Source organism: Aulonocara sp. 'chitande type north' Nkhata Bay, linkage group LG16 (assembly GCF_057382095.1).
Source record: "Aulonocara sp. 'chitande type north' Nkhata Bay isolate Kocher_YH1m ecotype deep benthic linkage group LG16, A_spYH_male_GT1.1, whole genome shotgun sequence".
Taxonomy (NCBI): Eukaryota; Metazoa; Chordata; class Actinopteri; order Cichliformes; family Cichlidae; genus Aulonocara; species Aulonocara sp. 'chitande type north' Nkhata Bay.
This window is the reverse complement of record NC_141359.1, coordinates 7,595,239-7,738,686: the sequence shown is the minus strand read 5'-3', so window position 1 is coordinate 7,738,686 and position 143,448 is coordinate 7,595,239. Positions and strand designations below refer to the sequence as shown.

The 143,448-nt window shown below is 41.4% G+C and overlaps 7 protein-coding genes across 12 annotated transcripts; 4 read left to right on the top strand and 3 right to left on the bottom strand.

The window, feature by feature from the left end:
* Positions 1–23,258: 23,258 nt before the first annotated feature.
* On the bottom strand, positions 23,259–27,490 carry hpxa (hemopexin a). Its single transcript, XM_086265968.1, has 10 exons — positions 27,342–27,490; positions 26,735–26,769; positions 26,549–26,626; positions 25,914–26,071; positions 25,191–25,344; positions 24,842–25,054; positions 24,562–24,657; positions 24,277–24,404; positions 24,042–24,189; positions 23,259–23,813 (listed from the first exon to the last, which is right to left on the bottom strand). Exons 1-10 carry the CDS (start codon positions 27,395–27,397, stop codon positions 23,584–23,586), a joined length of 1,296 nt encoding a protein of 431 aa, XP_086122094.1. The 5' UTR covers positions 27,398–27,490; the 3' UTR covers positions 23,259–23,583.
* Positions 27,491–38,949: 11,459 nt separating this feature from the next.
* On the top strand, positions 38,950–56,076 carry ankrd50l (ankyrin repeat domain 50-like). 4 transcript variants are annotated; one of them, XM_086266857.1, is made up of 7 exons: positions 38,950–40,768; positions 40,879–41,122; positions 43,657–43,732; positions 44,850–45,504; positions 50,066–50,283; positions 51,167–54,731; positions 55,253–56,076. In XM_086266857.1, exons 4-6 carry the CDS (start codon positions 45,056–45,058, stop codon positions 54,718–54,720), a joined length of 4,221 nt encoding a protein of 1,406 aa, XP_086122983.1. In that variant the 5' UTR covers positions 38,950–40,768; positions 40,879–41,122; positions 43,657–43,732; positions 44,850–45,055; the 3' UTR covers positions 54,721–54,731; positions 55,253–56,076. The 4 variants fall into 4 exon arrangements, with proteins under 4 accessions (XP_086122983.1, XP_086122982.1, XP_086122984.1 ...); XM_086266856.1 differs by having other exon boundaries at positions 44,680–45,504; XM_086266858.1 differs by lacking the exon at positions 40,879–41,122 and having other exon boundaries at positions 40,700–40,768.
* A 5,292-nt stretch (positions 56,077–61,368) lies between these two features.
* Positions 61,369–65,026, bottom strand: LOC147310910 (uncharacterized). Its single transcript, XM_086265699.1, has 2 exons — positions 63,113–65,026; positions 61,369–63,014 (listed from the first exon to the last, which is right to left on the bottom strand). The coding sequence occupies exons 1-2, from the start codon at positions 65,024–65,026 to the stop codon at positions 62,271–62,273; spliced, it is 2,658 nt and encodes an 885-aa protein (XP_086121825.1). The 3' UTR covers positions 61,369–62,270.
* On the bottom strand, positions 64,961–99,330 carry fhip1b (FHF complex subunit HOOK interacting protein 1B). 2 transcript variants are annotated; one of them, XM_086265698.1, is made up of 13 exons: positions 99,012–99,330; positions 87,803–88,268; positions 85,197–85,601; positions 84,103–84,333; positions 81,969–82,214; positions 81,629–81,796; positions 80,690–80,769; positions 80,043–80,212; positions 78,337–79,725; positions 77,789–77,967; positions 77,114–77,276; positions 76,296–76,603; positions 64,961–65,065 (listed from the first exon to the last, which is right to left on the bottom strand). In XM_086265698.1, the coding sequence occupies exons 2-12, from the start codon at positions 87,929–87,931 to the stop codon at positions 76,299–76,301; spliced, it is 3,465 nt and encodes a 1,154-aa protein (XP_086121824.1). In that variant the 5' UTR covers positions 87,932–88,268; positions 99,012–99,330; the 3' UTR covers positions 64,961–65,065; positions 76,296–76,298. The 2 variants fall into 2 exon arrangements, with proteins under 2 accessions (XP_086121824.1, XP_086121823.1); XM_086265697.1 differs by lacking the exon at positions 64,961–65,065 and having other exon boundaries at positions 69,504–76,603.
* On the top strand, positions 98,743–105,702 carry cnga4 (cyclic nucleotide gated channel subunit alpha 4). Its single transcript, XM_086265700.1, has 7 exons — positions 98,743–99,198; positions 100,750–100,851; positions 100,956–101,062; positions 101,333–101,916; positions 102,031–102,276; positions 102,510–102,675; positions 104,591–105,702. The coding sequence occupies exons 2-7, from the start codon at positions 100,808–100,810 to the stop codon at positions 105,412–105,414; spliced, it is 1,971 nt and encodes a 656-aa protein (XP_086121826.1). The 5' UTR covers positions 98,743–99,198; positions 100,750–100,807; the 3' UTR covers positions 105,415–105,702.
* Positions 105,703–106,085: 383 nt separating this feature from the next.
* Positions 106,086–127,922, top strand: trappc10 (trafficking protein particle complex subunit 10). 2 transcript variants are annotated; one of them, XM_086266833.1, is made up of 23 exons: positions 106,086–106,250; positions 110,918–110,999; positions 112,008–112,143; positions 115,631–115,830; positions 116,589–116,784; positions 116,906–117,017; positions 117,158–117,405; positions 117,516–117,662; positions 119,090–119,204; positions 119,511–119,587; positions 119,793–119,884; positions 120,392–120,532; positions 120,949–121,058; positions 121,167–121,699; positions 121,788–121,929; positions 122,265–122,423; positions 122,742–122,971; positions 123,416–123,516; positions 123,650–123,773; positions 124,121–124,285; positions 124,516–124,696; positions 125,166–125,360; positions 125,981–127,922. In XM_086266833.1, the coding sequence occupies exons 1-23, from the start codon at positions 106,190–106,192 to the stop codon at positions 126,226–126,228; spliced, it is 3,795 nt and encodes a 1,264-aa protein (XP_086122959.1). In that variant the 5' UTR covers positions 106,086–106,189; the 3' UTR covers positions 126,229–127,922. The 2 variants fall into 2 exon arrangements, with proteins under 2 accessions (XP_086122959.1, XP_086122957.1); XM_086266831.1 differs by lacking the exon at positions 106,086–106,250 and having other exon boundaries at positions 110,779–110,999.
* A 2,637-nt stretch (positions 127,923–130,559) lies between these two features.
* On the top strand, positions 130,560–132,899 carry LOC147310906 (protein DVR-1-like). The gene is made up of 2 exons (XM_086266533.1): positions 130,560–130,952; positions 131,722–132,899. Exons 1-2 carry the CDS (start codon positions 130,676–130,678, stop codon positions 132,573–132,575), a joined length of 1,131 nt encoding a protein of 376 aa, XP_086122659.1. The 5' UTR covers positions 130,560–130,675; the 3' UTR covers positions 132,576–132,899.
* The last annotated feature ends 10,549 nt before the right edge of the window (positions 132,900–143,448 follow it).

Sequence of the window (143,448 nt, the reverse complement as noted above, 5' to 3'; positions counted from 1 at the left end):
TTCTCCTTAATTGAGTTGTTTGGCAGGCGGGCTTGTCAGACAGCGCCGTCTATGTGGGGAGTCTGAGGGGCAGGGGGGGCACCCGCCATTGTGCGCCCAGAGACGGGTTAGTTTTTCAGTGTTACTACTGCATGAGTGAACAAGGCCCAGATTTGGGGGGAATCAAATATCTGAATTATCAAGAATGATCTCCTTGGTTATTTGTTTCCCTCCTGTGATCAGATTATATCAAAGTAACAAAGTAATTTTCTGATTTTTAACTTGTTGGAAATTTTTATTGTAATTTAAAAAAAAATAAAAACAGTACAAATATCAATTCATAAAATCAATTTACTGTCTATGTAAGTATGATTTAAAAATTGTATGAATTCATAAATATTATATACACCACACATTGCCCAAGTGATAGTGGTTGGTGACATTTTGAAATATTAAAAAATATATTTTTGTCAATTTATTTTAGATTATAAATGTAATTTATATCCTTCTTCTGGATTTAGGCTGTTAATAAATGCACTCAGTTTTAAGTGCTCAGCAAACTTATGAATATCTCCTTCATACGAGGGTGGTGTGAAGAAGGCAAACACCGACTGTGTGTGGAGTCATCAATCATGAGGATGGAGGATTCTCCTCTCACTTCTTTACTCTGACGAGTGCGTCGCGCGATCCTGTGACCAGCTTAAGGCGAGCCGAGGAGGATGGAAGAAGGAAAGATGATTTTATTTAAAGTGTTTACAACCAAAGCTTTATGCATAAACAAATCATTTTCATTTCCACTAATGTGTTCAAAGAAGACAATTATTTATGAACTCATTACCAGGACTTCAGCTTAGCTTTTTAAACACTTCATGCCTGATCATTTTCATGCTGTAGTGTTTAAGTTATTTTTCTTCCAAGCATGTGTTTGCTTCACACGGGGGATTTATTTTACTTTTGCATCTTATTTATTTCTATTCATTTAGGCTTTTTCCAACCCCAAAGTCAAATCCAACTCACTCATTTGCCTCTGTGTCCAAAGACCCAAAGTAGTGTCAGAAACTGGCACTTTTACAGATTTTTGTTGGTTTTTCATAATAAACAAGTTTATTATCAGAGCGCTGCATCACTCTCATTAATCTCGTTGTCTGTTAGAAACTTTAAACAAATGTATTGAAAAACCTCAAAGCTTTCATACGTAATGGATCGCTTCTCCTCGTGAGTCCACGAACGCACACTTTTGATTGCGTCGGTATCTTTTAATTGTTGTGTGTATTATTTGTATTTTGTGGCGGTAGGAGACACACACTCGTCTCTTCCCTCAGGGTCCATGAACCTGTCCATCTGCTCACACACGCACACACGAAAACAGACAAGGGCAAAGGGGAGAGTCTTTGTTTTCATGTGTGTGTGTGTGCGTAAGTGAATGTGAGTGTGCATGTTATAAATATGAGATTTTTTGAGATGCAGGGGGTGTAGTCAGTTTACATGGTACAAGATCTGGATCAGAGCCACTAGACTTCAGCTCCCTCCCAAAGGCCACCCCACCTCTCCTTACTTTTAAATTACAACCACACGTATCCCCCCACAGACACGCACACTTTTAGGGCTACTCTGACAGCTACAACCCCCACCAAAACACTCACACAGACACTTGTGCCATCACACAGCCGTTCTCTTTCTGCTGACCAGCAGAAACCCTGGACACCTCAACCCAAGGACAGCATGCGCACGTGTGTGGATGTGTGTGTGTTTGCAAGGGTTGCTAGGGGCCACAGCTCGCTCACTCCTCTCCTCCAGCCTGCTGGAATGCCAAAACCAGCCGGCAGGGTCAACTCAGGAGTCAAAACACTTCAGAGAAATGAGGAGAGGCCAAGCGAGGAGCTGCATTTTTATCACACAGGTACATGATTTTGACCCACTGAACAATAAACCCAAAGGACTTTAGTCTGGAGCCTGGAAAGAGCTCCGCCATAAGTTAAAAGGTGGACAGAGTGTGTTTGCTGTGTTGCTGTAGAGGTCAGTAAGGTGGGAAGAAACTCAAGTGAATGCAGCTTAACACTTAACAAACGTTACAGAACGCATTTTTTAAACTATAAATACAATTTTAGGTATTTTATTTAAATTGAGTGTAACCTAGAGTGGTAATGTGACCTCAGGCTGTTCCACATTGCTTAAGCGCTCATTTTAGATCAGTAGAAGACAAAGTTTTATGTTTCACCAAACAAGAAGAAAGCCTGTTTGATTTAACCCCTGCACACTTTGTCAGTCTGAATTAATCCTGTTAAAATAAGAGCAACATAGCATCAGTAACTTCGTTAGAAACCTCACAGTGGTTTGGAGAGGGCGGGGCTTGTTTCTAAGATTGTGAATCCATGAAAAATGATTTTAGTCAAATCAGCACATATAAGTTCCAAATTTTGAAGTACTTGCATGTTTTAACTGCTTAATTCGAGCTTTCTATGGAGCACTGAAGCAATGCAGTGTGATTGTGTGTCCTTTTGTGTATATCAGTGCGAGTGTGTGTGTGTGTGTTGGGCAGTGTACCCACCATCCTGAGTCCTCTGCTGGAAAGGGCACAGTCCATTCCTCCTGTGTGCAGGTGTCATGGCTGGACCTCTTCATTTGCATATATTTGCATGCTGTCAAACGGAGCTGCTGCTGACAGCTTCCAATGCCGACTGTCTTCCTGGACCCTGGCCCAATCCTGTCGGCATGGTTACACGGCACTGCAAAAGGCGGTACGGCAGGCTCGCGGCCAGACAGATCGGCCTCGACGAGAGTGAGCTGTCGCTCAGCGGACGACAACTCCAACGACCTCCAAACGTCAGCGAGTGAAGGCGGGATGGATAAGACGCGTGTAAATGTTGGCATGCAGAAACGCACCTACCACCACAAAAACAAATTCTGATTGTTTTGCACGCACAGTCGTCACATGCTGAGGTGGAATGATGCCGAATGAATAAATGTACAAACCGCAGGAGCCAAAATTGAAATCTGTCTTGTATGAAAAGCCCAATATCACAGACTTACCCCTTGGGATGCATCATGCTACAGCCTAAGAAAGAGCCTTTAAGAAGTAATATGAGTGAGAGGAAAAGGTGATATAGCTTAAGTATCTGCCCCTAGTTCTTCATCAAGAAGTATGTTTGAATGCTCTTCTTCCTCAAGAGCAGTTACTATGACATCCCAGTATCCCAGTAACTTGCGGACACTGACAGCATTTTTCTTTCTAATGTCACAAACACGTCAGTTTCTTCTTGTGTTCAATAAAACTTCAACAAAAACACTGAAGGTGAGTCCAATGTCTAACGTACCTCTCTGTCTAAATTAGTCTGCCCTTCACCACCCCTCCCTCCATTACCCATAAACACATTTGGCAGTTGTGCCGGGACCTTTCAGAAAAGACTTGTTTAGTCCCAGATTTCTGGACAGTAGGCACCAAGAGACGCAGGGGCCAAAGAGTCAAAACGGGCTCCATCTCTTCAGTCCCTCCCGCCCTCTCATCTCTGCCTCCTCGGCGGGTGTTTGTCATCCCCCGCTGAGCCAAACAGACGTGTGTTTACCAGTTTACTGTAGCTGGCCAGGGAGGCTTGTCGGTGCGCAGGCCAGCGCTTTGTCTCTCACACTGTGAAACACAACAGCAGTTAGACTTCTCCCTGACAGCATGCTAATCGTCTGATTTAACTCTCCCATGTTTAATCATGAGGGGAAAGGAAGGGAGTGAGAGATTATGATAATTGGTTCAAAGTTCTTTTGTGTTGGATCCCATCTGCACACTTTTGGAGTGAGGTGTCACTTTCTGCATGTCTGTTTCATTTCCAGCGAGCAAACATATGTGGCTTGATTTTTTAGAGGGTTTTTTTAAGAGAAAAAAAGCAACACTTTTTTTTCTCTGAACCTTAAATCACATGTTTGTCAGCGTGAGATACATTTATATGTTGTAACAAGATTTTTTTTCCCATGCTCCTTAGACTACCAAGGCCTGGATGACTGAGAACCTACACAGACACAACTGCAGGTTGGCACTTGTGGTGCAAGAGCAGGTATTTGTATTGGGAATGAAAAGGCTGAATAATCTTTCTCTGCTCCTCACAAAATCTTCTTAGGACAAATTTAGCCAAAGTGTTTTGTTTCATCATAATTTAGATAATCTTAACACAGGGATGCCAAACTTAGCTTATATTGTGGGTCACACACAGCCCACTTAAGTGTACTGGTACACATTTAATCTCTGAAATATTTCAATATAAGATGAAGAAGAGCAATCTCAACAGTATGTCTCAGTATTTATAGATGATAAAGAAAGGACGCTATAGCAAGTGGGAAAAATCTGTCAGCATGCCTCTTTGGGCTTAAATGTAAGACATAAATGTTTAAAATTACAGAAAAGGTTCTTGTAGCTCATCGCTCAGACTGTCAAAACATGAAGTTCATGTTGATTCACAGAAAATGTCCTTTTTTCATGAAATGAACCCATTGAAAAAACATTTATTATACAGATAGTGAAAAACATCAGTCATTTAATTGTTTATCTGTTACTTAAATTGATAGATATTAATTAAGTGATAGATTAATTAGTAGGAACTGTTGTAAGTCTTTTAATAAAAAGTTAAAAGTATAAAGTTTATGCCCTCCTTCACTTTTCCCAGGTTATTATGTTTATGGGTTGTGTATAATTGAAAGTGGATTCAGTGGTCATCAATAGGCAAACATTCCTCACATCCCTCACACACACACACACACACACACACACACACACACACACACACACACACACACACACACACACACACATGCAAAGATTAAAGAGAGAAACAAGCTGCGAGTGAATGGTTAAATTCTTCCAAGCGGGTTGAAACAAATAGGACACAGTTGAGGCCGACAGTGCATCAGGATGGGATTCAGAGTGAATTTTGGTCTCAGAACATGTAAGATTTACAGACACTACAGTTTGACGGGCCGCCACAACAATCCATGCACTCTGTGACACAGACAATGGTGGGACTGTTCAGCCACAGACAGAAGTGTCCCAGCCATCTGTCTGCATACCCCCACAGAACAAACATTGTGCTACATGCGTACACACACACTGATGCCATCCCCAAAACAAGCAGACACCTCACTGTCATACATGTGCTAACTTATGTGCAAAACATGCACATCCCCACTAAAGTTAATTTTAAGACCTGATTTTATTGAAGTGAAAAAAATGCCATACTTACACCGTCTTGCCACATCATCAGACAACTATCATACAGTATAATCAGTATATGTGTGTTACAGTGCAAGTGCATAATAGTGCTAATCACAACCTGTGGACTTGTTAGCATAACTGGCATTTTTAAGTTCCCCGAATTTTGCAACTGCGTTTGAAGTGCTATGGCAGATGGATAGAAAGCAATTTTCATACTTCCATACTTCATATGCTAATTTGGATTGCTTACACATTGTGTTATTTTGCGCTTTTTGCAAATATCCAAAGCTTAACAACAATAAATTTGATTAATAATTGGTGACTTGATCACATATCATACTCTGTTTTCTTTAACAGAACAAGCATGTTTGTGCACTGGTATATTGTAAAAATACATCAAAACTACTGTCAGAGAGCACCCCCGCGCTCTTCATCTGACGCATACACACACATACACATGGGTACACATTCACGCACAAAGAGCTTTACTTCTAAAGAGACTATGTAAGGAATACACACAAAAGGGTGTGTGTTTTTGTACGTGCACATGTGTGTACCAGCAGAATAAGGTCGGGTCACCATACAGTCTTAGTGACAGCTGAGTATTGAAAAGGCTGCTTGCAGAAGAGAGGTGCCTGTGTGTGTGTGTGTGTGTGTGTGTGTGTGTGTGTGTGTGTGTGTGTGTGTGTGTGTGTGTGTGTGTGTGTGTGTGTAGGAGAAGAAGAGAGAGACAAGACACAACAAGAAAGAATAGGAGATAGTCTGTTGCCCTCAGACACATCTTTGCACTCTAAGGCATCACATTGAGTGTGTGTGTTTGTGAGGTTCTGCATATTTTAAGCATTTTTTGAGCAAGCTTTAATTCAATTCAATTTTATTTATACAGCCCCAAATCACAACAACAGTCACCTCAAGGCGCGTTATATTGTAATGTAGACCCTACAATAATACATCCAAAGAAAAACCCAACAATCACTGTCCCACTTCCCACTGTCGCCAAAGCAAGCACTTTGGCGACAGTGGGAAGGAAAAACTCCTTTTCAACAGGAAGAAACCTCCGGCTCAGGGAGGGGCGGCCATCTGAGGAGAGAGAAGGAAGACAGGTTAAAGCCAAGCTTTAAAGTCAGTGGTTTTGAATTACTCTCAGTGTCACATCACAATCTTGCTGGGTTTTCAGGGAAATATTTTGAGCTGATGATTTATCGGTCGACAGTATGACATTTGGAACATTAACAACATAAAGAGAAGTGTTTGAAGTCAACACTCAATTTTACAAATGCTTACAGTTAATCAATTATTAACTAAGGTGAAGTTGAAGCATGCTGTACTGCATGGTGGCTAATATTTTGGCCTTTTTAAGGCAAAAACTAGTAATGAAGTTCAAGACAGACTCAAAAAAGTAACTTTTAGTGTGCTCCAGTAATCTCAGTAAAAGTTTGTCCAAGCAGAGTCTCCCCTGATTTAAATTTGGCCTCTGTACCATGGAAGTTCTGACCACTGCTCTAGTGGGTCAGTGAAGCTTACTGAATCTCCTCTACTCTATCTCTTTGACAACACTTTAACTTGAATATAATTTTTGGAAGAAAGACAACAATCAAACAGAACCAAACTGAGCTCTATTGAGTACTGAGTAGGGCTGGAGACAATAGTGCTGAAGGTCTGCACTCAAGGTCTGAGCAGTCACCTTAGAGTAGAAGGTGCACAAAATCCCCAAATGCTAAAAAAAAACAAAAAAACAAAACTGTATAAACGTGGATGTTCTTGGTCAATTTCCTTACCTGATGGTCTTTTTTCAGGCTGAAATTTTGGCTCTTCTAATAAAAGCTGCTTGTTCTTTGTTGGAGATCCAGTTCCGGTTTTTGTAACAAAGGTTTGGTCAAGTTTCACACAAAGTTTGTCACTTTTTGTTCCATGTGGTTTCTAATACTGCATAATATTACATTATTTTTTTATAAAAAAAAAATTTCTTATAGTTTAACAGATCTGTATAGTTTAGCAAGACTGATATGAAGAAATGCAGAGTCATAATTGACAGAGTCGTTTGCACTGATTTGCTGTAATGTGATGGTGTGGGGCCAAACAACTCAGTTTTGGTCTTATCTGTCCAAAGTACATTGCTTCAGAAATCCTTTGGTTTATTCAGATGCAACTTTGCAACCATGTTACCAATTTCTACTGGCAACCCTTTCCAAACAAGTTCATTTGTTTTCTTCTAATTGTACTGCCATGAACTTTAAGATTTAACTGATGCCTGTAGAGTGTAAAAGGTAGTTCTTGGGTTATGTGGAGTTTCTCTGAGCATTGCATGATCTGATGCTGGGATGAACTTGTTTGGTTGTCCACTCCTGGGAAGACTGGCAGTGTGTTAACACACCGACATGTTTCAGACAAGCAAAAATGCTGAAACTTGTGACATTTGCTCATGATTAGTTAATCAAATGCAATTGATTAGCAGGACCTGGCTGCTACATTCCCTCTTAAATCTTGTGGAAGCAGTAAGGATGCACTTGAATTTTCACAGGACTTCAAAGAATCCCATAAAAAACGAATTTCACATCACTGTATGCAACCTTTCCTAGAGGCTAGAAAAGTGCATTTTACATTACAATATCAATCCAGTGTAAAGTTTATAGGCACTCATGCAGGTCAGTGAGTGTACACCATCCTTTTGTTGAACAAAAAACTTTATTTTAAACTCATGACCCAGGCTGTCATACATACATGAGAAACAAGCAAGAGTTCACAAATTCTTTTGTGTCCCACAGACATCTAATGAACTCATATTTACATCTAAGTTCCTTTCCTTTAGAATACACAGGAACTGTCTTTATGCAAGTTTTTAGACAAATAAACACAGCCTACTTTTGTATGTGTGCCTGTGCATTTTTATCCTCACTCATTATATAAATACAAACACAACTCTGGGAGACCAAACACACATCTGCATCCAAACGTACAGAGACGACACTCACGTGAGAGTCTGAATGACACTGCTTCTTTATTTCTATTTGTTTCAGCTTTTCTTTATTTCTTTATTCCTCTCCTCCTTTCTTAGAGCACCAGCAACAGGCTGGCCACTATAACCCATGTACCATTAGCATAACATATACAGAGTCGTCCCTGTTTGCAGTATGTGAGACAGTTGGCGGTAACAGTGTAATTCACAGTGAGTGCTGTCACAGCAAGAGAAGCAGAGACACATTCACTGTCTAACAGATGGCTCATACATGCTGCTGAGTCTGAAGACCTTCTATTCTCACACTCAGATGTTTTAAGGAGCAGCAACTGTTTCAATGCATGTTTGTTTTACATGGGAATGACAGAAAACACATTTTCAACTGGAAAGTAGTACCAGGTTATATATAAGTCATCCAATTTTGTGAAAACATAAACAACTGAACTTCAACAATATTCTAAGACACTAAAATATTTATTTTTGAACATGGAATTTCTTATTTCTGGCCAAAATGATAAAAAATAAAAAATTTAGCTTGCTATGTAATCTTGTGTCACAGTGGCATTGAATCAGGGCAAGCAAGACAAGCAGTGCTTGCCCAGTAAAATCTGTCAAAATATATTAATTAAAGCTAAAGGCAAAGTATTTGCATAGTTCTGCATCACAAGTTTTCCTCTGTGCCTGTTTGCACCACCCTTTAAATTAGTGTCAACTTGCAGGTGGAGCTGCAAGTCTTTGCAGAGACTAAAGTCTTCGGATGGAGGCCTGTCTATGCTTGCCACCAATTACACTGGGTGTGTCATGAGCATTTACATGTCCCCTTAGCAATGGCTTGAGCTGGGCAAGGTGAAAGGCTAGTGTTTTCTTGTGATTAGCTGTGCACACACATTACAGTATAAATAGATCAATGGTCTTTAACAGGAGAGTGCTGGGAGACTAGGATGCTAGACAGGTTCTCTTACTCACCACCTTGGCTAACATGTGTTAACATGTGTTGTGTATCATCTCTGTTTGCCTTTTTGTAAAAGTAGTTGCATATCACTTTTATCTATGCATTTTCACTGTCTATCACAAAGGACCCGGCAGTCTGTTCTTCTGGTACACGTCAGTGTTGTTACCTGTAATTAAAATATTAACTCTATTTCTATTTCTATAAATATTGTTTATTTACTGTGTTTTGTCTTTAAAGAAAACTTAATGTTGAGTTCACAAGATTTAACCTGGCACTATAATGTAACCAGAAATTAATGACATTTTCATTAATAATGAATTTATAAGCTGCTCTGTGGCATTGTACTATTTTCTTATTCAGATTTTCATCATCCACCACTCACCACCCCCCACCTACCATTCAGGAAAGGTACTCAGCTGCTCATCACTGCTTCTGCTCCTTCTACGCCTTAAAGAGCAATACAGCTGACTAGAGTTCAAGGAGTGCTGTGAAGAATGGCACTGAGCTCTGTGTGAGCTCTCACAAAGTGATGCTGGTCAAGGAGAAAAGCTACAGATCTAATCAGTATACTGCATTAGGAGGCTGGATGGGTTGTGGTGGAATAACTTGCAAATTTGCCAGTCAGGAGACTGCAGCTCATGTTTGTTTAGTAGCTTTGTGTTTTGCACTTTGTTTGCTAATCTTTTTTATTTTAAATTTACTTTTGGTATTGCTTGCTGTGCACGTTTTGAGACTAAACTTCAAGAAATCAACATGGTTGTAGTTTTGGAACTTTACAACACTGGCAAATTACACTTACCCAGTGCATTTAAATGTAACGCCAAGTTCTCATTCAAATAGGGTCCACATGTGATGAGTTAGGACTCAAAAACACATCTGATTATGGCTGTAACCCAGTGCATCATGGCACCACCTACAGAGGACATCTTCTGCATATCTTTGAGATGCCAGCTGACGAAACTGCAGAAAAGATAGAAACAGTCATTTTGGAGGCAACTGGTAATTCACTCAATAACTTTGGTTTGTCACCTGCAATAAACATTTTGGTTGAGTCTCAGCTCCTGGGTTAACCATAGTGTTTTGAGCTCTTTGAAAATATATCTTCAACTTGACAACAACTTCAAAATTGTTCACAGAAATGCATCAGGCAATTTAAAAAAAACTGCAAAGCATTTTCGCAAGCATTCCTCAATGTAGTTGGATGATTTGATATAAACTTAGTATAACTTTTTTTTTATAAATTGTGTCTCAAATTGGATTGCATTTTTAAGTCCTCAGATATGGACGCTTGGTTCGAAGTCTTTGGCATCATATATGAAAGTAGTGGATTCCCATTATCCAACATGTTGTGCTGCAAACATACACTAACTCCAAATCTGAAAACAACAAATGAAGATCTAAGCACAAAAACAAAGCTTCAACTGCTTCTAGGTTGACAGTGATTTGCATCACTGCCACGCCTCCCTTTTATATTTGTGGACTCTTGTTTCAAACAGGACAGTTTGAAAGCCTGTAGTGCCAACGGTGCAGATACCAAAGGATGCCTTGGGTGTATCCCACAGATGCCAGCAGCTTTAAAAACATGACAGTATTTCATGCCAAGTAAAAATCCCAGTTAAATCTTTTGATTTATTTGTTTTTATTCAGCAAACAGTAACAAACACAAAAAGTAATGCTGGTGGGATTTTAATTGTAATCTCATTGAAGATGTCTTGCATGTTGTTAACATTACAATGGGGTCTAAAGGATATTTGCAAGTTATAACTGTCAGATCAGCACTTCTTCTGTAAGAGCCAGTATATATCTATAGTGACCCATGTCTGGATATTGTTTCCCAATTAGCCAGAATGGCAGTCATTTTCTACAGAGACTGATACCAACATCTGAAACAACAGCCAGTGTATTTAGCAATTAGCCACAGCGTGGCCCGATGGGAGTGGGAGTGTCCTGGCAGAGAGAGAAAACATCAGGGACGAACCTGGAGACAGTGCAGGGTAGAGACGACTAATTTCCCTCAGGAGGACTCAGATGGGCACACAAGCACAAAAGGAGGAATACAAAATGTATACACACATACGGAAATATGCACATGCATTCAGCCACACACACTTGCACACACTGTCTTTGATAAAATCCCAGAGGAGTTCATAGCTGTAGCCAGTAGCTGCAAACTGAGTGCTGACCAGTGTGTTGTGTTCTCTCTGTGTCGTATATCTCTTGTCTAATGAGGAGGTGCCAGTTTCACCAGTTAATTTACCAGAAGACAGTCGCACACCGACTCACACTGACATTTATAGGCAATTAGGACCTGCCTGAGAAAAGTGTTTGTCTGTGTGCATCTGTGTATGTTTGTGTGTATGTGATAAGTGCAGCAGTCAGGTCAACATTTTCATCAGCTCAAAACTGACAGTACAGCCCCGCAGCTAATTTTGTTTGGATACAGATAATGGGGAGACATTATTTTAATTGTATTATGACTTGTAGACATTTTGTTCTGTGTATTTTACAAGGCTTCAACTTTTTGTGCACGTATGCAAGCATGGTAGGATATTTATACATACAGTTACAGTGGTGTGAAAAATTGTCTACCCCCTTCCTGATTTCCTATTTTTTTAATATGTTTGTCACACTTAAATGTTTGAGATCATCAAAAAATAATAATAATTAAATATTAGATAAAGATAACACAACTGAACACAAAATGCAGTTTCTAAATGAAGGTGTTTATCACTAAGGAAAAAAAAACATATGGCTCAAACCTAATGGCCCTGACTGAAAAAGTGATTGCCCATGGCACCCTTAGCAGCAACACCTGCAATCAAGTGTTTGCAATTACTAGCAATGAGTGTTTTACAGCACTTTGGAGGAATTTTGGCTCACTCATCTTTGCAGAGTTGCTGTAATTCAGCCACACTGGAGGGTTTTCGAGCATGAACAGTTTTTTTAAGGTTGTGCCACAGCATCTCAATCGGACTCAGATCAGGACTTTAACTAGTCCACTTCAAAGTCTTCATTTTGTTTTTCTTAAGTTAGACGTGGGCTTTCTGGTTTGTTTTGGATCATTGTTCTACTGCAGAACCCAAGGGCTCTTCAGCCTGAGGTCACAAACAGATGGCTGAACATTCTCCGTCATTGATGTTTTGGTAGACAGCAGAACTCATGGTTCCATTTACCACAGCAAGTCTTCCAGGTCCTGAGGCACAAAGCAGCCCCTGACCATCACACTACCACCTCCATATTTTAGTGTTTGTACAATGTTACTTGATGCCAGATGTAATGGTACACACACTTTCTCAAAAGTTCGTCTTTTGTCTCATCAGGCCACACAAATTTTTCCCAAAAGTTTTGGGGATCATCAAGATCAGGGGGCAAACGCTTTTTCACACCGCTGTAAACCACAGGGAAATGTGCAAAACTCTAGAGTCAACTTTCATTTCTTTATATTTTGCCAGGAAAATGTTAAATAACTCCAGCAATTTATTGAAACATCTGTAAACATTGGTAGGAATGCAGCATATAAGGCACAAACAGAGTTTGTGCATTTCTAACAAGGATTTCACTAGCTGGGCCCGCATCCTCATTTTAGGTTTGGCAATGTTTTTTAGTAGATAAAGGCGAATGACTTAATCAAGAATTGAGCTGTGGTTTGGGGGATGCCTCAATGGGGACTGCCAGCAGCTCCCGGGCCTGGCGGATCCCCATGTACTAATGAGAAGTGAAGAAGTTGAATTCTATTCTATTCTAATTCTAATTCTAATTCTAGAAGTGAAGAAGTCAAAGAATTGGAAAAAGGGCAGGGAGGATGGGGCATGATTAGAGAACAAACAGCTTTTAGAACTGGCAGAGCCATATATAGATAAGACCCTGATGGGGCGTGTTTGGAGTTGTGGTCCTGCTCCTGAAATTCAGATAATTTATCTCCAATAAATTCAAAATTTGGTATGACCACCTTAAAACTGGTCTTGAGGTCTTGAGTGATCCATCGGCCAGAGCTGATTGGTTGAACAAACTAATGTGTTCTGTTGTGGAGATGTTTACAAAATTATTAGCATATATTTGTTAAAGTACTTCATGTTTCTTCCCTAGTTTGATTACTTTGGCATCTTATAATATTTAAAAATATGCATCAAGTATGAGCAATAGTAGAAAATGTACTTTGGATTGTTGGAGCATTGAAAAGTATGTAGACAAATAATAAACCCAAATCACAAAGACCACCTGGAGTCGAATTCACTTAAATACCTCTTGAAATTGCAATAAAACTAAAATAACAAAGAAAGACCAACAGAGAATTGGATGTTCTTCACAGTTTGGCTTTTAGGATCCAAATTTAGTTCAGTAGAGCATCTAATCTGAGCATGCAGGTGTTACTTTCACAAATGAACTACAATAACCAAAAAACAAAGTGTGATCAGATTTATCAGTTTCAGTCCTCAGATGAGCCCATAGACTCTCTTGCAGCTGGTCAAAGGTCACAAAACAGAGATGAGCGATGCAGCAACGATCACCCGGAGGATCATATGTGATGTAATGCTGCTTGCATCACACTGTATCTCCCCCAGCTGATGACAGTCAGTTCTGTTTCCCCTGCCAGCACATCCCAGCTGCTATGAGGCAATGTAGTCTGCCAGGCACAATACGGCGTGTCAGCCTGCAACAATGGAAGACTTGTGCTCCCTGGATGGCATCATTGTCACAGCTCTGTTTTTTTTTTTTTCTTTTAGAAGGGGAAGGCTTTGTGGATTGTCGTTGTTTTTGTTATTGTTGTTTTGGCTATATGTCTAGGTTATCTAGTTATTAACCCTTGCATTGTTGGCAGATAAACAATAGATGCGGTGCGTGGTGAATGACGATGCACAGCTCTTACACAGACTGGATGTGGGTCATGAGTAGGGGTGCAACGATACTCGTATCAATATTGAACCGTTCGATACAGTGCTTTCGGTTCGGTACGCATATGTATCGAACAATACCCATTTTTTAATTTATTTTATCAACTTTTCTTCTGACGATGCTGTGTTGAGAGCTCAGTGGATCTGCGTTCAACTACTCCGCCTAGGCTGCACTGTCGAGCGCAGATCCACTGAGTGCAGCACAAGCTAGCAAGACAGAAGCTAAGCTCGTTGCAACATGGCAAATTGAACCTCCCCCACCCTCATTCAGATCTGGCCTTTGGAACTATTTTGGTTTTCATGTGACGTATGACCCTGAAGGTAAGCGCGTCATGGACAAAAGTAAAACAGTATGTCGGATGTGCCACGCAATGCTCAGTTACATGGGTGGAAACTACTGCGTTAGCGCAGTTAGCTCGTTAACGTGTTGACGCCGTCCAGCCCCACGCACGGGGCAATCCGCGGTAGCTCGTTAACGGAGATTTGCCGTGTTGTGGCTTTAACGTCATTTCAGATTAACGCTGACAGCACTAGTGGGAACACAATGAATATGACTGCACATTTACGCCGACATCATCCGAGTGCAAAGACAAGTGGAAGCAGACAAAAACAACAAGCACGCATGCTACAAACTTTACCCGAGTCATTTAGACAGCCGTTAGCACATTATTCTCCTTATGGGGACCTGATATGTTTAATATGCTGCTGAGAATATAGCCCAGAAGAAGCGTATAGTATAGCTTTTATTTTGGAAAGAGCCATTTCTCTGTAATAAACTCTCTTTTCCAAAGATGAGGGATTCCTTGATCAGATAGATTTATTTATTTTTATTACTTCTTTGTTTCAGCAACATTAAATTTAAAAACTGTACTTTTGAGTTAAAATATATATTTATAATTTTAATAAATGACAAATTAAAAAAGCATGAACATTTTTTGTATCGGAAAAATATCGAACCGTGACACCAAAGTATCGAACCGAACCGTGAACTTTGTGTATCGTTGCACCCCTAGTCATGAGAAGTAGAAAGGGTATTTTAGGATTACAGGGGATCTGAAATTTTTTGGGATGCCAAACCAGGCCGTTGATGGGAGAAAGTGGACCAACCTCAAGCCCACATAAAATATTAATCAGAGTTTTTTTGGTATCGATACAATCGATATTTGGATCGATCCACCCACCACTACGATGTACTATTGCTGTGTGATTTATTACTATTACTGAAGGCTAGCTAGCTAGACAACCTGCTAGCTGAATATAATCATGTGCAGTTCTGAAAGCAGACAAGAAAGAAAACATATTACTGATACAGAAATAGTTTTCTATACAAGATGACTGCAAAACGTGCAGCCTTACCTAATGTCCACCCTACTGTTATCATTTTATATTAAAATTTAAAAATCTAGTTGGTATTGCTTTCAGAACTGCACATGATTATTTGCAGCTAGCAGACTGCTAATGCTATCCATCAAGTCTAACAGTCTGCGGTCTAACCTCAGCTAACACCAGCTAACAATGTTAGCTTGGTGGTGAGTAGCCTTCAGTAATAAGAATAAATCAGACAGCAATAGTACATTCATGTAGTTGTAAAAAGCATGAAAACATATCAAGTAATCCAAAGTATTCAGAATACGTTACTCACTTTGAGTAACTTAAAGGAATACGTTACAAACTACATTTTGGGGCATGTATTCTGTAATCTGTAGTGGAATACGTTTTAAAAGTAATCTTCCTAACACTGCCGATGGGTGATATTACTGTGGCAAGTAAAGTATTTTAGCTACTCTCATAAACCCCATCGTACAGGCCAATATGTTGAAAAGATCAGGACAGAAAGATCTCTTACAGTACATCAGCTGTTATACTATTAGCTGGATGTAGGTTTGGATATTGATTTGTTGAGATTAGATATAGATAGGTTTACTGAGTGTTTGTTAAACTTGTCTGATATGGATTTCATTATCTGTGTGGTGATGGTGATAATTGGGATTCCAGTGTATACTGTATAAGTCTGTATGCGTACGAGTTATGAAACAAGTGAGGTTAGTGAGTGAGGCTGTTTAGCGTGTGAAGTTGTATGTTCTGGCTTGATAAATACGACGTTTCAACATTGAGAACTTCTACGAGGGCTCAGATCTCAGTTTCGCAGACTCTGTGAGCAAGTGTGGAGCACTGTGTCCTTTCTTAGTCTTTCTGCCTCACGTTTGTTGTCACAAAGTAACTCCTGCTCTGTCAAGACCCCCCCTGAAATCACACACACACAAACACACACCTCCCTCTCCCGCTCCCCTGATGTAGAGTTAAAGTCATAATCCCACCTTCCCTCCCTCTCTCACCAGGTCCCTTGAGCTTTGCCCGTCCTCATTAGTGGGTATTTTTCCCATGTTTGTTAATTGTGTCCTGCTTTTTGCACCACCTGCCCCTCCCCCCCACCTCTCCCTCTCTTTTCCTCACCTCACCGCCCCTCACCACCACCCTCCTTCCTCCCCTGCTCATCTGTGCTCTCTAACAGCCACTAATTGTCATCATAAGGATGTGTTCGCTGTCACAACTGGAGAACAGACTGTAGACCGACAGTGTGCAGCCTGGCTCCTCTGGCCCCTGGAGGCCTCTGCACTGGTGTCTGGGGTCCAGAGGACCTTAGCGGGCAGGAAACCTCCCTCTGCAAGTGTAGCTAATAAAGACAGGGTGAGAATTTTACCTGGCTGACAGAGAGGTAGAGTGAGGCAGTCAAATCAACAAGGGCAAACTGGGAATTAACTTTAGGATACAGTGATGTCTAATGAGGTATGACTATGTTCCTAACAATACAATGTTCCAATAGCAGAATGTGATTGCCGTGTCAGAGATCTCATCACTCAAACGCTAATCAAGACTCCCTAGGATCTTTATTTATCCTCTAATTTTCTTATCTTGATTCATTTCTTTTTATAGTTTTTTTTCTCTTCTCTTCTCTTACATGAAATGAAATATAATGTGTACATACTTATCACAAAAGCTGCCTGTGATGTCTTTACTACCTGACACATGACTGAATCTCCTTGAATTTAGAAGTTTAGTTTGGTCTTTAAGCCACTGTGTTCCTGGGTAACAAAAACTGTGAAGGCAAGAATTACGATCAGTTCAAACAGTTTCCTATTTTCCAAAACAGGGTCAAACTGGGGGATTCCTCCCATTTGTAACTGCAATATATGATAAAAATTAAAACTAAATGCAATAAAATCACCTTTACAAGCCAATAAAGAGTCTACATATGCACACTGCAATCGAGCATCCAAGCCTATTATTGTTTCTAAATCCATTGAGGAAAAATGTAATTTTTTACAGCCTACTGTATGTAAAAAAAATGACAAATTAAGTGTTGTTTTTTTCTGACTGCATAATCACAAAATTTAAAAAGCCTCACTGAAAGCAAAAACAAACAGAAATGAGGTGACTCAAAAATGCACTGTGATTCATCTGAACTATTACTTGGTTGTAAAGGGCAAAAAAAATTGCAGCTTTGAACTTTACATCTGGAATCTGACCTTGTCAGCTTTAAGATATGAAATGCTGGAATAAAGTTATCTGGACAGTTTAATGTGAAATGATATACTTGATTTCTTAAAAATCGAAACACTGTGTCTGAAGTCAGTGTGGAGTTTTTCCGTCTTTTTTCGGACTAAAGCAGAAGCTGTGGCGCCTTAAACAGTCAGTAGGGGGTAGCTGTAAGTTGATATTGTTTTGGGAGGGGCTTGTTATGTGGAGCAAACTGCTACATTATAACCGATGTGCTCAGTTATTATAATGTTTAAAGACTGATGATAAACTATAAACTAATGATCATTTTTTATTACTGTGATGGAAAATGTAACCGGGTGCCAGTTTTGTTTCTTTCACAGCACGTCTGCTGTTACAATTTAGTTGTATAGAAGCGTAATTTCTGAGCGACAGGGTTGTTGTGTCATTGTCCAAGCAAGCATGTGTCTTATACATGCACATGTTAGTGTATATGTGCATATTTGTGTGCAAGTGGGAATTTGTGCTTTGTGGCATGTGTGCCCTCAGCATGGGGCCATGGCGGGCCCCGTGCCGGCCAGCTGGACGCTCAATCTGTTGAGGGGGTCTTCTGCTCAGTGGAGGGAGGTCGGCTGGACCCACAACGACGCCCCGACATTTGCTCCGGCCTCCCCTCTGACCGGGACGTGCTGCTTGGCAGGCCCAGCCAGGGACTGACAGCTCTGCACAGCCCAATCCACAAGACACTGGGAAGGAAGTGGAAGGGGGGGGAGGAAGGTTAGAGATACAGAGAGGAGAGAAGGGATGGGATAGGATGTGGAGGTGGTGGCAATTTTAGGGTAGGAGGGGAAAGAGGGGCAGACGGCAAAAAACAAAGCAAGAAAAACAGCAGCAGACCAGGCACACTGCCAACTGCAGGGAGACAAACAGAGGAAGTCAGTGAATGACGAGTGGAAAGGTAGTCAGAAAGGTGTATTTAGGATGGTGAATTTCAACAAAGAAAAAGATTGAGTGAAGAAGGACGTGCTTTTTTAAATTTAGGTGTTTTCTGGCATTCATCAGGTTTGAATTCTGGATAACCCTGGCTGATAAAAAGACTTGAAGAGTTTATTAATAAACTGCAGTCAGTCTTTCATACAGTATTAATGACACATAGCAAAGTTCAACTCTTCATACTGCTGGAAGGAATCGTAATTGCACTCTCATTCAGGGAAGAGGGCAGAACTCCAAACAGGAAATGAGGAGTGAGCCTTTACTTTCCAATATTTTCAGTCAAAAATATTTCTAGTCAAAGTATAAGCATTTAGTTATTACACAACACAAAAATATATAGATTTATTTTTTAGGTCTCAAGGAACAAGAATATACTAGAATTTAAAGGATCAACCTGTCAATCTGAAAAAAAAAATAAACAAACACGCTTCTAAAAATATGAAAAGGAGGTACTTGATACTTGATATTTATTTGACAGCTTAAGTGATGAGTTACTGCATTCACTAAGACTCACTACGTATCTTTTACATTTGTAAGGTTTCAAGAGGCAGTCTACAACTGCAACCCACTGTTAGACAGATGCAAACATCCTTGAGCTAATGTATCCAAGATTTCTAAAAATGAAGAGGAAGAAAGAAACATGAAAAAAGGCCACATTTATTTAGGATAATGTTTTATTCTTTCCTCTCCTATTAGCCCTTCCATTAGTGTTTCCCATAGAAAGGACCGACTAACATCAGCTAAGATATATCAAGTGAAAGTTGAGCATTAGGCTCACTATCTACTGAAAGGACAAAACAAAAATGGATCTAATCAATATTCCTGGGATCATTGATAAACTGCAACCAGTAAATTTTACATCTGGAGTCATACCTGTCACACAAGACATGGAGTAAAATGGCCAATGAAGTGCCTGCAGCATGACCCACATCATTTTATTTGAACCTGTGTGTGTATGTGTGTGTTTTGGTCTTCTCTGTGTGCCTTTACCAGACTGGTTTTGCTGCTTTCTCTGACAGTTTGATGCAGGGCACCGGGGTTACATCTGAGGGAGTGTTTTTAGCGGTCACCAGTCTACAGAGGGGACGCTAGCTGGCACCATCTGGTCATGAGCTCCAACGTTTATCTGGCACAGTCTTGGCCAATGTCCATACCTGCTTGTCCTACACACACACACACACACACACACACACACACACACACACACACACACACACACACACACACACACTAAGTGGGGGTCAAGCTACCCTAAACGGCAGGCTGAGAGCAGATGTCCATCAACCTCCCAGTCCAGTTAATTAAGCAGCGTCACAAACAGCAAGAAGACGATTCACATGCACACAGATGCACACACATGCATAAGCAAAAGGAACATTCCCACAGCCGGACAGTCCAACAGAGGAGAAAAGAGGAAGTATGGAGGGTCATTGGTATGTGCAACCAAATGATGCGTCAAAGTGAAAGTTTGTGATGATTATTACGGCTGGTCTGAGGCATCGCTTGTGACTCTGTCAGGGGTGGCTGTAGCACAGGAGGTAGTGCAGGTCACCTACTGGTTGGTTCGATCCTTGGCTCCTCCAGTCTGCATGTCAAGTATTCTTGGGCAAGATACTAACCCCAAGTTGCTCTCCGATGCATCGATCGGAGTATGAATGTGTGTGAATGTACTTAGATAGCACTGAGTATAGATAAAGTGCTCGTGAGAACGGGTGTGATTGGGTGAATGTGGCATGTTGTATAGAGCGCTTTGAGTACTCCGGGAGAGAAGAAAAGCGCTATATAAAAATCAGTCCATTTACCCTGCAGCACACTGATGAAAAATCTTTACAAAACTGTTGTATCACATCATTTTTATTATTCTATGACATAGGTAACCTTCCACTACAGCAGGGGCTGCTGGGACTACTCTTTGTTTTACTGGTTGGTGCAGATACCTGTGAGCAGAGGAAGCCTACATCAAAAATACTTTTAGGTTTAGTAGAAGATCATTATTTGGGTTAAAATAGGTTATTATGACTAGGTTATGACTTTAATCTCTAAGGTCATTTTTGTCAAGGACACATTTTACACAAATGAGAGAGAGCAGAGTGTGTAATTACAAGTATATTTCCCAGTATGCCCCTCTACCATGAAAACTTTGAAGGAATAGTGCATTTGAAAAATTAGTTGGAAGACAAATGCTTGAAATGCAATTTGTGAGTAGTAAACACAAAGATTCTGCAAAGCTGTAGCTAAAGATTTGTGTTGAGCAGGGAAATAAAAAGAGCAACTGAGAGGATATGATAACCTATTGCAAACCTGCTGACAATGAACCTGCTGACATACAGAAATTAAAAAATACATCCTCAAGATGCACATTATTTACGGGAACAGACAGTTTCCTCATATATATGATCAGGTGTTATCCACTTGAGTCCACATGCCGTCACTGCACTATTTCCTGCCCTGTATCTGCATTGCCTGCTTATGATTAGATGCAATACTATGATCTAATTGCAGACTAGTGAATGAAAGCACTGACCTTACAGTTTCCCTGTCAAACAGAGTTCCTCTCATTAGACACATTACACCAGATTTGATGTATGTGTGTTCTTGGGCTGGCTGCCTCTGTAGCCCACTGTGGCATCATATCACAGCCACTGAAGGGCTCCAGTGTTTCTCTCTCCATTGTTATCGCAGCAGCCGGTGGGGTGAAGTAAGGGATTGTGTGATCCGATGAAGCATGCTGTTATCAGAGACTCCAACCCCAGTCATGAACCTGACATCATCCCATTGCCTCAGTTTAGAGGTGTGTGATGCACAGGTCATTAAGGACGGGAGAAGCAACACCAAACTTCTAAGTGTATGTATAAATAATTCATGGGTCACACTCTAACTTTAGCTCTATGTCCTGTTTAATCAGTAAAGTGTTGTTGATGCTATTTTATGTGATTTGCAGAGTAAGAGCAATATTTGCTAGGATGATAGCTTACATGAGTCTTATACATGGGATGTTGCTTGTTGCAGCCTGTCTTTGCTGCCATCTTCAGCACTGATGTCATGATATGTCTGCACACATTGCAGCGGTGGATTGCTAGGGTAAAGTGGATATGACACTGGTGACAGGCCACCCACTGGCAGACACTCTGCTATACCGAGTAAGAAACTCAGCGTTCAAAATGTGGCCATCACATGTAAAGATATGCCTCACTTTTTAATGTGGGGCTGATACATATGATAGCTTTTAAAGAAAAAGCAAACTGAAGACTGATATTAGTAAATTCCCAAAATAATCACAAGTCACTGTGATGCCTTGATGTCATTCCTGATTCTCATCAGTGACAGCTCCACACTAACCTTGAACTCAAATGTTTTGGAGGCAAGCAAAAAGTAATTTTTTTGGAAAAAATGTAAATAAAGTTTTTTTTTATAGTGTGTTTTTTGTCACTTGACTATTATGACTTGGAAGAACCTTTTTTTCAAATGTGACATGTGACATATTGTGATGCCTACAATGAGGGTCACTATCAACGGAGACGTACCGTAGACCTTTTCTGGGGGGGTTTCGCTGCTGAATGTGCACAGTTACTTAAAATGAATAATTAGGTTTTGCTCTAACATATTATAACATTTTAGTCTTGTGCGGGGCCCTGAGGTGTACATGTGAACTGCTGCTACTTCCATAATAATAATATGTGATAATAGTATGCAGCCACACAGCTTTGATAGTATATCACAAGACAAATGTACTAAAAGTATATGTGTTTACAAAAGTTTTAGTTGTTTTTTTTAAATAGGTCAGCATTCACATATTTGAAAAACTCGAGTCTTTGTTTATATTTTAAATTGAACAGATCTGAAGAAATCCTGGCAGATTTGGTGTCGGGGCATTGAACACTGTAAAATGGAACCAGTTGCAGATACTTGAAAGTTAAAGGAATTTAGTTCTTACCATTTCGCAAAGACATGCACTGAATATTTTTACTGCTCACTGTTTATTCACCAGGTAGAAAACATCAGGTTTCTGTCAACCAAATGTTGTGTTTTTTTCCAGCTGCAGCTGGTTCGTGGGAGTTCACAAGCACAGGAACACCAAAGCTTCCTGTGGATAATTCACATCTCATCTATGTGTGCCTCACAGGAATAAGATGATTTAACACCTGCTCTGACTTATCTGTACTGCTCTGTTTGCAAGAAACAAAAGCAGAGTTACAGAAAAGGCAAAGACAGAAGTATTGTCCTCATTCTATCGTCATAAAGTAGCAGATCAACCAAGTGGAACTCTTCTGCCCTCTGCTGGTAAAAGGTCGGAAAGTCTCCTTGTTTTGCCTCTGGAAAAACTGTTCGCAAAACAGCTTCTCAGATGTATAAAAGCACTAATAAATATTATCTTTAGACTTCTTTCTCAGCCCCTTATCACTGAGTCTATGCCACCTGTCTATAGGGCAGGAGCAGGATGCACTCCAGACAGGTTGCCACTCCATTGCAATCAATCAGCATAGGCCCACTTGAAAAAAGTCTAGTTAAAATGTACTGTAGTAAGTTATAAAAGAAAATGCAGTTACATGTTATAAATAACATGTAATTTCTTTTTAAATGCTACAGGTATAGTCTACTCATATTCATGGTATATGTGTTGTTTGTTTGTACTGTACAGAAAGTATTTTCTTTCTTGGATATTCAGAAAGTGAACTATGTAGGAAAAACTCTCTATCCTTACAAGTGTAGTATCAGAGTACGTGGACCTGCCCGAGAAGCATCCTGGAAACTTATTAACACATCACAGAAATAAATCATCACTGTTTCACCTGCTTGGTTGTTGCCACTTTGCTTTATTCACAACAGCACTGTACAAAACGAATCACAGAAAAACATCTGCCTTCTTGGTAGCACACTTTGCGTGGAGGACCACAGAGCTTTAGCATGAAAAGTAACAACCCTCTAAATGAATTAAAGAAGGCTACTACTAAGACATGGAAGGGAAACAATGGGTATGAAATACTGCATCAGCTGTAAGTGCTCTTAGTCAAAAGCTTAGCAACTTGTCATGTGGCGCCTCTTGTCTGAAGTCGTTGGTGCTTTTGTTTCTCCATATTTCACTGTGTTGTATGCGATGTCCTGCACAACCCATTCAGTCCTAGTGATCACAGCCAAACAGCTCCAGAGCCACTTTGTGCTGCTCAGGCAGGGACCTGGCAGTAGAAAGCAGTTTGGTGCTATCAAAGTGGTAGAAGTGATTTCCTATGATCACCTTAACTCCTCCGGGACCGCACATGGCAGTATCGACTCTCTTGAAGGGTCCGATTGGACGCTCGTTTCCTGCCTTACGTGGGGTGACTTTCAGTTCCACATCATGCATCTGATTACCTGATGGAAAAAAGGCAGAACGATATGGTAAGATATCTATCTAAAAGTCTTAGTTCTTTGTAAATATAATTGTGACCATTTTCAAGTAAGTGCTAAATGACTTATTGTGTCATCTAAGTGATCAAATAACACTACATGATGTAACTACATCATGTAGTTCAAAGCAGTCCTAGAAGTGATACAGGGATAATCAATACTTGCTTTCTGTATTTCTGCCTGTGTTTATACCTTTGATAATGTGAGCAATGTGATGGTCCTCACAGACGAATGCAGCATCAATGGGACCCTCAATGCCCAGCTCCTCCGTCACAGGTTTGGGGTAACCATCGAGGTGGATGTGGGGCTCACCGACTCGGTAAACATACAAATTGTTATTCTTGGGAGAAAAGAGAAACAGAAAACATGGTAAATATGGTGTGCAGAGTTAATGACAGGATCAGAAATGTGCTTCCAGGTGCTTTACCTTGATCAAGTAAAGGTGATTTTCATAAGAGAAAGCGGCGTCCACCTCACTGTGCAGCTCCTTGAAATCATTCTCGATGGTGTCAGAGGTCAGTGTGTCATTGTCATCTTTACGGAGGTAATGGTGGCCTGTGACATAAGAGAATAAATCAAGCTCTGATGAACGCTGGGTGTACAGCCAAACCTCAGACCCAGCCCTGATCATAATGCCGTCACTTCAGTACAGTGATTTAGATGTTGGAACAACATATAAATGTATATGATGTGTTCTGATGTCAGATCTCACCTCTGAAGGCATAAATGTTTCCAGCGTCGTCTGATGTGATGGCATCCAGGTGAACACGGCTGCATCGCTCTCTCTCCACATGGTCGCTGTCAGGACCTGAACAAAAAAAAAATAACAACAACAAAAAAAGTGTATTTTTGTTAAAAATACAAAACATAACTTTGGTCTAGAAAATTACAGTCCCGGAACATCGACAGCACAGAAACGGTATTTAAATCTACAGCTGTGTCAAATTTGAAGTCATATCTGATCACATTGCTCACTTTGCTTTTTAACTTACTGAACTTGGAGCATCTCATGAAGTAGTCGCGGGCCTCTTTGGGGTATTTGCCGTGCACTTCGCCAGTCTTTGGATCAAATTTGGAGAACATGTGCCCGTGGAAGCAATAGTAGTGCTCCATGAAGCGGAAAGCCGATGTGCAGTTTGGCATGGACTTGAACTCTTTCTCTTCTACAGCCTTGCTTTTAAGATCGTAGTGGTAGATTTCGTCCCCTTCAGGGGAAAAAAAGACGCGTGTTTTAAAGTTTTTCCTCGGGTAGCTTTTTTTTTGGAAATAGTGAAAAATGTTCTTGGTCTCATAGGAATAATAACCACAGTTTTCTCACAGTCAGTGAAAACTTTTATTTACCTTTGAAGAAGATAACGGAGTCGTTGGCGCACTCTGGGTGAGGACATTCCACAGCAGCATCCAGATCGTTGGGGATTCCAGGGAAGACTTCAGAGATATCCTTGGGGTAGCCAGCCTCCAGCTTGTGCTTGTAAAAGCTGAACACCTTGTTGTCCTATGTTTAAAAAAAAACACAAGTAAGATTCAACTGACAAGTTGTTAGGCTTTTGCAGTCAAATCAGGAGAATCTCACTTTGTATCGCTTTCAGAAAGCAGTAATGCAGACAACATTTATTTTGCAAAGGCTTCACATTTACAGCAGTTTTCAACCCCAAAGTTTGGGCAGTTGTGGAATGTTGATAAATTTTAATCATCATCACACTTGAACAGCTATAATTACTCATGAGAATGCAAAAAGAAACTGAGAAAGGTATTTGTGGTGCACACCAGTCCAGACATGTCAGATGGCATGATGGAGACTATTTTGCACAGATATGAGTGCAGGTGTGCTTTGCACACAAAATGTTTGAAAGCCACTGGCCTACATCATACCTGTTTTCTAGTCACACTATTCTGCCAGCTCAACTGCAAGGACAGCTGTTGTCTCCCTCTCTCCACTCTAGTCTTGCTATCCATCTTGCTTTGTGTTGTAATTCCTATTGGGTTATTTAAACTGTTTCCTTCTCTGGATGTTTGCCTGTTGCCAAACTCTGTTATGATCAATAACACAATAAAAAGCCATACCAAGAAGAAGAACATGCGGTCGTGGTCGTCGGGGTTGTCTTCAAAGTGCATGTGGAAAGCAGCGTCCACATGGCCCAGGTGATGATGGTCGTCCAACTCAGCGAAACTCTCATTGGAGAGCTCGGCAAGGCCGTGGAAGCCCTTGTATAAATGGTCACCTGACAGAACATATACGGGACACAGTCATTAAATAGAGCCAATCACACTTTTTATGCATGCTGCAGTTCATACTCCATTAGAGCTCTATGATGATCAAACACATTTTAAAAGTATGACATATTCCCAGGTCATAACTTTCCCTCATGCAGTAAATGGCCTGTATTTGTATAGCGCTTTACTTAGTCCCTAAGGACCCCAAAGCACTTTACGCATCCAGTCATCCACCCATCCACACACTGGTGATGGCAAGCTACATTGTAGCCACAGCCACCCTGGGGCGCACTGACAGAGGCGAGGCTGCCGGACACTGGTGCCACCAGTAAGTAACGGGTGAAGAGTCTTGCCCAAGGACACAACGACCGAGACTGTCGGAACTCGAACCGGCAACCTTGCGATTACAAGGCAAACTGCCAACTCTTGAGCCACGATCGCTCAGTGTCAAAATGCCTGCTCATGACTCCTCTATAGATTCTTACCCTTGAAAAAGTATGGGATTCCCTCTTCATTCACTGCAACAGCATCCATCTCAAGACCTTTACAGCGGTCAAGGTCATCTGCAGAATATCAGGTGAAAGTGAGAAGAAGGCTCATAATATAGAACATGACAGCAGTTGTGTTGAGAAATGTCTGTGAATTTAAAAGAATAAAATCTTTCAACTCACAATCATGTTCATGTGGTGGATGACCTCCTCCTTGCCTGGTTTTACCAGCAGAGAAAAGGCATGTTATCACTTTAAGCAATTTCACTCAAAACTTAGGCTCGGACTTTTAGTTTTACAAAATTGTTAAAGGGAAAACGCACGTGAGAGGAGTTTTCAGTCTTCATCTAGTTTTTTACTCAAGCTATACTGTATGAAGCCACAATGTCATGTTGTGTGATATCCAGAGAAAATAATGAGATCATGTGGGGTTAAAACAATTCAAATTGGTGTAGCATACTTACGAAAATATCACTACAATGCTTTTATTATCATAATTTCTTGTCTTATTTTTTCCTGTATCAACGCTGCTTAACTCAGGAAGTATAAAAAGTGACTTTAGCTAAATTAAAGTGTTGCTTTAGATCTGTAATCATGTCTGCATTTAGCACAAACAACAAAAAAAGTTATCTGGAAACATTTTAGATATGCAGCAAAGACACAACATGATGTCCCCTGTAACTCATTACATTAGTATTGAGTTTTAATGAAAAAAATTAAACAAGTGGCATTAAAAAACATTCAGACTGTCTGGGTTTTATCTCTTCATTAGAAGTGCAAGTCCACTTACGAGTGAGCCCATCCCAGGGCTAGGGTAAGCAACAGGATGCAGGAAAGCAGCTTCATGATGAGGATTCCTCTGAGACCAGATAGGCCTGGAGAGCTGAGCCAAAGGTACCCCTGCAACTGCTGCTGTGTTCTTTTATACTGTAGCCCAGTTTAAAAGGTCACATCACAATGGGTACCAGAGGAGGAGGGGACAATGTGCACAACCAGTAGCTTTATCAAAAGACGCCCACAATATTTGATGAGTCCCCAGAGCTGTGCCCCCACAGACCTCCACCTCTGACTTGTCTTTGTTCAAACCACCTACCAGGAAAAGTCCTGGTGCAACAGAGATTCATAGAATTTGATGGGTTACCCCTTTTATTTTTTGGGCACAGAAGTCTAATCACGTATATATCTTATGTCATCATGCTACAGCACTGAATAAAAAGCAGACTTGTGCAATCATCACTTTTGAGAATATGAATGTGGGTGAATATTCCACAGCATTAAAACCTACATGCACACCAGTGCATACCTAATGTCATATTTATGCAAGATTACTGTTTTCCAGAGAAAGGCTCGTCGATACCTGTAGATCATTTGATGTGACAAAAAGTGTACAAAAGCATCTCAATTTATTGATGTGCATAACTGAACCACTTTACTCATCACATGCAACAAATATCTTTTCAGAATATTCCAGAAGTCTGCCTGAGCTGGATCTGCAGGCCAGACCAGGTCCAGCTACCTGAGAGGTTACTAACCCACTACCCCCACTAAATTAAACAAAAACTGCTGACTGCAGTGTTTCACAATCCTTGGACTAAGTGTTGTATAATATTTGTAAAGTGAACATTAACAGAAGAAGTAGGATGGCCTCAGTGTAGGTAATACTTATCAGTAAAAATTGTTCCCTTTGTGTGGGCTCTATGTACGTGCTGCCTTCTATTCCATTTTTAATAACTTGTCCTGTGCTTCCTATTTGTTGCAAATATGCTATTAAATGCACAAACAAAAGATTCACTAAAGCTCATGGGAGATGAAGTCAATAAATGCTGCCAAAGAAGTCACCGTAAGATTTTTAAAAAGGAAGATAATATCAGTCTCATTGTATATGATGTTATACTTTTTCAAATGTGCATTATGGTGTTTAAATGATGTATAAACAAAACCTAATTTAAGGTTATGAAATGTTAGTAATGCTGATTTTTTTCTACTGCAGGAGTGCTGTTTGTTTGTTTTTCATGTGATGGAAAATTTTCAGGTTTGAAGTGAGAAGAGAGAAGAGGATGCAAAGTTTCCATAAACCATGACCGTGAACGCTTTGGTGTTCTTTAACTTTTTTTTAGCTAAAGAGTTTTACACAGTTTTATCAGACTTCTGTTCTGAGTCTGTGTTATTCAGTGCTGAAAAGGTGACAGGAGACAGGTGTGTGAAACTCACTCTGCGCAGTTAAATTCCAACGATGACTGACAAACTTGTCTGTGAACATTGTTTCATTGCATCTACAAGTCAAGCCGTGGCAGATCAGCTTATCTCAGGGGCAGCCCTCATCAACTGACTGCTCTGCTGATGTCCTTCTGTACATCCAATTGGCACATTTCTGAGAACTGCCAGCCACTTTGCAACCCACTTATGCTTTCGCTCCTCCTTTCCTGCTGTTCTTCAGTGGCACATCTGTCGTCATGCATCCATGCTCTGTTTGCGTTGGTTTCTTGTTGCTGCTTTCTCTTATCATGTATGCAAATGGGAGGAAAGTAGTGCACAAGAAAAGAGCTAAACTGCCAAACACAAACCCCAAAACTGCAAGGATGTGTCAAATGTAAACAGAAAAACAGAATGCAATGGTTTACAAATCTCATAAAGCCATATTTTATTTATAGAAAATACCTTCAATCTTTAAAATGAATATGACAGAATCTGAAGAACTTGAATGTACCACAAAGTCGCATAACCTCTTCTGTTGTCAGCACTCCAGGGAACATCTGGGAACTAAGGATACCAGCTGCTGGACTTTTGGGAGATGATTGTCCCTTTTTCTGTCCTTACAGGACTCTAGCTGCTTAACATTTTCAGATCCTTCTTTGTCATGTTTTTCATTTCATGATGCTCCAAAATTTGGCCTTGTCCCTCATGCAGAGAGATCTCTAGACTCTCTCAATCTTTGATATTATGTATTGCAGATGAAGACACATTCAAAGTCTTTGCAATTTTAAGGTGAAAGATATTTTTTCTGAAATTGTGCAACAGGTTTGAAATGCAGTGCTTTGCAAGTCTGTGAACCTCTGCCCACCTTTGCTTCTGAGAAACTCTGCCTGTCTAAGATGCTTCTCAAATAGACACACAGACAATGCAGACCTCTTGCCTGTTATTAAAAAAATTTGAATGATAGAAAAAAAAATCACTTGTGTGATATGTTGCTTGGGTTTGCATGGATTCCAATCAGTATGATGAGAATTAAAAAGTACCGTAACCTAGATGCACACATCACCTCAGAAACCTGAACTTGTGGGCCTATGTGTGGCCCTCACACGCAAAGATAAGCTTTGTCATCCCACATCTTCTATTTGTTTAGGAATGTCAATAAGAATAAAGGCCGATGATCCGAGCGCAGTCGAGTTTAGTCATCAACAGAAATATCACAAATACACCAGATACACAATCCCTACACTTAAGGAGTAAAAAACAAACAAAAAACATCCTCTTTGTCACGGTTCTGGGTCCGTCGGACCCAGTAGTTTGAGTTTTATTATGTTTTGGTTTTAGTTTGCATCAGGGATTGTTTTCTTGTTCTCTTGTAGTGTTGATTATGATGATGTTTATTATTTGAGTTTCATGTTTCTGTGGTGTTTAGGATTTGTTCTTCAGTTGTGTCTGCTTAGTATTTGTCTAGCTCCATGTGCCATTTTCTGTCTGTCTCTCTATGTCGAGTTTGTGTCTTAGTGTGATGGTTGCTTGTTCCTGTTTTATTGTGAAGGTCTGCGTCTCATGTGAGTGTGTTCAGTTTTACCTTTGTCTCGTCTTGTTGATTATTCCCAGCTGTGTCCACCACCTGTGTGTAATTCCCCTGTGATTCTCTGTGTATTTAAGTCATGTCTGCCGTCATTGTAGTTGCTGGTCCGTCTGTGTATTCCACCCTGCGTCATCTGTGTGTTTCCCTGCTGTCAACCGCCAAGTGTTTCTGCTCATGCTCATGTTCAGGTTCGTGTTCTGTAGTTAGTTTGTTCCCAGTCTAGTTAGTCATAGCTCCCTTTGCCGTTTGTATTTACTTTCATGCTCAATAAACCACCTTCACACCTTCACGACTGCCTGCGTTTGGATCCTCCTTCATTGCCTCCACACGGCTCACCTCACTCGCCGTGACACTCTTAGAGTCTGATTGGAGAATCTCCTTTAATCTGATCCTCTTTCATTAGAATTCTGGCTCAGCCAGAACAACATTTATATCAGTCTAGGGAGACATCCGGTACATATGTAAAACCCAAACAATATCATAAATGTTAATGTTATTGTCGTTTTAAAAAATTATTTATGAGATACCAGGGGTTTGAATATGCTGAAATATTCTGTTGATCACTGAAAAGGAAAGCTGTTTGCCTTCATCTTGGCGTTTATTCCTAACTTGCTTCTTTTTTCTTGTTATTTTCCATGTAAATAACTTTCTGCACATTTGCAGGATTTGTAAACTCTAATTCTAACAAAGGTTTTGCCCGTTTAACTTTTCAAAATTTGAATTTAAGACCAACTACCTTTAATCACTTGCTGACAGAGTTCATTTTGTTTCCTTGTTATGATCTTTAGTCGATCACTTCTCCCGCAAATAGAAACTCTCAATTACTTCAATCAATCATTTGAATATTTTGAAGCCTTATAATTTGAAGTGTTTTTACAATGTAAAATACTCAGATGATTCATTAAAAAACTCAAATGAATCCATCCACTGTTTTGCAAACTGAAAGTGCTGACGCACGGGGGCACACTGCTACTGATTTTGCAGCACAGATTGGTTTGAAGCTGTGTGCCTAAACATCAAATGAATGATCATTTTCAGTTCTTGTTTTCAATGACCCTGTTTATCTCTTTAATCTGAGGGCGAAAGAGCACAAACCTCAAACATGCTGTGCAACACGTATTCTACAGTGAACTTCCATCATGTCAGCAATACAGAGGAAGACAGCGCTGATTTTTATTGAAAATCAGCTTGCAAACATTTGCTTTGTACTACGTGCACAACGTGACAGACTTGGAGCATTGTATGCCTCAGTCAAGGTTAAGGCCTTGTCAATCATTTGTTTAAAGTACTTCGCAATTAGGCACTCATTCTGTTTGTGAGGTTCTTTGTCACTATCACAGCCATATCCATTAATAACAGCTAGAGGTAAAAAAAAAAAAAAAAAAAAAAAAACAATTGTGTATTTCTGTATTATAAACACCTTCTCACACTAATGGATACCATGCCAACATGGGAAACAATAACAGCTCTCAATTTAAATGTTTTAAGTCTTTGAGGGAAAATAACAGGAAAACACTGACATATAAATCTGTAAAGAGAGTGGAAAGATTCAATTTGCTAACGGCAAAGAGATGAGTGGCTGTCATAGAGGCGGAGGAGGGAAATGATTAGTATTAGGGAGGGAATTAAGGAAATCAGTGGGAGCAGACGTGGAATAGTGTGGAGAGATAGAGAGAAAGTTAAGCGAGCTGTTTAAATTTCCGCACAACTGCTGCCACAGACTGGCCAATATACAAATACAAAATACAGTTTTAATATCAAAAGAACTTCCCAGTCTAAGGCATTTCACAGAAACAATACAAAATAAAAGTTAATCTAAATCAAGTGGGTTCCATTCAGAGTGTTTGTTTGTCTGTTTATATTTGCAGAATAGCCACAAATCCAACTCTAAAAAAGCTGACTTGCTGTGTAAAATGCAAACAAGCCGATATTTTATTCAGACCATAAAAAGCATATTAGATGTAAAGGTTGTAAAGATTGAGACATAGCATTATTTTACTATTACTGCCTTCATCATGCTGATGGGGATCTTCTCAGACTTGATGTTGGGGACATTGCTGGAGTGGATTGCGCCTTGCTCATGCAACACATGAAAAGGAGACCTAAAACTGCTACTAACAAGTCTTATTCTGAGCTGCACCTCCCAGGAGTGAGTAAAACTCCACCTGCTGACGGTCCAGTGCTCAGCAGGGAGATCTACTTGAAAAAGGTGTTACCTTTGCTCCTGGATCACAGAGAGGGGGTGGAAACTGTATGCTCCTCCTGTCACATGCCAGCGTGCCCTGAACATTGCACGAGGCAAACTAGGTGCAATATGTGCACCCAGTAGTGTGTTTAGTGTTAGTTGGTTTTAGTTGTTTCTGGTCCCTGCACAACCATAGTGAGAGATTGGTTCATACTGCCAGCAGCTAAGTGAGATAGGGAAACAAGTATCAGCACTAGTATCAGCAATACTGGCACTTTTTTTAACTGGTATTAGATCGATACCAAAATTTGCTATCGCACAACACTAGTGGAGGACTTTAAATATCTCAGGGTCTTGTTCATGAGTGACGGGAGAGTGGAGCAGGAAACTGAGAGATCGATGTGGCATCTGCAGTAATGGGGTGACGAGAGAGCTGACCCTGAAGCTGTCAATTTGTAGGTTGATCTACGTTCTGCCCCTCATGCTCTCTGGGTGGTGTAAGGAGAGATGAGATTGTGATACAAGGAGAAATGTGCTTCCTCTGAAGCATGTTTGGCCTCTCCTTTAGAGACAGAGTAAGGAGGCATTTGGGAGTGCTATATATATATTATGATTACTATGATTACTTGTACAGTAAAATTATTCTTGGCTCAAGTTAGTACCCCATGTACTATATGTTAAATATGTTGTTAGGTGAGGAATAAGATGGACTCATACCCTCCTTGTTTCTGTGTGGGGGTAAATTGCTACATTATTATGTTACATTTGGTTTTAAAAAATGTATTTCTGACTCAAAAGGCCGCACTGGTTCAGTCTAAAGTGCACGACACAATTCAACAGCAAAAACCAAGCATAGAACAGGCAGGTTGGTCTTTATGTAGTAAGTGAATCATTATACATGTTCATTACTATTATACTGACTTATGATTTCCATTGGAAATACTCTTAAACAATAAACCAAGGTTTCATGTTTAAATGTAATCCTTTAAGTTATTGCACTTTTACAGTGTGTTAAATGGGTAAAACCTTTATGTTGCCACTGACACTGACACTAGCTAAATATTGCATTCGCTTCTAAATGAAGACCTCTGACTCATCTGTTACAAAGCAGTGGCACAGTGCTGCGTATTTGCTCATGAGGACATATTGTTGTTGTTCTGTTTGGAGAAAATTCTTTCCACATACAGAAGCCCCGTTGCATCACTAGTCTATCTTTGGCACAAAGATTGTTGTTGTAGTGAAGCTGACAAATACTGGCCCTGAATGTGTTTTCCGTCTGCAGTGTCATTGTTGAGCAATCCATTACGTAGTGTGTAACCTGTTTTGTACATTTGAATTTAAACAAGATGTCATTGTCGTGGGTCTGTGACCCATTGTTTATGCATTTAGACTTTTTGTGTTCTGCTTTATGTAACCCTTGTGGTGTCCTCGGATCAAAAATGGTCCCTAGGTGAATGCCAAACAAGCATATGGGAATCCCGAGGAATGGTTTGTTTTGTTTTTCAGGTTTAGTGTTTTTCGTTGTTGTCAGTTTTGGCCGGCGGTCATAGGTTCTGTCTAATAACATGACGCGAGACTGGAGTAAAATACATCCATGGATTGGCATTTTATTAAAGAAGGCACATGTTAACAGCACAAAAAAAAACCCACTAACTAAACAAAATGACTTCCTTTTATACTCTACCTTTTCAGGTGAGCAAGTAACCAACATGAAAACATAACCCTCCACACAAACAAACATACAATAACATTAAAGCACATCACAAACATATACATATTTCCAACATGTACTATAAACAAACCAATAACATAAGCTTCACCCATTTTTATCTAAATTAAAACCCTCTTTAACCATACTCCCTAACCTGGCACACTAAACTGCTCCAGGAGCTCTTAAGCAGGTGATTGAGCCACTTTCACTCTTTTGCTCCACATCCTGCAAGAAGCAACCAGGACAGGTGAGTACCTTTACAAGTTCTCATTTCACATATATTTAGTGTAACAGGTGAGACCTGAGTCTGGGAACCGCCCCTGGTGGGCAGAGCTGGTCTTTGCTCCTTTCATAAGCTCAGGTGTGGGCAATTAGGCATTCCTCAGCAAACCTGAAGCTGCGAGTGCTTGGTCCAAGTTGGTGTTTTTAAATTTCTTTCAATGAAAGCTTGATGCGGGTCCCCCTAAACTTCTGTTAGAACGGTATGTTACACTAAATGTACCACTTGAGCTCTGGCCGTTGGCAGAGATTTACAGTTATTTGCACCCTTGTAGGTAGGAAACATTGCGTTCCTTCACTTCACCGCCACTGACCCACATTTATTAAGGTGTGACGCGAACTTGTGGACAGGTAATGAAAACGATACAGTTGAGGAATATTTCTGTGTTTTACTGTCCAGCGTAAGTCATCTCCTGCCTTTTATTTACAGAGTACCGAGCTGCTGCTTTGCCAAGTGGATTTCTGCTTTATAAGTTCAATAAAGTTTGGAGAAAAAAAAAAACCTCTTCGGCTGCTCCCTTCTGCCGTATTTTGCGGCAAAATTATCCACGGCCACGCTATGAATTATGGGATATATGGGACCACGATGCGTGCACGGGACCACGATGCGTGCACCGGACCACGCTTGATATTTGGGGAAATTGACGGCGCATTTGGAGTATGCATTTGAAGTACACTTCGAATTGGGACAGCCATCGTCACGTGGCGGTGACGTAACCGCACTTGAAATGCGTACTTCAAGTGTGCAGACCCTGAATTGGGACACAGCCACAGACCGGTAAGGGTCTGTTGCCTGGGGTTTGGGGATCTAGTCTGTGTTAGTTCCTGTTTTATTTTGATAGTCTACGGCTGCATCCCAATTCAGGGTCTGCAGCCTTAAAGTACGCATTTCAAGGCCGATTACGTCACATCGGCGCGCCAAAGGCTGTCCCAATTCAAAGGCTGCTCGAAATGCGGCCCTGAAATGAGTCCTTCATTTCCCTGAATTTTAAGGCTGTGGCAGTGTAGACTTCGTGGCCCAACATATCCCAGAATGCATAGCGCGGCGGTGGGTGTGGATAACTTTGCCGAAAAAAAACGGCGGATGAGGGGCGCCTGAAGAGTAAACTTTAAGTACTGAATATTATGTCACTTATTTATGTGCAAATGTTTAATAACGAAGAACATTAAAACGTTACTGTTGGCCACATGTCGGCAAAGTTATGTGACATTAGTGACGTTTGTACTAACTTGGTTTTAAAGCCTTTACTTTAAAATATACGCCGTTCAATAGCTGAGCTTAATCCTACAGAGAATGATCAAAGCTCATGTAGAAACAAACAAATGAACAAAAGATTTTCTCCTTTATTTCTGTCAAACAAAGCTGTATGACACGTTTCCAGCTGTTAGTATCATGGTTGCTAGGCAACCTGGGCAGCGCAACGGAGGCTAGACCATCCCATTTCACAAGCCTCGCACTTCCGGCCTTAGCGGTCTTTGAGTACGCGGCCCTTGAGGATCGTTGAGGCTGCGTACTTTAAGGCTGCAGACCCTGAATTGGGATACAGCCTACATCTCGTGTGTATTATGTTCAGTTTTGCTTCTCCTGTCTCGTCAGTGTGATTAGCGTCAGCTGTGTTCCCACCTGTGTCCTGTTCCTCGTTATCGTGTGTGTGTGTGTGTGTGTGTGTGTATTATCTGCGGTTCCCTCTGTTCTCTGTCATGTTCTTACTAATTGTAGAAAGTGGCTCTGTCTGCTTTCCTGCCTGTCACTGAGTCAGTTTTTGAAGTTGTCACTGTTTAGTTTAGTCTTTTGCCTTTTGTTGTGTGTTTTTAGTTCATCCTGCGTTTTCGGGTCCACAAATCTGTCTGCCGCACACCTACACCTGCATATACGATGCAAAGTATAAATCTTTATTGATTTTAAAGTGTGTGGGTTATTAACAAGTTATTTGTGGATATTTGTGATCCTCTGAAATTTTGATGCAGATATGAAAAATTTGTTTTCCAATTAGGCCTAAAGGACGTCCAGGTCAGGTAAGTCATCCTGCAGTTCTACAGATTCATACAGTTTGCATTTGTACAGATATGGGAATATTGTGTTTGCAAGATATTTAAGACAGTTTTAAGATGGATATTGTGATTATTAGCATGTGCACTGTAAAATATCACACAGGATTTATATTATAAGACAAATATCATAACATGATTCCAAACCAAAATGCTAAAAAAAAAAATGAAGACAAAGTCATTACAGTTGACAAAGATAAGTTTTTTGCTGCTTTCTAGCAAAGAAAAGTGACACTGAAGTTAATAGGGAGCCAGTTTGTTTATACACTTGTATTTAATTATTTGTTATTATTAATCTCTGGCTCTCTTTCACAGTATGTCTTTGTCCTGTCTCATTCACTTACACCCAAACAGTCATGGAAGATGGCCGCGCCCTCCCTGAGCCTGGTTCTGCTGGAGGTTTCCACCTGTTAAAGGGAAGATTTTCCTTCCTGCTGTCGCCAAAGTGCTTGCTCATAAGGGGTCATATGATTGTGGCTTAAAAGTGATATCTCACTGAATGTCATCTGGGTAGCAGTGATAAGAAACGTAGTTAAAAATTTGCTGAAGAAGAACCTACAGTGGGGCAAAAAAGTATTTAGTCAGCCACCGATTGTGCAAGTTCCCCCACTTAAAATGATGAGAGAGGTCAGTAATTTGCACCAGAGGTACACTTCAACTGTGAGAGACAGAATGTGAAAAAAAAAAATCCATGAATCCACATGGTAGGATTTGTAAAGAATTTATTCGTAAATCAGGGTGGAAAATAAGTATTTGGTCAATAACAAAAATACAACTCAATACTTTGTAACATAACCTTTGTTGGCAATAACAGAGGTCAAACGTTTACTATAGGTCTTTACCAGGTTTGCACACACAGTAGCTGGTATTTTGGCCCATTCCTCCATGCAGATCTTCTCGAGAGCAGTGATGTTTTGGGGCTGTCGCCAAGCAACACGGACTTTCAACTCCCGCCACAGATTTTCTATGGGGTTGAGGTCTGGAGACTGGCTAGGCCACTCCAGGACTTTCAAATGCTTCTTACGGAGCCACTCCTTTGTTGCCCGGGCGGTGTGTTTTGGATCATTGTCATGTTGGAAGACCCAGCCTCGTTTCATCTTCAAAGTTCTCACTGATGGAAGGAGGTTTTGGCTCAAAATCTCACGATACATGGCCCCATTCATTCTGTCCTTAACACGGATCAGTCGTCCTGTCCCCTTGGCAGAAAAACAGCCCCATAGCATGATGTTTCCACCCCCATGCTTCACAGTAGGTATGGTGTTCTTGGGATGCAACTCAGTATTCTTCTTCCTCCAAACACGACGAGTTGAGTTTATACCAAAAAGTTCTACTTTGGTTTCATCTGACCACATGACATTCTCCCAATCCTCTGCTGTATCATCCATGTGCTCTCTGGCAAACTTCAGACGGGCCTGGACATGCACTGGCTTCAGCAGCGGAACACGTCTGGCACTGCGGGATTTGATTCCCTGCCGTTGTAGTGTGTTACTGATGGTGACCTTTGTTACTTTGGTCCCAGCTCTCTGCAGGTCATTCACCAGGTCCCCCCGTGTGGTTCTGGGATCTTTGCTCACCGTTCTCATGATCATTTTGACCCCACGGGATGAGATCTTGCGTGGAGCCCCAGATCGAGGGAGATTATCAGTGGTCTTGTATGTCTTCCATTTTCTGATGATTGCTCCCACAGTTGATTTTTTTTCACACCAAGCTGCTTGCCTATTGTAGATTCACTCTTCCCAGTCTAGTGCAGGTCTACAATACTTTTCCTGGTGTCCTTCGAAAGCTCTTTGGTCTTGGCCATGGCGGAGTTTGGAGTCTGACTGTTTGAGGCTGTGGACAGGTGTCTTTTATACAGATGATGAGTTCAAACAGGTGCCATTCATACAGGTAACGAGTGGGGGACAGAAAAGCTTCTTACAGAAGACGTTACAGGTCTGTGAGAGCCAGAGATTTTCCTTGTTTGAGGTGACCAAATACTTATTTTCCACCCTGATTTACGAATAAATTCTTTACAAATCCTACCATGTGGATTTATGGATTTATTTTTTTTTACAGTCCGTGTTGCTTGGCGACAGCCCCAAAACATCACTGCTCTCGAGAAGATCTGCATGGAGGAATGGGCCAAAATACCAGCTACTGTGTGTGCAAACCTGGTAAAGACCTATAGTAAACGTTTGACCTCTGTTATTGCCAACAAAGGTTATGTTACAAAGTATTGAGTTGTATTTTTGTTATTGACCAAATACTTATTTTCCACCCTGATTTACGAATAAATTCTTTACAAATCCTACCATGTGGATTCATGGATTTTTTTTTTTCACATTCTGTCTCTCACAGTTGAAGTGTACCTCTGGTGCAAATTACTGACCTCTGTCATCATTTTAAGTGGGGGAACTTGCACAATCGGTGGCTGACTAAATACTTTTTTGCCCCACTGTATATAACAGAAATTGCAAAGGCCCCAAAACAGCACCTTGTGGCACACCATATTCAGAACAGCCACAGAAAAGAAATAATCCAAAGTAGACTCCAGTATGACCAGTGAGTATGTCAGTCAGCTGCCTCATACAGATTGCGGATGCCAGCACACTCTGTAATATGAATGTAGGGAAAGCAGGTGGTCCAGGTGCTGTTCCAGGATGAGGAATTCATAATGAATGAATGCACTGTCCACACCTCCTGTAAGACATCCACTAGTGTTGTTCTCAAACAGTCTGTGATAACATGTTTGGCGACAACATGCCAGTTGCTCAAACAGCAAAAATCATGAAATGTCTGGAGGGACTGGTCCTCAGAGACTTTATGGATTCTCTCCAACCTACTGTGGACTCACATCAGTAGTTATACAAAACTGATGATATCATTTGCATCACCCTCCATGCTCTTTAGCACCACCCAGACAGCAAGGAACAAACGCGTGTCTATTTTTTGTGTGGATTACAGCTCAGCATTCAACACAGTCATCCAAAACACGACTGTTTGGTCTGCACACAATCTGCAACACACATTTTTCATTTATTATTCTATTGTAAGACTTTCTCAGACAAATGTAATATTTTGTAAGAGTACTAACACTCACACAAAGCGTTGCTCCATCCCATTTTAACGTCATTTAAGCTTACCTGATTGAAACTGTGTGCGAACCTGTTTCTGTGAGTGAGTAAGTGTGTTCCTTTCGAGGTAGTGGACACAATTTTATTTTATTTTATTAGTCGATGACGATAAAGGAATTCTGAATTCTAAATTTCGAAGACGAGATAACAAACGGTGTCATGGTGACGCTGTGTTGTCATCATGTAATTACAACAAATAGCCACCAGGGGTCTGTAGAACTCAGTCACTGACTTCTGCGCAACAGGAATGAAAGGGATAAAAATATTTCTTCTTTACAGTCCTGAAGTGAATTCAAATTAGGAGGTCACATACAACTACAACAACACCACCAACAACAACAACAACAATGATGATGATGATGCATTTTTACTGAATAAGTCTTTGGTGTCTTTTTCATAGCTCTTTCACATATTTTATCTATATGTGTGTGGACTCTATGTTTAAACATAATTATGTGCATTATATTTCATTTTGCAAACTTGCTAAATCTTTTTTTGAAAATGATTTTTGGTATTTAATTTTATTATTATACGTATATATTAGAATGTGAACAATCGGCTAACAAGGTCACTTCTCATCTCACTGTGAGTTCAACTGTGATTATGGGACCGTTTACCGGATCTCGTGGCTTAAAGCAGAGTCTGTTTGCTTTGGTGCAAACACGTCACTCACAGGTCACTTTAAAAACCAGCTCCTCTTATTGCAAGAAAGATGTTTTTTAAAATGAAAGGCCCAGTATCTATTATTGTCAGTGAATGTGCAGTTTCAGCAAAATAAAATAAAATAAGCAATCAAATTCGACGGTTTACGCTTTCTTTGCTTTATCTTTAGATTTTTTTTATTTCTCTTAACTATATTTAGCATAAGTAGTAAAATCTGTTGTCCAGTCTAAATGTGTGCCCTCAAAACACACTGTTTAAGGAGTAAGGAAGGAATGACTGTCCTTTAAATGTAATTCCCAGTAGGATTAAGTTCACCTTTAAGGTGATGGTATGAAGAATTGTTGGAGACACGTGATTAAAATCCGGTGAAGTGCTGTGGGGCTGTGGGAGTGTGAGCCTCTGAGCGGCAGACGGAGAAGAGCAGCGTTCGTGGCAGGTAAGATCACGCTGTGTGCATTTACAAGTCAGATGCGGTGTCCTGCTGCACAGGAGGGAGATTTTTTTTTCTCTGTGAGCTTTGACTAAAAACAGCCTTTCCGCGAACAGATTTGTGCTCATATTTTGAATGGCGACGCCTAATGAAGCAGTTTGACACATTATCACGGGATATCTTTGGTCACACCTGTGGGAGAATCGTCCAGCATTTGGTGTGGGAGCAGGCACGCTGACAACCTGTGGATTCCAGCAGCGAGACAAACGCGTCCAGAGTGCTTGCAGCTGATCTGCTGTGTGCCGTGCACGCTGGGTAATTGTGGGAATTTGTGATCCGGTGATAAAGAATCGTCTGAAGGTATTTGCAGATAATGACCTTGTGACGTTGATTAACATGAGCTAATAATCATTTTCAAGAAAAAATTACATTTTTTGTTCGATTAATTGGTGACTGTAAATTGGCTATGCACACGCGAAGTGCTTGAAGTGTATAGAATAAAACACTGCATGAATTTATAGTTTTTGTGAAAATGTGGCTTGTACGACCAGAAAAAAGGCGCTGTGTAAATGCATGTGCATCACAGTTGCAGCAAACTCTGCTTTTTGCGTCTTTTGTTAAGAAATGTGGAAGGAGCGAAAGAACCGCTTCAGGAAACAGCCTTCAGCTGCCGGGAAATGGATGTCATTTATCCATCTCTCTTTTTGTGAACCCTATAGTAGCACCGATATGCACCAGTATAGTCTAATGTTCCACTGGAACTCTACTGGAGGGGCGAAAAATCATTCTGGAGAAAAATGATTCCCTCAGCTGATGTTTTGATGATGCTAAGTCTGAAGCTTTGTCCACATATCAAGGGAATTGCTTGCTGTGTGTGGATTTTTTTGAAGGGGATGCTGGTTGCTGTGGTGGACGTTGTAGGCACTTCTGCACAGATGATCATCTTGCATATTTCCCACTCAGTCTTCTGCTCTTAACTTGGTCCCCACCGCAGTTATTTCACCTGTGATCTCTTTAAGTCACTTTCATGCTCTGTCTTTTCTGCATAACCTCTAGTCTCATCCTGTATGTGCACCGCTTAACAGTAAACAGCAACATTAGAATCACATCTTACTCAATCAGCCATTTGTGTAGGCCTAGTGTGCATGTAGATCCTGTCATCATGGAAGAGAACACTTAAAAGTGCTCATAATGGCACAACAGAGCTACTGGTTTGCCTCACTGTTGGTTTAAGGGTTTTCCTTTAATGTACAGTTAAAATGTTATAAAATGAGTGTTTGTCTCAACCCCAAAAATCCAGTATCGATCGGTCTGACTCCGCTTTTTAATTTCTGGTACAGCAGGTAGAGTTGGGCTGTCTTTTCTTTGCCCTGTTTTAGTCATAACACAAAGCACAGCAGCTTGCTTCAATTCTGTGCTGAACCTTCAGCTCCAGAGCAAATAATCACATTGCTCAGACTTTCAAACAAATGCTGTAAGTTGTACGCACACATTTTTTTTCAGTTTTCTTGTGGGAGTCAGAGGGTGTAAGAAAAGGGAAAAAAATCTTAATGGAATGGTGTGCAACCTCTTTGCTGGTTGCCTAGCAACTTCATTCAGTGCATTCACATGCACTTTAGGTTCACACTGCATGAGAAACCGGGTTACTGTAATTGGAGCATGGAGTTAGAGGTACCTTATTTTCTGGGTGTCTGCTTCTGGTGCCTGAAAAGTCATCTTCAGTAGTGACAGATGATTGTATTCCTAAATAATTCCAACCTTACAGTCTGAATAACTTTTGATTCCGTCAATGTTTAACTTTTTCTAACTGAATACATAAATGAATAAATTAGGCATGGTAGGGAGTCTGGCTTTATTTGACTTCTACTTAGACAGCTTGCTATTGAAGGCTTCAGCTTTGGGTTCTGCACCAGTATCTGCTCAGGCTGCATAGCAGGTCCAAAGGGCTTTGTTAGTAACCACAAGTAATGACAAGAATGTAGACAACTTCTCTGCTTGGTGCCAAGTTTGCTCATTACTGTCATCAGTGTGCTGCTAAAACAGCACATCTCTCATTCTCTAGTTGATTTTCAGTATTTGGCACTTGTCAGCCGACGGTGCAGCATATGTGTCATCCACCTATAGGAGGGTATTCCTTGCCTGAGAAAGCATACAGACTAAAAGTTGCACAGGTTGGGAACGTCGGCTGGTGGCTCTTGGCTTCCTTTGCTCTTTGAATTACGCTGTCAGCAGGCTGGCGTGCTGTCGATGATATGCACAGCAGCAGGGTCTTTCAAGTGTTAAATCACAGTCTCATCCGTCAGATTCAGCTTCCTGTAGCTGATGCTTGATTAGTCACTGACTTGAAATGAAGAACAGCGTGCACGCTCATCAACATCGTCACCACGCCGAGTTTATCTCAGAGGCCCGTTGCATTCTTTGTCCGAATTCTTCAAAGATCTTCATGAGAACCAGACTCGTCTTTTTACTGCCTTTTCGTGATACTATACACTTTTTTGTCCAATCAGAAGAACTTAAAGTATGTATTGGCAGTTTGCATGTAGAAGCTTTTTTTTTTTTCTTCTCTTCATTGTCTCATATGTGAAAAATGGATATGTGTGACATGTGCTTGGTATCATATAGGCTCAAAAACCCAACCATTCAGCTTTTCAGTGTTTGCCTCACAGCAGGAAAAAATGTGGAATGTTGTGGGACGGCTTTTAAAAACAGCAGATAACATAATCATACATACAGGAGCTCTCAAAAGGTGCTTTTAATTGCACAGAAAATAAAGAGGTTAGTGTTCCTCCAGCATATTTTTTTTTCTCCCGGTTTGTCCATCATGATTGGCTACCACAAAATAGAAACTAAAAACTTGATTTGCTGATCCTCTTTTTTGTTTGTTTTAAATGTAGGGTGTAACGCTGGTCCAGGAAATGCCAGAGTGTGTTTGACCGAAGAAGATGCCGCCCCTCTTTAAGGAAAGTACAGGTAGGAGAAGTGAGCTCCTAAACGTGTAATAATTCAGAAAGGTTCAGAGGACTCTGTTTGATTTGTTTATGTTTTCCAGTTTGCATGCGCCCTCATCACACTTTAATTAAAAACTAGGTTTTAATCAGCAAAGTGGAAGTCAGAAAGAGAATAGTCAAATTAGCGGTGTTATGATTGGTGTTACTGCTGAAACGCTTCCCATAAATAACAGAAAACAAAGGATATGTCATTATATTTTCTCAGTGAGTGAGCTGTTTTGCTCTAGATCAGCAGTCAAAATATCAAACACATTCGCTTTATAATGATATAAGGAGGATAAAATGTTTGGCACTTTCGCCTAGTAAATGATTTATGACTAATTAATTAACTCAAAGTGAATCAGAACAAAAGAAAGTGAAATTCGAGGCTCGTGTTTTGATGCCAGCAACACAACTTACCTTCTTGACACAAAACTTTAGTGCTGTAGTCTGGCAGATACCTTTCCTACAGCTGACGGAGTGTCCTGCGATTGAACCTTGACCCCAGGTAACTCCTCCCACCTGTCAGCTGTAGAGTGGCTTATGATCACATGAGTCCTCCCCCTCACCACTCCTCTACCTTGATCACCCGTGCATGCCCGGACATGCTGTGAAACACTGAGAGAGGGTGGAGACAAAAAAAAACAAAACAAGAAAAACCGGAAGGCATGAGAGAGAGCGAGAGAGAGATGGGGGGGTTGAGGGAAGGCAAAGATCGTGGGTGTGGGAAAGGGGAAAAAAATGTCATGCTACAGCTGCAGTTTTGGGTCGATTCTCAAAAAAGAAGCAGGACAGAAAGTGAGAGAAGAGGGGAAACTGTGGCTGTAATTGGAGCACACGGAGGGCGACTCAGACAGGGGAGGGGGTGAGATACATGCTGTCATTGACTCATTCCTCATTTCCTTCTCCCTCTTTCTTGATATCTGACAGAGCAGCTCCATGATCCCCCACGAGAAGCATGGTGAACTGTAGCATTTCAGACTCGGCGACACAAAGATCAAGACGTTGAGAGAGAATGAAGAGGTGCACCTTTCCTGACTTAACCGTTTTCTGACTCTTTTTTTTTTTTTTTTTTTTTTTTTTTTTTTTTTTTTTGTCAGCCTTACACCTTGGGACCTACGGGAGAAAGACAACTAGCGATAATAATCGCCTGATGCAACACTTTCAGAAACTGACAAGCTAAAGAAATATCCAGTTATTGCCTAGAGCTGTCACACACACACCGGCTGCAGCTGTACCACAAAGAGGAGTGGAGTTAGTCACCGAGTATGGGATGTGACATTCACAGTGCTAAGTTGTCCCCTGGATGTCAGGACCCCAGGAACAAATGAGCAGCAGTGGATTTGGCAGCAGCTCCAGCTTGCTTCGGGGCCGGCGTTTTTATTGCCGGGAATGGGCCCTGGACAAGCTGCGTCGCTGCCTGGACGCCCGCTCGGGGCCCGGGCAAGCTCCCGGGATCCTGGTAACGGGGGGACCTGGTGCCGGGAAGACAGCTCTGTGCACCGAGGTGGTGTCCCCCACCTCAAAGGCAGGGCTGGCAGTTGGGTTGGCACAGCGTTGCCTTGCGGCCCACTTCTGCCAGAGGGAGGAACAGACGAGTATAGTGCTGTGGAGGTTTGTCCTGGGCTTGGTGGAACAGCTGAGGGCCTCTCCTCTCCTCTCTCCAGGGTACGAAGAGCTCCTTAACAGCCCATCGGTATCCTCTGCCCTGGAGCCTCTCATGTGTCAAAGAGACCCTAATGAGACCTTCAAGAGGTTTGTACCATGTTTATTTTGTTTGGGTTTTTTTTTCTTTGTTTTGGTGTCCTACAAAAAGTCAGCGCTTCCATCTTTTGAGATCAGTTTTGTTGAAACACATCAGTGGGAAATTTCCCACTTCTTCTAAATGAAAGGGAAAAGAAAGTTGCCTGAAACAAATCCAGGTGCTCAGCGTGTATGTGCACGTTCAAGGGTATGGCTCATGCCCAGCTCATCACAGCAGAATTTATGTGGGGGTCTGTAAATCATGACGCTGATGATGAAAGCCGGAGCAAAGTTCCGACTTCGTGCGTGGGAAAAGCAGTTTATCAGATTCCAAAATCAATGAAAACAGGCCGACGGAGTCCTGGCACTGCAGCTCGGTGCTGTTGTATAAGTGGCCTGTTTGAGTATTTAGTTTTAAATGTAGCTGTTAACAGATCGTGTATTTACAATGATGTTATCTGTTTACTGTCAACCTGCTGATGACCCATTTTGTGTTTTGTTAACATGATGATCTTAACTTTATGCAACACAGAAGCTATGAAATTCAATCCGTGACCATCCGGTTATTTGACAGCATCTAGGATTAGGGCTGTTATTGTTTGAATCCAGTTCCATGCATTGAAATCTATATAACTTTTTTGGTTTTGTGGCAGAAAGTCTGAAATTTTATTCATTTTATTGCATGAAAGATTAAAGTAGTAAGCTAAACGTCATTTCCAACACTTGCTGAGTTGCCAGAGTTGGTATGAGCTCCTGTAATTGGGGGAAGGACTAGCAGAGTTAGTTGTGGACATCTCACAAAGCCACCTTACCTTCGACCTTTTTACTTGGATGGACTCGGCTTGGGTTTGAATTCACGGGTTTCCAGTGTTAACACATTTTGCGAAGCTCCCTTTTCATTGTTTGCAGTTCGGTGAAGCTGAAGTTTTTCCCACATCTCCACTTAAGATCACTGAGCTCAAAAACAGTAGTGCTGTCTGGTCTGCCTTCTGAGAGAGGACCACCCTAAATACCATGATCCAGTAGATAAAAAGTGAGCTGAATAAAGGCTGCTGTCATGAAGTAATGTGCATGTAAAGAGTGAAGCTGCCTCACTCTCAAAACAAAAACAGAGTAAAGCACGAGCAGCTGTTCATGTTGTGGGAAAATGCTCCAGCAGAGCTTAAAGGTTATCTTTGTTTTTGTCTAAATAAAGGTGGCTTTCTGCAGGTGTTTAGACTCTCAGCAGGCAGTTAACTGCCTCACAGTCTGTACATGTAAAAGCTGCAGTGAGCGCCAAACAGAAACCGGGACAGTCGCAGGAAAAGTGTGCAGCAGCCATTCTTCCTCGTCTTATATTTATGTCTCCCCCTCATAATGCCGCCCATTCACAACACACAATGGGGCCTCCAGTGAATGAACGCTGCAGTGTTATTTACAACATAACATCCTTTCAGAGACTGAGGGGGACAAAGAGGTGAAAAAATGCCTCCGGCTCCCCGGTGACCGTCTCGGCACCGGTCAGCGAGGTCACTCTCCTCTCTGAGACTTTGACACGTTGCCGGTGTGTTTGCTTTGCGGTGAGTCGGAGCGCTTCTGCACTCCTCCTCTGTTTGCTCTCCTCTGGTGTGAAGTGCTGAGCTGAATTGCACATTCCCCTCAGACTGGCTCGCAGCCAGCAGCTGTTTGTGTTGGGGGGGCTCTTTTGAGAGAAGGTGGCTGCGGGTGAAGCTCCACTGTGTCAGGACACCCATGGACAAATTGAAGAAACGTGGATTTGAATTGGCAGTGAAAGAGAAGGAAAATAAGCCTGTGTGTAGTGCAGTGCTCCCTCTGTCTGGGTCTGTTCGCTAAACTGGTGTCTTATATTGATTTTAATCCGAGCCATAGAAACAACTGTTCAATACTGGGTCGTGCCCTTTTTGGTGTTCGCGCTAACCTAAGTGCCAAGCTGGGAAAATGTATCATTTCAGACACACGAGCTGACTGTTCACCCAGTCACTGCCTCACTGGACACTTGTGGCTATGCTAGCTTCTTGGGAGACACATAATCTGATGACAAAGTGCTACAAACTGCCGCTGGACTTCCCATGACAGCAGTAATGACAGTCAACAGCAGGACAAATGGGCGGCTTGTAGTGAAGCTCTTTCTAAGTAAGCTCAGTAATAGGTAGTGAATTGTGTTGAACATCTTTCATATCAGTTCGAGTAAAGCCACCATACTTTAAAGTGCACATAGCATTGGCTGCAATGTTCTGTGTGTGTAAGAAAATATATTAAAAGTATACAATACAAATACAGTTGTCTCTACAGGATTTATCCAACTAGATCACCCATGTTAAATGACTGTGTCACCTGAATGAAAGAATTACCCTTCCTCCTCCTCACATCAGAGTGTTAGCCCGCTGAGGGAGTGTTGTTTTAATCAGATAACTAAAAGCGCGCAGTGCTATGATAAGCTTGTCATAACCTCGCTGAAATCATCACTCAGAGCAGGATGTCGCTCTTCTTTTTACTGCGTAATATACTTGATAATAAAGGTCGAGTCTATTATCTGGTTAGCTAAGTCTTGAAATATTAGTGACCTCAAGACATTGCAAAAGACCTTTTGTAAGCAGCTTTGATGATTCATCAAATAAAGCCACAATCTCACAAAACTACCAGTGGCCGCTCCCAGCCTATCAAATCTGAGGATTTGCTTCCTTTTATTAATTCAAACCCTACTCACGAAAAGCTATTTAATTTCAAAATAACAGATACATTAACTGATCATATAAACTTGGGAACTGTTTGGGGTGGTGCCATTTGTTTCAGAACATGCATATAATCCTGTTTGTTTTAGTGTCTCATCCATGCATGAGATAACTATTAGGCCTAAAGTATAATCGTTATAGAGATGACTAATTTTTTTTTATATATATTTAAAGTGGTGAAACTTCTCCTCCCACTCCTTATTATGTACATATGAATCCAGAGCTGATTAATTCTTGACCCCTGAGTGTAAGCAGTTAGTGACCCAGCTTACTTTAGATTGTTTAAGTCTGAGTGAAACTCTTTTGAGGTAGTTTTTTTTTTTTTTTTTTTTTTTTTTTTAAATATAATGTTGAATATGTGACATTATTTTGAGATTAAAGTTTCTCTCCTCTTGACTTTTTACTTCTAAAACAAACAAAAAGACAACAACTGTTAAATCCATTAGATGAAAACCTGTTTGGCCTCTAATGGTACCTGGACCTTGTGGTCATTTTTAAACACAGACATTAACACTAATGACAGCTCACATGCAAACCCACACCCTGTGTTTGTTGCAGGATAAGGCATTTTTGCCAGCTGTAAAGCTCTTCTGAAAACTAGCGCTGTGCAATACTACACATCGTGGCATCGATTGGATACCAAGTAATTCCAAGTAGTGTTGTCGATAATAGTGCTGATGCTTTAAATTTATAAAGCCAGCTTATGTATGTATAAGGCCATCTGCTGCGACCCCAACCGGTCGCAGCAGATGGCCGCCCCTCCCTGAGCCTGGTTCTGCCGGAGGTTTCTTCCTGTTAAAAGGGAGTTTTTCCTTCCCACTGTCGCCAAAGTGCTTGCTCATAGGGGGTCATATGATTGTTGGGTTTTTCTCTGTATCTATGAAGCGCCTTGAGGCGACTTTTGTTGTGATTTGGCGCTATATAAATAAAATTGAATTGAAGAGCAGTGTGTCATGACCTATGAGGTGAATTTTAAGCACCTTTAGGCAACTGTTGTTGTGATTTGGTGCTATAAAAAGAAAACTGAATTGAATAATCATATATTTGCAAATTCTGAACAAATTTTATAACGACTAAATCACCGGACTACATGCTGAACCAGGGTGGAGCTGTAAATTCACATGTTCCATTAACCTGAGTCACCATCAGATCACAGCAGGGTGTGGGTGCTGACCGCAGTGATTAAAAGGCAGTGACGCCGCTATTTTAGCTTTAGCCAAGTTTGTAATTGTTTTATGGTTTTGCAGCTTGTTCCGGTGTTTAATGAAAGTGTGGGGTGTGGGGCTAAATTGCTGTTTAGTTCTCTTGGTTACAGTTTGATATCTGTGTTAACAGGTTAACATGAGAGTCGGCTTTAATTTTACTGCAGAAGCATCTGATAGCAGTTGTCCTGGTTGACTCTTGTTTACCCACTTGTAGTTTGGATTTGACCTAAATTACTGTGAAAGTGTAAATGGAATTGCTTAGTTTGCCTGACATTTGCTTACTTTTTTTATTGAGTTCTTTTTCAATGGCTGAATGAAACTGATTATGACTCCAGTATTACTGAAGATTCAACATATGGAAAACAATGAAAAAACTTCCATAAAATACAGTAAAAAATTAAACTCCACACTTTAAATAAAGATGCCTGAAGTCGCAGCAAAGTCTGACTGTCACTCCCAGTGACTCACACTGACAATGTGCGAAAGATCTAATCTGCTTTGTTGGCACAAACGAGTGTTCGCAATGTTACTTTTCTTTTTCAACTCTATTATCAACCCACGAATCCTGCTGTTATTACATTGTCTTAAGTGTAATGTCTTGCACTGTGTGTCTGCCTCTTCCTCGCATGTCCTTAGAGCAGTGTTGGAACCCCTGTCGGACCTTCCTCCTCCTGCCCAGACTCTGATGATGGTTATAGACTCTCTGGACGTAGAATATGGACCAAGGGAAGGAGTTAGGAAGAGTGGCTCCATTGCAGAGCTTTTAGCCTGCAGTCAACACCTGCTGCCCAGCTGGTTGCTGCTCGTCTGTTCGGTCCGCCGCCAAAATAAGGCCCTGTGCAAGATGTTCTCAAGTATGTACATACTTCTCTTATAAGATTATGCAATATATTACAAAATAAATAAATGCGATCAGTTACATGTGAACACAAGATGACATATGGGTTGGTTAGGGTGTGGCCATGATTGTGCAGTGAAATCACTATTTTTGTCATCTAAAAATGCACTGACAAACACTGACCAAGTAGTTTAATTGGCTGTTCACTGCAATACAGTAAACAAACAAGAATTTTCAAAATTTCTATTGAGATGCTACTTCGGTCTGTGAAGGTTCTCAGTCATCCAGCTCATCGTAGAAGCTTGGAAAGAAAAGCCTCTGGACTCTTTTAAGTTGCTTGAAGATGTTTCACCTCTCATCCGAGAAGCTTCTTCAGTTCTAGGGTCAAACGGTGGAGAGTCCCAGATTTAAGTCCTGTGGGAGTGTCCCCCCCCCCCCCAATGCTCCTCTACCTAATCACACGAGCCAAGGTGTGAAGACAGGTGTCGGTCACAATCAGGTGAAACGTGAAACGTCTTCAGCAACTTAAAGAAGTCCAGACGCTTTTCTTTCCAAGCTCCTTAGACCAGGTGCTACTTAGGGTGTTGCCTGAGGTGCTAAGCTAACGTGGTTTTATTTCTACACCTGCTAAGCACATTCTCCATTTTGCCACATTAAAAGTGGAACTTTATACCAAATCATCCAGGACTTAGATAAATTGTTAGCTGGAGGTCTACCATTACACTAGAACAAGCTGGCATAGAGTTTTCAAAATAAGAAGCAAAAAAAACAAAGCATCACATAAGACTGAAAAAATTTAAAACCTAAAAAAAAACTGTAGATAGAATCCATGAGGAATATAAAAAACTTTATTGAAGATTTAAAACAAACAAACAAACAACTGTCCTATCTGTTTGTAGGTTTTCGTAAACTCTGTCTGGATGATCTGCGGAAGCCTCCAGCAGTCCGTGACGTACAGCAGTACATCCTCTGTCGTCTGGATGAAGAAGCAGCGCTTCGTCGACAGCTCACCCCTGATACCGCTGATATGCTGAATCTTCTGCACATCAAAAGTGGCGGCTGCTTTCTTTTTCTTCAGCGTGTTCTGGACGGTGTGGCAGCTTCGCTGGTGGGTCTGCGAGAGATCCGGGACATCCCCGGGACTCTCAACGGACTCTACCTTTGGCTGTGCCAGAGATTGTTCCCCCGAGGGCGCTTCATCTACGTAAGGCCTCTCCTCAATGCCCTCTTGGCTGCCCCGAGGCCCCTAACACCCCAGCAGCTATTCATGGCAGTCTGGACTCAGGACACCTTATTAAGTCTTCAGGACTTTGAGAACAATCTCGAAACCCTCTCTGCGCTCCTAATCGATGGAACCGGAGGCACCAAATTAATTTTTCATGCAAGCTTTACAGAGTGGCTGACAGATGTTAAGTACTGCACACAGAAATATCTGTGTAGCAGAACAGAAGGTCATAGCATGCTTGCATCATCTCTGACTCTACAGGGACCTAACCTTGACGTTGAGGAAACTTGCCAGCTAGCCACACACTTAATTTGCTCAGGGCACCATAAAGATAAACCTGCATTTTTGGCACTGTGGATGCTGTGGGCAGGTGTACGTGCTCTTAACCCCACCTGCAGTAAAGCACTTGCCACATCCTTAGCTCAGCTTCCTGTTTCAGTGAGTCAGGATGTTGCTCAATTGCTGATGAGAAGTGGACTAGTCTCTCGAACCTTTTTTTCTGGAGCAGACTCAAGTGATGCAATGCATAGTGTAGGTAAAGAAGGAATTGATGTGCAACAGACACTTGAAAGGGAGACGTATATAAAGGACCTGCTTGCCAGTGGCATGTCTGTAAACCAGCCTGGTTCTACAGATGGACAGACTCTGCTTGCTAGTGCAGCCCACGAGGGTTCTGCAAATTTAGCTAAACTTCTCCTTTCACATGGCTCTGATCCACTGATCAGTGATCATCAGGGTCAGACGCCACTGACTTTAGCCTCCAGGCAGGGTCACGTCAAAGTGTTGTCTGAACTCCTGGAATGGGCCAAGAGCCAGGACCAAAAAACTGCAGTACAGATGATGGAGCATGTTGACAATGAAGGATGGACAGCGTTGCGCTCTGCAGCTTGGGGTGGACACGCTGAGGCTGTCCATCTACTGCTGGATGCAGGAGCAGATGTAGATGGATGTGACAGCGAGGGCCGAACTGCTCTCAGAGCTGCTGCATGGGGCGGTCATGATGAAATTGTTCTCACACTACTGGACTATGGGGCTCAAGTTGACAAAGCTGATAGCAAGGACCGCACGCCACTTATCGCAGCTGCCTATATGGGACATCATGAAGCAGTGGCAATATTGTTGGACCACAATGCACGTGTTGATTTGGCTGATGGAGATGGACGCACTGCTCTGTCAGTTGCAGCTGTCTGTGTCCCTACAGCAGCAGGGGTCAAAGGTTTTGGAGAGGTAGCAAGTCTGTTACTGGAGCGTGGAGCAGATCCAGGGCACAGAGACCATGATGGAATGACACCGCTTCTTCTTGCATCCTATGAGGGCCATGAAGATGTAGTCGAGCTTTTGTTAGAAGCTGGTGCTGACGTAGATGAAACTGCTGGACCTGACGGCAGTGTGCCTGCTGCTGCTGCTGTTACTCCCCTCCTGGCAGCAGCAGCAATGGGACACATGAAGACCGTGTCACGGCTGCTTTTCTGGGGAGCGGCTGTGGATGCCATTGATTGTGAAGGCAGGACGGCACTATGTCTAGCAGCAGCCAGAGGGAGCGTAGAGGTTGTTCGTACATTGCTGGACCGAGGCCTGGATGAGAACCATAAAGATGATCTTGGCTGGACTCCATTGCACGCTGCTGCGTGTGAAGGACATCGTGCAGTTTGTGCCATTTTGACAGAAGAAGGCAGCATGGCACGAGTTGGAGAGATGGACATCGAGGGACGCACTCCCCTTATACTAGCTGCCCAAGAAGGCCATTGGAGCACTGCCAAACTTCTATTAGACAGACGGTCTCCCATTGACCACAGGGCCTATGATGGGCATTCTGCCTTGAGTGCTGCACTCCTGGAGGGCAATGCTGATGTTGCAGAGCTGCTTATGAAACGAGGGGCTGATACTGATGTCCGGGATGCCGAAGGGCGTCCTTTGCTCTACCTCCTAGTATTGGAGGGTCGCCTTGATATGGCTACTCTCCTAATTGAGAAAGGGGGTGTTCCTCTGGAGTCCAGAGACTCTGAGGGCCGTACAGCGCTTCATGTGGCTTCCTGGCAAGGATTTGTAGAGATTGTAGACCTACTTTTAAGACACGGGGCGAATCCCAATGCACAAGATGCAGAGGGGAGACCACCAATACATTCAGTGGCTTGGACAGGACACGCTAAAGTAGGACATCGCCTCCTAGAAGCCAGTGGCATCAATATAAACCTTGCTTGCCATCAGGGGGCAACAGCTCTGAGCATCGCTGCCCAGGAGGGACATGCTAACATCGTTGCAATGCTTCTAGAAAGAGGCTCAAATCCCAATCACATGGATAAATATGGCCGCAGTCCGGTCAAAGTGGCTGGGAAACATGGACACTATAACATTGTCAGGATGTTGGAGAGCTATGGAGCCAAGCCATATCTAGGTGTGTTGCCTAACTCTAGTACTGTATCCCCTTCAAAATCCAACATGATCTCATCTTTAGGAATCTCAGAAAGTAGTGGAGGTGAAGTAACTGCTGCAACCTCATCGTCCTCGGTTTCTTCTCCAGGATCCACTGCAGAACGATTCCACTCCATGCAGAGCTCCCAAACCTCATCGACCTGCCACTCACTGGCCACGGTGCAGACGGTGCCAGCTGACAGCCTCAGCTTTATACAGCAGATCCAACAGCACTCACTGCCCCGCAGTCGTAGCCGTAATTCCACCCTCCCTCCACCAGGGGGCTCGGGCATAGGTAGTCTCCACGGAAGCAGTAAGAGGCAACCCAAAGGCAGCCCTCCCCCTACTGTGTGCACAGTCACTGCCATGGTGCATAATTACGAATTGCCTCAGAAAGGCCTATCATCTGGACTTGAATATCATGACAAAATAAACAAACAAAGCTCAAATTTAATAAAAACAGAGAGGACTAATTACACAGGTGGCAAATGGAACTCTGTAATGGCTTCACTTGGGATAATGCCAGGACAGGACCAACCGCTAGGTGCTAAAAACCGAGAGAACGCTCCTCTCGGATACCCGTACAGGCTTCAGAACCCACTTCAAGAGGAAGCTTGGGATTCTAAACCCCAGAAGAACATTTTGTCACCGGTTTGCTACAGCTTTTCCCCCGTCCCACCCTGTAGTGCCTTGCCAGATGATGTAATGGTCACTATGACAACCACAGACCCACAGCTTAATCTCAAACGGGCCATCAAACTGCAGTTTGAGGGTCCCACCAGTGTAGCCTTACACAAGAGAGAGACGCCTCTGTGACTGGTACTCAAGTAAGTTGCCTAAGTTAGCACTGACTAGACTTTCTTCACAACCTTTTTACTGTACTGTGGCTCAGTGATGTAAATAATTCAATAATTCAACTGTCAGCAGCAAAAATGCAAACATAGTAACTGTCAAACCAAATTCATTTTAGTTCAAGGGTGTCCAGTGAGAATAAAATTGACAGGATCAAGTCTTTGATAGGTGACTTGGTTAATTAGATGGTGAGACTGTTATTTTGAAGTCCATTTATCAATCTGTGTTCTTATTTAATTCAGGATTGTAGGGGTCCTGGAGCCTATCCCAGCTGTTACTGGGCGGGAGGTCGAGCACACCCGGGACAGTTTAACAGTTGATCACTGAGCTAACAGACAGCCAGAGACAGACAGCCATTCATACCCAGATTCAAAAGAGTAAAAATTACTAATTGATCTAAAGTAATTAAGTGGAGAGAACCACACACTTACACTGCACAGCACTTATTTCCCCTTTCTTTTTTATTCAAATGCTAATGATTTTATCTTTCTTTTAGGTGGAGTGGGACATTTTATGTTCAAGGAGATGGCAGTTTTTTTTGGCAGTGATTCACTGGGTTCAAATGAGAGGAAATCATTCCTTGTTTCAGCATCCTTTCAGAAAACCAGAGGAAGAAGAGACTGAATGACATTAAAGCATTTGTTTCTTTTTTGTTTTACCTGTTGTGTGGGAGGAGCAGAGCACATCCTTATAGACTAAATCATGCTGATATATTTAGTGTAAAGCATGACTTGGATGTTATTTTTCTATGATAGCATACGTTTGATCGGCACTGGTCTGACAAAAATACCTTTTTACTATTTTATTTTTATTTATTTTACCCCGTAGAGCCATTATAGAGTAATGGTTGAGGTTTTTTTTGTTTGTTTTTAAACAGTCATGTTCAAGAGCTTTAAGCTTGTGGCCTTGACCTTTTAGGGAAGCCTTTGGTATTTGCTATAAACTGGCCTACATCCCCCATAGTTGTTCCATAGCTGTCAACCAAAAATAATTTTCAGAAAAACAAGCCTACCAGAGCCTGACCTACTGCTGGTTTATGATATAGTGCTAACCCTAAAACGCCGCCAAGTTTGCAGAATGCGACTTGGCTCACTGACAGTGTGTCTGTGAGCAGGCAGGAAGGAAAATGAAAACTGGACAATAAAAACTGAGGGTGGATGTGGGAGGGCTGTTAATTCCAAACGTGTATGTGGCCTAAAATGTTTTGTTTTTATTCATTTTTTTTCATCAATATTTAATTACATAAATTAAAATGGCAAGTGATGCTATAAAACGTTCTGTGTGGTTCTTCGTGTGTTTTATACTTTTACTGTAGCTGCATTTCAAGCACTTTTGCAGCTAAATGTCACGGATGGCTTCTGATGTGGTTGCATCGTGCAGAGATGAAAGTCTGGCTGCGGGCTGATGCTGGCCACCTGGGGTTATGAAACCAAATGATTTTGGACACACTTGAAACTGTAGAAGGGACCAGACACAGCTCATGGCGATTCTTGACTGTTTTTTTGAGGCGTAGCATCTGAAATCTGTAGCAACTGCAATATCAAATGTTTTGGAGTTTGGAGGCCAAGTCGATGCCTTGGGCTCTTTGGTTGGTTCACTGAGCACTTACTGATGTGTGGTAGGGTGCGTCAAGCTGCTGCTGTGTATGGTTAGCTACAGTGTTTAGGTAGGTGGTACATGAAAATGTAAGATCCACTTAAATGCCGGGAGCCAAGTTTTCCCAGCAGGCTCTAATTAACATTCATCATCACAGTTGATTTGTATTTCTGTGTATTAACCCCTTTGTAACATGACATGCACCTCTTTAGAAGTATAAATGCTGCTAGCTGTGTACTACATCGGAGGCTCTACGTAGATTCAATACAGAAGCACAATTCAGGCGTGAGTCCTAACAATCGCCTCATGTTAGCTCCTTTATGATAAGAAGCTTGTGTTCACCACTTTTATTAGATGCCTATTTAATGTTCCCATCTGATTGTTTTATGAAGATTGGAGGGAAGAGCTACATGTTGTTTGGAACAAAACTTATTCCTGTCTTTCTAAAGCCAAGAACAAAATGTCACACTGTCTGAATTCTTAACTATGTCGAAAACAACCGATGCACTGTGAGAGCAGTCTTTGCAGGGCTAATTATTTTTCCCTCATCTGCATTTGTTTCCACTCTTAAGAGGATTTTGAAAAGTTATTTCTTGGTGTGAAGTGTCAGCCTTAAAAAGCGCTACGAGCAAAATGTTTATTTTAATGCAAGAGTCGACACTATCTACAAGCTGGCTGACGAAGAAAATGGAACAGCTTGAAAACATTGCGCGTTTCCATAGAGAAGCTGTACTGCTCCTGCTGCTTTACAGAGAAGCTGGAACAGTTAGCACGCTGCTTTTCCAACAAAGGCATATAAAGTCAGCACAAAAGCAAACAATGTGATTTTTTTTTTTCCCAGGGTGTAACATTTAGGAAAAGGATCAAATGCATATACAGGATTAAAAGCATTGTGGGTCACTAAAAACTTGTGCGCTGCATGTGAAGTATTTTAATGAAACTGTGAGGCACACGGAATAATGATTTCCAGAACCTTAAAGCTACTTGAGGGCAAAATGTAAATTATGAACGGAAGCTTGAATAACACACTAATACTGAGAATTTCTCCAAGACCATAAGAAAGAGACACTGTGAGCTTTTTATATTTTACAAATGCTCTCACTAATCTGTTAATCTTCTATTGTTTTATGCTATTTTGTGTGTAGGAACTGGCTCATTTCCATAATTCCTCCACAGCTGCATAACAACATCCTTGCAGACTATACAGCGAGCACAAGGTTACCATACCCTCATATAAATGAATTGATGTGCATTTAAAACACTGTTCGAACTTACAGGTTTAAAATTTATTTACTTCCTTGATTTTATAATTTAACATGCTCACTAAGAGTGTTGCAGGTTTGGCAGGTCATGGAGTTTCATTAACGCATTGTAAAAAATGTAACTGACAAAATTCTGGGGCAAGTGAACTGGGAAATGGGGTGCATCAAATGAGGAACAGGAAAGCTGGATGACAGGATAGCCAGCTGGCTGGAAACAAGGAAGCTCGCTGAGTGAAGAACAATGGATGAACAGGATAGTTGATTGGCTAGGAAACAGCTCGTGGGAAACAGGTGGAGCTACAGAGACGGAAACAGGAAGATTCGTTCTGAAGAGCTCGCGTTGCAGTTAACAGAGAGGAGAGGAAATGGTATGTCTGCAGATAAAATCCATGGCATGTCTTTAAAGTTACCCCATTAATCAACCAAGTCCCTTTAGTAACATCTAGTGGCAGGTAAAGGCCACTGACTTCCATGCAAATGTGTATTTAATTTGAATGTTGGATTTGGCTGCTATCTTTGAGAGATGTAGAGTAATTTTGCGTCTCTACGCTATCACAGTGGAGTTCAAGTGTCAGCTTTAATTTGTGGAGCTTTACAAAAGTGTTGTATTTACCATTTAGAAACCGAAATGCTCTTTTCTTTGATGAGGTCAGTAAAGGACCAAAATTCAGGAAACACTACCAAAGAAAATAAGAGGTTACTTAGTGGCTGTAAGAAAGAAGCAGTCTAACAGGACATGAAAACCGGTGCTGGAGGATGGTGTCACACAAATACAAACTTCATTTGACACTGAGCTTCTGAAAGGACTACACACCCTACATTTACTGTGTATGAGCAATTACTGTGGAATCAACCTTTCAACAAATGCTTGACATCATTGTGCCATTTTTTCCCCTTGTATGACACGATGACCACACTGCACCGCTGGCTGTCTAACAGACCCTGAAAGTGATTTTCACTCTGTACGAAATGTCCAGAATGTGTGCAGAGAGCATGTGTCATTCTCTGCGAAGCAATCACGACATTTTCGAGAGAGACGAGTACTGATAAACAGCTGGGGAGGAGTGAGGGGGAGTTTGATCTGTGGAGAGGTTGGCATGAGTATCTCAGATGTGCAGGAAATTGACTTAAAATGCAAACAGAGCCCTCATGTTATTCTTCACTTGGCAACGGATACAAATAGGTGGGCGTTAGACACGAGAGGATCCTCCTTCACTTCTTTCTGTGTGCAAGTTCATTCTATTAATTTTCACCACAAATAAAATCATAATTGTAGTGGTGGTACAGCTGAATTTTACTGAGCTCTTGTGTAAAAATCCACAGTCTATATTGGTTTTTAAATTCACAAAAAGACACAAACCCCATATTTATTCATGGTGTGGAAGATCTAGTTTACGCTATTGTGAACCAAACACTGTGTTTATGTCAACTTTTAATATTGTAGACAACCTTAAGGTAATACAAGATATTAGCAGGACTCAATAGACGACTGAAGCCCAATGAAGATCACACAACTTTTCCTTCTTACATTTTATTATCATTAACATGGAAAATCATCAAAACTAGAGAGATCCAAAGACATGAAGTTAAAAAAAGATGACAGATGAAACCTTTTTGTACCTTTTAATGTATTAAATCTGTCTTGACATTTCATGGCTTAATCTAAATGCTCAGACACACTAGAGAGAAAAACAGGATTTAAAACCTTGTGATTAGGAAAGGAAAAAAAAAAATCAGTGATTGCAGTGAAATTATTTTCTGTCCATTGCTTCCTCCAAGTTCTGGTTGTTCAGAGGTTTAGTGTTCAAAACTCTCAACCTCTGGGCAACTGCTTTCAATCACATGGTGACTGCACCAGTCTGACTTTCAAAGAGCATACAAGTTGACCAAGTTTCCCAAATATAGCAGTCCAGTTGATTAAAGCAGACAGCATATTACCATCAATCTCAGGCCGTCTGTGCTGATCCATGCAACTCGTCTGCACGTGTCTCAAGATGCTCAAGGTTCCTGAGCATCTATGTTATTTTGCCATAAGGCAGCAAGTACACCAGTATTTGTGGAGCCTCTAGCTGGAGTCTGAATCGAACTAGTTATGCACGTAGACAGCAACAAACAGCACTTTTACTTATTTAGTTCATAGGCCCATTCAATCACAAACTCTGAGGCAATAGGACTGAGCAGGCTGACTCAGGCTTAATTGCCATTTTATCAGCACAACAAAGTCATTGTGAAGACGGCAGCTCTGGTCCCCGTCTTCAAAGAAACCACTTCAAAGGCAGATTGCAGGTCTAACAATCTGCACAGAGTTGCAGTAATTTGGTCATGCCATGTTCTCCAACCTCTCTGTTCCCTAGTGACTGTATCATGACAGAAAGGCTTGGAACATTTTAGACATGTTCAAGAGGTAGAAAAAAAATTCCAGGTAAATTCAGTAAAAGCAGCAACTCAACAACAAAACGAGTGTTGATTTATTAACAATTATTAAGAACAAATGTAAAAATGATGTAAACATGCACTGAAATAAGAACAGTGATGGTGAAAATGGTATTAGCCTTAGTGTTGAATTAAGGACGTATATACATCCCAGTAGTGTTAAAACCAGCAGAATGTCATATTGCTGCCATCAGGGGGTAGAAAAAAGAAACTTAAATCTTAAAGCTAAGCGGCTTTTGTTTGACATTTTTAAATAAATGCTGTTTGAGACACAATTTTTACAGAACTTAGTTTAGAATTTTTAAGTTTTGGTGCAATGATTCACACTAATTCTCCACCCATTTTTCTTTCCTTTAACTTGTAAGGTTCTAAATGGCAGAAGATTGCATCCTTTGCAGATACATCTATCCAGCAAGCTCAGCCTTTGGACAATATTTAGGTTAAAGCTATCAGTTCCAATCGATATGGGTCTTCGATTGATCAGGGCCAAACTGTGATGGCTAGACAACTGAGCTCTTCGGGGTGTTCCTGGTCTGCAGTGGTAAGTATATGTCAAAAATGGTCCAGGAAAGGAAATGGTGAATCAGTGAAAGGGTCACGTGTGAGGAGGGAAGGCTGGCCCATGTGGTCTGAACCCAAAGACAAGTTACTGTAGCTCAAATTGCCGAAAACGTGAATTCTGGTTCTGATAGAAAGGTGTCAGAATTCACAGAGCATTACAGTTTGTTGTGTGTGGCAGTGCATAGCCGCAAACCAGTCAGGATGGCCACGCTGATCCATGTCCACTACTGAAAATAACACAATGGGCATGTGAGCAGAACTTGAACACAGAGCAATGGAAGATGGTGGCCTGATCTGATGAATCATGTTTTCTTTTACATCACGTGGATGACCGGATGCCTGTGTGTCACTTATCAGGGGAACACCTGGCACCAGCAGATGCTATGGGAAGAAGGTGAGCTGACAGAAGCAGTGTGATGCTTTGGGCAATGTTCTGCTGGGAAACCTTGGGTGCTCCCATCCATGTGGATGTTACTTTGCTTAGGTGGGTGGTATGTGTCAATGTTGCAGACTATGTAACCCCCCAAAATGTTTCAGGAACTGTTTAAGAAGCACAACAGTTGGTTTAAGGTGTTGACTTGGCCTCTAAATTCCCCAGATCTCAATCCAAACTTCCCATCTGTGTGATGTGCTGGACAAACAAGTCCGAAGTCATAATGTTATGCCTAACCTTTATATCGTTAGCTTCATAGCATAATTGCCTAAGTCATTTGACTAAGTCAATGACTTAGGCACTTATGCTATGAAGCTAACGATATGTCATACATATGTCCACAGGGTGCTGCAAAAGAAAATCTCTCAGCTCTAAAAAGCAAATGCAAATGTTCTTAATAATTTCACGCTTTCACCCTATCCCAAACGGACAGTCGTCTGCCGAATGAAACATCTGCTACAAACAGCCACATCTCACAAAAGAAAACTTGGCTGACAGTCGGGTTCCACTGCTGACAGATGCTGCTGTACAAGAAGGGAGTGGGTGGACTGAAAAAGAGCCACAGAGCTTAACTCGTTGTCAGTAAAAATCAGTGACAGCATGAAAAATTGTAGAATTTGCAGGAATCACCGAATCCAATTGTGACGAGATGTATTTGAAACACAGACACCCTGCTCTTTGTATCACTTGAAAATAAAAATGCCACATTGGAGAAAGTACAAACTCTCTACTTTTTAAAAATTGCAATAATATTATGTTAATGAATGCGAGTCCATTCATATTCGTGCAGGATTGGATAGCTTTATTAAATTTATGCATGAGTAAATACTAGCCTGTGCTCATGCCTGCGGGTTATCAGCTTTGGTAGAAAACTGAGCAGCACACAGATCAACACAGACATTGTGCAGACTGTGACTAAACTCTAATCTACAAACAACAGACACCAAACAAACAGCAATTCTACTTGACCCTGAACACTTCAAAGCAGCTAAACAACAACAAGCTATAAATGACATGAGGAACACTCACTGCCTAGTGCAACACCAGCTTTTCTTTCCTTTCTCTTTGTAGCTTAGCTTCATAGTCCTTGCTTTTATCATGGATGTAGCCTTTGGCCTACAAATCCAGGCAGACATGTGACTCATAGGTGCAGCTGGGCCGAATACTAATGCATCATTTATCAGTGCTGTACTTTAGGGTTTTTTTTTCTTAATATCAGCACACTTTTCCTAGTCCTGGGATGATTTGTACTGGTATATCTTGATGCAATGATGCATGCTATCTGACACTGCAAGTTGGCCATCAGGTAGCAAGGATAGGCCACGTGGACTACTCAAACCCTGGTTTATTATGGGCCAACCTACTCCCTGTGCTGGGTATAAAAGGATTCTGTGCTGCTCCCCCCAATCTGCTACCAAAACATTACCATCTGTATCTATACAGATACCCCAGGGACAGGTCAGGACAGGTCCCATTCCTGCACATACACCCAAAACTCTAACTGTGTTCCAGCCTGGCTCCAGAACTTTGACGCAAGGTACACGACCAGTTTCATTGCCCCTCTCGGATACAGCCACCATGCCTGAGCTTAAGCAAGCTGCCACTAAGTAGGGTCGGTGGAATCCAGTTACCACTGTGCGTTCAAGACGGGAGCCTGTCTTAGGGTCAAGCTTTAGGGCAATGAGGGTACCTTTTCGAATATCAGCTACCAGGAATTCATCGAGCCTGGTTACAGTCACACCCCTGGGAGCTTCCAGTTCATCTTTTGCAGAGCCGAACCCAGACCCTCCAAAGGTCTGAAGCAGTCGGCCGTGCCTGCTGAACACAAGAAGAGCTCTTTCTGCTGCACAGCTTACTGCAATCAGACCCTTAGCATTGACCGCAATGTCAAAGTAGTTCCTACACTGTCTGTCAGAGCCACCAGCAGTTGGAGAGGTCACTTGTTGGAGGACATTTCCACGAGCGTCAGTCACCTGTTTCAAAGTTGAAATTCAATTATAACCTCATTGACAGTTTCATTTCCCACACTGAAAAAAAATTTCTGTACATGTTTGAGTTGTATAACACCTACCTGAATTCGTGCATTTCCACAGTCCACTATAAAGAGCTGACCCTGTGGTGTGGCATGGATACCACTTGGCAGGGTAAGATCAGCTCGACCTGAACCTTGCTTTCCAAATTGTCCAATGAGATGGACACCTTTGGGTTTAAATTCTGTGGAAGTCAAGTCACACTCCTCCTCTAACTCCACCAGTGCTTGCTGCCTTCTTTGTCCTCTGCCCCACTTTTTTGCCTCAAGTTCTGTTGTACAGGAACCATCTATAACAGACAGGGATAAAGACCTAGCCACAGGAGGTTGTGTTGATCCAGCAGCTGTAGCCTGTTTCTGTGGCTGGTATAAAATATTTTGACCTCTATAGGAAGGCGACGAGAAAGTATGCCCCATGTCAGAGGCTTTCAATTTCCTTCTGAGAGTCGGCGAGGTTGAGGTGAAGCTCGTCTTGAAGTTGCTGCCCCTAATCCCCCACACTCCTTGCTCAATTGGCCCACTAGTAATCAATGGGCGCGTCTTGTGAGTCAAGTCCACTGCAGACTTTGATAAGCGGCAACTGTAATTCAAAGAGCCTCTGTTCATACTGTAGTCATGAGATGGGCTAACAATGAAAGTATAGCTAGAATCAAGGCTGTCTGTTGGGGATGGTGCTCGGCCAGAGTCACCGAGCGTCCCTAGAGAGTGTTCATCAGAAGACTGGCTGAGGCAAGAGGGGGGTCGACCCCTGGATGTGAGGTCTAGGCAGCTTTGGCTGGCTGAAGGTTCTCTTTGAGATGTTAGGGAACTGTTGCAGTATCTTAAAAGTCTATAATTGGAATCTTGACCTACTCTTCCCTTATCTCCATTTTGACCGTCTAAACTTAAGCACTGACTAAGCTTTATATGCTGCTGTTTTTGTTCAGGTAAAAGGTTTGGCTTCCTGCTGGAGGCCACAGTTAGCCATTTCCTCTTGTTCCTTGGTGAGTAAGGTTTCCCATTCTTGTTTATCTTGTCCTCGTCTTCCATGTCCAATTTTTTAAGAACTGTAGGTACAGCCAAAAATACATCCTCACCTTGTGGCTGGAAGGAAACTGATTCTACCTCATCTTCCTGAGATGATTCCCAGTCAGCCTGTTCGCAGTGACATATCTTTGCAGAAGAGTGCTTTTTTTCCTCTGATTCTAGGTCACCCCGGTTAGAAAGGCTGATCTTTCTAACAACCCTGCCGGTTGGTGAAATAAATCCCTGTCCTTGGGTGCTCTTCTCTTTTCCAGAACCTTGATAGTTTGTGTCTTCACAGAGCATCTCTTGTGAATGAAGAGCACATGGCTGTCCTTGTGGCCCACAACCTCCAGCATGCAGGCAAAGGCTTTGTTCTTGAACACGAATATCTCCAAAGTTGACAGCATTCGGTTGTGAGCTTGGTTTGAAGTTCACTTTCTTTAGAGAAACTGAGATTTCCCAAGGTTGTAGGAACTCTGAAATCTCCTTCAGCAGTGGGTTCTGGCTTGGCCCACTGTCCTTTACAACTGATTGACCCAATTCCTGAATCTGCTTTTTCAGTTCTGCCAGTTTACAAAGCCGCTGGTCCAACAGGGACTGGCTGACCCGGGCTGCTGCCACGTTCTCCCGCTGGATCTGGTCTAGACGCTGCTGAGTGTCCCGATGGTCCTGCTCCACCCTCTCCAGCAGGCGCTGCTCTTCTCTGCGTGCTCCCAGGATAGCTCGCTCTACACCACGCTTTACAGATTCAGTCTCAGTTTCATGATGCTCCTGCAGCCTGCGCAGCTCTGCCTCTGCCTGGGCAAGGTCACACTGTGCCTGGGTTACCCAGCATGGAGGGTACTGATGCAGGAGAACAACAGAGAAAGGACCATCTGACTGGCAATCAGGGCTTGGACAGTGGCCTGGGATAGGAGAGGTGGGAGTGCTGCCCAAAGATGTTCCCAACATTATGGATGGATGGATTTGTACTTCTCCAGTATTTAGTTCCTTCAGAATGACGGAGAGATAAATACAGAAAAAAAAAAGAAGATCAGCTTCACTCGGGGCACAACACCACTGTAAAGTTCTGGTGCATACATTTCCGAAGCATTTATCAAAACCAACCGATTTACTTCAGCATGACTTTAGGAGTGAGTCATAAGTTTTTGTACATACTTCAAAGTTTTCTTTTCAATGTTGGGATTTTATTTTGAACCTATGTAGTCTAAAATTAAGCGCTGGTCATCTACACTGAAAAAATGGGAATTGGGAGGCTTTTGAATTTGCACAAATGAATTTAGTTAATGCTACACAAGCCTTTCATGTTTCTCTTATTTACATGATTAAATAAAGTACTATTTACTTGATTATAAACAATACTGAGACTACTCATTTTTCTTGCATTGATTTAAAGTGACTAAATTAGAATACTAAAACCATTGTAATCATGTTTGACCACAACCGGAAATGATGCAATATATTCAAAGACAACAACTAAATATGATTGGATAATAAGACCTAGAGTCTTATCCAATAAGACAACAACATAATTTAAGGAGAGCGCAATTGACCGCCAGATTCTGGAAGACTGTTCAGCCACATGCAACCTTTGGCACTGAGTCAGGCATACTGAGAAGGTAAGTAATTTAAATACATTTGTTTTAGTTGGGTACGTTTTCACAGAATTGTTGTAGTGCATGCATGCTATATAAAAAGTAGTCTGTAATGCATCTACATGTTGTTTTTACAGTGCTAGCTAACAGTGCTGTTTATTCATAAAAGCATGTTGCTTTTTTTCAGGTAGTCTTAATTTAGTTTACATTTTCAATTGTGTAATTAATACAAATGTTATATGTAAGAGATGACAGGATCATCTATAAGCACTTTCTTTTATTTGCTGCTAAGGTCAGTTTTTTGTGAAACATTTGCAAATATATTCTCAAACTAACTTTTTCTTTTAGTTATTTCTGCAGGCCATCTTTAAAAATGTGTTAACAAGTTTATATGGATGCGATTTTGGACTTGTTCATGGCAGAATTGCTGCTTTCACTGCTGTTACAGTTGAATAAAGGTGTATTGTTCAGTAGCACTCAGTCTTTGCCTTTTTTGTCAATAATGATCAGTTAATATTTCAATTGAAAAAATTAAGTAGGATTTAAAGCCATAATTTGTCTTGCAAGAACATAATTGCAATGTGTTTACATTACGTAATATCATTGCGTACCACTGGCAAATAAAAATAAGTTGGTGTTAAATATTAAAATATATTGACATTATGCAATACATTGATATTATGATAATAGATTAATATTAGTACATCAAACATGATTTTTTTAAAGTAATCTGATGGAAATAAAATACTTTGATGTGACAAGCATTAATTACTTGAGGGAAAGTGGAAAATTAAGTCAGTCATACTTATTCATATTATGTGGGACCGATGTACACAATAAAATCAAGTAAATTGAAAGAACTTTTTTTTCAGTGTACTGCATTGAGTTTATGCACAATTTTATACTCTTTTAAAAGTAGCTTAAAATATTAGTCCTGTGACTTAAATAATACCTGTAACAAGTATGATTGCAATCTAATAAACTGCCATGCTAAGAATAGCTAAGTATAATTTCAAATGAGATTTGAAACTCTTGTGTTTTAACGAGTTTTGTTGTATTGGAGCAGCAACATGCAGCATATTCAGTCATCCATCTGCACTAAAATTGGGATAATGGCATCCAGTTACAAAACACCTCACTCCCATGAAATTATCTGTCATTAGGCATGATTTCCGTAATGCGTAAGTGTATGACAGACCAAAATCATGAATCAGTCACACACCAATTTAGTCTGGCAGAGGTGCATGCTTGCTTGTGAAGTGCTTCTGAGTAAACAGCTGCTTATGGAAAGGTGATACAGATATGAAGAGAGGCCATAAGAGAGCTGAGGCTGTGGGTAGAAAGAACTAGCTAAGGCAAGGAAGAAAAGTTTTGAGTTCAGTGTCGAGAAATCTATTAGCATTTCAAATAGCAGCAGACAGCCAGAAGCATCCAGAGTGAGGGCGAGAGTGGGAGGTAAGGAGACAGCCAGTGTGTCAACACAACAGTACTTCTCAACTCCCCAGTCCCTGCGAATTGATCTTGCTTTGATATTTTATTCATGAGCTGTACAAAGCGATGTAGAGAAGCAGCAGTGAAAGATGTCGATCCTCTGTGTGCTGTATTGTGATAACCACGGTGAGCCATCACAAAATCAACAGAAGCACTTATGCAGGGTAAACATTAAGAAATTTATATCCCACCTTTCTGTCAGATGTGGAAACAACTTGAGATACTTAACAACAGTCACAATTCAACAAGTAGCTTCAACAAGATATTTTACTTCAAACTTTCTCCTCAAAAGTTTTTGAAGTGTACTTTTGACTTTAAGCTTATGAAGCATGAAATAGACAGTGACTGTTGTTTTTAGGCCTATTTGATGTTACAGTAAAAGTAAATTACTGTGCTATACTGCATGTTCTGTTCAGTGAGATCATGTATATTATTGAAAATAAGGAAAAGAATTGAAAGTAGTTTATTGCATTACCCACAATATGTCAAATGTTCAATTATGATAATACTTCAGAAGTCACCTAAATTCGATTCAGTACAAAATAAATACAAAGTGTTTTTAGCTACAGCTAGGAAACTAGCTTTAGCTTGATACGAGCACCGTGATACCCTACTTAATGTGAGTTACGTGCAGTTTTATTTCAAACCTCACTCCATATCTCACTATGGGAAGTGCCTCTTGGTGAGAGCAATTGAGTACCGGGTAATATTTCCAGAGAACTACAGTTACTCTAACCAAATGCTTCATTTGTGGGCAGGTAGTAGTTTAACATTGGTGGGAAAAATTAATTACCATAGCAAAGGTCATAGAAGTGAATGAAGCTCGTCTTTACTAGTTATGGGCAATCTAACGTCCTATAACTTCCTTTTACCTAAACTGAAGCCGAGCTCCCAAAAGTTGTACACAAATCATAAGTAAAGCAAGCTCTATGGTTATGCTTTTGCTTGGGTATGTAGAGAAAAGGATTTGGGGTATTCAACCAACACAGATCCATAAAAAACAGTCGAGAGAAATATATTTATTGCTGACTGCATTTATTTTACTTTTTGTATTAGCCTGTGGCATTTGTATCAGCTGTACGAATTAAGTATTTCAGTAACAAGTCTGCTGTCTGCAGTTTACATTTTTTTAATATTAACAATTAAAAATAATGAAATCCACAGCACTTACAATTGGTTACTTTAATACTTCAAAACATTGTAAGGAGCAAAACGAATCACTGAACCCAAACTTTAACCTGGACATAGTCCTTCAAAAACAAGCAATGAATGTTTCCACCATCATTGCCAGTAACTTTATCTATGTTGGGGATAAGTGACAGGAGGAACTGTGGTAGTCCCATCTCTGGTAGGACTGGCACAAGTCGCCAAAGGTTGTGCTCACATTACCAAAGTAAATTATAGATGAGGGAGTCCAGTTGCTCATGTTTTGAATGTCAGGCCATGTAAGGAAAAGTCAATAGGAAACCTTGTAGTATTATTAAAATAACAAAAACATAAAAACAAAATTAAAAACTGAACTTTACATGTAATCAAAGGATTCATGATATGTCAAAAAAGTGAATAATGTAAATTAACACCCACACTTTCAAATAAAATAAACTAACAAAACATTGAAATTGTACTAGAAAATAGGTATATGAAATACATCTGTAGGGGAAGAAAACAAAAAACATCAAACCCTGCAATGTCTTACCTGTAGTCAGGTACCGGCTCTGCTCCACCGCTCCACTCTTCTCTACTACATCCCTGTACTCCTCATACAATCAGCCTCCAGCCCTCCCTCTGTGCCATTTTCCCTCTTGTTTGCTGTTGCTAGGACACAGCCAAGCCAACTCCAGTTCCCTCTTTGTGCAGACTTCAAATTGTGTGGATCCACATTTGACATTTGTCTTGGTGTTCAGACTGTGTACTTTATACTTTACTTGAACCGAAGATGTGTGTTTTAGAAAATGCAGCGAGTCAGAGTAAATCTATTAACTCAAACCACACAGTACGTTGCTTCAGGGACCACCACATATTTATGTCATGTAGCTTTATGATGAAAACCCATGGAAGTTTTCAAGCTATCGTTAATGCTAGAGATTTACTTATCTACATGAAACATTGATTTCTAGGGTCAGTGAGTCCCCACCCCCCGAAACATGAGCCATTTATATTCTCTGTGGTGATTGGGGACAAATATTATTATTAGTTGATCAATCAAGTTCAAACACTGTGCTGTAATGTCTCCAAATGTCTTTTCTGACCAGTGGAAGAAGGCTAACCTAGCACAGGGACAACACAGTGAAACACATCTCTACATACACACCAGTTAACCCGACAGTCATGTCTTTGGACTGTGGGAGGAAGCCCGATTACCCGGAGTTGTCCACATGGGCACAGGAAGAACATGACCAGGAGGTTCAAACCAGAAACCACCTTACTGTGAGGTAACAGTGTTACATACAGTTATTAAAGTTAATTCAAATTCAACTCACATTCCTGAAATTCACATTTTTACTTTAGTTATTCAAGAAATTCAGATATAAATTCTTCAAAGTTAGGGCTGCGTGGTACATTTATATAGTGACGACTGCAGAATGCTCATTTTGTCTGACCAGAAGGGCAAATCCAATATATCTAAATTTTACAAAGAGAGAAAAGCAAAACATCCTTAGATTAAAGCAGGAACACAGAATGCTTTTCTTCATTTCTATCCCATATTTTATACTTGTGTAATAAAAACATTATTGTTAGAACTTGTTAAAAGTCTATCTCAAATCATTTATAATAACTCAACAGAGCTCTAAACTCTACCAACAGAGCAGGTAAGACTTTGACACAGAGATATCCAATCTTAAAACATATAGTTAAAAAATAAACAGTATTTGTGCAGTGTGGAAATGCCTGCTAGTCATTAGGTGGCTCGGTCTCAATGTATCCCGACAGAATTTTAAGGAAATGCCAAATAGTTACTTACTTTAGCTAATTTTTAACTTATGTAGTTTTTCCTCATGAAAAAATGAGTGTTGGTGTTACTGGTTACTGGAACATTGGATGAGCAAAAAAAGGACAATTAGAACCAATGTTCTAAGAACATTCACACAGATGAACAGGAAATGCAGTGAGCAAAATGGCCATTTTAGACAAATAATTACTGTGAGTCAGCCTGAAAAACAAAAGTTTCCATCACATTTTTTGTTAAGCTGCGGGGGGCTTCTAGTAGCTGCCTCCTCCTTTCACCAAATTACAATACTGTGCAAAAGTCTTGAGTCACCCTTCAGTTCTTTATATTGTGCTTCCAAAGAAGTCAGCGTTTGTTGCAGTTTTTATGTTCACACCAAACTCGTACCTGACAATTTTCAGAGGAGCGCTTTTTTTTTTCTTTGTGTTTGTTTTTTTATTATAAAGTCACTGACCTATGATTCATTCACGCTTAACTCAAGGGATGAACCACTGCTGTGTCTTCTCATAACAGACAATGAACCAATTTTAAAATTGTATCTTTAGGCAATTTTTTCCTGGCAGCTTGTCACAAAACATCATTTGTTCCCATTTTTACAAATAATAAAAAAATAAAAATGCCAGAAACACAGTTTGACAGCCATTAATTAGTATTTTGAATCAACATGGTCCTTTCCAAAGAGCTACTAGATAAAAAAAATTGGGAAATCTTGCCATAGTGTGCAGTGTGTCCTTAAAAAAAATGTAAGAAAACAGAGCATGTGGGGGTCAAAAGAAGACGTGTCAAGCCTGGAAACTATCTGCAGATGAACAGTAAATTGGGGGGCACATAAAAAAAATTAATGGTAAAAACCTAACATAGGACCTAAGAGCTACATCTGGCCCTTCAGTTGATCCACTTACTAAGCATTCATCGGGTTTGGAGGAGCGATGAATCTCAGTGTCAAATCTTTCGTTTAAATTGTCATCAATATGTACAGAGGAGGTCAGGAGGTCGGCAGACAGTGAGTTTCTGCAGCTGTCTAAAACACACTGGAGGCTCGGTCATTGGTTTGGGGCTCCATCTGAGCCAGTGGTGTTGGAGATCTTGTCAGAATAGATGAATTATAAACACAGAACAGTACTGATTTTGATCCAATGTTAAGAGCTTTCCAAATAGCATCATTTTCAGCATGATCCCAAACACACTGCCAGTGCAGTAAAAACATACCTGAGAAAAAAGAAAGAAAAAGAATTGTACAAATGGGTTTTTCCTCATCTACTATATGTACGTTTCAATAAATCGTTGCCCCCATTTCCCTTACAAAAGATAAAGAAAAGAGGGGTGGCTTGAGACTTTTGCAGAGTAGAGTGCCATACCAAGGCATCAGATTTAACACTCTGATATTTCATTCTACTTTTATGACATGAATGTCTCATCTCACACAATTTTTATTTGAAGGGGTTGTCTCAGGCACAGTATGCCCATGAATTCATCTGCATGTTTCCACAAGTACGGATGGATTTTAAAAGGACAGGAAGTGATGTTACTTTGTATGTTTATAGTTTTTGAACTCATTACTCAAGCAGAAAGATGAGCTGGTGCCCACAAGTACTGGGTGCTGCCTCTTCTGGAGCACGAGCCAACATCTTATGTGATTCAACAGGAGTATGAGAAAACGAGGATATTTTTAAACTGAAAATCTCCTCTACTGGAGTCCCTTTTCCAAGACGTTCAAAGAAACCCAAAGAAAAGACACCAGGACAAGTGTTGTATTGCTAGGCAAAAAAATTTATAAATTAATAAAAACATTCCCTTTGTAGTGTTCTTCTGACAGCTTTTCCCACTTTGCAAGTTGTGTCCTCTTTTTCTCTAATGATTTCAAAATATAGAAAAATATTTCTGACAACATTCATCATGACATGATTTTCAGATGATTTTCATTCTGTAGCGTTAATCATTTCACATTCGTCTCCCACTTGCTTATCGTTGTTTTTTTTGTTTATATATATATTTAAATATATATATATATATAAACAGTATTTACACATCAAAATCAATCCATACCATCTCTCAGCTTCAACCCAGAGACACCAGAGCATGTTTTGCATAGATCACAGAGGGGAAAATGTCAGAGGTGAAAGGTCAAAGCCTTTGAAAGAAACAAGATCATAACAAAAGATATCAATATCAAACATGGCACAGATTGGACATTTTGAAGCGGCAAATGAGTCCTTGAGATGTTTACTGTCCCACCCCTCCACTTTCTCCAGGTGGCGCTGCAGCTCGCAATGTAAAAACAGGAGTGGCAGTTCAACATTTTGGATTGCTGTTTGCGTTCACAAAAAAAAACAAACAAAAAACCCCCCAAAAGACATTACACGCTCAAAATTAAGCAAAAACACAGGAAAATTTTCAAAGAACAATTTTAGTGAAATTTATTTTAAAAGTTATTTTTTACTTAATTGTCAGATCAATTTTAGTGTTCAAGAAAATGTTTAAAACACAGCAGAAAAAAAAAAGTAAAAACAAACAAAAACTGCCAAACATAATCTTCCGGAGCTTAGCTTTGGGTTTACAACAACTCCTTTTTTTATTTGTCAGTTAACAGAGTCTGAAAACAACAATAGCAGGCCAAGGAAGCAGGTTTGGAGTCTGAGCAGAGCTGAGACGCTGCAGCTCACACTGGCTGAGATGCTCGTTCATAAAGAGCTCACACGTTTTGGAAGGCCATCGTTCATTGTGCTAAACAAATTAAGCAGGAACTTTTTTTTTCAGATTTGTTACAGCATGATTACTCCGTGGCCACTAGAGGAACAAAAACATCTTGTGCATCCAGCCGTGGTAGCTGCTGAAAGCAGAAAGCGTCAAAATCAATTTCCCAAAATGAAAAAGAATAAGAGGGAAAAAAGGCCTGTGCCCCCGTCCATGACCCCTGTTATGTGAACGATTGGAGTGCTCATGTATATATATATTTTTCTTTAAAAACCAGCAGAGTATGAAAAGCAACTTCCATAAAGCTAAGTAAATCCATCACAGTCACCATGAAGCCTTGATTCTATTTGCCAGACTCCCTTTCATTTACCTGTGTGCAACGTGTGTTTTTACATATAATCACTGCTCTAAATAAACTTCTGCTTACAGTCTTTCAAGGAAGACGTCAAAGGCCCTGGTAGGAAACAATCGCCTTATAAAAACGCCACATTACAAACTTCATCACATTGGTTTTTGTATACTTGCAAATGAACTAAAAAAAGATCAAATAAAATTAAAAGATTAACCGCGAGTACAGACTGCAATCCCTAATTAGACAGATTTATTAATGCCACGTTCTTACTGAGAAGCTCCCTTTTCGTTAATTAGGCTGAGCCTTAAAAATTTAAAATTATTAAAAAACAAAAACTAACTGGCACCGTTTTGTGGGCGTGAAACGTTGACTAAAGAAGCGCGATTCGTGGATAAGGTTCATTACAGTGTTCAGACCGTGTACCATCAAACTGTCTACGATTGCTTAAACAGACATTGTGAGTTTCAGGTATCAGCGATTGTCTTTGGTGTACCATGAACACTAATGACTGTAACTGTGACTGGAAGTGACATTAAGAAACAGAACAAGTACCATCAATCTTTATCAGAGCTGTTTGTAAAAAATAGTTTTGTTAGAAAACACAATCTTGAGTGTAAAAGACATGGAACCTGATGAGGAATGAGGCCCTCTGTTCTCGTTTTTTTGTTTCCTCTCCCTCGCTCTTCAGATCACACATGTACAGCAGACTGGGTGATACGCGGATGGACGGATGGCAGTGTGTAAAGTACAAGAGAGATTTCTCTACCCAGAGCAAACGTTCAGCGTGAAACCTCACTGTCATCGCCGAGCTCTGCAGGTGCACGACTCACTAACCACTAAACCCTACTGCATGGAAGCTAATTTAAGCTCAGTACTATTGCACAAACCAAACACTACTTAACTGTTAGTTTATCATAAAACCTCGCCTTATCTGACATGCAGAAACTATTTACCTATTAATAAAAAACCAGAAACAAACTATGGGTCATTACGAAATGCATCTAAGAAATTCTGTAGAAAAGTGACTCACAGCCGGGACGAAATCCCACACGTACGAGCACGACGAACGCGGCTATGGCTTCGACGAGCTGAGGACGTCTCAGCTTGTTGCAGAAAGTGAAAGTGGTGTAATGGGAAAGAAATGTTAGACGTTTTGCAGGGTGGCAGGCAGTTTCTCTACTGCTAAGAGTTGAGAGAGAATGGCTAGTATGTGCAAATATGTTACTTGGAAAGCTGGGTCACAGGTAGATGATTTAACAAAGCACTCCTAAGAATAATGCACATTTTTACAGTTTTTACAGTTTCTGGTAGCATTACAGAAAACTGCTACAGATATTACAGAGCTGTAAAATGACTACTTACCATTTTATAAAAAAACAAAACAAAAAAAACCCCAAAAACAAATTAGCAACACATTACAAAGGAAAACAGTGAATATCAAGTCTTGGCAAAAGCTTTTAACACTGTGTGGCTGCAACTTCATTCAACCTCAAAACACAATAAATTAAAGAAAAGCTGATCACAACTTGCATCAGCACCTCCACGTGCACATTTATACTTGGTACCCAATGAAATAAAAAGATAGAGTAGCTATTTCACCATTAAAATGGGTGTTAGTGTTTCAAAAAAAAAAAAAAGTAGCAGCATATTATTTTCCCAGATGTGCTGTGTGTTCGGTTTGGCCTGTCTCACCAAGAAAACAAAATCTTTTTCAAGAAAAGTCATGAACGCCTCATGAGATTCTGGGTCATCAAATTCAAAATAAGGGAAATAATGTCAACGCACAGGTGGAATTAAAAAAAAATAAAAAATCGTGCAGAATTTCGGGTCTTTCAAAAACACTGAATGACACACAAAGGATGCGACACGTACAAGTACGGAAGAGGATCAGGGTCACTGGGGTACAAAAAGTGGGCACATCTTTTTTTTTTTCTTCTTTTATTCTGAGAAAAAAAATTTCTTTGACTTTAATGTCAGGATTCGGACTTTTTTCTCAGAATTCTGAGATTAAAGTCAGAATTATGGGAAAAAAGTAATTCTGATGAAAAAGTCTGAATTCTGGAAAATAAGAAGAAGAAAAAAAAAAAAGATGTGCCCACTTTTTCCCCCAGTGGCCATGATCCTCTTGCCGGCTTCGTGATTCCTCCGCTTAATTTTGTTTTTTTAAATGGCCTGAACAGTTGGCGTCACCTTTTTGGAAAGGAGTGATTCATTCAAATAAACTCTCATACACAATGGCAGACACATCTGCTCCCACATGTTGCTGATATGTCTATAAAACGGTGCAAATTCAGAAGACAAATGTTTAAAACGTTAAAAGAAAAAGGCAATAATTACCCAAGTTTCTCAGTACAATTATGGTAGTCGTGCTGATTCACAGGAGACAAAGTGGCGCTCTCCCACACGGAGGTTTTTCCAGTTTTCATCTCATTCAGTGATGACTAGCATTTAGTGCAGCCTTTTTAAAATAAACCTAAAAGAGCTCCCATGTTTTTTGGGAATGCTTCTGTTTTTTAAAGTGAACTTTTTCTCTTAGTCCGTCCTTGACAAAAGCTCTGATGAAAGCAAACATGAGCCAGCTGCACGGAGATGACCAAACTGATGGGATTACTTTGTAAGTGGCTGACTCGCACACGCTTTCAATCTTTTCCTGCCAAACAATTTTTGGTGTTTTTTTCTGTTGTTGTTGAAGAGGAAACCTTCTTTGTGCCAGCCTGAAAGCACCCTTTCAAAACAAAAGATAACAAGTATTGACTAGCACCAATATGTGCACCTACTTCTTTAATCTGTGGCTTTACTGTGTCGTATTATACCATGAAATGGCATGTGTATATACAAGCTCCCGAATCTCAAGTATTTACCGAGATTTTCTGTGTACAGGATGTGAATATAATACACGATATGCACAATATCATAAGTGTACAGATGAGGAAAATGATTCCAGTCCTATAGGTATCCTATAATAATTTTAGTAATAAAAAATCCCAGTTTTCCTCTTTTGTCTGCTTCGTTGCAGACGATCCATTTCAGTGACAGAAAAGTCTCACATGTGTCCTGATGGGAGAATCCTATATCAATCTCTTCTTTGTGTACAGCCTAAATCAACAGATGTGAAGCTAAGTTTGAGGAGTCTGAGTTTACCTTCTACTCCTCTGCTTCCTGGCTGTGCGGGAAGGGCAAAGAGACGGCGTGCTCCTGCGTGAGGGCAGCCAGCTCCTTGAGGAACTCGCAGAAGATAACGGCGCAGTAGACGGCGTTCTTTACTCGCAGCGCTTCAGCTTGCTTCTCAAGGCCAGACGCACCTCCGCTGCCCCGGAACAGAGCGCTGTGCAGTGATTGGCCGCCATCCCGTACGTGTGCGAGGGCGAGCTGAGCGGCGTGCCGAGCCCGTGTTGGACTGTTTGTGTGACGAAGAATCAGGTCTCCGAGAGATGGCTTTCGACTCTTCACTGGAAGAGAAGGGCACGGTTTCACAACAGGGAAATAAAACTGTGACGCGAGACTGCTCTGACATCTCTGCGATTCCCCGGCGTTTTCAAAGATAGAAAAGAAGTCACCAAGTGGGCCTATAGTTCTGATTATCTCCTTTAATGTGGAGTTTGGTAACAAATCACTGCACAGCAAAAAACAAAAAACCCTCAAAAACCTCTAAACCTGAAGCAAATCTGTTAGGTATGTTTGTTTTTTTACAAAGTACTAATGGTAAGATGTTACGGCACCAATAAATTGCTTCTGCTTTCTAACAGTTTTGTCTTTTTTTTTTAATTTATCCTAAAGTTTTCCAATTCAAATGTACTTTTATTGGAATTTCGTAGTGTGTTTAAAATATTTTTAAACGTCTTTGTTAATTGGATTTTGGTAAATTATCTTTGATTAACACTTTTCACTAAATTTATGACCAAAGTCATCAAAGCCACGCCTGTATGTGTAAATGTAGCTCTTCCTATTTCTATACTCACCAAGGGAATCAGAGCGGCGCAAAGTAGGAACTGCTGCCGGCGAGTCGCTCCAGTCCACTTTGCTTCGGGCCACCAAGTACTGCTGGGCTTTCCTCAGCATGGCAGGAAAGTCCTCGTGAGATGCGGCAAATGCCTCGATGCGGTTCTTCACAGAACCTAAAACCTGAGGAGAGTTGTGGAAACAAACTTTTAAACTTTTTGATCACCTTTGCTTGGTGTTGTTAACCCCTCTCGCAGGCTTGTCATCCCTCAAGACTAAAATTCACATGAACTTAACAATTTAACTGTTAAGTTAAATTGTTAAGTTCATCCATCCACACCCACGCTCGCTGGGTGTGGATGGATCACTCGACTGAAACTGCAGTTATATTTATTCATTTATTGTATTTTTTTATGTCCACTGCAGCAGTGAATTCAAGTATCTGAAAATAAAGAAAATGAATGTGGAAAGAAACTGGATGCAAATATCACTGTGGGCCTGATGCTTTTGGAACCAGAGCGTGCACAGAAGTAAGGTGGGCTGGAAGTGGACAACTATGCCTAAAGGCAGACACCCAAAAACTGTAATCCTTTCAAAGACAAAAAGAAACTATTCGCTTTCTCTACTATTTTCAGAACAAGGGGAAAGAGGGCACCAAAAACCATTATAAACAACTTCTGCATAGTGCAGCGTACCTGGATTAGGGACTTGACACTGGGCTGGAAGACCATGTTGGTGTTGAGCAGGAAGGAGCGTAGGAGGGGCTGAGGATAGCAGGCCAGCTGGGCCACAATGCCAGTGAGCAGGATGTTGACGTATAACGAGTTTTGGAGCATGTTCTCCAGCTTGGCAAACAGAACTGTCATGAATGGACCTGCACGGAGGAAGAGCGGTGGATCATTGAATAGAAAGATAGAATGCTCAACTCTTGTCAGCAGGAAAGAGTAACTGCTTCTCAGAAGTGGGTTTTAACTGCTTGTGATTATATGGTTGCAAATCCTTTCACCATCCTTAAAATATAGTCAAGAAGAGTTCCTAAGTTTGAGGTGGTAATTACACCATCAACCACATAACTTCAACAGCTGTGCTGTTAGCAATTATCAAAAGCAAGAGCTCAGTGATACAATTCCTGTTACACATCCAACCACTTATTTGATACAGCAGTGTGAGCATGAAAATATGATGACAGCAATAGACGTATCCACAAACTGATGCAACAGTGAAAGAAATCCGTGAGTCTCACCTGTGTATGGCTGGGACACAGGTTGGTTCAGTGGTCTGCCAGGACTACAGATGCCCACCGCAGACCCGTCTGCCTTCACGTCACCTGTCAGCTTCCCCTCCAGTGCTGATGACAGCTGCTGTTCTTCTTCCTGGCGCTCAGTGGACAGACTCTCTCTGGCGATTTCCTCCAGCTGACAGGCTGCTTTGCAGCGCTCTTTCACCCGGTCCTCCAGTTCTCTCAGCTCCTGTGTGAACGCCTCAATGCTAATGCCCTGACCGTTGGCATCGCCAGGCAGCTGTGGGTCTCCCGGCGCCTGCTCCAGCAGCTCCTCAATAAGACTCTCTACAGACTGCTGACTGGCTTCTGGAAGATCTGAGGATGCATCATGTGGGTTTAAGGTTTCACTTGACAGCAGTTTGGTATCAGATGCTGACTGGTTAATGGAGGTCTGAGTAAAAATCTTGCTAGGACAAAGAGATTGTGCATCACTGATGTCACTGTTGCTAAAAATAGACTTTGGGAGAGCAGTGCAGCTTTGCGAGGGGCAGTTAACAAGGGAACCATTTTGGTTGGCGTTTTCATCCAAATACTGCTGATCATCCAAGTCCCTCTTCACTTTCTTCACCTCCAGTCCTCTATCACGACTGTCTGAGCACCCGTCTCCCTGCACCATTGTTCCATTATACATAGCCTGGTAGCTAACAGTGATGGCAGATGAGGGGATGTGAGGAGCTGGGGAGGAGATGGGATGAGAAGTGGATAAAGCGGTTGCTGAAGACGAAGAAGGTACAAGAGGAGGTACAGGCTTGGGAGGCAGCTCCTCTCTCTGAAGGCTGCGTTTCTTGGAGCGAGGCGTTAGGCTGATGCAGCTGTTTTTGCCAATCGTAACATCCCACTCTCCGCTGTCCCGCTCAGAGCTACTCCATTCAGACCGCGCTGCTGCCACAATGGCCGCCCTTTGCTGACCGGGAGAAGAGTTATGACTTCCTCCCTGCTGGAAAGAGAAGTGCTCAGGGAACATAGTCATTGGGACATTGGAGGTAGGGGGAAGTGGGGGTGGCGGGGCTATGTTTGGGGATGGGTTTTCGCCATCATATGGTGCCGACCAGTCACGACAAGCCCAAGAGCAAAACTCAATGCTCCTCCGAGCGTCCTTAAGATACTCCAGATAACCTGAATCCCAGTCCAGACAATCTGTGTGGGTCTGCTGATGGTGCATCGGGCTGTCAGGAGACATCTGGTGGGAGCTTGAAGAACTGGACTGCAGTGGATCCATGCTAGAGGAGGTAGGAGCACCTCCACCTCCTGATCCACCTCCACTGCTCTGCTGTCTCATGAAGAAGGACAGGCGGGATGGAGTGCTGGGTCTGGGTGGGGCGGGAGATTCTGTGCTGGGACTATTCAGTACTGCAGGATGACAATATACGGGCAAACAGGAAAACCATGAGTAGAGCCAGGATCTGCTATCCCAATTAATACAGACACTGTATGCAAACAATCAACTTACATACAATAACATTCCTAACACCAAGAGTTTTCCATGCAAATTCACTCTGGCTCTACAACTAAAGGTCTTAAGTAAAGTAAGTGACTAGAGTAGCTGCACAACTATTGTGTACAGTGTATTCCACTCAGTAAAAGATTGTATTTCAAGTGCAGATCATATCATTTACAACCACAACTATTAGTGTCAACTGCTCACTTTCCACAAGTGTGTAGCTCACCTTTGCCCCAAAATGGATTTTCCTCATCTCTCTCAGAGGAGGCAGCTGCGTTGAACCGGCAGCACTCTGGGATTAATGACAGGAACTTGTCCGCTGACTTTCCGTATAAGTCAGTCTCCCTGATAGCACGACGCTGACTCAGCATTACGTGAGTACATGGCAGGAGATACCTGAGAGCGAGAGAACACACAGAAGCAACTTCAGTAATTTTAGATAAGTTAATCCACATGCACAGGATATAGGTTACTATTCAGGAAGCTTAAACTGTGTTGTCATTTTTAATTCTACATTTCCATTCTTAATATTTGCCATATTTATCTTGCTGTGACAAATCACCTTAAAACACAGACAGTATGCCCTAATCACAGCCTGCAGGTAATGTGTTAACGGGGGGGGGGGGGGGGGGGGGGGGGGGGGGTCACTGGCAGCTTCTGACAGTAGTATGGGAAATGGGAGAAACAGCCATTGGTAGTTCATAAAATTTTTGTAAAAATGGGCAGAAATAACCTTGTCTGTATCGTCTCGTGGTAACTGCTGACAGATGGTGACTTTGCGTCATAACCTTTACTTAATCTAAATGACTAGATGTGTGAAGAAGCCCTTTGGAAGTATAACATTTGGCAAAATGCTCTGAAGCGCACACAAACCTGAGTACAAGCTGTAGCATGACGTCTTCACAATTCAAGGACAGGAGAGTCCTGAAGAGGCTTAACGATACCATGCAGAGCTGCAAAACAAGCAGAAAGAAACTGGTTAGAAAACAACCATTTTCTGAGGAGGACATACACATACGTAGGACACTGTGATGATTCATAAAAAATATTTTTTTGAATTCCCCCCCCTCCAAAAAAAGCCTCAGAATAAATTTCAGAACCCAAACAATATAGGATTTTTAAGCTCAATGCCAATTTTTGGCAATTTAAAAATGTGATATATCGGTTGATATTGTTTGTTTTCTGTTTTTTTGGATTACCTTTCTACGCTTTTTTGCTCCACTTGGAAAAGTTGGTATTTGTGTCCCTTTGGTAAACACACTACGCAACATCAACACTCATAACGTGGTTGAAATGTACATTTTGATACCATATGTTGGAAGCTAATATTGGTTAGACTCCAATAAAATTCTATAACAGCAAAATTTACTATTTTCTTAGCAGTGAACACCAGTAATTTTAGTCAGCAGTGCTGATGTTTTAACGCTATTCCTTTTTAACTCCTATTTGGGGGTAACCATCGTTTCTCTTTTTTCCGTCATACTTCAGGTGAATTAATAGATTTTTTTTCCTAACACCACTGCTGTTCCAAAAAGACTGATATTTATGCATTTGGAGGGAATTTAAGATAATGTTGAAACATTTTGCTGAGGCTTATTTAACCACTTATAAATAACTGGTAACACAATCCTCAATTGTTGCAGCAGACATGAAGAGATTCAGTTTCCATGTTTATTCTGTATCCTACTCAGTTTCTGCTTTAAACCCACTCACCACCCACTCAGTCGAGTTCAAATGAGGGCCTCAGGGCTCCTTTACAAATATGCACGCACGCACGCACGCACGCACACACACACACACATATATACGGACCCTTGAATTGCTGCTAATGCGCGTGAGCAGCGTGTCCAGGATGGTGTCATTGTCATGGCGATGCAGCAGGATGAAGCGCAGGAAAGTTTTGAGGAGGGAAGTTTCCGTTATACTGCGCAGAAAAAGATCAAGGTAGGCTGTGCTGGCGATCATCTCATCCACCGATGACTGCAAACACACACAATTAAAGGTGTCTCAAAACTGCCAAAAATATGCAATATGATAATAGTTATGTGTGCACAGTTAAAAGCAACATTAAGGGAATTTGTTCACCCCCTCTCCCCAACTCGGCTGTTAAAGAAACTGCAGCCTTTCTAACAAAAACAGTCCCCTTTGCTACCTTATGCAGGGCGGGGCCGATGACAGGTACAAGGAAGCCGTTGTGAAGGTAATCCAAAAGCTGTGAGCGGACCAGGGGATGGGCGACCTGCACCACGGCGTTGCAGAACTCGAGCGAGTTCATGAAGAGCACGAGCGACGACACGCCCATCCAGTCCTCCCGCCGAAGGGCATGCCAGTCATCTCCTCGAACTTCTATCTTCCTCGGCAGAGAGGAATAAAGAGCGCTGAGGCCTGTCGCCAACACCTGAGGAGAGGCAGAGAGGTCACAGACGTTGCTGACTGAGTCACCTCTAGGAAGTCAGCAGGTGGCACCTCTCAAATAGGAGTCTATTTTTAAAGTTCTGACTTTTGGAAGTAACAAACAAGAGCTACAAACTACACCAAATTAATGATGGAGAAAATAAGCAGCATTTTCATACAAATATCACCAAGTCACAGCCCATCCAACCCCTTCCATTAAGACTGTGCTGACTAACGGCTATTATTACTGTCTGCTGCAAATCTCAACTGCTTAAATGAACAGTTTTTAAATATTTTCATCATAATTCAAATAATTGCAGCATGATGGTCCGTACTCTGAGTCCTACTGTTGTTACCAAAAAAAGGTTTAAACGAGTGCCTTCCCAGCACATGCAGACACAGTGGATTCACAGTCTAGCTCAAAGCCCGTCATGTATCTTAGCCTTTTAATAACAGCTGATGACTTTTATGAAAATCCAATATTTATTGCTGCTGCCGTGCACATATAGGATGGAGAAACCTGAACCCGTTAGGCTGACAAAACAGATGCAAACTTCCTCAAAAAGAGCTGTGCACGGACACCGAGGGACAGGGAGCAAAGACGGGATGTTCTCTGTACTCTGCTTACAACATGAGAAAGACTACAATTGTTCCTGTTGTCTAAGAATGTTGAACTAGATCCAAAACTGTCAAAGCAAAGCTGATTATGATACGTGTGAGTATGCACAGACAGGAAATAGCCAGACTCGGGCAGAGAGGAGCAATTGGTCATTAACGCCATCTCCACTGGATCTTTCAGCTGTAACTAGGTCAGACTGAAGCTGCTGGAAGGAAGATGAGCAGAAAATAGCTGAGTTAGCACCAGAGTATAGAGACCTGAGAGGGAGGGGGGCGGGGGTAGACTACTGACCACAGTGCTGTATGCAGACATCACGCAAGACTCGCTCTTATAATGCAGTATGAAAGCTTAAACATTGCTCTGGGACCAGATTCAGTTAAAATCCTGACCAATTCTTGTTCATACATTCAAATGTATGCAGACACATGTTCCCATTGCAGAACTGTTAAGCAAATTAAACTAATAGCTTTAAATATGCACCTCAGACTGCATTAAGTATAACATGGCTCTTTAATTACATCTAGTGGCAGCTAAAAGAAATGACAAAAACAAGGCAGACAGGTTTTACTTCAAAGCGGAATAAACTTTCCACCTTCAAGTTATGATTGTGTTTCCAAACAGAAAAAAGAAATCACAGTTCAAAAATGATAAAATATCCTTCCTTTGTTTTCATCTTTCTTTTAGGTCTCCTGCTTAAAGAACAAACAGTTATTACTAAAGAGTGCTTCTAAACTCACTGGGGGAGAACTGCATCAGTAAGGAAACTGCATTTCACACAAGTTTTCTTAAGCTGTCTTCTTTATCACTAAACAATAAAGTTTCTCCTAAAAACTGCAAACATGTGATGTTGGGTGAGTTTCTGGGTTTTTTTAAATAGGAAGCCTCGAGTTGAGACACAGTTGATAGGATGTAGATAAGGATGAACGGTCTGTCAGAGTGCATAGTCATCTCCTTCTCCTTCCATTATCGCACACCATCACTAATGCATCAGAATTAGACAGCCTGCGTGCGCGCACACACACACACCTCTCTTTCTTAGAAGCAGTGAGGGAAACTAAGTCAAGATCCAACTCTTATAATCTGTCCTTAACCATCACATCAATAAAGAATAGGTCATATTCACCATATACTATACGGTTTTTAGACTCAGAGGTTTTAATTTGACTCTGGCTTTGACCATACTTCTATCAATCACAAGCCAAATGAGCATCATTATGGGAAAACTGTCTGAAAAAAGAGAGAATGAAGAGTGACTCAAAAGCTCCTCACTCACCGGACAAAAGTAGGAGTTCTCAGCGATGTATCGTGCAACAGCCTCGTGACTGGCTGACGCCGCCATAACCAGCAGTAGTGCATCTCGCGCCTGCTGTCCAATGGCTCCATCTCGGTGGATGAATGGCACAAGCAGGGAAAAGATCAGCAGGTTGGTTGAGCCCTGCTGGGCTGGTGCAGCCCGGAACAACATCTCTAGAACCACCGGCTGTCGGGCCATTGACACGCAGATCTGATGGAGGGAAAAAGAATCCCATTAAAGAACAAGAGTCATGAAACGCTGTTGAAAAATCTACATTGGAGGTTAGTTATTATTCCAACTTTAGCACAGAAATGAATCACTAATCACTACAAAGGTTTCCTTTTATATGAAAAGAGCAGGTCAGTGCCCCTTTCTGGGGAGTTAAAAACATTTCAGGGAACACCATCAATTATATTACTATTTATTTATGCACCAAATTCACCTGGCTTTTGAAGTGGAACCCCTGCAATTAAATGGTACGTCTTCTGACCAATCAGTAACCTGAGCTGGACTATATTCAACTAACTTTATTGTTTGGGGGAGAAAAACGCCACAGCATGTGATGCTCTCATTTGTTGGTTTCTCAATCAATTGCTGCCGGGCATTCTCATGAAAAAGATATCAAGTTACATTTTAAGATAAAAAAAACCTAGCAAACAGCATGCAAACAGTAAATGCAGCAGAAGCAACAGCAAATGAAAAACTACTATAACTTCTATCTTCCTCGGCAGAGAGGAATAAAGAGCGCTGAGGCCTGTCGCCAACACCTGAGGACAGGCAGAGGTCACAGACGATGCTGACTGAGTCCCCTCCAGGAAGCCAACAGCAAATGAAAAATTACTATAATTCAAATTGTCAGGTTTCATGAAGAGCCACAGCTCAGCTAAGGTTTTTAATACAACAGCCAATTTTTCCAGCCTTCAATTCTCAGTCATCTCACATCCGTTCAATTTTAACACAAAAAATAAAACAAAACTTGTTTGTCATTTGTGGGATGTCTACTACCGGTGAAATATATTTTGTTTATAGTGACTGCATACACACACTGGAAAAGACTGTAGGTTTGTATGTACCTGGTTAAGCAACAATACCAGGCTGTTCTCCAGAGCTGAAGGACAGCCGAGTTCTGGGTCAGCACAAGCTCCCAGGAGCCTAAGAAGGGGGTGGAGAATGGCTGTGTGCTGGAGCAGGGGCTGCTGGGACTGACCGATAAGCATCTCAAACAGTTTGAGCAGTGCACCCTGGCTGTCTGGGTCCAAGCCACGGCGAAGGTGCCACTGAACCAGCCTCTCCAGGATATTCTCTGTGACCACAAGCTCCAGTATGGGCCCCATAGGTGGCACGCTGGTGCCGCTCTCTGAGCTCTCAGCAGGACGCTCCTCTGCCAGCAAACATAACATCTGGTCGGTGTTGTTTCTCACTGCCGTAAGGTCATCGCTGGAGGATGAAGTCTCATGCTGCTCCAACACCCAAGATATCTGAGAAAAGGAAGTAAGGAGTGTGTTGTTGCTTTATCCAGTGGGCTTAAGTGATGAAGTGTTTGAGGTCCATGCTAACGGGACCAGGACAAACACTAGAACTGTAATGGCACATGTGGGTATTTGTTTATGTAACACAATACATAGAACTGAATGTTATTCCACATTACAATGTTTCCTCAAGTCAATCAATTCTGCTTCCATGTAACTGGTTCATCCTTTAGTCCAAGAGGAAGAAATTCCCTTAAGGCTCTCCCAAGATATCGAGTCCATTAGCACAAACAGACAGGCAACCCTTAAACTTAATATCTCCAGCCATGGCTATTACTGACAAAGAGGCATACAGGCAGATAATACTCAAAACAGGTTAAAATACAACAGTGCAACACAACTCAATTATTTTGTAAGATATAAAACGGCCTGTATTTGTATAGCGCTTCACGGTGAGAGTATGTGGTCAAAAGTGTGTGAGAGCAAAATGATAAGCAGAAGTTTAATTGGTCAGCATGACTACAGCAAGAATGAATTTGCAGATCTGGGCCTATGTTGAACAGATAAGAGCTGCATGTTAGATACTGGATAACAAGTCACGAACTACATTTAGGTGCACTTCTGTGGCTCTGTTGCAATGCATTTGCAACATATTCACTTATGGCTGGTGTCTGCTTCTTCTACAGTGGATTATAAATGCATTTCTCCATTATGACAACCGATCCTTTCAAAGAAAAACTCACTGACAGGATCGGACCTGTATATAGCTTTAGTAAGTCTCGCCAAAGAAGGAGCGGGTTTGCAAAGTGTGCACGCCCTGCAATCCCTGGGAAAAACAGAAAATAGATCATTTCTCAGACATCTTTTGTTGCCTCAGATTAGTTCCAACCGTCAGGCAGTGACAGACCTCTGTAACCTATAAACGTTCAGTAGGTAACTGGACATCAGCCAGCTAGTTTACTTCTCTCACTGACACTGACACAGTGAACTTTCACACATTGTGTGAACACATAATCATTCACTAGAACAAAGACAAAGCCTTCAAATCACACAAAAAGAAAAAAGATTAAAAGTAGAAAATTTGAACTGTCACAATAAATTGGATTTATTATAATTAACTCACCTGTGAGAGAGAGAATGTTACTTAGGCGCTGAAGAAAATTTAAAAAAGCAGTTTTTAACTTTGATTCTGTTTTGTGACTGACAAAATTATTGTTTCATTTTGAGTTCAGCTTTTCTTGAGTTTTCACTCTGGGTAGGAAAAATAATTTGCCTCAAATTGTGAAAACGGGACAGTCTTTGTGCAAAATTAACTTTTGTGTGTTAGTTCAAACATTGATGCTGTAACATCAAGATAACATTTTTAATTAAAAAAAAAAATCAGTACCAATGTAGACCACTGTGGGCAGGGCAGGAACATCGAGCAATTTTTATTATTTATTATTTTGAAGCCACAAAAAGTCCATCACACCATTTCCTGTGACGAGCACACACAGCTGCACTAAGTAAGGCTGCTCAAATATAGCAAAAATCATCATCTCAATCCCCAATATAGTTTCGTCTCAAGTACTTAACATGGTTATTAACTAACTTTAAAAAAAATGTCCTTTTAAAGGATATTTATTTGGAATTTAAATACAATTGATAATAAACACATGTTGAGGAGCGTGTCAGGCTACATTTCACCGTGTGTTATACTTGTATAACTATGCATGTGACAAATAAAGAACCTTGAACCTTGAATGGTTATTAACTAACTTTAAAAAAATGTCCTTTTAAAAGATATTTATTTGGAATTTAAATACAATTGATAATAAACACAAATTGGTGAGTAACACAGGGTCATCTGGTAAAGCGTTAAGCAGAGGTATTTTTGACTGCAAAGCCCATCTTGCAAGAGCAACTGGTGCATTGCCTCCACTTTGATATCTCTCCAGAGGCAGAAGGGCAAAAACAGCCCCAGGGTCATTTGGGGACCTGCAATGCAGCCACGGCTCAAGCAGCGGAGAGCTAAAGACAGCGTTTGCCAACTTTTAGTAATTCTTCCATGGGTTACATGTGCCTTTTACTTTTTTAAGATGGATTGTTGATCAAGAGATGGGTCCAAGGGAGGGGTAAAAACATACCAGTATAAAGGAAAGACAAGAAACAAGAGCTTTGGAAAGAAAAGAAACAGAAAAAAAAAAAAACTGTGTGTGTCTTAAGCTCACCTGTCTCCAGTGGTTTTCAAACACCATGAGACAGGTCTCTGGGTCTGCAGTGCAGGGGCTGGAGGGGGCGGCACTCCGGCTCGACCGACTCCCAGAAGCCCGTGGGTTTAACCTGCTCAGCCAGCTCATAGTGAAACCAGCTTAAAGCAGACCAAAGATCACTAAAACTCAATGACGTTGAGTCTAACAGAAGGCAAAGGAAATTATATGGGAAAACAAGAAGTGGGAGAGAGGAAAAGAGAAGTGCAAAAAGAAGGGCAGAAAGGGAAGGGAAAGTGTATCACAACAGAGAAGAGGAGAAAGAGGTCGGCTGTGCAGGCTGTCAATCCCGCTCAGTGTACATCTAGGAAAAGCCTGCTGCTGCTGCTGCTGCTACAGAAACTTTGTGACCCTGTCCTCCTCGTAGACCCTGTCATCCAGTCTGAAGCCAACACCACTCCATAGCCGGTCAGGACTGGCAGTCTCTCTGTGTGAACAAAAAAACCCCCCAAAAACAAAACAACATTAACATCATATAAACCTGGAATAATAACAGCTTCATTCACAAACTTGCTATTACTAAAAGATCTCATTGCATTTCTCTTAATGTGGACTTGAAACATGACAGAATAACCACTAGATTAGAGTGGGAAGAATGCATGTAAGGCAACATGGATACAAGATTCCATGCCTCACTCGCTGTGGCTCGGGAGGCAGGGTCCATGGCAGTAAGCTACCCCAGGACCCCACAGAGCTTTCAAGAAAGCCAATATACATCCAGAGGAATGACTTCAGGTGGACATTGTTGATAAAATACAGATTTATAAATGACATTATGCATATGGCAAAAACTACAAATCACCTTTCAATGGGATCACATCAGCCACGATGTCATTGAGTGTTCAGACCACACATATTACTCTTAAATAAGAATAAATAAAAGCACAGCAATTATCTGAAATGTCATTAATGATTTTGCCCAGTTACACTGAGGTTGAACAGGTGAGTAGCTCATGGTTGGTGCCAAGCTGTTGCATGTGAAGCGTGTAACATTTTGTGGATACGTTTAGAAAATTATTGCAATGGAAGAAAAGATAAAAGTAGAAAGAGCCACGGTAAAAGAATTAACAGTTTCAGAAAACAAGTTTTAACTACACACCATTTCTATCAGTAACATTTCTGCAGTATTATACTGAAAACGTTGATGTTTTATCACAAGTCTAATCCTCATAACACCATAACACCAAGAAATGTTTTTGCTTTCCTTCATTTTCTATTACATCAAAATGCTTTAAAAAAGGTCCATGTTATGAAAGGACTGTGCAGTATCAGTAGCTGCTGTGTCCATTTGTCGTCAGTATTTATATCACTGGCTGAACACTGCACTCAAGAACATCTAATGCGATTATATACATATACTATATTCCCAAAAGTATTTTGTCATCTGTCTTCACACCCATATGAACTTGAGTGAAAACCCATTCTTAATCGACAGGTGTTAATATGTCATCTGCCCACCATTTACAGCTATGACAGCTTCAACTCTTGTTGAAGCTGTTGATATGTTACAGTGGTGAAAAACCCAGGATTGGGGCATGGCGGAACCGCGACCGGGCCAGCCAGGGGAGGTGCTGACCCAAATGGTGGCCGAGTTCGTGCCTACCTCTAAACCCGTACCCACTTCTTGGGTGGGAGCGCCTGCACCTGTTCCTGTTCCACGGAGGAGGGCGGATGAGCAACCTCCACTTACACCACCTGCTCATGCATCTTCTCGGCCTGAGCCGATGGACAGCGTGGACAGCATGCGGGGGACAGCGTGCTCACCCAGAGCCGGAGGCTGGCACCAGGGAGAGAGCTGCTCAGCTGGGGCCAGAGGCCAGCATGTGGTCTGGACCTGCCTCGTTTTTACCAGAAGCCAGCGTCTCTATTAGAAGCGAGTGTGAAAACGACAACTGTAATAAAATCCGCTGATATGTGGTCGGGTCTGCTATACATATGCTACAGTGTGCTTATTTGACCATTCTTCCAGAATAAAAGTTGTGAGGTCAGACACTGATGTTGGACAATAGGGCCTGGCTCACAGTCTCTGCTCTAATTCATCCCAAAGGTGTTCTTTTGGGTTGAGTTCAGGTTTTTGTGCAGATCAGTCAAGTTCTTCCACACTCACACTTCCACACCGCTCATTTAATTCTTTATCGACCTTGCTTTGTGCACTGCGATGCAGTCATGTAGGAACAGGAAGGACCCATCCCCAAATGTTCCAAAGTTGGGAGCATGAAATTGTCCAAAATGTCTTGGTATGCAAAACATCAGGAGTTCCTTTTACTGGAAGTAAAGGGGGTGAAAAACATCCCCACGCCATAATGCCCCCGTCCGCCAAACTATACATTTGACACAAAGCAGTCAGACAAGTACCGTATTATTCGGGCTATAAGGCGCATTTAACATTCTTTAATTTTCTCAAAAATCCACAGTGCGCCTTATAATCCGATGCGCCTTATGTATTAATTCTGGTTGTGCTTACTAGCCTTGAACCGATTTTATGTGCTCAAATTAAGTTTAACATCCGGGCATCCATGAAAACAGAATTTATTAAATTTAATGGAGTTAGAAGTTAGGTGGAAACTAGCAAGCTAAGCATGATATAGCATGTTCTGACAGATTTCTGAAACAAATTCAAATGTACCTGAATTTGAAATTTCCACTGAAGTCACGGGTAAGAGGCAAGTGGAACCAAGATCGAGGCCATTTGCTTTTTGAAGTTTGCAAAGACTGCTAAATTGTGCCAGTGGTAGTTCACTCTTTGCAACATAGTACGCTGTTCTAAACAGATTTTTTTTCAGGTTTATTTTTAGTATGTTATTTGCAATTGGTGTTTGTTCTGGGAAAGATATTGCAGACTGAGCAATAATGCATTTCTTGCATTTCTCATGGGTTCTAATGGGGGCCTTTCTTAAAATGACTGGTCCCAGTAACAAAGGCACTTGTCGACTCAGAAATCGAGGGAAAACCAACAACACACCCGGCAGAACATTATGTTATTTACACGGGTGCACATAAGTGGTCCGCATGTGCGCATTCGCTGTCAAAATAAAAGATGCGCACCAGATAAGAAGTTGCAACGTGCGTTTGCGTACATATAAAAAGCACTGTTTTTGTCCGCTAGAGTGGGATTTTCACGGCACATTCTGCACCACATCTCTGTGCGTGCATCATTTGTTTGAAGCCAGCTCACCTCCTGCAAATACTTTTCCGAGAATACGTGCTTCTTTTGTGGTTCGGACTCCTTCTGACATTTCTTTGGAGGTGGAGGAACATCACAGTAATTGCTTAAAGGAGCTTCTTCGACATCTTTAAGAGTTCTAAACAAATGTCTGTCCTCCTCCAGAAATCTTATGTACGCAAACACGCGTTACAACTTCTTATCTTGTGTGCGTTTTTTATTTTGACAGCGAATGCGCACCTGCGGACCACTTATGTGCAGCCCTGGTTATTTAGCTCGTCATATTGCAGCCACAGAAATTATTTTGTCCATGAAACCATAAAGCTGCACTTTCTTTTTGCCTTATAGTCTGATTTGTCATAGCTTTTCCGTTTTGTGGTAAGCTTTTCTTTGGCTGTCACTTCTTCACCCTGACCTGTTTTATTTGGCTCAGCAGAACTGAAATATAAATCCTGCTGCTTTTACACACGCACTCACATAACGCTCAGCGATTTTCTGCGCGATCAACCTCTCACATGTTTAAGCTGCGGGAGATTTCACTTGTCATGTTTGCATAGTAAGCTAACGATTGATAAGATGATGTGCGGAAATTATCGTCACTCACCAATCAGTGCTGTCGCTCTCTATACACAGTTCGCGCGATTGCAAAGTGAAAGCAAAAAGCAAGCACAAATTCAAATGCAATTTCAATATGTCACATATTGACAGTGGCTCACCGATGTCAATGACATAATTCCCCAGCTACATTTCTGAAAGAATGCAAAAGCATTGACATATATTTTTCCTCCCTACGATAGCCCGACGGGCAGGGCAGAGATAGATTTTGGTAGCCCGACTGGAAAAATCGTTAGCCCCGGGACGTCAGGCTAGCGATTTTGCGAGCTCTGATGTTAGCATGACATTAGCACAGTGAAGCTGGAGGATGAACGCTAACTTTTTTCCGCTTGATAAAAGTTAACGTGAGGGTTCCCGATGGTTAGGGACAAATGCAATCACATGGCAGGATGCTGTAAACGGACCAAACCTCAGTCAGGAGAACAACTGAGATAATTCACAAGGTTAGTCATTCATATACTGCAACAACATGGGAATAGAGCAGCTGAAAGAGAATTCAACACTAATGAATCAATAGTACGGAAGTGGAGGAAGGAAGACGAATGAGTTGAGTAAAGTTTGACTTATCTGTTTTGTTTCGCTTAATGCACCTTATAATCCGGTGCACCTTATGTATGAAAACAGACCCATTCATCGACGGTGCACCTTATAATGTGGTGCACCTTATGGTCTGAAAAATACGGTACCGTTTTCCTGGCAACCACCAAACTCACTCATCCACTAGATTGCCAGATGGAGAAGCATGATTCGTCACGCCATTTTCTTTTCTCTGTGGTAGCAATTCTGCTTAATTTGTTAAATCCCTTATCAATATCCTTAATCTAAATGTCATTCTGCTGTCTTAAGTCATCCAAAGACAGAAACCCTTTCTGTGCTTTTGCGTGCATGCAAGTAATCGGGTTGTGCTGTATTCCTCAACTGGTTAAGAACAAGAGGTTGAATGGTATAAAATGCACTCCGCCAGTAAGTGGGATATTTGATATTTTCCTTCAGCACCATCAGAATTTAATAGCTCCAAAAATATCTGCCAGGAAGTAGTGCACTTAGTGAGTTATTGTAAGGATTAGTGAGAAATAACTGAACAGATGGTTAATGATGGATTTTGCTGCTGGAAAGGAGGGGGGAGGGGGATGTTTGTTCTTTTACTGTTGTGCAAACCTACAGTGCAGAACTTTTGGCTCTTAGACTTAAAGTGTAAATATCAACCCTATTGACTCTTGCATATACAGCGCTGTGCAAATGACTTGACCCACCCCTCATTTCTTTCCATGTGGCTTAGAAAATGATTTATTGAAAGATCTAAACATACATGGATAATACAATATATAAAGCAAAAAGAGTTTACAGAATTGTAAGAAGCTTGAAAGATAGTGTTTGGCATTACAACCTTTATTCGTCAACATAGCCTGAACCCTCCTGGGCAACTCTTGCATGATTTCTTCAAGTTATCTTCAGCAATAGTCTTCCAGGCTTCTAGAAGTGCATTCAAGCTTTTCTTTGAGTGCCTTTTAATTAGATCTCTGTCAAGATGATCCCACATTGCTTGAGAGATGTTGAGGGACTCTGGAGGGGTCAGTCCATGACTGATAGTTTTCCATTGTGCGTTTTTCTATCCAGGTATGCTTTTACTGCATTAGCATTGTGTTCGGGATCACTGTCATGCTGAAAAACAAGTCATTGCCAATCACACACAGTCCCAAACCATGCCAGAGCCTCCACAGTGTTTTACAGATGTCTGTAGACCATTACTACGGATTCATGCTAATATTTATGCTTATGATAGTATCAATATAAGGACTCCCAAATGTCAGCATCCTAGCAACTGCAATCACCATTAAAAATTTTCTGGTTTTTGTTTTGTTTTTATTATATATGTGAGCAAAAATATCGCTGTTGCAAATTTCCTTGAAAAATTGTTATATAATATTGAGACTACATTGAGCACCCCTAACAACAATTTGACCAAAACCTCCAAATTTGGATTCATCGCTGTTGCCATGCATTTTCAGTCCAGTTCTTGTGTAATTGATATACCTTAGTGTTCTCTCCCCCTTTCCCTTCCTTAGGAATAACTTCTTGACAGCCACCCTTCCACTGAGACCATTTCTGATGAGGCTTCAGGAAACAGTAGACGTATCAACTGAAGTGCCAGATGCATCGCTCAGGTCCTGTTTTAGGTCTTTGGATGCCCCCACCCCCTCCACCACCATTTTTAATGAATTACTGTTCATTTTCTGCAGATAGTTAAGCTGTTCCTCCAGATGTCCAGTGCATTTGACACATTTACCAAGCCGACATACGCTAAGTTTTCAACCAATAGCTCTTCTGAAATCTCCTTGTTGGTTCAAAACATGCTATACCTGTTGAACTGTGTTATCATTGGCACTTTTCATAGATTCAAAGAAATAAAGAAATGGGAACAGATTATGTGTTTATGTGACAAGCTGCTAGTAATCAAGTGCCTAAAGACTAGAGATGGCACGATACCACTTTTTAATGTCCGATACCGATATCAGAAATTTGGATATCTGCCGATACCGATATGAATCCGGTAAAGCGTATTTTGTAATCAATAAAACTGTTTTTTTTTATAAATATCTTGCTGCATTTTGTATAAGTTCATACCTAAGTTTTAAAAAAAAAAACAAGCGACCGAAGCTATTCTGTTATACCTGTATGCAAAAAATACACTCCACCCAAAACATTTTAAAGTTCAGCAACACTGATCGGTCTAATAAATTTAAACCTACACCATCCTCCCTATTCTGGTATTTTAAAGAGTACTTAGTAGAAATATTAAGCAACCTAACTAATAGGGTTGCCAACTCCCAGCAAAAATATTAGGGCGGGGGGTGGTTCCCTTGTGGTGGAACCACATACCTCATAGCGGCTCAGCTATGAGGTATGAGGCCAATCACCGTGGTGTCATCGCCCTTAATCGATGTAATCAACTTTAATTTAATGCAAGTGTAAAACAAATGCACAGAAATCAATTATTTTTCTACAATAATTAAATAGATTCAACATCTTTCTTCAACAGAATTGCAGACTGCACAGATAGTACCTTCCCAAAGGAAAAAGTACTATAGCTTATTAGGGTGTATATTAGACTTATTAGTTACTATATACAATAATGGATTTCTATACATTTAATCGGATGACCACTTTTGTTGCAAGATTCAGATAATTATTTATTCAAAGTTTTTAAATGACATAACAAAGAAAAGTATTTCTTTGTGCCCCCCTCTCCCTGTTAATGCCCTACCTGGCCACCGACAAAACTTTGCTAGACCCGCCCCTGCACAGTTACCAGCTGTCAGCTACTTAGAAAAGGATCCTGGTGTTATTTGTCTCTCAGAAACAGTTCATAACTTCCCTTCAACTCATTCATGTCACCTAAAAGGTAAACCTGTTTCTCCATCACCTGTTCAGCTCTGATGATTCAGTAAGGACATCTCCTGGTTTCATCTTGATGTTTCCCTCTCACCACATATCCAAACCATATCATGACCAACAGCATTTACAGCCATGGCTCCAGCAAACCTCAGCTGATACTAGAAATTAATATTAAATAAATTTTAACAACAGCTTATCACGCTTAAACGTGCTGCTGTTGTTTATCCGCTGGTCTCCTCTTTCTAGCGCAAAGTGGGCGATAAACAAACAAGAAAGGCGGGACTTGTGGCAGAAAAGCCGATCAGCTGATCATTGATCAGTTTCATGTTTGAAGTAATAACAGGAGAGGAAGGGGGAGTGAATGAGAGAAGTAGATGCAACTGCGCAGCAACGACAGAATAACTCCAGCTTTGTGTCTATTTTTTAATTCTAGCTGGAGTACGGGACAAATCGCTTCCTTTTCACCTCAATATGGAACTCCGATGGCCAGTCCAGCTGTGGCTCAATATATTAGTTGTTAAGCTTAACGTGGAAATACTCTGCAAACATTCAGGGATGAACTTACACACTTGCTTTACTTCTCTGGGATAGTTTTTGCCAAGATGAAATGCTGCGGTTAGGAAGCATGTAGCGAGGCTCCAAATGCTCCAACAGACCGCCGACAGGTCTCGCAGACAACAGCCGCTCTATCATGTGACACATACTGCTCCGATGCGCCGAGCTGGGTTACGCCAAGTAGCGCGTTTTGTGAGATGATTGTGTGATACTTCGGATCGAATTACATTTTTTATTTCTCTCCAATATCCGATCCAGTAATTTAAGTCAGTATCGGACCGATGCAGATACGTAATATCGGATCTGTCCATCTCTACTAAAGACACAATTTTATCCCCCCCCATTGTTTTTGGTGTGTAACACTAGTTTATCCTTTGAGTTAAGTGCTTTGTTTAATCCTTGAATGGTCTGGACTGAAAAAAGGTGAAAAAGCAGCCAAAGTCCAAAGAAAGACTTCAAAAGATCTTAAGAAACTCTGACTCCTTGGAAGCAAAATGTAAAGAAATGAATCCTGGCTCAAGACGTTTGCACAGTGTTGTATGTATTTCCTATGGATAACATCCCTTAGGCTTGATAAGTTAGTAAGTTCACTTTAACTGAGATACATAAATGTTAAAGTAGATTTCAAACCTTTGTTATTGTGGCCACATGATGTGGAACAACATCACATGAACTGGACTTGGATCACACGCAAGAGGTCCACCAACGTCATGCTCAACTTCCCTAAATCAATAAGGCTCAAATGCTTCTTTTTTTTTTTCCTTCGCTCCCCTGATAGAGAGTATTTACACACAAACAACAAAGGAAAAGATGGGTTACTATAGTCCACACTTTTTAATGACTCACTGTTCCTTAACATCTGATTCAAACTTAATGACACTGCTTGAAAACTGCTTCAAATGCATAAATTCATAACGAGGATAAAAATAAGATGATTATCTTACCCTAAATGAAGTTTAAGGTAACTGCTGATGCAGCTACTGTGCACCAGCATTTTAAAACTTTCTGACCCCGATGTGCAGGAAGTAGAAAATACAGTATATGGCCATTCAGCTTTAGTTTTATTTCAGGTCACACTGAATCATAAAATGTTTCAAAGTTCAACTAGACATTCCACTGGAGGGAGGCTGCCTTCATAAAGAGAAGTATTTGCCAAAGCTTAGTCATGAAGAACACCAAAGCAGTCTTGACTGCTACAGTCTCATAATGCAAAGTCTAAAGGTCAAGACCTATTTTATACTAACTAAAAGTATTTATGTGAAAAACTTAGAGCCACTCCTGCCTTAACCAGAAATTCTCCACGTCCACTCATATCCACGAGGACTGATGATAGTTACTGATAACATCTGTGACTCAAGTAGTGAGCAATCATAGACAAGACATGAGGACTTAAGGGTGTCAGCGGCTACACAACAGTGCTTTTTGTTGGCTTAAGTACCAGTGGTTCTGTAGGTGGTGTATGTGCCAAGACAGCAATTCATCTGGAACTGAAAAGGGTGGCATACACCTACAAGTGTTTTTCTCTATCCTTACATGTTGAAGAAGAAGAGGAAGGATGTCAAAGAGTCATAAACAATATAAAAGATGGATTTAGCTTCCATGTAGCCAAAATTAAGCCTATATGGGAGGCCTTAAAAATGAATTCTATCTGAAGGCCACCAGATGGCGATAGCTGTGGTTGAACAAAAGACTTCCAGTCCCGTAAAAGACTACACGAAACGGCTTTCGGTCTCAATCTCTGTAAACACTTTGCTGATGAGTTTATGGGGTCAGGTACACATTTAGGGTAAAGTCTTGGTCATACCGTATTTCAAAGAGGGAGGCCTGTACATGCCACAAAACTGCACACTCACTAGCTAATGACTTGTGACTGACAAGTTGTTAGCCACACAATTTCACAGTCAGACCAGCCTTTCCTCATCATCTGGGTTTTTTGGGTTTTTTTGTCTTTTTGCAACCAAGGTGGCAATGGCAGAAACACTCATCTTGAATCTTTAAAACAAACACTGAGGTTATGTTGTAGTAGCTGTGATGATTGACTTGCATAAGGTTGTAATAAACTTGAGTGACATGACAGCTGGAACAGGGTTTTATTGAACAAAAAAGAAAATGATTAGTGATTGTTTATCAACTTTCCCTGCAGTGTACTAACTAGTTAACAACTTACAATTAAACCACTGCTTGACTCTTCCTCATCAGCGGCTCAGCTATGATGCACACTCGTGCCTCTGCCACTGCCTACTGCTTTTTCTGCATCAATGCATATCAGAAAAACATATATCCTATATCTTTAACTGTGACAGGCAAATATTATTAAAGCAATACATGAATCAGGCTGTAGAAACAAAAGAATACTTTCAGTCTGCAACCACCATCATTTTTTCTGTATAAGAAAATAATATATGAATGTGATTTTCCTTTGCATAATCCAAAGCTATTCTAACAGTGCAGACGTGAACTAATAAGACACCTGGAGGAACGTGTGCTTATTTTCTAATACCGATTCATCTGGTTTTTTAATCACATATTTCCTGCCCCAATGTGGCACACTTATATTGACTCCTCTCTAGATCAAATTTAAATAATCATCCAACACTGAAGCCATAGCACTGGTAAATGTTCACATCTAGGAAGCTGAATTGAGCAGAATCTGGTACATTTTTCTTGAAAATGACCCAAAATGCTAAAAACTGAAGTCGTTACAGATGCTCTTCTCTTCATCTGAAAACCGCAATTTTATTCTTACTCTTGTAAGGCTGAAAGATGTGTCTGAAAATAGTTACACGTTAACTTTCTGTTAAGATGGTGAAATTATTATCTAAACCCAGTGAATAAAGATAAGCAAGAGTGTACGTTCTCAAACAGACAAATTTAAGCGATTAATGAACAAGGCTTTTCTATTCAACCATGATTTAATCTGTTGATGTGATATGCATATATGTGGCTTATTCGAGATGGGGGGGGGGGATCTACTAGTTATTCTGGGCACAGAAGTGACAGATTATTAGAGTTGTGTAGTTATAATTCCAAAGTCCAACCCAGTCCACAGATCTAATTCAAAGTTCACAGGTAAGATCACAACATAAATCATCAATCACTGCAGTATTTGGGGGTCATGTATCCCGTTCAATCTGACAGACTGCTAGAGCACATACAGTGCACACAGCAAATACTACGCCCTTTCCCCTAAACCGGTTGGTTTGTCATGACTTAGCAGCACTTGAGCTTTTCTGCACTACATCTCACTTCAGCCAAGCGAGGCTCCTTACGCTGTGGTTCGACAGAAAACAACAATGTATTTCAAATGCAAGACGGAGGACCAAGCTAATTGACACTGCAAATATAATCAGCTACCTTAGAAATGCCAGCAACGCATATAGTTAATTTATCTAGTTGTCATGTTGTTGAACTTCACTATGAGGTCATCGAGAATCTCCCTACCTTGTGTGAGTCTCAACAGTTGTTGCGAGGTGGTGTTTTCCTTGGGCAGCTACCTGCTAGCTGGTTGCTAGTAAGTTAGCGCTGGTATGCTGCTAGCGACTAGCTGCTGATGAATTCCACAATGTCAGAGCAGTAAGCGATTACAAGATAGGAGGCGACCAAAAGACAACCGGCAAGACAGACCACAGTGAGTCAGGGACGCTAAGAAATCAACCACTCCTTCACTGAGGCTGCTGTGCATCCTGTTAGCAACAGATAAACATCCCATTTGATGGTTTCTCAAACACTCTTCGCTTTCCCGCAGCCATCTTACTTTAACTCCGCCCACACGTCTTCTCTGACTCACAGCGACGCTGCTTCGCACAGCTGTATGAGGGCTTTAAAGTGCCCAGATTATATACACTGCGTGCTAAACACAATGCACAAAGCTGAAACTTGTGAAAAATTGCTTGGCACCATGTCTGACTTTGGAGTTAGTTTGCAGTCCTCACCTCTTAGTCGGATAATTGTTTTTTATCAGTGGACCTGAAAGCTCCAGTTACTCCACCTTCAGAAAAGCCATGCAAATAAACTAAGCACAGGCAAATAAGGAGAGCTTATCTAAACGTAAAGACCCGCAGCAGTCAAATAAAACAGCGTAGCTTAAACATGGAAACATGGAAAGCAAATCCACATAGCGAATCCAGAAATGTATGGAAGTTTTTACCACTGGGGAAAAAGAAAAGCCATTTATAAGTGTTAATTTTGTATTATTATGTCAACATTTTAAGTTGAGTATTTCAAAATTTATTTTACACCAACTATATTGTAGGCTAAAGACTTTACAATATTACAAGAAGATGACAAAAATTAAACAATCTCAATAATCAAGTCAAATTTAAGGTATATTAAAAAAAAATCCATACCCTATTAATTTATAGACACACAGTGACATCCTCTCTGTAGTTTGGGCTCTATAATCCTGTCAGTGTTTGCTGTGTCTGAATTTTAAAGAGATAGCCTGCCCTTGTTTTCCGAGAGAGTTAAGAATTCCCAGAAGACACATGACATCTGTTATGGTTTCCCTCCATAGAGACCAGCATCACCAGGCAGTGATCAGGTAGACCTGGGTTGTTGTTAGGTGGACTCTACAGTGGTGCCTGTGTGTTCCTCTTCATCATGAGCAGTACTTGCCTAAAAAATACGTTCATTTAAGACCGATGTTTGGAAAATGGATATAACAGGTGATGTTAGTATCAGAGGGAACCGATGGCAGAGGCTGTTTAGGCGGCAACAGGGGCAGAAAGCCAGTGGGGAAGGACACGATGGTGTCAAGGATAAGGGAAAACATAACACTTTCCTGGGCAGAATTTTGAAATTTAAGTAAGTATTATTGATTAAGCTGAATCTTTTTGGAAAAAGAAAAGTGCAGCTGTGATACAACAACAACAAGGCTGTTATTCAATTAGGCAGCTTGTAGAATGACAACATGTTTCTAATTATTAAGATTTAAAACATTTGACCTGTTTGAGATAATTAACACAAATTAGATCAGATATAATATCATTTATTCATGACAAGAGTCTTTCATCGTTTTGTTTGGGCTCCTGTTTTGGCAAATATTTCACAGTGAAAAATCCTAATACATTTTCCTGTCACAAGCAATGCTTTGGTTAATAATTTGACTATGACAAGTCTCGAATCATAATATTTATGTGACTCTGTTCTTCTCTTCTTTCCCTTCTTCAACATTTCTCAGCTGGAACGAGTTCATTGTTGATCCAGCTGAGCAGTTTTATTATGTCTGGATTCAGGTCATGACACTACCCATCGTTTACAACTGGGTAATCATCATTTTGAGGTAAAGTAGTGCAGTGTGGTATGTTTGCAAATGGTAATCATTCCTAAGCATATAACAACAGTGCGTGATAGGACATTTTCTGAAGCAATGCTTGTGTTTTTCAGGACTTGTTTCACTATGATAGCACTGAGCTACCTCCCTGTGTGGCTTACTCTGGACTATGTGTCAGACCTCATGTATATGATTGATATGATCATCACTCTTCACACTGGTAATTCTGTCGGTTTACAGTGGGAGTTCAAATTCCAACTTACTTTTGTCACGTGCAAGTTTTACATAACCCTTTATCATATTAAATATGACAGTCTTTTTTCCCTAGCTGCTTCTATTCATGTGGCCGCTGTAGCTATGGCTATAGCTATAATGAGGAAAAGTCATTTGGATGCTTTCTAACAGTTAGAGCCAACCTGTGTATTGATAAATTACATCACTGTATGATGAGTATTCTGGGCTTCATTAAACACTGTTTTTGCCTCTTCAGGTTACTTGGATCAGGGCATCCTGGTCAAAGACCTGATTCAGTTGAGGAAGCGCTACCTGCGCTCTAAACATTTCCTCTGGGACCTGGCTTCCATTCTTCCTTTCGACTTCCTGTATTTTGCATTCGGCATCCAAACTCCTCTGGTCAGAATCAACCGCCTTTTGCGTATCCCACGACTCAACGAGGCCTTGGACCGCATGGAGACAAGAACCTCCTACCCCAACACCTTCCGCATTGCCAAGCTCATGATCTACATCTTTGTGCTTATCCACTGGAATACCTGTCTGTACTTTGCGCTGTCCAGCAGCCTCGGCTTTGGAAGTGATCCTTGGGTTTACCCTAATATCACCAACACAGAGTTTGGCTCCATGCGACGTCAGTACTTTTACTGTTTCTGGTTTTCCGCTCAGATTTTAACCACAGTGGGAGACGTCCCCCAGCCAGAAAGGGAAGAGGAGTTCTTGTTTATGATCGCAGACTTGCTCATTGCTGTGTTGGTGTTTGCGTCAATTGTTGGCAATATCGGCAATGTCATCACAAGCCTAAGAGATCGCGATAATGTCTTCTTCCCTAACCATGAGCTGGTAAGCTGATGGAAGAGCCAAGCTTATTGAAAAGACTTTTAATAATGAAGATTGTGTGATAGCTTTCTTTAGCTAACATTTATAGAAAATCAAGTTTTTCTTTCCTTCTTTCAGGTAAAGGCATACCTGCGTAGTCATCACATCAGCAAGGAGCTTCGAGAGCGTATCAACAACTGGTACCAGCATCTTTACATCAACAAGAAGATCATGCGAGAAAATGAAATCCTGCAGCAGCTGCCTCTGCATATGAGGACAGAGATCACGGTCAGCGTTCATCTTCGCACACTCTCCAAAGTCACCATCTTCCAGAACTGCGACAGAAGTCTGCTGGAGGAGCTGGTTCTCAAACTAACTCCTCAGGTCAGAAAGCTGGCAAAGCTGTGTTTGTAACTTATAGTCACTAATTTGTTTATAGAGCACACAACTAAAGTGAATGGCACCTGCTCTCTGTGGAATGTGGTTCAGTAGCTTACTGTTATCTTGCAGATCCAAATTTAACACTGTTGTTGGTTTACCTTGACAGTGCTTTTGGAATATAACAATCCTTTGAGGCTGATGAAGTCTCACCTGCTCTTTATCTTTTTATCTTGTAGGTGTTCAGTCCAGGAGAGTACGTCTGCAGGAAAGGAGATGTGGGCCATGAAATGTACATCATCAAAGAAGGAAAATTGGCAGTTGTGGCAGATGATGGGGTTACAGAATTTGCTGTGCTGAGTGATGGGAATTTCTTTGGGGAAATTAGTATCCTTAACATCAAAGGTATGTTAAGTGATTTGGGCATGCTCTTACAAGTGAATTTGTTTAGCTGGTGAAGAGACACATGGACAAGAAGCAGGCCAGCTCTTTTTCTTCAGTTGTCTAAAAAATAAAACCGAGAGTCTCAACAATGGTAAAAGTATTCTTCCAGACTATTAGAGATGCTTGAAATAGACAAGTATTCTCTATAAAAGGAGGGAACGTGATTTCTGCACATTTAAAGTGAAGAATTACGACTAAAATACAAATTATACTAAGAGTTTTTTAATTGTAGTACAGCTGAAATTCAAGGTGGAGCCTATAATTCTGTTCACAGTTTTCACAAGAAGATGACTCAGATGAAAGAAAATTGCTTCTGAAGGCATCTAAAAGTGTATAATTGGAATCGGGAATGTTGGTGTATGAAGAAAGCAAACAAGTTTACTTTCAAGTGGTTGTGCTGAATTACAGTTTTTACAGATTTGCAAAAAATCTCTAGAAATGTCCACAACACCATAACATACATACAACCACAGGTTCAAAAAAGTTGGGACATGGTGTAAAATTTAATGTAAATCTCACAACCCCATATTGCATATTGAATAGAATATAGAGAATGTATCCTGTTTAACCTGAGAAAATGCAACATTTTAAGAAAGACTTTAGCTCATTTTGAATGTGATAGCAGCAATACATCTATAAAGTTGGGACAGGGCCGTGTTTGACTCTCTGTAACATCCCTCTTCTGTTAACAACAGTCTATAAACATCTAGGAACTGAGGAGACCAGATATAGATGATAAGATTTTCAAAGGGTCCACAATTTTATGCTAACATTATTTTGAAATGCTATTGTTAATAGAATATTGGTTTATAAGATTTACAAATTATTATATTCAGTTTTTTATTTACAGTTTAAACTTTTTTGGTAAGTCCAAAGGTATTTTTGGGAGCCTCTATAATTCCTACTCTATTGGTGTAGTTGAAGCTGTCAGTTGGATTTTTCTTTTTTTCACATTCAAAATATTATGGATGATTATTACTACTTTCTTTTACTATTTTTCTTTATTTGTTTCCTTGACATACTACTACACACTGATGGCAGTTAAAAAACAGCCACCTGTATATCAGGTGGCTGTTTTTTAACTGCAATCAATTGGAATTTGCTTTGAGGGCTGGTGTCCAGTCACGTAGGAACAGGAAGGACCCATCCCCAAAATATTCCCACAGAGTTGGGAGCATGAAATTGCTGCAAAATATTTTTGTATGCTGAAGCATTAAGAGTTTCTTTCACGCGAGCTAAGGGGCTGAGTCCAACTCCTGAAAAACAACTCAACACCACAATCCCCACTCCACTAAACTTTACACTTGGAACAGTGCACTCAGACAAGTACTGTTCCCCTGGCAACATTCCCGAAAACAGATGGAAAAGCATAATACGCCACTTTATAGAACACATCTTCACTGCTCTGGGATCTAGTGGTGCATGTTTTACCCCACTGCATCCAAGACTTTATACTGTGCTTGGTGATGTATGGTTTGGATGCAGCAGCTCGGCCATAGAACCCCATTCCACATTGCATCTACATCTACATTGCATTGAGGAAATTTCAGAACTGGACTTGTTGCACTGGTGGTATCCTATCACGGGCCCATGCTGGAATTCACTGAGCTGCTGAGAGCAACAAATTCTTTCACAAATGTTTGTAGACGCATTCTGCATGCCTAAGTGTTTGATATTATACATCTGAATTCAATGATTTGCATGGATTGCAATATAGTGTATATAGTGTATAGTGTATATTCAATTAATTTAAGACCAAAACAAGAATGATTGGCTGGTTTTAAAAGTCTTGAATAAACCAACAAATGTTGGTAACATCCTTAAAATTTTTAGGTTTGTCAGGTTTTTACAGAAATACTATTCTCTTTTATTACAGGTAACAAGTCAGGCAACCGCAGGACTGCCAACATCCGAAGCAATGGGTACTCTGATCTCTTCAGCTTGTCCAAAGAAGACCTGACAGATGTATTATCGGAGTTCCCTGCAGCCAAACGTCACCTGGAGGAGAAAGGCCGACAGATCCTCACTAAAATGGGCATGTTGGAGGAGAGTGGGGAGAAAGAGGAAGGGGAGGGAGAGAAAGTGGAAACCAAGATACAAAGACTAGAGAGCAACTTGGAGGTTCTGCAAACTAAATTAGCTCGACTAATGATGGAATTGGAATCGAGCAACCGCAAAATGCAGGCCAGGGTGGCGCAGCTGGAGCTGGAAGTTTCAGAACTGGAGACTCAGCTGTCAGAAGATGATGGAGAGAGAGACGGAACATTGGGAAGAGGGCAAGGTGTGGGTAGGGAGGCTGAATGGGAGCGAGAGGAGGCAGAGGGAGAGGAGGAGGAGGAAGAAGAAGGCTCATATATGAAGGGGGAAAAACAGGGACATGGAGATGATAGTAATGATGTCACCAAAGAGGGAGATGGTGAGAGCACTAAAAGTACAAAGGAAGATGCTGAAAAGGTGGTAGAGGGAGATAAATGTAGGCCAAAAAACCCAGATAATCAAGGAGATAAAAGTGAAGATGATGGAGAGAAGATCCAAGGAGATGACAGACCTGGGAAAGGAGATGGAGCTGAGATTGAACCTGAAAATGGGAAAGAAGCGAAAAGTGGAAAGAGAGAATCTGAGGAAGGGAAAAGGAGGAAAAGGATAAGGGAAAGAAAGCTGAAAGGTAGAAGAAATGAACGAAAAACTAAGAAAAAATGAAAAGAAATGTGAACTGTGTTTTTCCCATATGCGTTTTCAGGAAACGCTGCAGTGGATATTTGTTCCCCTAGATGGCAGCATTGCATTCCTCCCTTCTAAGTCATCGTCAAGAAAATCAATGTATTAACCCCTCCCCTCTCCCTTTAGTATATTTATACAGTTTTCAATAAAATAGTCTTATTAGTTTGGTTTCTTTGTTTGTTTCTTTTTAATTCATTAATTTGCAATATACATGACATGTTGTAAAAGTTGTGTTCACTTTGATTCTTTTAATATGTATTGGTTACTGACAGCAGATTCCAATATTTTAAATAAAACATTTAACCAGCAATTACAGACGTTTTCTTGCATCCCTTTAATGTATTGTCCCTATGACTAAATTGCGTCTGTTAACACCATCTATCAACGTGCAGCTGTAGTGTAGCGTGGTGAGATCCTTGCTCTAAACTACGCCCGAATGAAAAACAAAGAAGAGGACCAGAAACCGCAACGGAGTTTTCCAATCCTCATCCTCATAATTTTAGAACACACGCACATCTTTAAATTGGTGCACAGCACACCACAGAAAAATGCTGGCTTCCTGACAAACCTGTCATTTATATCCCCCATGCGAAAAGCGCCTGCTGGCCCTTTAATTACGCACGGCTTACGTACTTCCCGGAAGCGCAGTGGGGACACAGGCCCCATCGATTCAACACAACTGCATACATAAGCACTTACTAATAATAAAGCACTGTTTGTATGTCATTTTCATGGAGTGCTATCGCTAACACATATGGCGGGTCAAGAGGAAAAGCCAATCATCTATACCATGGAAAACAAGCCGATTGTAACATGTGAGTGTTTGTTAAACGGAGACGTTCACTCTTTTATTTTTTATGGTCTTGACAGCTAGCCCTGCTAGCTGCATTCATTAGCTTATTTTGGCTAAGCTAGCTGTCACCCTTACAATAACCAATTTGTAGTCGCTGCTTATGTGTATAGCAATTGGGGATGGCTTATTTCCAAACTGTTAGGCTGTAATATTTTTAGACGTGCATACTGCGCCGTGTTCGTGTTAAATGTTCTCAGGAAAGACGGTCTCTTAGCTAGCTGCACTGATTAACAGGCCCAGCTAACGATAGAACGTCACGGACAGGTGCTGCAGTTTTAGTGGGGTATCATATTGTTCCTTGCTATACAGCCACAGTTTTCCCTGTCGGGACCTCGAAAAGTAGCTGCCACAGTGAAGAGTGAGAGCTGGGCTCGGTTTGCCATTCATAAATCCCGTGGAGTGTGGTAGAAGCTTCATTGGTGGGGTTATTATTTTAGGGAGCGACAATGGTGGTGGGTGCCAGCTTCATCTGATTTCGCAGTATGTATGTTTCGCAAGTATAAGAGTAGATAGAGGCTCTAGGAAATGGGACTATGAATGAAAATCATTGGTGGCACACTTTGACGTTCAGACATTGGGGTTCACAAGCGAAATCGCAGGTAGATCTCAGAGTGTGGATAACCCGTATGTCGTTCCATACGGGTTATCGTGTGTCCTACACTAGACGGTTGCATTCTGTAGTAATAGGTCCTTTTACAGATATAAAATATGAAGTTAAGGCCTTAGAGATTGTAATGCTCTTAACAGTAAATGTAATATGAAATGAAAATGACACCCTACTGTTGCAGGATTTATTGTCAGGGTTTCTGTGTAAATTACTTACTGTCTCAAGTTGGATACTGAAAACGCAGTTTGTGTGTCGTGTGTGTGATTGTAATTGTGCATAAGTGGAGACCTCGGGTTACACTCTGGTTTACTCTGGCCGTGTGATCATTGATTTACACAGAGCTTATGCCACTCAAATAGTGTGTGGTTGTGTTCTTGATGATAGCAGAATTAACATATGATGAAACATTGATCATCAGAGTATGTCTATGTAGTAGATGAGCAGCAATGTGCCAAGTGTGTGAGAGCAGCTAACCCAATGCAAGGATCATCAGTTTGCTTTGCAGCTTCAATAGCAGCTTTTGTGAACATCCAAAGTTCATTATTGTTTGCATTGCACTGGGTATATCAAGAACTGTTGAGCTAACACAAACAACTGCAGTATCCCAGTGTGGGTGATAAAATGCTGAACTTCAACAGTTAAATATGGCGCTTTCAGATTAGAACAACAAATCTGAATTGTTTGTGCTAAATTGACCAAATTACAGAGTATACAGGAAGACATGAACTGTTAGAATGACCAGTTCACATTTTGTCACTGTGATGACGGTACAGGCACATTATTGAAGTCGTACAGATTTTAGTATTTGATACAATAGTTAGGTTAACCTCTTTGTGTCCTCAGTGCTTTGAATTTTGTTTTTCACTTGGTATTTATTTTGGTTTTATTTGGGCAGAGGCAACAAAACCTTTTTAGTTAGTTTTAATAACGGAAACTGTTTGATAAAGCTTAGGAAAAGATCTAAAAGAAAAAAAATATTAACGCTGGATGTGGAAAAGTGAAGTTTAAATAGTGTGTTTAAAAGCGATTTAAGGAGTGCTTTTGCAAATGTACCTCACTCAGTGTATTAGGCACTGATGCAAAGGAAACGGCAGAATTGACTGATATTTGTGGCACTGTTAGGGTGAACAAGATCCACATGCATATGTTCTGGTGTGGTCAGAATGTGGAGGGTATGGTGGTACATGAACCAGTTCTCCACCTGCTGCCAGTGGTGGTTAGACTGGTCCTCCTGTTCACATCCCGCAGAAAAAGCAGTAACTATTATCCCCATCTCTAGTCTGATGGACAACTGCTGGCGACATCGAGGACTGCCACAAAAGAGTCAAATTGACCTGACGTTGAGGTTGAAGTGCTGACCTTTTGGGATATTTGGTTACATTTTGTTTCATAAACCATGTGGTTTCCTTTTATTTTTCAAGTGTATTCAAAGAAAACATGGTTTCACACTGGTTCACTGGCTGTGGCCTGTTTGCAGTGTAGCTTTAAACAAGTGCTAGTCACTGTTCATCAAAACCCACACATCTACCTTGAATGACAGCTTGATAATTTCTAAAATTGGACACCATTGTTCTGCAGGAGTGGTGACTCTACCAGTCCGCGCTGGTAAAAGTGGATTCACGGAGTGTAGGAGGCATATGGAAGGAGGAGCCTTAAATTAAAAGCTGCATGTCTGAACCATTATGTCATAGTCACAGTCACAACTCTTTTTGTAGTTTTCTACCCTGGTCTGTATCAAAGCAGTATCAGCAGGAGTGAGAGGGACTCTTTTATTTATTTATTTATTTTTTGTAATCGCAGGTGGGGCGTGAACAACGAGTCATGTAGCAAAAGAAATCAGATGTTTGTTTTTCCAATAGCAATGGCTGATTCTGGCTCTGTGTAGGGCAGTGCACTGTGATAACAGGTGCTGATGCATGCGTGTTTTTGCACTTTTATTTTTGCATTGCTGATCATGTGCTCTATTATAGCAACTGGCACTGCATAGAAAAATAGACTGTTTAACTCAAATCCCTGGCTTTAGGTATGTGCTTTCTTTACTACCAGTGATTGATCTGTAGTTTTTTCTGCTTTCTGTCAGTTGAATCTTTTACGGATGTTGAGCCATGTGTGGGAATATAATGACTGCGACTGTGAAGGCTAGTCCAGACTGTATTTACAGATGACACCGTGATGAAAGAAAGGATTGACAGTGTTAAACTTTGGTTGTGTAAATATCTTAGCTTGAGTAGCTCTGTCTTTAGAATAAAAGTGAATGTGCTTTGTAATGAATTCTTTTTTCTTTTACTTTTTGTTTAATGATAAGCTGTAGATGGCTAGAAATCTCTGTCACAACAGTAGCACTTGTGCTAGGACATAGCAATCAGTTACAATACAAGGGTATTTCTATTGCTTTTTGGAAGCATGCGTTTGCTGTGCAGAAAAGAGAGAAGTAGGGGTTTAAAAAAATCTATTTGTGCTCCTAATATTGTGTAGTTTAATAGTCTAGTCTGGAGCTGTGTACAGTTGCCTCCTGGACAGCTTTAAATATAAAAAAAGAAGTAGAAATCCCAAGAATGATGTTGTGGAAGCAGAGGAGGCTTTATTCTGGAAACCTTGACATCATTTAGACCCAGAGGGCTGTTAAACAGGAGGCAGCAGATATAGAAGAAGAGTGCAGTGCAGGAGGTTGATGCTGCCAGACTAGCCCGACGAAAACTTTGACAACATTTTCCCTAAATTAAAGTGTCATCACAGCTTGACTGTCTTTGCATCTGGTGAGGTTTTATTGCAGATTCTGAAGGTGTTTAGAGTTAAAAACCATTTGTCACATTGTGCAGTGATTGTTTACTCCATTTCTGATATTTTCATACAAAAAAGAATTCACTTTGCATTTTGTTCCCAATTCTTATTTTTTTCGGTCAATGTTGTGTGTTCACATCAAAGTGGCGTTGGCAGCATCTGACAAGGAGGTGTTTGATGAATCATGTGACTTTTCTACCACCCAGAATGATCCCTATGACAGGTACAACAGAAATGTTATCAAGTTGTTCAGAACAGAAATATAACAGTAAAATGCAAGACTGTTGTAAAAAAGGAAGAAAAGATGAAATCCAGATTTTAGTTCCAGTTAATAAGTTTATCCTTAAGCGCGCTCTCAGCGCTGCTGTTGGTGGCTGCATATTAGAGCGCTGAAACTTTAAACTGGACCAGTTTAAACATTAAAGATTACAGGCTGATAAAGGAGACGTGGAAATCACTTCAGTTTGTCGGAGATCAAAGTGAAATTAAGTTGATTTATTGAGCAGGTGTTCTTGATGTGTGTTCCGTGTTCTAGTAACTGCATTTAGTTTTTATTCTCAGATGCAGAGTCTGTGCTGTTTAAGGGTTTGAGAGTAAAGGTTAAACACAGAGACAGAATTCAGACTTTATACAAGCACATTTGATACGGGCGGCAAGCACAGTGTAGGTGTCCTGTTTTAGGATCAGATATTAATGCTTGTTGTACACTGATTATTGTAAAATTGTTTGCTGCCAACAGAAAACAAGAATCAAAGAATAAAGCATCTAAACATCTATATTATTGATTATTGATTCTAATCAGGGAAACATAAAGATATTACACCCTTGTACTGTTCCCACCCAGGGAGCATCCAGGAATAGTGACGCTATTTTCTGCGGAGAAGGTTGGTTGATTTCATACTTGTTGATCTCTAATCTGGAACCCAACCTGCTCCAGAGCAGGTTGGGTCACATCATAGGTTACCTTGGCCATTTACCCTAATAAGAAGTGAATCATCTTCGTAGAACAGAAAATGAAAGGTTAACCCTGAAGTTACCTGGATAAGGCCTCTGCTCGCTCTGTTTTAACTCAGGTGTGACATCCTTTTATGCTGGTCGGGGAAACTGTTATTGTCAAGAAGACATGAGAAAAAAATTTTTTTTTAACAACAATATTCCATTACCACCCCTTGAACTATTGCATTTTTTTTTTTGCGATGACCTAATTTTTAACCCACCTTGTCTTCCTGTTTTTGTCTCAGGTGCTGGAGATCAGGCCTTGTTTACTTCTCTTTATACCTCATTGGCTCAACAGCTTCCCAGAGAGCCAATGGAGTGGAGGAGGTGAGTTTGTTTTTCTTCTTCTTCTTTCCTTTCAAATTTCACAGGTCAGTGTTTCACCAACAACACAATACATTTGTATTACATTTATTGATCACACAGAAAAACCTCAGGAGCAGAGCACAATGAGAGACGTTCTAGAGGAAGCAAAGGTGTAAAGAATTAAAAGAGGAAGTAGGAGGTCCGTTCATCACAAACCATAAATGACATTTACAGGTGCAGCTAAACTGCAGTAAAGACAAAAACTGGTTGATTTGGCTGAGCATGAAGTGTAGCAACAGAAAAACACAAGGTTAGACATTAACCTGATCTCAGAGGTGTACTTAGTAATATTGGATGGTTTATTATTAATCGCCAGAGTTGCCTTAATGACTGGAATACTGATAATGTAATTCTCTCTGAGACATGATGTTTCATTTGAAAGCAAAGTGAATATTGTTGTGTATTAAAAATATTATGAGCTGGCATAGCAAGCAGAGCTTCTGATGGTCTTTTCTGAGCTGTTATCTGCACTGCGTGGATATAACACTTCAGGGTTTTGTTATCGTTATGACTTCGGCCAGAATCAGTTTATCCATCTGTTTGTGGTGACGGTAACCACATTGAGTGAAGATGGGCGGCTTTTTACATCCTTGATCTAATTTTCCCATTTTGTTATAACAGGAAGTTAACAAAGCAGCATTTATCTTCATCCAACAGAAAACACATCGACAATTCTGAGGACAAAATGGAAACTTGCGTGTAGTAATACCATTTCTAAGATACTGCTTCTGTTTCCTCCTGATATATTTGAAAAGACAGTGTGAGGTACATATTACATCAGTAAGACAGATTCTACTGGTGATACAGTTAAAGATATGATGCTCTGTCTTCATGGATATTTTAGAGTTTATTAGGTTGGGTTTATGGCAAAAGAATCCATTGGATAGAAAGATGACATTTTGTGCTATAAACTGTAGTCATTGTAAACTTGTGTTTGTATACTGATGCTCTGCTTTCATTTTTGTGCAGGACTTATGGCCGTGCACCAAAAATGATCCTCCTTGAAGCTAATTTTGTCCAGTTTAAAGAGGAGTTGCTCCCAAAGGAGGGCAACAAGGCTCTTCTCACCTTCCCCTTCCTCCACATCTACTGGACTGACTGCTGTGTGAGTACAAAGCACACACAGATACACAATCTTATTTCGCTCTGCTTGTCAGATCAGGTTGAGCATGTATTCTCTAGCCTGTCTTTGGGGGGGTCCTTAGGTTGATTCAAAGCTCCATAAACTCGCCTTTATCAAATAGCTGTCTGACAGAGAGATAAAGACTTGGTGCTGTTCAAGCGAAATTTGGAAAGGTGTTGGCACATTTTGTACAGGAAGTGAGAGTAGTCGAGTCGTAATAAAGCAGAGTTTGTTTAATCCATGCGTGTTTAAAGATGGATGTGACTGCCTGGATGAGTGTTGTGTTTATACTTTTATGCTCACTGTTCATCCCCTTTCGCATGATGCTGTGCAACAAAACTGATGTTGCATCTTCTGGCATAAGCTGCTGCTTTTGTGTTGCTTCTGCCGGTCACGCACATCACTATTTTTATAACGTAGCGTACTGTTCTACTGCACTTGAGTTGTGTTGAAGACGTGAGCATACAATTGTGTATCAGTACAGAAGTTAGACCGACATGACACTTGGTCTTATGTCTTTGCTTCTGGTTTTCACTTATTGTCTTCGTATGTCAGTGCTGATGTGGCGGTATTCCACACCTGTCGTTCAGGTGAATATTGCAGCTCTGGGTCTTAACTGCGAGTTAAAATAGAAGTGGCTATGTGATCACGTTACCAGCAGTTTGTGAAGAAACCAATGCAGCGGGAACACTTTCAAAGGTGGGTCTTTTTAAAAGAGGTGAAAGGTGGCTGAGTGCAAGATATGGAAATGTGACGTCCATCAAGGCTGACAGGCACATGTATGTTGTTTTCCATATAAACACAAAGCTTTGAACAACCCATCATCAAGTGTATCTCGTTTGCAGAGCCTTTCTCAGCAATTATCTGTTATTACACGGATGGCTTTCGCTCATCCGCAGCCAGGCTAAACTGAACTTGACAAAAGCAAAAGCAGATGGGAGAAAAACAAGAGAAGCAGGAACCTGCTGCTGGTGCTGACTGAGCAGTTGGTTAGTTTAAGGAAGTGCAGTCATCAGCTCATGACTCATGACATTTCCTAAGGACTGTGGGTGTAGTATACCTGCGTTAAAGACTGCCTTTGTAAAACCTGAATGCTTTCTTATTTGTAAAAGCAAGCAAACCAATGCCTCCTTGACAAACAGCTTTGCAAAGTGTGTGTGAGTTTAGTCCCATCTTTATTCAAGAGCAAGGTCTTTTGATTTGAGAGCATTTCTTAATTCCGTGTCCCAGAACTGTAGTGGTTTTCCTCAAAGCGTCATGCTTGCAAAGGTGCTCAGCTCTTAATGAAAAGTTGAATAATGTATGTGATATTCAACTTGCTGCTGTCCAAGCACACGCACACACCACATGAATGGAATTGCTTAATTTGTTTAAGTAAAGAAACAAAGGCTTTTTAAACCCCAAGGTGCTTCTTTTGCAGTTTCCTTGAGTCACTTTGTCACTATTAGTACAGAAACCAAACACAGAAGCAGTACACTTTCAAAAGCTTATTTTGTTTGCTTGTTTGTTTGTTTGTTTGAAAGAAGAACTAAGTTCTAACAAGTGAAACAAAGCTGAATATGGAGGTAATGAGGATGCTGGCTAAGTACTGCGTGTCCTCCTGCACATTAGACATCTGCATTTTGTAAGCGAGTAATGTAAAATGCAGGCTTTACTTTGCGGTTTAAATAAAATTGTTCACACTCAGCTTGTGGGATGACAAAACTGCCAAGCAATTAGCCGACTGTTGGAGGCAGTGCCATTCTTGTCTAGTGAGGTCAGCCTCTTCAGTCACAGGACTGTCAGGCTGAAGTAATCTGCCGCTATAATTGAAAGGGGAATATATGGGAATCCCATAGCTACATTTTAAAAGAAAGAAAACCTTTTTTATTTATTTATAAATGAATAAAACATCATAAAGGCTAGATGAAGTTATTTTCTGGTAACTTGTGTCACTTTAGGACAAATAGGTCCTGACTGACTAAAAGTTAACTTCCAAAACATTGTGTAATACCAGGACTTCAGTTTTTTCTTTCTGGCGGGTGACTGTTATATAATAACTGACTAATCATATTATAGCCCACCTCTTCTCATTTCCAGCCAATTTAAAACAAACACCACCCTCGAGCGGGATTCATTTAGAGCAAGCCACTTGGCAAATCCCAGTCACAACACCACATCAGTACCCCACAGATACAGAGGTTTAGTTATTGTCAATATAAACTCGCTGGCCAGCATTCTTTCTGTAGTTTCAGTTTCCGGATATGCTTTGATGTTGAAATATTCTCACTGGGTACAAAATGCTCTTAAAGAGGAAGCATGTTTTTCTTCATTTGCTCTTTAGTTACAATCTGATGAGTTAAAATTTTATTGATCCTGATTATGTAAAGTACAGCTGTAATAAAATTAATATGTTTGTACTGCTGTGGTGTGGTGTTGGCAAAAAATTGGCCAACGTCTAGGATGGAATAAACCGCAGGTATATAGTGCACTGTGATGATACTCAAGCCAAAACATGTGCAAAGAAATGAGCTATTTGCAGTTGTGTGGATGTTGTATATTTCCCAGGTACACCTTGCTAATACTCTGGAATATTGGCATGATAGTGTCACACAGTTGCTGCAGATTTGTTGGCTGCCGTGATGCGAATCTCCCGTTCCATCCACATCCCAAAGGTGCTCTATTGGATTGAGATCTGGTGAACAAATTGTAAAGTTCCAAAACCAGTTCAAGTTTTGTGACCTGGTGTGCTATCCTGTTGCAAGCATCAGAAGACTGTACAGTGTGCTTACATAGGGATAGAGATGGTTGGCAACAATACTCAGGCAGCCTGTGGCATTTACACAATGATTAGGGGCCCAAAGTGTTTCAGAAGACACCCCCCACACCGTTATACCATTACCAGCCTAAACAAAGCAGGACGGATCTGTGTTTTTGTGTTGTTGCCACAGACTAGTATCTGAATCTTGGCAACAATCGAGACTCAGCAGACCAGGCAGCATTTTTCCAGTCGTCTATTTTCTAGTCTCTCTAAGCAAACTGCTTTCCATACCATGATTTTAATAAGTGGTTATTTGAGTTACTCTGTGGCTATTCTATTCAGCCCTCTAGCATCAACCAGAGAGCCCACTTTCACTAGGTTCACTACCATGCCTCATTCAACATCACTGAAGTCACCATTCTTCCCTATTGTGATGCTTCAGCAGGTTGTCTTGACCGTGTCTAAATGTATTGAGTTGCTGCCATGTGATTGGCTGAGTAGTTATTTCCATTAACAAGCAGTTGAACAGGCATATGTGCATATATACCACTATGCAAAAAGGTAATTAATTGCATTATAAAAATGAAATAACTTGAACTAAATCACATCAATGTCTGGGTTGATGACTAATTGTTTTTAAACCAGCACCAGTTTTCTTTCATATTTTGGCAGCCAGTACTAAGTCTTCATAAAATGCCTGACTAAGCAAAATGATGTGCTTTATTGTAGGATACAGAAATGTATAAGAGCTCCGTGAAGGAGGACATGATGCGCTGGCAGAACAGCCTGAGGACCCACGGCTCATCAGACTGGGTCATCATTGTGGTGGAGACCAATGATACCAAGAAGAAGAACAAGACAAACATCCTGCCTCGCTCATCCATTGTGGATAAGATCCGCAGTGACTTCTGCAACAAGCAGAGTGACAGGTTAGCAGGCTCCTCCTGTCTAAACAAACTCATTTGGATGAAATTAGAAAGACGTGACGATGTGTAACACACTGACTCCCTTTACAATGCTTTATTAGTCCCAAGTTTCTTCTTTTTCTGGAGTAACTGTCAAAGGTAATTGTTCTACAGAGTAATTTGAAATGTGATGTGTAAGTCTGAAATGATTATTTGATTTTTGTAACGATTGTTTGATGTTATGTTTCTGAAAAACGTCATGAGAGCCTTTCTTTTTATCCCAAAACACACAGTTTGTGAATCTCTAGCGGTGGGTAGTGATGAATGCAGAGCGTGATGCAGTCTAGGGAGAGAAAGTGTACTATAAGTTATTTCTACACTTACAATGTACAAAACAGATGTAAATGTGCTCGATGTTAGAATTTAGAGACATTCTCTGAAAGTCTATCGTAGAGGTTCTCTAGATGCTGCAGTTTACTGATTTCCAAAGGGATGACATGAAGAGTCTGAGTTGAAATTTTAACTTTTACAAATGCCAATTTTAGCTGAACTATTAGGATGATTTTCACAATTAGAAACCCACAGACTGCTTTATGTTTTAATTATTTTATTCACTTAATTTAAAAACATTTTCACTTTTATTTAAAAAAGTGAAATAATAGTAATTCATTGCTTTCTTTCACATGTTGTCTCAAAGCAGTTTCTGTAATCAGTGCTTGCTAAATCTAAGCTGCCTTGTGGATTGAATCTTCCTTATGAAAGACTTTTGTCTTTTCATCCAGGTGTGTAGTTCTGTCTGATCCTCTGAAGGACTCATCTCGATCTCAGGAATCCTGGAATTCCTTGCTGCTAAAGCTGCGAACTCTCCTCCTCATGTCCTTCACCAAGAACCTGGGCCGCTTCGAAGATGAAATGCGCACACTACGAGAGAAGCGCACCCAGCCGGGCTGGAGCTTCTGTGAATACTTCATGGTCCAGGTACATGGAAAGAAGCGCCAGAATGTAGGCCTGTGTGTTATCCTGTCCTTGAACTCTGTCCTAGAAGGTTACAGGAACCAAGTGTTGATTTCCAGTTTTGTCTTATGTGTGTGTCGTGCAGGAGGAGCTGGCCTTTGTTTTTGAAATGCTGCAGCAGTTTGAGGACGCCTTGGTCCAGTATGATGAGCTGGATGCTCTTTTTACCCAGTATGTCCTTAACTTTGGAGCGGGAGGTACGTAATCACCTTATTATTATGCTTTTGTTTCAGTTTGTCTCTGTTAATTAAAAGAAACACTGTTTGCATTTTTGTTTCCATTTTCAAAGGTACGCGCTAGTTTTGTTTTTGGTCATGCTAATCCGTTTCTTTCACAGATACTGCTAACTGGCTCGGCTCCTTCTGCGCCCCAGTGCGTAACTGGAGTGGCTTGTTGCTTCGGCGACCCATTGACATGGAGAAGAGGGACAGCATCCAGCGTGGAGAGGCCAGTCTCTTAGACCTGAGAAGCTACCTGTTCTCTCGTCAGTGCACTTTACTAATCTTCCTCCAGAGACCCTGGGAGGTCACGCAGAGAGCGCTGGAGCTGCTCCACAACTGTGTACAGGAGCTCCGCCTGCTGGAGGTAATAAACACAGATCGTACCATTTCTAATGGTACGAGTGGCCTTTCATCCTCTCTTTCTACAAAATGTACTTCATTACTTATCTTAAAATGCTTTCTTATGTTACTCAGGTGCAGGTCCTTGAGGGAGCCCTGGACTGTTGGGTGTTTCTCAGCTGCTTGGAGGTTCTGCACAGGATCGAGGGCTGCTGTGATCCAGCCCAGTTAGCTGCAAACTGCTCCCATACTGTTGGTCTCTGGGCATATGCTACAGACAAGGTACCACACACAAAATAAAAAAAAAAACAAAAGTCTTGCTTTTTTTAAGCTTAACTTAAGGAACCCATTAGCAGCACCTTTAAGCTTCCAACAGATCTGTTGGACCTTACCCCTCAGCCCTAAAAAAGGCTGAAGGGGTAAGGTCGCCAGCCTACGGGGCAGCAGGTTTTTAAATGCAGTAGCTCACAAATGCTTCAAATGGATACCATAGGTGTATCTGCTAGGAGGCTGAGGTAGGGCTGCCACAAACAATTATTTTGATAGTCGACTAGTCACCGATTATTTTTGCGATTAGTCGACTAATCAGATCATCATCCATTGGACGTAAAACTACAGCTTATTGCACCAGCAGCATCTGCTCTTATATAACTATCATTAGCTTACAGCTTTAAGTGTTTAAGGTATGTGCTAACTAAAAATAAAGACAAGATGATAGTTTATTAAATTTTAATGAAATTTGCAGATTGTTTCTGTGAAATTTAATAAACTCCTTGCTATCTAAAATATAACAGGACACTGGAGTATATTCTCGAGCATCTCACACTTCTGATGATCAATTGTCTGCTTGACTTTATTCAGCTGTGTAAAAACTATAACTTTAATCTCAGCCAAACCGATTTACTCAGGAACAAATAAAACACTAAAAAAGCCAAACAATAACATTTTTAAATTATCTAAGTGACTCATATTTCGTGTTTAACCTGAGTAGCGAAAGACGGCGGTGGGTTTGAAAATGATTTGCCGGGAGTCCGGTGTTCTCACGGCTCTAGTGAGCCTCGCCCCCGGCTAACTATCGAGCTAGTGGGTAACAGACGTCTCCGAAAACGTCAGAGCACTTTTGAAAATATGTGGTGTCCTGATAAACTGAGCAGATGTTTGAGGTTTATACAGCTACATTCTCACCTGAAAATATGTTAAACGTTTATTTTGTGACCCAAAAAGAATAATAAGAGTAACATTAAAACTAACTAGCTGCCACCATTGTTGGAAACTGAGCAGGGCGCTATGGATTCTGGGACACAGCTACTTCTTCTTCGGGGTTTAACGGCAGCTGGCATCCTTGTACATGCAGTGCTGCCATCTTCTGTTCTTATTCCTGCGTCTTTTGGGATCTTACAAAGCCTCAAACAACGCATCGAATATTTAAATTAGTCGTCGACGTAATCGTGACTAGTCGACTAATCGTGGCAGCCCTAGTAGGAGGCCATCGCCCCTGCCAATACTTTAATAAGTTTCTACATACAAGAGCACTAAAAAGGTTACTTGTCTGTATTTTTCCAAAACATCTTTGCCAATGCTTTGCAGTCCATTTCTGTCGAATGAAGAAATGTGCTTAACCTTTTATGTAATAATTTAAACACCAAGAAGTAGGTATTATGAACATAAAATGGCCTTTTTCCAATGAGTGTTCTCTCTGCGTTCTGCAGCTGAAGTCTCTGGGGGAACTTTGTGGCTTAGTGTCGAAAAATGGACCCAATTCTGAGGACCTGAACAGGACTGTAGATCTGCTGGCTGGGCTCGGGGACGAGAGGCCTGAGACTGGTAAGTTTTCACATTCTACCTTTGCTGGGCAGTAATGACCACCTGATTTATTAATTTATTTTTTCAGTTTGTCACTTTTTTTTAGATTAAAAGTACAGGCTGTTCCCAAAAACATGGCTATTAGTTGTAGTCTCTGCAGTGCAGCACACACAGGCACAGTGCCTCTTTGATCTATGGCAACTCTCTTAAGTCACCATGGTGTGCCTGAACCCTCAGGGTTAGACTTTACTCTTCACTGCCTCTCTTATTTGAAAGGGAATAAATAACCACATGTGTTTTTAAAATCTCCTTTGTCTTCCTCCACAGTCAACAGTTTGCAGAGCCCGTACAAAAAGCTGAAAGAAGCTTTGTCGTCTGTCGAAGCTTTTGAAAGGCACTATCTTGTAAGCCACACATATTGCCACAGTTTGATATTTTATTTCATTGGTTTACTAAGAAGGAAGTTAAGACGCATTCTTTCAACTGTTATCCAATTTTTTTTTTTTTTAATCATTTTTTTAATGATGTAATGTCCTGAAAGCTTCAGCAGCAACAGCTCATTTGATGATCTTTCTATTCTACCACCTTGTTGGCTCCTTCTTGCATCAGGAACTTTCTCATGCTGCTATGGAAATGTACCAGGCCATCGGCCGGCTTCGGTCTGCCAGACTGGTGGGAAAAAGTCTGGCTGAGTTCTACATGTAAGGAAGAGTTAAGCTGTTGGTTTAATTAGGGTATAGGCAGGTCTGTTTGAGTTTTTCAGGTTGATTAGGCTTCTACTATAGAACTGTTTCCCAATTAGAGCCTATAAATACCCACACAGGACTGAAGATAATTGAGAGGAATTAAGTGACATTAATTATATTGAGCATAACTATATGAGGTCTAACTTAATAGTCAAAAACCAAATACTTATGATGCCAGAAATAGGCTGTCCATCTGCTACTGGCTCATATTTGATGTCATGCCAGCCAATAGAGAATAAGTGAGTGGGCAGTATTTGCATGCAATTTCATACATTATAACCTGCAAAATAACTTTATCAGTGTACAAAAGGAAAAAAAGAAAAGAATTTCTTCACAAATATATAAAAATCTATGATGATGACAATAATAATAATGATGATGATGATGATGATGATCTCTATCATTTTCTATAATGAAGAGGAACAAGATGATTTGTTTATATGTCTTTTTTATGTAACACAGGAGGAAGGGAGATCCTGAGCGGGCGGAAACCTTCTTACAGGAAGCTCTGAAGTCATACGTGTCAGAGGGGTGGAGCCTCCCTGTGACTCACACCAGGAGACAGGTTGCTGAGTGTCAGAAGCTGCTGAGCAAAACTGAAGAGTATCCTTCAGAGCCATGAGACTAATTAATGGGCAAATATTAAAACATCACAGTGGTGCCAAGATTTAACATTACTTCACAGTACTAAACACTGAAGCACATTTATTACTTTCCTACTTTCCTATTCATAAAAATGGTTGCACTGGTCAAAGTTAGTACTTTAAAAATATGTCCTTTAGTTTCTTTATAATATAAAGTCGGTTGTTATGGCATCAAAATATTTACATGACCTTCTATAAGTTAGTCTAGTATTGTCATCAGTCAGGGTTAAAATAGGCTGAGCCGCTGATGATGTGAAACCTTGTCTGGTTCGGTTTGGCCTTGAAGGTAAAGTAGGGGTTCCTGCTTTGTTCTTCCAAAAGTTGTTTTTGAAGTAGTGAAATGAATTATTTGGTTTCCTTTACAACCCCCCACAGCTACTTACAAACCAGTGCTTTGTTGGCTGGTGATGTAAATCTGACGACGGACGAGAGGAAACACTTTTGTCAGGAAATTCTGAGCTTTACTGGCAAGTCTGGAGACCAGTGTAAGCACTTCTGTTTAACTCCCAATCAGCTGGAATCCACGTTGTATTTATAATTTACAAAAATGTGCACATCATTAACGTGTTTTTTTTTCTACTTCTTGCTCTCAGCTCACAAAGTTACCCTCAGCATGGGCGTGTTTGCACAGCTCACGCAGTTAAAGTTCCATCCAGCAGCAGCCTCGGTGCACTCTGGAGCTGTCCTGCAGGTGGAGCTCACTCTGCGGTGCTTGATGCCCGTGTCGGTGCGCATCCAGCAACTAGTCGCCAGCATTCACTTTGAGGTGGATCATGGAGGGACTCATGGGAGGTCAAAGGGAGCTCAGAGACGAACGCACCCAGGGACAGTAGTGTTTAGACAGAGTAACTCATCAGCGGGTCCTCCATCCTCCGCAGGCGCCGGGCCTTCATTAGAGCTGGATGAGATTCAGGACAGGAGTCCTTCGGACAATTCTCTCAACTCTACAGGAGTGATATGTAAAAACACTCACCTGCTCATGCGTCGTCATGACAGCAACTCACCCCCAGACACGCCTAACTGTATCAGCCCCCCTACTGTTGGAATTAAGGAAGGAGCCCAAATGCTGAAGGTGCAGGATGTAACATTAGAGCCTGGGAACAACAGCATCACGTTCACGGCACCAGTAAGATGCGACCTTCCTTCGGTCATAAAATGTCTCTTTAACTTTTCCCCCCTCACACTCTCATTTGTCCCTCTGGTTTACATTGTAGAGTGGACAGCCAGGTACTTACACACTTCGTCAGCTGTGTGCCACAGTCGGTGAGGTGCAGTTTATCCTGCCTCATATCTACCCGTCGGCCCAATATGAAGTCTATTCTCAGGAGCCCCAGCTCACCGTGGAGCCTCTCTCAGGTCTGAATACTTTTTTTGATTAAAATCAGATTCTTCATGTCTGGGGCTGTTGTGTTTGTTACACTTGGAGTTTATTTGCAGCTTTATTAGCTTAAATTCTCTAATAGTTTTCTGTAATTATGACCATATAAGCATAAAGAGTTTGAGGTTGATAAATTCTAATAAATGATTAGTTCAGAAAAATACTTTAACTTTTAATTTTAACAGCTCAATAGCTTAAAAAAAGTTAAATAAGTTTTACCAGCTCGTTTGAGCTGATCAGACTATAAATATTCCACTTACCCATAAGCCAGCGCAGCATGTGTGCGTCACTGTAGTTGTGTCTGTGTTTTCAGAGCCACTGTTAGCTGGTCTGCCTCAGAAGGTGAAGTTTACTCTGCTGACGGGTCACTACACTGTGAAGAAAGGAGATGCCCTGCAGCTCAGCAACACAGAAACAATGCCCATCCTGCCCTCCACCAGCTGCACCGCCCGAATCAGTAGCCCTACTTCTGGTCAGTAACTACACTGAATATAAGAAATGATTCTTTTAAGATAGTCATTTGGAGCAGTGATCTTTCCTGACAGTCCACTTTACTGCTGTCATTCTTTCCATGCCAAACTGCTTAGATTATCTCACCTGTTATTTGAGTAATGTCGTCTGAACTATATGGATCTCCACTGTGCTGCTGTGTGGGTGGGTGGGGTTTGCACAGAATCTTGGTGTTCATGTTTCGGTTCAGAACTGAGTTGTGCCCATAAACAAACAAACTCATAGATACGGAGCTCTAAGCTTCACGCGGCCGTCTTTTCTGTCCCCCTCTTGTGTTCAGAGTTGGTGGGTGAAAGCACTTTGTCCATTCAGTCGTCTGAAAAGGTGACGAGCATCAGCCTTCCTCCGGCCCCTCCCTACCACACTCTGGAGTTTCAGCTGGAGGTTTTGTGCATAATCCCGTCCGGGGCTGACCGGCCCGCCAATGAGAGGCTGACTAATGGGGAGGTCCGCCATCGACCACGGAGCTACAGTCATCCCGACACACCGATGACCGCCATCGATCAGAGGGTGAGACACAAGACATGTTTCTGTGGGGGAGATGTGAGTGACGAAGCATGCTACATATCACTGGTTTTCAAGCTGTGGGTGGTACCTGTGTATAGTGTGGATTATGTTTTCTAGTGATCAATCGATCAGTTGTCCATAAGATGATTAATGACTAATATTCTAATAAATGTTTTAAGTTATCGTGAGGGTTTGCTACTTTAATGCTTTCACATTAGAATTGATGTTTTTGTGTGGTGAAGGTTTTATACTTGATATTTGATGACCTCACTTTGGGCCCAGAGATATTGTAGTTTTGTTTTTCTTTCTTTTTTAAGATAAACAATTGACTATTTTAAATAGTTAGCTGACATAAATTGTAAAGAATATGATTGTTAGTCATCAACCAAATACATATTTGCCAGATAGCTGATAGTCTGAGAAACGTAAACTTGTGTGTGTACACAGATGTCTATCGACTGTCCGTGGTCGATCTACTCCACACTGCTTGCCCTTACCTTCTACATCCCTTTCAAGACCAAACACTCTTTGCTTTCTGCTGGTAACAGGCAAGTCTCTTCCTCTTTTTAATTAGTTTTTATTGTTGGGAAAGATGAAAGTTTAGATTTAACTTATTAACAGTCTTTACCACTACCTTTCCAAACCTGTCTGACCTGTGACCTGTTGGACGTGATCCCACAGGAAGTACATCCAGGTGTGTGTGCAGAATGTGTCAGATGTTAATTTTGCGCTGGCAGAAGTGAAGCTGACAGAGAAGCAGCACGCATCGCTGGAGCTCCAGTCTCTTAACACTAAAACACAACAGGTGAGCAGAAAGGGGTAAAAAGCCTAACAAACATCTTCCTTTATTTTAAATAATGACACCAGTTTTAAAATATGGTGAATGCCTTCTGTAATATTTTGGGTTAAAGATGGCTTTATAGGCTGTGTGCACTGTTTTGCTTATTTTATTCTTGATTTTGCATTTTGGTGTTAATTTGTCTGGAAACCTCTTGTCATTGTGGACGGAGCCCCAGAGTGTTTTCAGATTCCTTTTACATCAGGATAGACAATGTCATAATACATTTTCCATCTTAGATGTCGATTAGAAACATCAGAGCTACATCATCCATGGACTCGCACTGATGTCTGGTGTGTATTTTGTGTGTCTAGCTTCTGTGCTGTAAGCACAGTGTGTTCTGCTTGTGGGAGGTGAGGTGGAAGGACGACCTGCCCTCCTGTCTCCAGTGTGTTTTCTCTGCCAACTTTTCTCCGCTCAGCCAAGACATTTCTGCCTACAAACCTTTCCACTACCAGTTCCAGCTTGAGAGAGTCACTGTAAGTCCACTTAAACTCCAGATTTAGGTCCTTTTCATCTAAATGCGTAAGTGAAGCAGTGATTGTGTTGTCAGAACGTTAAATATCAAGACTTTTAAAACATCTGAGCAAATTCTGTTTGCAAGTGGCTACTTTGTATGGATGGCTCATTGTAGGAGTTTAGTTGCAGTTAAGTTAGCCATTATCATTAACTCTCCCACCCACTGATAACCTCTAATTCATGTCATCAGACATTGTACAGCGTGAAAGCAGAAATCTTCCCTCCTGCTGGTGAGCAGCGCTGCCGCTCTGGCGTCCTCTGTGGACTTGAGGTGTGTATAACACGACTGACTGAACCAGCAGAGGGAGAGATTGCAGAGGACAGCAAGACTGAGACCGATGGCCCCAAAACCACCAAGCTCATGTATGAAGGTATGCTATCAGCTCCCCTTTCTGTCTTTTTTTTTCTTCTTTTAATTAAATCAGATTTTTAGTTGACCGGTCAGTTATTTGAGAGGAATATTTGGCTGAAGAATATAAAAATGGCATTAATTTCACACAACACTCAACGTAGAAATGCTGGTGCCTAAAATCAGCTGCTTGCCAAAAACTGTAGTTCTGTAAGAGTTAATATCACTTTTCACAAATACCAAGATATTAGCTGAAGCGGTGGATTTATCACTTTATAGATCGACTTGCTTTTGTTCAGATGTGCATATGTATAAGAGCCAGGCACTCCAAGCAAAACCATCTCTTCAAACTATTCTTCAGACTCCTTTCTGCACATGGCCAGACACAAACAAGGCAAAATAATTTAAGGCAACAAATAGTCTGTTTGATTTTGTTTGATTTCGATAATGTGAAACAATTTTAATAGTTGTGTTTGCATGCATGTCCACAGTGGCTGACAGCAGCAGTAACTGGGCGGTGTGTGGGAAGAGTTCAGGGATGGTGCTCATGCCAATGACGGCCAACGCCACCCACAAAGTCCAGATCGAGGTGATGCCTCTGTTTGCTGGACACCTTCCCTTCCCCAAGATCAAAGTGCTGAAGTACCTGCCTCACACTGCAGCAGTGGCCATTCAGCCAGACCCCGGTGAGACCTGCTAAACCTTCAAGCCTTTGTAGATGTTTATTCATAAGGGAAGTTCAGAGTGTGCAGCAGCACAGCTTATTAGTTACTCAGCCTCACTAGTTAGGAGTTGCTTTGTTTGTTCCATGCAGTTGCTCAGGTTGTGCTTTATTTACCTTAGAATTACCTTTGTGTTGTGTGACGCCACAATGCAGAACATTGTGTGGATTGGTGACGCCCTCTGGTGATTCCTGTGGGGTTTTTCAGAAGGTGCTCCTAAGTTTGAATATGACAGTCCATGCCGCCTTGTATTTGACCACCGTTAGTGTGTCACCACTCACACCAGTGTCATTAGCATAGTTTCATCATTTTAACATAAAAGCAGCATCACATTAAAATGTAGCAAATGATTGCAGTGGAACCGTGTTTTCATTCACACTGAAAAGGAGAGGATTTATTTTTTTCATTTTTATTTTTTTATTTTTTTAATAGATTTGTGTTTTACACACTCTGTTTGATCTGCTGGCCTGTTAGCAGTTCATCCCCAGATCTTAGAAATAACGTTCCGGTACAAAATGCTTTTCTTCTTCTTCTTCTTTGTCATTTGGACAATCAGTAACTTGTTTATTCCTTGGCGCTTTCAGACAGTTGCGTGGAGAACGACAGCCTATCCCTGCTGGACAAGACGCTGGATGATCAGGGAGACACAGCAAGCATCCGCAGCCGGGGTAGCGTCCACTCTGTGGGCAGCGGCGACCAGCAGCAGAAAGGCGTGGCCATGCCACGACTCGAGCCTTTCAGCCCTGGACAGGTGTTCAACCACAGCCATGCATGCCAGGTCCTGGTGCTGCCAGCTACTGACGACCACATCATGGAGGTCAATGCCACATGACCCTGGTGACAGCGTCACCAACAACCTTCACGTAGGACTGAACCTGTGGCCTGGATGGACTCTACTGAGATTGTTTTAAATCTGGGACGACTCGGGTCCATGAGTCCATTTCTGCGGCTGCAGGTTGTCGGTATGGACTCACTCCTAAGCATGAAACCCACTGCAGACGTTACGGACTAGCCAGTGAAGAGCCAATGACATCTGCTGATTAAGTTTAAATAAAGATTTTTCTTTGCCATACTTTGTACATAGCTCATTGAATGGATTTATAGGTATAAATATATATATATAAATAAATAAATATATATATATATACGGACTGATCAGTGAGATCGGTGCCTGTCGTACTATTTCGAACTGAAGAAGGAAAAAAACACTCCTGATTGTCCCGTGATGCACCAAAGCCCTAGATGTGTGTACGCCTTGACCATCTACTCAAGTACTGTAACAACTGAGTGTGTCCAGCTGTTGTGTGCCTCTTCAGTAGTCATCTTTTTTTTTTTTTAATATTTGAGATTTTTGCTTGTTTTTGAGTCATTGAACTCTGATGTGTCTTTGGAGACGTATCTTATAATCCCAACAGACTCCTTTGTCCTAGTACTGAGGTAAATAATAATAATCTCCCAAGTTTACTACATGATTTCAGCATGATAAAGGTCAGTCCAGCACACATGAGGCACCAAAAATGAAAGTGTAGAGCTATTATTGAAAATGACCAACGCACCATCTGTGCTGATGCAAAGAAGTAGTAAAAAACAAATCGAATCTAAAATAACCCGGGTTACCTGTTCAAATGTCTGAACGTGTTGCTCTTCTTTCCATAGTATAGATTAAATGTGCTGCACAGGATTCTAAGTACAGGCTTTAGTATTTCTACTCTTGGGTATAAAGATCTTTAAAATGTTCACGTCTCCAAAAATGCACATAGATGTGCTAAAGAACTTCTATTTATTTTTAACAAAGACAAAGCCTTATGTTTTCTGACTCAAACGAAAACATAAGAATGAAACTCTCAAATATAAACCCGGCAATGACACGAAAGGCTCCGATTGTAGTGGTGTGTGTGTGTGTGTGTGTGTGTGCGTGTGTGTTGCATTTCTGTTCCGCTGTAGCTCTGTGTCCATGGACGTGATCAGATGAGACTTTTACACGAGGATCAGCCAGTGCACATTGTCAGTGCATTGTTTATATACTGGGTGTGTATATTTATTGTGTGCGTGCGTGTGTGTGTGTGCGTGCCAAATCCATGTCCGAGCTATGCACACATACCGGTGATGTCGAATGGATGAGTGAAATAAGCCGCTGTTAGATTTATTCATACATTTGTTTGAAAGGATGAACTCTAGCTACTTCTACCCCCGCCCTCCTCCACCCTTGTCCTCCTCTGTGGTGCATGCGCACACAGCGCGACTACAGCCTCCTGCTCCTCTTTGACCACTGTACATACTTATGTGTAAATAATGATTCAAAGGAAAATCATCTTTGATTGCCAACTATATTAAAAAAAACACTGGGATCTCCTTGGATGTCTGTTTTCTATAATATCATGTTAGCAAGAAAATGGGTTGAAAGATTGACGAGGCAACTGATTGACTTGTGTTGATATTTGTGCAGCATGAAAAACACAACAGGGTTTCTTATGGCCTGGTATGAACAGGGAATCCTCACTTGCTGACCTCGGTGTAAGAAATGATTCACAATGTATCAGTTTACAAGTCAAAAATATGCTTTTCCCAAATGTTCCATGTTGACTGTTGTTATTAATCAAGTGATTTTTGTGGAGGGAAAAAAGTTTGTTTTTGGTTTCTTACTAAGAATTTATTGAAAGTACAAAAAGATGCAAAATGAGTTTTAGTAAAAGTAAGAATGGAATGGAGGGAGGTGTAACAGTGAAGCTGTAAGGAGCAGAGGCAGTGAAAGTGGATGAGTTTAAATACCCCAGGTCAACTATCGGAAGCAATGGACAATGAAGAGAGTCCTGGCCGGGTGGAGGGGGACGGTGGAGCGACTGAAGATGGAGGTGGCTGAGTTGAAGATGTTCAGATTTTCGTCATTTGTGACCAAAATGGGCAAAGACTGAGAATGAGTACATGAGAGGGGATGACTCTGATTGAGCAGATTGAAGACAAATTTAAAGACGAGGTGGATAGTAGATTTACCAGGGGGATGTAGACCAGCGGTCCCCAACCCCCGGGCCACGGGCCGGTTTGGTACCGCGCCGCAAGAGTTGAGGCTAGGGTGTGAAATTTTTTTTTTTATCGGTTTTTAGCGTTATTTTTATTAAATCATTTTTACTGTTAACTCTGTTTCCCTGGGTCTTTTCCCACATGTTATGAATACATTTTCTTTTTTTTTTTCTTTTTTTTGGTACTGGTTTTATTTTGTTGAATTTATCCGCAACACCTTAAAGGCCGGTCTGTGAAAATTTTGCTGGAAATAAACCAGTCCGAGGTGCAAAAAAGGTTGGGGACCACTGATGAAGAGGGTAAACGAGGACATGCAGATGGTTTCTGCGACAGAAGAGGTTGCTGGGGTTAAAGTGACAGGTGATCAGCTGTGTAACCTCTAAAAGCAGTTGCTGTATGAAGATGATCCATGTCCCACCAGCCGTGCCTCTGCTTTGAGTCCTGCTCTGCAGTTTGAGAACCGTTTATTTAAGGGCAACACTGGCCTGCAAACACTGAGCCGGATACTTTAAACATGGCCAAAGTTTCAATTAATAATATAAATATATTAAAAGTACTGATTGTGAGCCAAAGGTTTACAGAGAATACACTGATCACTTGAATACCAAAGTGATTTTCTGCTTTTATTACAAGCTGATGTCAATGAGGACATGGACAAGTGGAGGACAAAAAGAGTGGCAGACCTAAAAAAATATCCACAGCAGATTAATAGGACCTGAAAGCCACATCCTTAGGAATTCGGAAACAATCCAGCAAAGGAAACGGGAGAAGAAGCTGGGGTATCCCAAATAACACAAGAACTGGGGTGAAAATCCATGACAATAGGTACAGAGGAGTTCAGGAGAGAGGTGCAACTGTGAGTGTCTGCAGCCAAATGTAAAACACGGTGGCGGCTCAGTCATGGTTTGGGGCTGCATTTCCACCAGTGGTGTTGAAATCTTGTCAAAATTTATGAAATTACAAATGCAGAAATACGAAGTACCATTAGGTTTGGATCCACCATGCAAAACTATCTGACTGGGACTGGCTTCAGTTTTCAGCATGTTACTGATCCCTGAGCTGCAACATTACTGAAGCAGTGTGGAATCATCTTGACAGAGAACAGGACAAAAGGCAGCCAACATCAAGAAGCCTGGAGAACTATTCCTGAAGATGCTTAAAAAAACACTGACGTATGAGACCTCAGGAAGTCTAAGAATAAAGGTGATCATACCAAATATTGACGTTCAAACTCCATTTCTGTATTTCCATTCATGTATGTGTACATTTCAATAAAATCACTGCATCTGTTTCGTCTTTTCATAGCAGATTAATAAGAAGAACCACTCTGAGGGTTCACAGAGGGAACATAATATATTTAAAATGAGAATATGTTGGAATGTTTTCTTCTCATGAACAATTTTATCACTTCAGTTCTGTAAGAAGTCTTTATATGAAGCAGAAGTCAGTCGCATTATGAGAGATCATGAGAAGTTCATACCCTCAACGGACGCTAGATGGCGCGATCGTCTCACCCTTTGAGCACAATTCAGCTTAAACGCTGTTGAATAAACTGGCCTGTTACAGCTGTGCCTTCTTATCTGGCAGACACATCCCGGTGTTACCAGTGTTTTCACTGAGATAAAGCCTCTGTTTGACATCACCGCACTGGCGCAGTAAAAGACCTCTCACAGGGTGGCCGGGTCATCCTCCAAGAGAGTCCCCTGGGGGCCCAGAATTCATTGTTGAGCTTATATTGACCTCCGTTTACAGTGAGGTTCGACTCACAGATCATATAAAACAAGACACACACATCAAGACTTTTAAAACTCGGTTTTTAAAAGAGACCAACAATGACAGAAGAGGGGACTTGAGGATTGAGATGATCATGTTTCTGGAAGCTTCTGCATTCAACATGTATTGGTGTTTAAAAAAACAATCACCTGTAAGTCGAATTACCTGGTGAATTTGACTCAGGGAGAAAGTGAGTCTGAGCCTATAAACAGGATGGAGGATATAATAAAAGCTGATTTTACAGTGTAAACAGCGCGATGTTTCCAGACTGCTTGGTGACTTCATTCAGGAATGTCATTGTTATTTCAAGGGACCTGTCCTGAGCTCAGCCCTCCTCCCCCGAGCTCAGCCCCCCCCGCTTATCTTCGCCCGCTTCTCATTAACATGATTACGCAGCTGCGCGCCGGGATCTCTGTGAGGTTAAACTAAAGGTTACAGGTGAAGAAGCTCTGGAGCTGCCGAGTCCAACATCAACCGAAAGTCCGGGCATGGCTCCTGTGTTGCTGCTGGCGGTGTGTTTTCTCGGCGCGTGTGCCCTTTCACCCGTGGAGGACACAAACAGGCAGGAGCAGCTCCTCCTGAGGTCCCTAGGGCTCTCCGAGAGGCCGAGGCCTGCAGGGAGCCTCCAGCCCCGGCGCCATGTCCCCTCCGCTCTCTGGGGGATGTTCCGGAGGGCCGAGAAGCTCCAGGCTCTGGAGAGCCAGCCCTGCACGGTGTCCGAGTATGGAGTCCGCGGCAACATCGTCAGATACGTCCAAGACCAAGGTAGCTACTTGGAGAAGCTGATGTTAGTCAAAACATAGGATGCTGGAGCTGAAGCACTAGAACTATCGATACGAACGCTGGTATTGGTTGATCGATACTTTGTTTTAAGTTTATTATGTAGCCCACTGACACTATGAAAAATGTCTGAAACCTTTGACTGTCACGTGTAATTGATTTAAAGCCTATTAAGAGATTTAATATCGAACATCGTCCATGGCTGTCAGCCTGTCAGTGTGCAGTATGCTGCCAGAGGAGGATGCAGTGCTGCTGATGGCTGAGATCACAACAGTGAGTGTTTGTGTGAGTGTCAGGGATAGTTATGTTTACCCCAAAGACTCAGCGGTGGCACGAACTCGTTATTTAGATTTACATTTTGAAAGAAAAATGATGAAAAAACCGATGGAAATATTGATTTGCTCTGATATAATTTACTAACATTCCTTCCAGGTTTGCTTTCAGAACTCCCCCCTATTTAAGCCTTAAAAAAGCATATCTGGCCTTTTAATAGCCAATAGCCAAGCTATATTTCATGTCTCTGCAAAGCTAGGCACATATTTATTCATTAAAGCTGATTCAGATACAAAAGGTGAAATAGTTACAAGCATTTCATGCTGGTAAGAGACAGAAGCTGTAATTTATTGAAGCGAAGACTGAGCTCCGTTGCATAAACAAAATGCACATTCTTTGCTCTGACTTGTACTCTTCTCTTGACTCCTGGAAAAACTGTAAGTTCCTTGTTAATCTTGCTGTCTTGGCGGATGTTTTGCAGGCAGGATGGTGTCTGGCTGGAGCAGCAGCTGTCAGGCTTGCCTGGAGAAGCATCTTTTCTTCAACATGTCCATCCTGCAGCCTGTGGAGATGCTATCTCTGGCTCAGCTGGAAATCAAGCTCCACTGGAAGCCCCTCAGTCCCGTGCAGCTGCTGCAAGGGTCCCAGGCCATTAGTGCCTCTCTTTATAAAGTGATCCGATCGACTTTGAAGGGAACTAATCCTAAGGCGAACCGCAGACTCCTGCTGTCCCAGTCGGTCCAGCTGCAGCCCGAGTCCACCTCCATCACCATGGATCTCACAGCGGTGGCAGAGAGCTGGCGCAAACCGGGGTCTAACTACGGCTTAAATTTAGAGTTGCTCCCTCTCGGACCAGACCCGGAAGAGTTCTTTCCGTTTTACCCCGGTAACTCCCTGCCGCTGGAAAAAGACTTCACCTTCCCGTTGGTTCAGGCCTCACTAGTGGCTGTGTCCCTCAACCCAAATCGGTGTCGGTCCAGACAGAGGAGAAGCGCCATCCACATCCCCGTGACACCCAGCAATGTGTGTAAAGCTCGCCGCCTCTACATCAGTTTTAAAGATGTCGGCTGGCAGGACTGGGTCATCGCCCCGCAGGGCTTCATGGCCAACTACTGCCACGGGGAGTGTCCGTTCCCGCTCAGTGAGAGCCTGAACGGCACCAACCATGCCATCCTGCAGACCCTGGTGCATTCCTTGGATCCAGAGAACACGCCACAGCCCTGCTGCGTCCCCATCCGTCTCTCCTCGATCTCCATGCTCTACTACGACAACAATGACAATGTGGTGCTTCAGCATTACCAGGACATGGTGGTGGATGAATGCGGGTGTCGCTGAAGATGCTGGACACTTCTGATTGGCCTCCGGTCAGCAGATATTATCCTCTGATTCATTCAGCTGCTTTGTCCAGTGATGCGAGTCTAGAATTGTTGTTACTGCAATTTTTTAAAATGATTGTTTTTCAATATGTAATGGAATATGTTTGCAGACAGTAATTTTTAAAGAATTTAACCTATTTGCTCTTATTGAAAGCTCTTGTTTGTCTTTTGTTTGAAGTCTAATGAAATAAAATTAGGAATTTAGTGTTTTTCAGTTTTAACAATGGCTTAAGTGGTCTGTTACACATCGCTTGCAATACTGGGCGGCATCGATCCAACAGCATTTTCTGAGTCCAAGACCTAAAAGTGAGTTAAGTTTGCTGATTTTGAAGTTACAATCTCAAGTTTTGTTTAACTAAAAGCAGATTTTAAGAACTATTTTGCTTTTAATTAGGTGTATTTGATTTAAAATGACAAAAATCAAGATCTTAGTGCTAAATCTTTGACAGAAATATAAATGATGAACAACAACAACAACAAAAAATCAGACAACTACACTGATGTTCAAAGAGCAGCTCAGTCCTTACACATCTTTAGAGCTTCCCTGTGGTTTAAATGTTTGCAAAGATCATCCACTCCTTTATCTGCTTCAATGGGAAATAAACTCTTATCTCACCTTCTTGCCTGATAACAGCACCCCCCCCCCTCCCTCAACCAGGGAGCCAAACCGCTGGGGTTGCCATGACGACAGCTAGGAGAGGCTGACGGGTTGGAGTAATTAGTGAGAGATACAGAGAGTTTGTGGTGTGAAGAAGAAGCCTGGCGAGCAGATTCTGTCTTCCAGAATGTTCTTCTGATGCTCTCACTGGGTTTTGGTAATGTTTCTTTTATACAGCAGGTTTTCTTCAAATCTTTAAAAGGCTTGAAGACTTTTTTTTCCCCCCTCTTCCAGTGTTCCCGTGTAACGAATCAATGAAAGCACTAGAATATTATACCAACAACAATACATTAAAGGATGATATAAAAGAGGCTACACATATGTGACTAATGCAGTTCTGTTGTAAGAAGAAAATATTTAGTTTTCATGTTACCAAATGAGAAACCCTCCAAAACAACAGGAAAAAATACAATAAAATTCACCTGATTATGTGTAAGTACTCACTGTATGACTCAAGTACTTAAATGTCCAGATCTAAAAATGAGAGGGAGGTATTTATGTGGGTGAACATTACCTCCATCAGGAATTTGGATATCTGTCGTAGGAGAGACGGAAGACAAATCACTCACATTCAGGCAAATTTAGAGTTGTGAGTTAATCTAACATGGACGTCTTGGACTGTTGGAGGAAGTCGCAGTACCCAGAGAGAGCCCATGCAAACTCAGTCTGCAGGTGGATTAAAACTCTGGACTTTCTTTTTTTGAGGTGATGGTGAAAACCACTGAATCCCCATGCCATCCTAAACTATGCATTAAAGCATCCACAGCAGCCACTTCTTCAGCTTTTTCCTGTTTTATCTGGAATGTTTTTTTCTTCGGTACATTTTTTGTGCACTGTGGCGAGCCCTTTTGTTACTCTGTTTTCTGTTCAGACCAACCAGATACCACCTGGCTTACACACAGGTTACAGAAAACTGCATGCAACCATGTCAGTCTAGGTTGCATACCATTAATCACTGCTTGTGTAGCTGAAAGCTAACGCAAATGAATGAAAAAGCATTGCCAGAAATGCCACATAAGCATTCCAGGGTAACAGAAGAAGAACGCCACCTCATCTTCTTGCTAGTGTGGAAAGGAAACTATAAACCTTCTTAATGGCAACTTCTCCAACATGTTGGAGCCCACACCTGTTCTCAAATATGACACAAACATCTGCAAATATTACACTCAGCAGTTGTTTTATGTGCGACGTAACTGAGTTTTTCAATCACAAGGTGCATGCAGTGCCCCCACAATGCACCTCTGAACATCTGAAGATGAGATTGCAGACAGTAGCAGAAATGATCTGCTGTCTTCAAATTTACTAACATAGCATGTAAAATGTTATTCAGCTTCAGTCCACATGACTGAGTAGCATGTCCCTGTACTGTTGGTCAGGGTTATATGCTTGAGTGTATGAAATATCTTTACCATTTAAGTTCTTTTGCAATCTATTGCAAAATCTGTGCAGGTGCATTGACATTGTGACATTGTGGTTTGACTTTGTGACTATGCTGTGCCTGGAATTTCATGACGAGCTAACAGTTGCTACTTTATATAGAGCATACTGTGTCTAACCTATAGTTACTGAACTCAGTGACTAGGCCCAGCTTGGGCTGGGCAGGCCGTGTCTCCACTTTAGGCAAGAGTCTTTGGTTTCCTTGCTCTTCAGCCACCACAACCACTTCCCAACATCCTCATAAGGCCTCTGCCATATAGTCAACATACTCAGTGTGTCAGCTGGGTGCTTATTGTGTTCTCCCTTGTGCTTAAGTTTAGGATCTGTTGTCTCCCAGAGTTGAAAGGCAACATTTCAACATTTGCTCACCTATTCCAGTTGAGTTGGTCCTTCCTGCTGGAAAATAGCCCTCATAACCAGTGACACTTCCCAGTAAAATCCATTGCTGTTTGCCAAGTATGTCAAACCATTCATAGTTAAATTATTCTCTTGATCAGATCTGTACCATCCCTCCACATTAAACCCACCTGAACTAACTCCATTCCTCTGTCCTTTGGCTGGCTGTGTATCCCAAATCATAACCTGTTTTTTTTATTCCCTTTTCCGAACTACTTTGCATCAGTAAACCAGTTTCAGTGTAATACAGTCTGTCCACTTTAATCTACCCCCACCATTGGCATAGAGAAAGCCCACAGCCCAAGAAAGGACAGGAAATGGAGTTTGATGAAAGGAAAGAGTTATTGTGAGCAGAGGAAGAAGAAGAAGCCACTTAAACCCACGTCTTTCATGAGTCTGTCTTCAGAGACCTGAAGTCAAACAACTAGAATAAACACACACAGACACACACCGAAACTGTTGTATTTTTCTGATATTGCTGTGAATTGTTTAGTTTGCAATATCTCAACAGAAAAACTCCTTAAAACTAAAACTACATCCCTAAACAACAGACGTACTTTGTTCTTAGTTTTCACTCTACCATTTGTGCAGTTAAAGACACACAATAGGCTTTTCATTGTGATTAAAACTTTTAAAGAAGGAGGAGTGGGGGGGAAAGCATTTATTGTTTTGATAATTTCCATAATCATATTGCAGCAGTATTGTTTCCTTCCTTGAAACATCACTGAACAGACAGAAGATGAATGAAAGTGAGAGCAGAGCAGCAGAGGGAGACAGGAAAAGGAAGATGCCTCGGGCGCTTCAACAGCTCTTTTCTGTCAAAGACAAAGCCATTTCTACTTCACCCTCTGGGACCAGCAATACACACTCTACAGTCAGACTCACAGAAGTGTTTTGCTTCCTGTGTCGAAAACTGAAGCACGCGCTCTCCCCTTTCCCATAAATCTCCCCTCAGTGATAGATGAGCCACAGAGCAGAATTATCTTTATTAAGCTTTGCATCTGCGATTCTTTTGCTGGAGCTTGGTGGGAAAGCACTGTTGGAAAATGAGAGACAAAGTTAAACTGTATGCTATCAGATATGTCACAGATAGATATGATTAACTGATCACATGTTAGTGATTTTTATGAAGCCCGCACCAGCTTTTCCTCTCATGCCATCATGAAGTTGATCTTTTTTGGTTTTGAGCGGAATATCTCAACAAGTGTTGAAACGATTGCCATGAAATCTCTCACATTCCCTTCAGGATAAATTATGGTAACTATAGATGGGATATTTTTTCACGTCTAGCTTCTTTAGATGGTTTTGCTTTCAGTAACCAAACACCAGTAAAATCATCCGCACGCCCATTAGCTGAATTAGCAAATGTTAGCATGCTATTGGATAGAAGGCAAATGGTGAAGCGCTGTTCCTGCCAAATATGTTAGCATACTAATATAAGCTCAAGGGACACCTGAACTACAGGCTCTACTGGTCACATGTTTGCATGTAAAGAAGGCTAATGCAAAACTGAGGGATACTTTGACATCTGTTGCACATCTCCAACCTATCAATGCCTGTTTTTGGGGGTTGTTTTGGAAATGTCTCCATCCAGATTGTTTGATTTTGGTCTATCAGATCGTTTAGGATAGAAAACTACATTCCCAGGGACCAAACCCAACAGCAACTCTGCAGAATTCATTACTTCAGCACATTCTTTAACTCTATTAATCAGTTTTACCTAGCTACCAAAGTTAAGACCTGGTTGATCAAGGAATTGGTTAACTAGGCCTTCACAACTAACAGAAATGAGCAATTTAGCTTGCTAAAATACATTTTCAATTTTCAGTTCAATTCAATTATATTTATGAACCACTAACTAATTACAGCAGTCACCTCAAAGTGTTCTAGATTGTAAGGTAAAGACACTAAAATAATACAGAGAAAACCCCCAAATTACACAACCCCTTATGAGCAGTACTTGGTGACAGTGGGAAGGAAAAACTCTCTTTTAATAGGAAGAAATCTCCAGCAGAACCAAGCTCAAGGAAGCGCAGCCATCTGTTCAATTTCACTGTTCATACCAAATGGCACAAAATGCTACAAACACCACATTTTGTTAAATGTTTCTTTCATTGCTTAATGTCATCATGTAATATGTTACTGCATCTAGGCCGGGAGAAAACTCTATGAAGAGACTTTCTGGCTCCTTTCTTCCTTCTTTGGTTTCAGTCTTCCACACATGCACAGTCCCTGAGAAATGAATCAATGCCAGTCAAGATGGAGCCTGTGGAGCTAATATGACTCAGCCATCCCGACTCTTCCGTCCATCTGTATCCTATAACCATTTAATGCTACTGGATACATTTTGACAATAGTATGCTGAGCCTTATCACTCCAGTGATTGCTGTATCTCAAAAGAAAAATATTTCCCTTCTCTTTTATATGAAACCTCGACCGACCTGCAGGGGGCAATGTGGCTTCAGCTGAAGATCCAGAGCTGCAAGCTCTCTCTCTCTCTGTGTATGAATGCTCTCAGCATGAGGTAGCTGGTTAGCAGTGGGTAGGTGCTGAGCCGACCATAGCAGTGAATCTCAGTGAGCACTGGATATCTGTAGGTAGGTGTGTGCGCGCACAGACATTTTAGGATTTCATCATTTTTGTGGAGTGGGTCAATAAAACAATAAAAACACATTCAATCATCATATTTATTGTAATAACTGCAATGCAAGTTTTTGTTGAATAATAGAAAATATCAGAGTGACACATTAGTGAAGTCATTGTACAATGATAAAGGGGAGGAGAAGAGAAACGATGTGGGAGAAAGAGAGAAAAAAAATAGGCCAACAAAGGCCACATTTTGCCAGATTGTCATTGGTTGTTCAGCCAAGCATCCCGGCCTTCGGTTTTCCAGCCCGTTTTTCACTTCCTTGCTCTATTTTCCATTGTACGGCCAGTATATGTGCTTATCTGCCATACTCTATCTAAGCTCAATAAACTACATGAAAGCACTGCCGTCTATTTTACGTAAAACTGGGGCCATAATTTACAAAATGAATATCACACCATGTTGAAGAAGACACAAAACTAATGACTGAGAGATAAACTCATTGGAACAGCGGTTACTCGGGTGATAGCTACTTTAAGGTTTATGTACAATCCACATCGCCCCCTGTTGTTCTTTAGAAACAGTGCAGATATAAGCACTTCTAAATTGGTTTTACTTCTCAGACCCAGGGGCTACACTCATCTTTTATGTCTATTGATATTACACACGTTACTCTGCATTAGGCGAAACACTGTTGAGTGAATCTGACTACATGAGGAAAAAGGCTCATAAATACTCTAATACACTCTGGCATGCTCTCAGCAAATATATCCATTTTTCTTTTTGGGCTGATTTGCTGTTGGCAACAGCTCAAATCATCATGATACACTCATGTTTTTTAAAATAATGACTTTAAGTAATGAGCACTATCAAAAAAGAGAAATGTGGAAAAGAGAGAAATGTCAGTGTTGTTTTAACTCGTTCCAGCAGTCAGTAGATCTTACTCGAGTGAGACATATTAGTGCTCGCTCTTTAATGTGAGTAAATGCCTCTGTGAATTGCAAAGATGACAGCGAGGCACTTATTCTGTCTCGACCACAGACAGACTCATCATTCCATTGACCCCCACGGTGAGTGCAGTCTGTACGACAAGCACACTGAGTAACGTTCTGCAGCCACACACACACACACACACGACTCTTGGCTCCCATATTTTTAATCCTTTTACAGCGTGTGTCATACTAACATACATTTGGCACACACGCTCTGTCACCTAATCAGTGATAATGGAATGACGGTGTATCCTGCCTAGTAACACAGGCCTCTGCATCATTAACATGCTAACCTACACTTGGGTCGCACACTTACACGTCTGCATGTTGTAACGTGCACGTGCAGTCATCAGAACAATAACCTGATGTTAGGGAGCAGATCAGCCACCCAAAGCCACTGTGCTGCAAACAAACCCAGGGGACTGGGAGATCAATTTTAATGTTTAAAGTTATGCTAATTAAGATTTTTTTTTTTTTTTAATCAAAACGAATTCATCAAATGACTGTAATTTGTAATGTACATGTGCACATGACGAGGACTGCATAATATGACGTGGATCTCATGACTGGTTCAGTCACAGCAGAGTGAAATAAGATGAAAACCTACTTGCTGTGGTATATTGTAATAAGCAGCAGCTATTACTACCTCCCACCAGTAGGTGGTACGGTGTTATGGTATGTGTTCTGAGCTTATGGAGTAAAAAGTCCGGACCTCCACCATAGCCTCGTCTCAGTCCTCTGTGCTTGGTCTAAAGTTATTGTTGACCACAACCCACGCTACACGGGCAGTTGGAGCAACACTGCATAAAGTTACAACATGGTGTCAGAAGTCGGCAAGACCGTGTGAACAGGGACCGCGACGTGAGTAAGCTAGCCGTAGATTAGCTAACAGTAGCCATTGCTAATGGCATGGAGCAATTCAAGCCACCATCACCGCTACTGCTCACAGGCAATTTATCTGAGACCTGGCGCAGATGGGAACAAAGATTCGGACTGTATATGACTGCTACGGGTGCGTTGGAGAAGGATGAAAAGGTTAAAATAGCCATTCTTCTCCACACTATCGGCGAAGAAGCGCTTGAAGTGTACAACACGCTCACAGTGACCCCGACCGGAGACGCACTGACAATGGCGGACATTTTGAAAACGTTTAAGGAATACTGTAGTCCACGAAAGAACGTTGTTTTTGAACGCCACAAGTTCTGGTCATACCCAATGTCGGCGGATATAACAGTGGACAGATATGTCACGGAACTCCGTCAGAGAAGTAAAAGTTGTGAATTTGGGATCAATGAGGACGACATGATCAGGGATAAATTGGTGTTCAGCATAAGTGACGCAAGACTAAAAGAGAGATTGCTTCGTGACAACGACCTCACACTGCGCAAGACGATAGAAATATGCAGATCAGCAGAAGTGGCCAAGTCACAGATTCAGGCCATGCAGTCAATAACTGCAGCCCAAGACACGTCAGTGGACGCATTAAGAAAAATGCCAGGATACATTAAATCAGGACACAGTAAAAACAAACTGAGCAACGACAAACAAACAGTTTGTCACAAATGCGGCAACAAACACGCATTCCGACAGTGTCCAGCCTATGGGGCAACATGTCACAAGTGTTGGAAAAATAACCACTTCTCAAAAGTGTGCAGAGCTAGCGCAGAGAAGAGTAGACACTTCAAGAAAACAAAAACTATTAACAACATTGAAACTGATGGCGATTCACTATACATCGGCATGGTATCCAGCGACAAGCACAAGACTGGCAAATGGCATGAAAGTGTGACAATCGGAGACGTACCACTCACCTTCAAGCTAGACACAGGTGCGGACGCAAATGTGCTCCCCAGATCAGTTTATGACAAGTTACCAGATATGCCTCGGTTACAGCCCACAAAGACTGTACTCATAGCTTTTGGTGGAGCCCGCATACGTGCAGATGGTGTGGTGTCTCTTGAGTGTGAAGCACGGAAGCACAAGGCTGTGTTTGACTTTCTTGTATCAAGCCATGCAGATAAACCGATCCTAGGTGGACAAGCTTGTGAAGAGCTCCATCTGGTGCAACGAGTTGAGACCCTTGCCATGACATCCTCTGTACCGAAATCAGCTAAACCACCTTCTACCTCGGAAGAACTTGTGGAGATGTACGCTGATGTGTTCACAGGCTTAGGTGAGTTCCCTGGAGTTCACCACATACATATTGACCCAAATGCAACACCTGTGATTCACGCATGCAGGAACGTGCCACTCTCCATAATGGATGCACTGACGAAGACGCTACAGGACTTACAAAACAGAGATGTCATAATGCCCGTCATTGAGCCTACAGATTGGGTCAACAGTCTTGTCGCCACACAGAAGAAGAACGGAACACTAAGGGTGTGCTTGGACCCTTGTGATCTGAACCAAGCAGTTAAACGCCAGCACTACTCCATTCCCACACGTTCGCAGCAAGCTAGCAGGAAAATCCATCTTCACCATATTGGATGAAAAAGATGGATACTGGCAGATCAAGCTGGACGAGCCGTCATCAAAGCTCTGTACCTTCAATACACCTTGGGGCCGATATCGCTTCCTCCGACTCCCATTCGGGATCAAATCAGCCAGCGAGGTCTTTCAACAAAAGAATTGTGAGACTTTCGGCAACATTCCTGGTGTATTTATCATTGCAGATGATATGATAATTGCAGCTACATCAGAGCACGAACACGATGAAATCCTGCAGAAGGTCATGGAAGGTCAAGAGCAGCTAACGTGAAGTTTAACAAGGACAAAATTCAGTTCAAAGTTGACACAGTGAAATACATGGGCCATATCATCACAGCAGCAGGGCAGAAAGCAGATGTTTCAAAGATCAAAGCTATTGTCGACATGCCGACTCCAGAAGACAAACAAAGCCTTCAGCGTCAGCTGGGAATGACGAAGTTTTTGGCACAGTACATCCAAAATGAAGCATCGCTCACAGCACCTTTGAGACAGCTACTCAAGAAGGACACAGTGTGGCAGTGGCAGCCACATCACACAGTAGCGTTACAGACGCTCAAGTCGACGCTCACACAAGCGCCAGTGTTGAGATTTTATGACCACAAGAAACCACTAACACTGCAGGCCGATTCTTCAAAAGATGGGCTGGGTGCATGCCTATTACAAGAAGGGCAACCTGTGTGTTATGCGTCACGAGCACTCACAGACACAGAAAAAAGGTATGCACAAATAGAAAAAGAGTTGCTAGCCATTGTGTTTGCCGCTAAACGATTCCACCAGTATGTCTATGGAAGACCAGTGACAGTGCAATCTGATCATAAACCCCTGGAGGCGATAGTGCGCAAACCGCTATGCAAGGCACCGGCGAGGCTACAAGGAATGCTGCTACAACTACAGAGATATGATCTCACCGTCACGTACACCCCCGGCAAAGACATGTTCATAGCCGACGCACTCTCACGTGCCACAACTACCAGTGACGACGGAAACGTGAGTGAAAACGCAAATGATGAAAGAGTTGTGTATGCTCTGGAGGCCACAGCAGCATTAAGCGAGAAAACACTGTGTGACCTGAAAAAAGCAGTGGCAGCAGACAGCGTACTACAAGCGGTGCGCGAAAGACACTTCAACGGATGGCCGCCCAGAAGGAAGAGTTTAGACAAAACACTCCACAGCTACTGGCCTATGAGACACAATATCAGTTTCCACGATGACATTATTATGATCGGGGACAAGATCGTAATACCCCAAAGCTTCAGGCGTGTGATCCTGGAGAAGCTGCACCTTGCCCACCAAGGCGTGCAGCGCACAAAAGCCAAAGCAAGAAGAGTGCTGTACTGGCCTGGCATGTCACGCGACATAGAGACCATGCTTGAAAAGTGTGAACAATGCCAGCAAATGCAGCCAAAGAACCAGGCTGAACCGCTTATTCCACACCAGATTCCAGAGCTGCCATGGATGAAAATCGGAGCAGACATCTTCGAACTGAACGATCATCCATATCTTTTGTTAGTGGATTATTTATCAAAATATCCAGAAGTTCTTAACTTACCTGACAAAACGGCACACTCTGTGATTCAGAAGATGAAATCAGTCTTCGCAAGACACGGAATTCCCAAAGAGATAGTGAGCGATCATGTTCCATTCGTCAGCCACGAGATGAGATCGTTTGCAGCATCCTGGGAGATAAAGCTAACTTTCTCCAGTCCCGGCTTTCCTTCTTCGAATGGCATGGCGGAGCGAGCCATAAAGACTGTCAAACATGCACTTAAGAAAGCCGAACGGACTGGAACAGACCCACATCTAGTGCTGTTGTCTTTGAGGAACACTGCAGTCACAGGACTTAGTGTGTCACCTGCACAAATGTTGATGGGACGGGTTCTCCGCAGCACCCTGCCATGCACCAGTGCTGTGTTGAGGCAGTCAACCCCACAGAACATTCACAACGAAGTGCGCAGGTTGCAATCAAAGCGGAAACGCCACTATGATCAGCACGCAAGACCATTGCCTGTTCTGACCCCAGGCGAGACTGTGCACATGCAAACAAGGCGCGGTTGGGAGCCAGCTGTTGTAACTCATCGGCGAGAGGAACCACGCTCCTACACTGTGCAAACACCAGATGGTAAAGTGCTCAGGAGGAACAGGAGACATCTGAGGAAAATACACCCAAGTCTGTTCAAGGACACACCCATGGACCCAGATGAACTGTCCGTTCACACCCAAGAGCCAGTGGAGCCACCAGCAAATGACACCCCACAAAACTCTAGTCCTGCAA

Coding starts and splice junctions, on each gene's coding strand:
- hpxa (XM_086265968.1), bottom strand. CDS start 27,397: ATGAAGCTGCTTTCCTGCATCCTGTTGCTTACCCTAGCCCTGGGATGG. Junction 26,770..27,341: donor GCCCTGGGATGGGCTCACTC/GTAAGTGGACTT, acceptor TGGTAAAACCAG/GCAAGGAGGAGGTCATCCAC. Junction 25,345..25,913: donor ACCGCATGTTCTTCTTCTTG/GTATGGCTTTTT, acceptor TTTTAAACATAG/GACAACAAGGTGTTCAGCTT.
- ankrd50l (XM_086266857.1), top strand. CDS start 45,056: ATGTCAGGACCCCAGGAACAAATGAGCAGCAGTGGATTTGGCAGCAGC. Junction 45,505..50,065: donor CCTAATGAGACCTTCAAGAG/GTTTGTACCATG, acceptor GCATGTCCTTAG/AGCAGTGTTGGAACCCCTGT. Junction 50,284..51,166: donor CCTGTGCAAGATGTTCTCAA/GTATGTACATAC, acceptor ATCTGTTTGTAG/GTTTTCGTAAACTCTGTCTG.
- LOC147310910 (XM_086265699.1), bottom strand. CDS start 65,026: ATGTTGGGAACATCTTTGGGCAGCACTCCCACCTCTCCTATCCCAGGC. Junction 63,015..63,112: donor GTGGAAATGCACGAATTCAG/GTAGGTGTTATA, acceptor ACTTTGAAACAG/GTGACTGACGCTCGTGGAAA.
- fhip1b (XM_086265698.1), bottom strand. CDS start 87,931: ATGAGCTGGCTGAGCAGGTTAAACCCACGGGCTTCTGGGAGTCGGTCG. Junction 85,602..87,802: donor TTGAAAACCACTGGAGACAG/GTGAGCTTAAGA, acceptor TCCTTTTCTCAG/ATATCTTGGGTGTTGGAGCA. Junction 81,797..81,968: donor TCGGCCCCGCCCTGCATAAG/GTAGCAAAGGGG, acceptor GTGTGTTTGCAG/TCATCGGTGGATGAGATGAT.
- cnga4 (XM_086265700.1), top strand. CDS start 100,808: ATGACACTACCCATCGTTTACAACTGGGTAATCATCATTTTGAG. Junction 101,063..101,332: donor GATCATCACTCTTCACACTG/GTAATTCTGTCG, acceptor TTGCCTCTTCAG/GTTACTTGGATCAGGGCATC. Junction 102,277..102,509: donor TTCTCAAACTAACTCCTCAG/GTCAGAAAGCTG, acceptor TTTATCTTGTAG/GTGTTCAGTCCAGGAGAGTA.
- trappc10 (XM_086266831.1), top strand. CDS start 110,800: ATGAGAAAAAAATTTTTTTTTAACAACAATATTCCATTACCACCCCTT. Junction 119,205..119,510: donor GGACGAGAGGCCTGAGACTG/GTAAGTTTTCAC, acceptor CTTCCTCCACAG/TCAACAGTTTGCAGAGCCCG. Junction 124,286..124,515: donor TCCAGCTTGAGAGAGTCACT/GTAAGTCCACTT, acceptor TCATGTCATCAG/ACATTGTACAGCGTGAAAGC.
- LOC147310906 (XM_086266533.1), top strand. CDS start 130,676: ATGGCTCCTGTGTTGCTGCTGGCGGTGTGTTTTCTCGGCGCGTGTGCC. Junction 130,953..131,721: donor CAGATACGTCCAAGACCAAG/GTAGCTACTTGG, acceptor GATGTTTTGCAG/GCAGGATGGTGTCTGGCTGG.